The sequence below is a fragment of the Elephas maximus genome, chromosome 11 (genome assembly GCF_024166365.1).
Source record: "Elephas maximus indicus isolate mEleMax1 chromosome 11, mEleMax1 primary haplotype, whole genome shotgun sequence".
Classification (NCBI taxonomy): Eukaryota; Metazoa; Chordata; class Mammalia; order Proboscidea; family Elephantidae; genus Elephas; species Elephas maximus.
The window spans coordinates 94,441,654-94,557,111 of NC_064829.1; the positions used below are offsets into that span (position 1 = coordinate 94,441,654).

The following is a 115,458-nucleotide window of genomic DNA, read 5'->3' on the forward strand; positions in this document are numbered from 1 at the left end:
TCTGCAACACAGGATGATCCAATCTGTTAAGATGTGTAAGCCCTCAGTGTCCCGAGTATTTGCTGGAGGGGAGGGGTTATACTGCTCATTTTCTCTGCCTTGGCTCCATTTAAAGAGATACCTTCTCCCCCAATAGCCCACAGATGTAGCAACCAAGCTGCAATAGTTTCCTTCCCTTTCTGCTAAATTTCGCACACAGGTCAATCAACTCAGTGGGGTGTACTCCTGCATTGTCACCGAACTAGCTGTCAGGATTTTGTGTGTGGGGTCATCAGGTTTCTGGGTAGCTTTCATCTTATAAGTAATGAGTGGCCATGGCGGAGGGTGCTCTGCACTGTCAGACTCCTCCTCCACTATCACTTCCACTTCCGATTCACTACTCCATCTGCTCTCCCAAGGATTCCAAATTTTTGCATCCCTGTCGCCTCTCATCAACACTGCACTAGCCCTTGCCTTTGGCACTTTCGTTTCCCACATCTTTACAAACCTACGGATGAGCATCTGTAATTGCTCTTCCTGCTTTCTGATGCAGCTACTTAATACATCAGTTGTTGCCACACAGGACTGGCACACATCTCTTTCTAATTGCAGCTTTTCCTTCAGAGCTATTACTCAAGCTTCAGCAGCTAGCTGGGCTTCAGTGGCCAGCTAAACAGCCCAGAGCAGCCATCATTCCACAGCTGCTACTGGCCTCCTACCTTCTTTTCCACACTTATGAAGGAGTGCATCTTACTTCAGTTGTGTTATGCCTCTTGGCATTCTCAGGGCACCCTCATACTCACGTGGTGGACCACACACATCAAGCGTATGGTCCAGATTGCCCCACATGGAAGTTGCTAGCCAGTGCATCATTTTCCCCGTGGATGCCTCACTCCCACTTGCCATTTCTTCAGTCTCATGGATGGCTTGCCAGTTGTTCAGGCATGGATCAGTAACTTGACACTTGCCTCCAAAATTGGAGGATGCAGAGAAACCAAAGAAAGAAGAGTGCAACTCCAGTGTGGAGGTGGAGGAGTTTTTATTAGGAAGACTTCCATATGAAGCAGTGATCCCTGGCAGTAGCAGGACCAAAGCAGATCTCTGCACCTAGCAGTAGGGGGACAGAGGTTTTATAGTGGTCAAGGACAAAAGTGCTATATGCCAGGGAGTTACAAAAGACTTGGAAAACAGCAGTGAACTAACAGAAACAGCAGTGAACTAATGGAAAGCATGAGGGCAGCCATGTTCAGCCTCACAAAGTTCATTTTCCTTTTCACATAGCAGCCAAATATCATAGCCGGCAGAATCGGAAACAGTGGTGCCCCTCTCAAGGATGGTGGCTGACTGTGCCACTATGAATGTGTGTTACTCTCCACAGTCCTGGTGCCGTGTGATGGATCACTTTTGTGTGGGCTTTCTTGCCATAGTCTTGCAACTCCCACCCAAGTTATTGGATGGGTCTGTGCAAATAAGGTCATTGTGGCCCACCAAGGGGATTTGTTAGTTTTGCCATCTCACTAGGCTTAAAATGAGTCAGCCCAGAGGCAGGAAAGAGAGGATCTCACCGTTATCAAGGAAGAAGGGCCAAGAGAAGAGCCTGTCCTTTGATCCCAGGACCCCTGCACTGAGAAGCTCCTGGAACCAGGAAACCAAGAGAGAGAGCTGTAACACTGAAGACCTCGAGAAGCAATGGCACAGAAATGGCAGCAGGAGACTGCTAGGTGGGCTTCTCCGCCTGGAGTAAGAAAGCTTAGTGCCTTTGGGCAGGAGGCTTGCTGGCAGAGAAGGGTGTCTCCAGGCACTTGGTTGAGCTTGATTTGGAGACCCATGGGGCTAAAGATGAGCACTTTGGGCTGAGAGTTAACCTATTACTTCCCTCATAAACCCCATGATCTTTAGTATTGTCTTTGAGTTCTGTGTGGCCATTGCAATGAATTATTGAACGTGCCTGGGAGAGATAGTTCATGTTAAAATTGGTAAAGATGACAGGGAGAAGAGGCATGTCTGACTTCTGCCTCAGAGGAATCAACCTTGGGCTGTTGATCTTGATTCTCCTTCCCCTTGATGAAGTTAGAAGAGGTCAGACACCACCCCTATGCCATTTTTATACCTGGCAATAACTCAATCTCCCACATCAGGCTCCTGAAAGGGCTCATTGTGCCTCTTCCAAGTCTCCCATTTCAGGGCTTTGACCCATAAGTTTTTCTGTTCCACTTATCATTCTGCTTCACCCAATTTTTAAAATTCAGGGCTGTTCTGATTTCACACATTGGCCATGACTGAATTATTTTGAACTGGTTTAAAGCCCTGGTAAACATCTGAGAGAAACATTAAAAATAGAATGTGTATGGCAAGGTTGTCATTCAAAATCCAGTCCTTGGGGATCATCAGAATATTAACTTCCAGATGAAGTCTTACAAATTTTATGACTGCGGCAAAGCCTTTAATGATGTTCAAGCCTTACTATATATCAGATAATTCAAATGTGATGAACATCACAAAGATTACAGCCAATGCTTCAAGCTTATGAACCATCACAAAATGTATACTACAGTGAGACCTTGTAAGTGTAATACGGGTAGTCCCTGATTTATGACGGGGTTCCATTTTGAGGAATCTGTTGTAAGTTGGTTCTGATGAAAGTTGAATACATCTTTTTTTTTTTCAGTTTCATTATTAAAGTCTTTTATCACCAGTATCTTTATAAATTCAATTTTTATTTGTCTTTGGGAGTTGGAAACATTGCATATAAACTTACAAATACATTTTACTACATACACAAAAAATACATGAATCATAAAAATTTACTCCAAAGAGGAATAAGAGTTGGACAACGTTGGCACAGACTGTGGCAGTGTTTTGGACAGTAAATCATAAAATTGAACATCCGTGAGAGATAGTCTGAGAATGATAACATCAGCAAGTAATGTGCTGCAACATTGTATATAGTACATATTACTACTGATAAGATGTACAGAAAAAAAAGAACGGCTGTAAGTGCAGTTCATCATAACTCAAATATGTCATAAGTCAGGGACTACCTGTACATGTAAATAGACTTTTTATTCAAAAGACCTTTACCTCATTAAAGAGTTCTTACTGAGAGAAATTTATGACATGTATGGACTTGAGTATAACACTTACTTCATTCTTACAGGAATGTTAATTAACAGTTCATGCCTTACACATTATTGGAGGTAGAAATGAGACTACCTACTTTTATTTTTTTCAAGGTTTGTATAAAGAATAAGCCTCCCTATCAAATTATTTTAGAAATATTGTAAAATTAATTATTCTTTAGGTAAAAAGGAATACCAATGCATTTTACAGGTTTGTTATTCAGACCCCACAGAATATTTCAAAAAATAAATCAAATAAAATAGGTAAAAGAGATAACATTTTTAATTTAAAAAATACACTTTCTAGTTACTGTCAGAATGTCAAGTAAATTTGTAAGTTTATTTAGAAATGAAAGATTTAAGCAAAATATGAAGTTACCCAAATTTAGCTCAATGGTGTTTGAGTTCATGATGCATAAAGCACAAATGGAATTTGTCTCTATTTTTTAAAGTTAACGGTGAAAAAAAGTTACTGCTATTTTTTAAAAATAATTTTTATTGTGCTTTAAGTGAAAGTTACAAATCAAGTCAGTCTGTCACACATAAGCGTATATATGCCTTATTACATACTCCCATTTACTCTCCCCCTAATGAGTCAGCCCACTCCCTTCTTCCAGTCTCTCCTTTTGTGACCATTTTCCCAGTTTCTAACCCTCTCTACCCTCTCATCTCCCCTCCAGACAGGAGATGCCCACACAGTCTCAAGTGTCCACCTGATACAAGTAGCTCACTCTTCATCAGCATCTCTCTCCAACCCATTGACCAGTCCCTTCCATGTCTGATGAGTAGTCTTCAGGAACGGTTCCTGTCCTGGGCCAATAGAAGGTTTGGGGACCATGCCCGCCAGGATTCTTCTAGCCTCAGTCAGACCATTAAGTCTGGTCTTTTTGTGAGAATTTGGGGTCTGCATCCCACTGTTCTCCTGCTCCCTCAGGAGTTGTCTGTTGTGCTCCCTGGCAGGGCAGTCATCAGTTGTGGCCGGACACCATCTAGTTCTTCTGGTCTCAGGATGATGTAAGTCTATAGTTCATGTGGCCCTTTCTGTCTCTTGGGCTCATAGTTATTGTGTGACCTTGGTGTTCTTCATTCTCCTTTAATCCAGGTGGGTTGAGACCAACTGATGCATCTTAGATGGCTGCTTGTTAGCATTTAAGACCTCAGACGCCACACTTCAAAGTGGGATGCAGAATGTTTTCATAATAGAGTTTATTATGCCAATTGACTTAGAAGTCCCCTTAAGCCATAGTCCCCAAACCCCCACCCTTGCTCCGCTGACCTTCGAAGCATTCAGTTTATCCCAGAAACTTCTTTGCTTTTGGTCCAGTCCAGTTGAGCTGACCTTCCCTGTATTGAGTATTGTCCTTCCCTTCACCTAAAGCAGTTCTTATCTACTAACTAATCTGTAAATAACCCTTTCCCTCCCTCCCTCCCTCCCTCCCTCCCCCCTCTCGTAACCACAAAAGAATGTGTTCTTCTCAGTTTATACTATTTCTCAAGAACTTATAATAGTGGTCTTATACAGTGTTTGTCCTTTTGCATCTGACTAATTTCACTCAGCATAATGCCTTCCAGGTTCCTCCATGTTATGAAATGTTTCACAGATTTGTCACTGTTATTTATCGATGCATAGTATTCCATTGTGTGAATATACCATAATTCATTTAACCATTCATCCATTGACGGACACCTTGGTTGCATCCAGCTTTTTGCTATTGTAAACAGTGCTGCAATAAACATGGGTGTGCATATAACTGTTCATGTAAAGGCTCTTATTTCTCTAGGGTATATTCCAAGGAGTGGGATTTCTGGGTTGTATGGTACTTCTATCTCTAACTTTTTAAGAAAATGCCAGATAGATTTCCAAAGTGGTTGTACCATTTTACATTCCCACCAGAAGTGTATAAGAGTTCCAATCTCTCCGCAGCCCTTCCAACATTTATTATTTTGTGTTTTTTGGATTAATGCCAGCCTTGTCGGAGTGAAATGGAATCTCATCGTAGTTTTAATTTGCATTTCTCTAATGGCTAATGATGGAGAGCATTTTCTCATGTGTCTGTTAGCTGCCTGAATATCTTCTTTAGTGAAGTGTGTGTTCATATCCTTTGCCCACTTGTTGATTGGGTTGTTTGTCTTTTTGTGGTTGAGTTTTAACAGAATCATATAGATTTTAGAGATCAGGCACTGGTCGGAGATGTCATAGCTGAAAATTTTTTCCCAACCTGTAGGTGGTCTTTTTATTCTTTTGGTGAAGTCTTTAGATGAGCATAGGTGTTTGATTTTTAGGAGCTCCCAGTTATCTGGTTTCTCTTCGTCATTTTTAGTAATGTTTTGTATTCTGTTTATGCCTTGTATTAGGGCTCCTAAGGTTGTCCCTATTTTTTCTTCCATGATCTTTATCGTTTTAGTCTTTATGTTTAGGTCTTTGATCCACTTGGGGTTAGTCTTTGTGCATGGTGTGAGGTATGGGTCCTGTTTCATTTTTTTGCAAATGGATATCCAGTTATGCTAGTACCATTTGTTAAAAAGACTGTCTTTTCCCCAATTAACTGACATTGGGCCTTTGTCAAATATCAGCTGCTCATATGTGGATGGATTTATATCTGGGTTCTCAATTCTGTTCCATTGGTCTATGTGCCTGTTGTTGTACCAATACCAGGCTGTTTTGACTACTGTGGCTGTAAAATAGCTTCTAAAATCAGGTAGAGTGAGGCCTCCCACTTTCTTCTTCTTTTTCAGGAATGCTTTACTGATCCGAGGCTTCTTTCCCTTCCATATGAAGTCGGTGATTTGTTTCTCCATCACTTTGAAAAATGTCATTGGAATTTGCATCAGAAGTGCATTGTATGTACAGATGGCTCTTGGTAGAATAGACATTTTTACTATGTTAAGTCTTCCTATCCATGAGCAAGGTATATTTTTCAATTTATGTAGGTCCCTTTTAGTTTCTTGCAGTAGTACTTTGTAGTTTTCTTTGTATATGTCTTTTACATCTTTGGTAGGATTTATTCCTAAGTATTTTATCTTCTTGGGGGCTACTGTGAATGGTATTGATTTGGTGATTTCCTCTTTGATGTTCTTTTTGTTGATGTAGAGGAATCCAAGTGATTTTTGTATGTTTATCTTATAACCTGAGACTCTGCCGAACTCTTCTATTAGTTTCAGTAGTTTTCTGGAGGATTCCTTAGGGTTTTCTGTGTGTAAGATCATGTCATTTGCAAATAGAGATAATTTTACTTCTTCCTTGCCAGTCCAGATGCTCTTTATTTCTTTGTCTAGCCTAATTGCTCTGGCTAGGACTTCTAGCACAATGTTGAATAAGAGCGGTGATAAAGGGCATCCTTGTCTGGTTCCCGTTCTCAAGGGAAATGCTTTCAGGCTCTCACCATTTAGAATGATGTTGGCTGTTGGCTTTGTATAGATGCCCTTTATTAAGTTGAGGAATTTTCCTTCAATTCCTATTTTGCTGAGAGTTTTTATCATGAATGGGTGTTGGACTTTGTCAAATGCCTTTTCTGCATCAATTGATAAGATCATGTGGTTTTTGTCTTTTGTTTTATTTATATGGTGGATGACATTAATGGTTTTTCTAATATTAAACCAACCTTGCATACCTGGTATAAATCCCACTTGGTCGTGGTGGATTATTTTTTTGATATGTTGTTGAATTGTATTGGCTAGAATTTTGTTGAGGATTTTTGCATCTATGTTCATGAGGGATATAGGTCTGTAATTTTCTTATTTTGTGGTGTCTTTACGTGGTTTTGGTATCAGGGATATGCTGGCTTCATAGAATGAGTTAGGTAGTATTTCATCCTTTTCTATGCTTTGAAATACCTTTAGTAGTAGTGGTGTTAACTCTTCTCTGAAAGTTTGGTAGAACTCTACGGTAAAGCCGTCTGGGCCAGGGCTTTTTTTTTGTTGGGAGTTTTTTGATTACCTTTTCAATCGCTTTTTTTGTTATGGGTCTATTTAGTTGTTCTACTTCTAAATTGTGTTAGTTTAGGTAGGTAGTGTTTTTCTAGGAATTCATCCATTTCTTCTCGGTTTTCAAATTTGTTAGAGTACAATTTTTCGTAATAATCTGATATGATTCTTTTATTTTCAGTTGGGTCTGTTGTGATACGGCCCATCTCGTTTCTTATTCGGGTTATTTGTTTCCTTTCCTGTATTTCTTTAGTCAGTCTGGCCAATGGTTTATCAATTTTGTTAATTTTTCCAAAGAACCAGCTTTTGGCTTTGTTAATTCTTTCAATTGTTTTTCTGTTCTCTAATTCATTTAGTTCAGCTCTTATTTTTATTATTTGTTTTCTTCTGGTGCCTGATGGATTCTTTTGTTGCTCGCTTTCTGTTTATTGAAGTTGTAGGGACAGTTCTCTGATTTTGGCTCTTTCTTCTTTTTGTATGTGTGCATTTATCGATATAAATTGACCTCTGAGCGCTGCTTTTGGTGTGTCCCAGAGGTTTTGATAGGAAGTGTTTTCATTCTCGTTGCATTCTATGAATTTCTTTATTCCCTCCTTAATGTCTTCTATAACCCAGTCTTTTTTCAGCAGGGTATTGTTCAGTTTCCAAGTATTTGATTTCTTTTCCCTGATTTTTCTGTTATTGATTTCCACTTTTATGGCCTTGTGGTCTGAGAAGATGCTTTGTAACATTTCGATGTTTTGGATTCTGCAAAGGTTTGTTTTATGACCTAATATGTGGTCTATTCTAGAGAATGTTCCATGTGCACTAGAAAAAAAAGTATACTTTGCAGCAGTTGGGTGGAGTGTTCTGTATAAGTCTCTGAGGTCAAGTTGGTTGATTGTTGTAATTAGGTCTTCCGTGTCTCTGTTGAGCTTCTTATTGGATGTCCTGTCCTCCGAAAGTGGTGTGTTGAAGTCTCCTACTATAAATTGTGGAGGTGTCTATGTCACTTTTCAGTTCTGTTAAAGTTTGTTTTATGTACCTTGCAGCCCTGTCATTGGGTGCATAGATATTTAATATGGTTATGTCTTCCTGATCAATTGTCCCTTTAATCATTATGTAGTGTCCTTCTTTATCCTTTGTGGTGGATTTAACTTTGAAGTCTATTTTGTCAGAAATTAATATTGCTACTCCTGCTCTTTTTTGCTTGTTGTTTGCTTGATATATTTTTTTCCATCCTTTGAATTTTAGTTTGTTTGTGTCTCTAAGTCTAAGGTGTGTCTCTTGTAGGCAGCATATAGACGGATCGTGTTTCTTTATCCAGTCTGAGACTCTCTGTCTCTTTATTGGTGCATTTAGTCCATTTACATTCAGTGTAATTATAGATAAGTATGTGTTTAGTGCTGTCATTTTGATGCCTTTTTGTGTGTGTTTTCCACAATTTCATTTTTCCACTTACTTTTTTGTGCTGAGAAGTTTTTTTTTTGTAAATTATGTGTTCCTCATTTTCTTAGTAGTCGAATTTACGTTTGCTAACTTGTTATGTTTTTCTTGGGTTTTATTTTGAGTTATGGAATTGTTAGACCTCTTTGTGGTTACCTTAATATTTACCCCTATTTTTCTAAGTAAAAACCTAACTTGTATCGTCCTATATCACCTTGTTTGCCTCTCCATATGGCAGTTCTATGCCTCCTGTATTTAGTCCCTCTTTTTGATTATTGTGATCTTTTACATATTGACTTCAATGATTCCCTGTTTTGAGCATTTTTTTTCTTTTTAAAATTAGTCTTAATTTGTTCTTGTGATTTCCTTATTTGAGTTGATATCAGGATGTTCTGTTCTGTGACCTTGGGTTGTGTTGTTATCTGATGTTATTGATTTTCTGACCAATTTCCTTTAGTATTTCTTGTAGCTTTGGTTTGGTTTTTGCAAATTCTCTAAGCTTGTGTTTATCTGTAAATGTTTTAATTTCACCTTCATATTTGAGTGAGAGTTTTGCTGGATATATGATCGTTGGCTGGCAGTTTTTCTCCTTCAGTGCTCTATATATGTCATCCCATTGCCTTCTTGACTGCATGGTTTCTGCTGAGTAGTCTGAACTTATTCTTATTGATTATCCTTTGTAGGAGACCTTTCTTTTATCCCTGGGTGCTTTTAAAATTTTCTCTTTATCTTTGGTTTTGGCAAGTTTGATGATAATATGCCTTGGTGATTTTCTTTTTGGATCAATCTTATATGGGGTTTGATGAGCATCTTGGATAGATATCCTTTCATCCTTCATGATGTCAGGGAAGTTTTCTGCCAACAGATCTTCAACTATTCTCTCTGTATTTTCTGTTATCCCTCCTTGTTCTGAAACTCCAATCACACGCAAGCTATTCTTCTTGATAGAGTTCCACATGATTCTTAGGGTTTCTTCATTTTTTTTAATTATTTTATCTGATTTTTTTTCAGCTATATTGGTTTCAATTCCCTTGTCCTCCAGATCCCCCACCCTGCATTCCAATTGCTTGATTCTGCTCCTCTGACTTCCTATTGCGTTGTCTAATTCTGTCATTTTACTGTTAATCTTTTGGATTTCTGAATGGTGTCTCTCTATGGATTCTTGTAGCTTATTAATTTTTCCACTACATTCTTGAATAATCTTTTTGATTTCTTCAACTGCTTTATGAGTGTGTTCCTTGTCTTTTTCTGTAGATTGCCTTATTTCATTTTTGAGGTCATCCCTGATGTCTTGAAGCATTCTGTAAATTAGTTTTTTATATTCTGCATCTAGCAATTGCAGGATTGTATCTTCATTTGGGAAAGATTTTGATTCTTTAATTTGGGGAGTTGTAGAAGCAATCACGGTCTGCTTCTTCATGTGGTTTGTTATCAAGTGCTGTCTCCGAGCCATCTATAAGATATTGTAATGATTTATTTTATATTTGCTCACTGAGTCTTATCTTGTTTTGTTTTCTTTCAATATACGTAGATGGGCTACTAGATTGTGCTGTCTTGATTGTTGTAGCCTTTGAATTGCTTGTGTCCTCTTACCAGCTGGTTTGAGCCATTACCAGAAATATCAGCCTAATAGCCCATTCACTGTTCTTGAGTAGAATCTGATTTTGGGTCACCAAGTGTGTGCGGTAGACTGTCAGCTATTCACTTAGAGAAGTAGTGGTGATAGTAGTGTGCACCAGATTCTAGTAGCAGCAGGGCGTCACATTCCAGGGGGGTAAGGATGCTGACAGGCTTCCCCCAAGTGCCAGTGAGGTAGGTGTGTCTCTATTCTGAGAGCACTTTGGTGGGTGGGCTCTGCAGCTGTACCTTAGTCACCCAATGCATGTACCTGTACAGATTGGTAGATGTCACTATCCTCAGACCCCTGTAGCAGGTGGTTAGGTGGTCTGGGGGGAGCTTCAGCCCTCAGTTCCCTGTTGTGGGTCAGTGAGGGCTCTGTTTAATAGGTAGAGATATCAGACCTGGGAAACTTGTCTTTCCATTAATCGGCTAAAACAATTACAGTCAGATCACTATCAGAATTGCCTTTGCATTATAATAGCCACCTTGTTCCCTGTAGGGATGAAAGCCCAAGACTGTGGATCTCATATGCTTGGCTGGTTTTGTATTTTTAGTCCAATTTCGGGAAGTCAGGGAAGGAATCTTGGTCCCTGGGTTTTTTGTAGCTGCTTCTCTCAGGCCAGGAGAATGGGTTGGGAAAAGACAAAACAAACAAAGAAACAAAAAAATGGCAGAGCACTTTACTCTCTGGCCCAGGAAATTCCAATGTTAATGAAGCCACCTGGGAAGGGGAGGGAAGGGATCAGATAGATAGCAGAGAATAGCACCCAGGAGTATAGACAAATTTACTTATGCAGCTTGGCGAGGACTCTTTTATCTGAGATTCCTGAGGGGCGGGTAGCCTGTGTGGGTTGCCTGGGTCAAGATTGCCCCCAGGGGTCAGGCCTGCGTCCTGTGCACGTGCTGTCTCAGAAGCCGTGGTCAGTTCCTCCACTCCTGGTCTAAAGCCCAGCACCACGGTTCCCCGGCTGGGATGCAGCACTTCCAGCTCCAAAACCAGTCGCTGCCTCCCGGTGACTTCTCTTCCCATCAGCCGCGTCACTATGCTGCCTGCGTGCATTGGCTGGGCTTCCCCCAAGGTCACTTAAGGGGGCTAAAGCTGCGTCCCGTGTTTGCACCGTCTCAGGATGCCATGCTCAGCTCCTCTGTGCCCAGTCCAAAGCCTGGCGCCAAGGTTTTCTGACTAGGACGCTGGCTCCAGGCTCCGAAAACAGTCACTGCTTCCTCGTGGTTGCTTGTTCTTTCTCTCATTAGCCCCGTTAGTGTGCAGACTGCTTGTGCTGGCTGAGTGTCTACGGAGGTTACCCCAGGGGGCTAGGGGTTACGGCTGTGTCCCGTGCCTGCCCGCCTCAGCAAGCCGCAATCAGCCCCACCACTCGGCACCAGGGAATCGCGGGGGCTCAAGGCTGTGGGGTGGGTCGTGGGTCCCAGAAGCGGTCGCTGGTTCGGTGTGCAGCTTTTCGCTCAGCTGTCACTCAGGTCAACTCTTTAGATCTGTGTTTGATGGTCAGGGTTTGTAGATTGTCATGTATGTGATCGATTCACTTGTTTTCCCGAGTCTTTGTTGCAAGAGGGATCTGAGGTAGAGTCTGCCTAGTCAGCCATCTTGGCCCTCTCAAGTTACTGCTATTTTTAAGCAAAGGTTGGTGACTTAAAACACCACAAACCTTTGTCTTTTAAGGAGCCCTAGTGGCAAAGTGGTTAAGAGCTTGGCTGTTAATTGAAAGGAACCTGAAAAGTGAATGATTCAAACCCACCAGTCACTATGTGGGAGAAAAACATGCCAGCTGACATCCGTAAGGATTCCCAAAACAAACCAAACCCACAACAATTCAGTAGATTCTAACTCATAGTGACCCTATAGGACAGTGTAGAACTGCTGCATAGCGTTTACAGGGCTGTAAAACTTTATGGGAGTAGACTGCCCCATCTTTCTTCTGCAGAGTGGTGGTGGGTTGGAACCACTGACCTCTCCATTAGCAGCCGAGGGCTTTAAATACTGCGACACCAGGGATCCTTTCATAAAGATTAAACCAAAAAACCAACCATTTGCGGTCCAGTCAGTTCTGACTCATAGTGACCCTGTAGGACAGAGTAGAACTACGGCCCCACAGGGTTTCCAAGGAGCAGCTGGTGGATTTGAACTGCTGACTTTTTGGTGAGCAGCTGAACGCTTAGCAGTGGCTCCACCAAACCAAATAAACAAACAAAAAAAAAAACCACCAAACCTGTTGCCACTGAGTCAATTCTGACTATAGCGACACTGAAGGACAGAGTAGAAGTACTCCACAGGGTTTCCAGGGAGCGCCTGGTGGATTCCAACTGTCAACCTTTTGGTTAGCAGCCATAACTCTTAACCACTAGGCCACCAGTGTTACACATATATATATGTGTGCATGAGTGTGTGTGTGCACGTGTGTATTTACTAAAGGAAAGGCTCAGAAGACACTCACCCACTGTCTAAATCAGGATAGGTTTAAATGTGTAAAGGAACCCTGGTGGCACAGTGGTCAAGCACTCAGCTGCTAACCAAAAGGTCGCCAGTTCGAGCCCACCAGGCACTCCACGGGAGAAAATGTGGCAGTCCACTTCCATAAAGAGTTAAAGCATTGGAAACCCTGTGGGACAATTCTACTGGATCCTACAGGGTTGCTATGAGTTGAAACTGATTCGAAGGCAATGGGTTAGATGTGTAGGTGGGGCATTAACTTGGAGATCAAATTTATCGGTGTAAAAATGGGAAGAATGTAATATGTTGGGGCAGGGAGGGAACTTGGAAGAGAACAGAGAGTGACTGGTGGGGTGAGGCATTACCTGCATGAGTGGGAGTGTGGGAGAGCTGAAAGTCCTCTTGGACAGAGCAGCCTAGAAGGGGATTTGGGAGAAGAATCATTACTCTGTTTGTGATGTTCCATGGGTGTCCTGCCATCTCTCCTTGTGTCATTTTACAGTGTCTTTAATAAAGGCCACGTGGATCACTGAGTCTTCTTTTATTTTTTAAACTGGACATTTTGGGAGATAACTAAAGGGTTACTGAGTTATATGACTGAGTTGATATGAAGCAGAGACTAATTTTTCAGGGCAGTCTAAATTGTATAAAATGGGGTCCTGAGAGTATATATCTCTGGAAATTAGAAGAAAATCACAGACCTTGGAAATTGTGGGGGTCAGACTCCAGAATTCTAAGGAGGTGAAGATAGATACTGCTGAATTTGGGTATGTGTGGAATGACACACCTGGAATAACTAGTTTTTCCAAAGTATATTTAAGTTGGGATGAGAGGATGGGGATGGAAATAGACAGGGCCAAAGAGTGGAGGATCTAGCTGGGCCAAGATAGGCATAGTATTGGATAAATCAAAAGGTACAGGAAAGGCCCCAGGCTCATCTCCTTTTTGTTTCCCTTTCCAAACTTAAGAAGCCTTTGTGTCTATCAACAGATGAGTAGACAAACAAATGTGGTAAATACATACAAGGGAATACTAGTACTCAGCCATTAGGAGAAATGAAGTCCTGATGCATGTCACAACATGGATGAACCTTGAAAACATCATGCTGAGTGAAATAAGTCGCAAAGGACAAATACTGTCTGATCTCACTGATATGAAATAAGGAAATATATGGAAACCAAAGATTATTAATGGTTACATGGGTGGGAGAGAGAGGGGAAAGGGGAATTTTTTGCTTAGAGGGCATTGATTTTATGTTATTGGTGGTAGAGTGATTTGGAAAAGGATAGCGAGAATGGTTGCACAATGTTACTGAATTGTACAGGCAGACATTGTTGACATGGCATATGTTTTGTTATGTACATTTTCTCCACAATAAATTTAACAACAGCATCAAAAAGCAAAGTCTTCATTACTGGCAATTCAGTGAGGAAAGAAAAAAATGTGTAGACAACTGTGGTAACCATTTGATGCTGTTGAATTAAGCAAGTAACATGGGGCTAATTGTTAGTTAAAGCAATTACAAAAAACTACCTGTTAAACCATTTGATCCTGAAGCTTTTATTTATGAGGGACTCATAAACTCTCTTTCAATGGATATTGTTTTGTTGAGGCCTCGTATCACTGCTGGAGGAGTCAATAAAAATAAAATATATTTTCTTAGAAGCTGTCCATATTCATTGGCATTGAGTTGTGGGAGTGAGTCCGGTGATTTCTCGTGTAAATTAATGGCATCATGTTCTTTTATATTTGTATCTCTTCAAAAATCCTTCTTAGGTGTTTTGTCCGATTCCATTTCTGTGTTTATAACTGAAATGATGGTACAGCTCATGGGCTGAAGATAAGAAAAGATTTGGGGTAGAAGAACTTCTCAGGGGAGCAGAGAACTCAAAGAGATTCATATCCTCCACATGTTAGACCTCAGCATTTCCTCCTCCCTCCATGGGAGACCCTGTCTCCAGGATTCTGGACAAGGAAGAGCATCTCCCGTGATCTCTTTGGAGATACTAACTGGAAACTTGTAATTGGTTTTGGTAATTAGCAACTAGGGAGATATTTTCCAGAGATGTTCTCAGCTCCCCAAGCCTGCCTTGTCAATGCCACTGGAGGTGAAATGATAGTTTCAATTCTATGGGGAGGAGAGGACACAGAATAAAAACCTGGACTTCAGGGTCTGGCTGCCTCCCTTACACTTTTGTCCTGGATGTCCTGACCATCACACTGAGCCCACGGTCCTGTCAGCAGGAAGGTGTCAGTTGAGCATTTCCTATTTCAGTCTGAGACACAGAGTCTATAGAGGCATGACAGGGTCCGGGTAAGCAATTGTATTGGAATAAGGAAATCTTCTGGTTCGAAATTCATCCAGTGCCCCACAGAAAGGAGGACTTCCTTACCATGCTTACATCCTGAGCTTGAGCCAAGTTAGAACAGATTGGTGGTGTCCCATACCCTACCCCAATCACTGATGGTTCCTGAAGTCATTTAGTGTTATCCTCAAGAATTATGATTTTTTATTTTAATCCAAACCAAACCAAAAACCAAACCATGGAGTTGAATTCAGACTCAGTGACCCTATAGGACAGGGTAGAATGTCCATAGGGTTTCTGAGGTTATAAATCTTTACAGAAGTAGACTGGCACATCTTTCACCCGAAGAGTGGCTAATTGGTTTGAACAACTGCCTTTTGGTTAGCAGCCAAGCGCTGAACCACTACAACACGGTGCCCCCTTTTTTAATTCTAGTGAACATGAAACCTGATTTATAAGATGCCCAAAGGCTGTAGCTCTGAAATCAATTTGTTCTTCAGCCTACTATACAGAAATCATAAGATTTTCAGGATTACTACAGTTGTGCCTGTAACACCTCCACATTTGTAACTCAGAGCAGCATGAATCTGAGTTACAGAAATAGTGTATCTGAATGGCTTTTGTTCTAATAGAAATGTTTTCTTTAACTATAGTGTATGATGCACTGATGAAGACAGTAATTGTGTCTCTTGAAAACATCTGTTGTCTGCTGATTATGGGAACCCTGTTTTCCCCTCTTGAAGTTAGTGAAGCAGCACTTAAGGAAAAGACAACTTTATAACAATGGGTTTCACATAGCAGCTGTCAGGCTCAAACATATCCTGTGCTATTTCCTCTGGTTGAAATTATTCTGATATTAATTTAAAAAACAATCATTTCAATTTATAAAATGCACACGTCATACCTTACAGATTTTATTTTCCATGGGTCTTATATGTTATTATCTTCCGCAAATCTTACCTCACTGCTAACACTTTTATTTAACTAATGTACGAATTAATTGATGAGTATATGAAGTGAAAATAGTACTGACTTTCTACTGGCCGTTATTTTTATCATGTATTAGTGTTTCATGTCCCATAATTTAGGGCATGATATGAGTTGTTCAGTAATTCTTGTGATAGATGCCAATGTATTTTGTTCCTGGGATAGAAGCAAATGTATCATTCTGTTGCCATTCTAGTGTCGAGTCAATCTTACATTCATGAAATCCAACTTGGTCATGAGGCAGGTTCCTACAGTATTCTAGTGTAATCAGTAAATCTGTATTTTATTAGGATCTTTAAATCATTATCCATAATTGATATTGTCCTTTGGAATAAATTTTTACACATCCATAGAAGCTTGTTACAATCAACATTATAAAATAAAATATCACCAATGTAAAATAAGATGACAAGGTGTCAACAGAAAACTAAAGATAGATCTGGATTATTTTAAGAACATGGCTAACTAGCTTGGGTAGTAAAGCATGGTGGTTAAATGCACTGTCTTTGCAACCTACTCAGCCAGGTTCAAGTCCCCACTCTGCACCTACCCATTATGTGATTTTAGACAGATCACTTAGCTCTTTCTGCCTAAGTTCTCCTTATCTTTATAAATGAAAGTAATAGTAGTCCCTGCCACTGAGATTTGTGAAGTATAAAGAAGTTACCACATGTGTAGTCTTCATAGCATACAGTCTTCATGTACACTCTCACATAACAAGTACTCTTTAAAAGTTATACATCTAACTCTTGGAAAACTTTTAAAGAAAGAAAAATTAAGTCAATGTTTCTAAGTGGGAATTAATGGCAGGTGGGAATAGTGGATTTCAGTGGACATGTTACATGTTGCCCATATCTCATCTTCCCATGCAGGACCCTCTAGCTCTGAAGACAAATATCAGTCACTGGCAACTAACAGGAGCCCTGGTGGTGCAGTGATTAAGAGCTTACCTACTAACCAAAAGGCCAGAAGTTTGAATCCACCAACCACATCCTGCAAACTCTATGGGTCAGTTCCACTCTGTCCTATAGGGTTCCTATGAGGCGGAATTGACAGCAGGTTTTCTTTTATGGGAACTGACGGAATGTCCTCCAGGAATTTAACAATATGAATGATTTTCTTATTACAGATGACGGTTGGTATCCTGGGGATTTTCTATTCTTCTCCATTATGTTTTCATTTACTTTACTAAGTGCAGTAAAGGTTTACAGACTTGATTCTCAAGCACCTGACTGTGGCCAACACCTTGGTCATGCTCTCTAGGGGAATCCCAGGGACCATGGCAGATTTGGGATGGAAATATTTCCTCAATGATTTTGGATGCAAACTTCTGTCTTCACAGAGTGGGCCATCACCATCAGCCCAGGAACTCCAGGTGGGCAGAGCTTAAGCTGAAAGCTCCCAAGCTTATGTTGCTCTTTTTAGTGTCACAGGGTGGCTGGTAAACATCTCTGCATTATTCAACACGTGTTTCCTGACCGTTGGCCCCTTTGTTCTTATAAGCAGTGACTCCACTATTCCCAGGTTCTGCTTGGCCTGGAAAGTAAAATAAAACCCCTTAATCTTACCAGAAATTTGTAAATTGTATGTTTTTGCAAAAGGTTCGGTTGTCTATTCATCACACAGAATCCAAGTACATATGGAACAGTCACAGCGCCAGAGAGGGGTGGTATACATACACACATGCATACATGGTATAAATAGATGTACAAATGTGTGTTGGAGGGGTGTGGGTGTGTATACTTATCAGTCAGATGATGTTTCTTATTCATCAAATCTCTAAGAGGCTTCAATACTCTACATGGTGATGCTCACTGGACACTTGAGTTTACAGAAAATAAAAACTCGGACAAAGTGTTTCAGAACTTTTCTCACTCCCCAGCTATGGAGGTAAGATGATAATTGCAGTTTTGTGGGAAGGTGAGGTCACAGAATCTGTATCCCTTATTTCAGGGTCTGACTGCCTCTCTTTCACATCTGGTTTGGCTGTTGTAACTGTCACTGAGCCTGTCGTCCTTGCAGTGGGTAGGAGTAGGGTGAGTATTTTCTATTTCAGCCTGGAAGGCAGGTTCTAGAAGGGAAAGAGGCAGATCAGGAACTGGGTGAGTGAAAATGTCTGGAAGAGGGATTTCTCTGGGTAGAAACTGGTCCAGTGTTAGTGTCACACAGGAGAGACAACAGTTCCTGAGGCATGAGCTGAACTTTTGGAGGAAGACTGGTCTGAGACATGACACCAATCCCTGGTTCCTCCTAAGGTAATATCATGAAATCCTCAAGAAAGGTGGTTCTTGTGTTTGATTCAAGTGGTATCAAAAACTCAATTTTATGGTGCTTCAATGTTGTAATTTTAAATTTAGTCTGGCATTCCATATGGTATGTGAAAATCACAAAGAAAATTTCAGGAGCACTATAGTTATTTCTGTAAATGCTGCAATGTAGTAATGGGTAAGATGGAGCTAATTGAATTCTCTAATTCTCATCAGAAACTGTGTATCTGGGTGGCGATTGGAAAAATAGTTTTTTTTTCCTGTAATTTTGCATATTAGACTTATGTTTCAATCGCTTCCAAAACAAACATTAATAATAGTTTTTGTTCATTTTTCAAAAACAACAAATATGTGGTTAAATGCCCTTTGATGAAGATTTAGTTTTTACCCCCAAAATACCATATCACTTATTTATGCTTCATATCCTATAGTTTGGACCACAGCATAGTTTTTTACAATAATTTCTGTGATGGATGTAATTGTACTTTAATTCCTGGCCAAAAAAAAAAAAAAAAAAAAAGGAATGATTATGTTACCATGTTCATATTTATTGAATAAATCAAGTTTCAGTCATGGAAAATTAATCAAGTCATCTACAATTTACCAAGACCTCTAAACTGATTTATAAGTTCTATTGGTCTATAAAACACTCAGACAAAATGGGCAATTGTAACAACTGAGCTCATAAAATATATTTAAATTGCAACAGCTATTTGGGTTTTTTGAACTACACAACAAGAGAACTATGATAGAATAGCACAGTGGGAAGACCAATGTCATTGCAACCAGGTTACCCATTGCAATCAGGTCCATTCAGACTTAAAGCTGCCCTATAAGACAGAGTAGAACTGCCTCATGGAGTTTCCAAGGAGCAGCTGATGGATTTGAACTGCCAACGTTTTGGTTAGCAGCTGAGCTCTTAACCACTGGGCCACCAGGGCTCCAGCAACAAGGTTACCCAGGTTCAAATCCTGACTACACCTATTTCTAGGAGCCCCTTAAGCTCACTGTGGCTAAATTCTTTGTCTGACAACGAAGAATAAAATTAGCTCCTAACTCATAGAGTTGTGAGTACTAAATAATTTAGTACAGGTAAAGTATTCAAAATAGTGACCAAAACTTTGTGAATCCTACAAAAAGAAACACAGAAAATATTGGGAATCTCTTAACTAAAGAAAATATATTTCAAAATAGTGACCAAAAAACAGTGACCAAAACTTTGTGAATCCTACAAAAAGAAACACAGAAAATATTGGGAATCTCTTAACTGAAGAAAATATATTTCAAAATAGTGACCAAAAAATAGTGACCAAAACTTTGTGAATCCTACAAAAAGAAACACAGAAAATATTGGGAATCTCTTAACTAAAGAAAATAAATTTAGAAATTAATTCTCAGAGTGAAGTAATGGTAAGTGGAAAATTTTCTGTTTTATTTTCCATGAACAATGTAAGCCACAACTCATATTTCGTGCAGAACCCTGTTTGTATATTTGAATCTCAAGACCTGGAAAATGACAGAATAAATTCCATGGATTTGAAAATAGCAACAATCCTCCTATTCCAGATAGTCGTTGGAATCCTGGGGAATTTCTCACTCACGATTCATTACATCCTCCCTCACTTCTATGGATACAGGTCACGGTCCACAGACTTGATTCTCAGGCACCTGACGGTAGCCAACTCCTTGGCCATTCTCTCTATAGGAGTCCCCCAGACAATGCTTGCTTTTGGGTTAAAACATTTCCTCAATGATTTTGGATGCAAACTCATTTTATATCTTCAGAGGCTGGCCAGGGGTATGTCCATTTGTACCACTTGCCTCTTGAGTGTCTTCCAGACCATCACCATCAGCCCTATGCACTCCAGGTGGGCAGGGCTTAAACTAAAAGCCCTAAAGTACATTTGTCCCTCCAATATCCTCTGTTGGATACAACACATGCTGGTCAATGCCATTTTTCCAACCTATGTGTCTGATAAACGGAGCAACAATACCATCATAAGGAAAAGTGTGTTGGGATACTGCTGTACTACACACTATGACAATGTAGCAATCTCACTCTATGCAGCATTGTTATCCTCCCATGATGTTTTCTGTTTGGGATTCATGTCCTGGGCCAGTGGCTCCATGGTTTTCATCCTGTACAGACACAAGCAGAGGGTCCAACACATTCATAGGAACAACATCTCCCCCAGATCCTCTGCTGAGACCAGAGCCACTCAAACCGTCTTTGTCCTGGTGAGCACCTTTGTACCATTTTATGCCCTCTCCTGCATTATTTATGCCTATTTAGTTCTATTTGATAGTCCCAGTTCGTGGCTGGTGAACATGTCTGCATTAATCACTGCATGTTTCCCAACAATCAGCCCCTTTGTTCTCATGAGTAGTGATTCTTTTTTATCAAGATTCTGTGTTGTCTGCTATAGAAAGAATACATAATTTCCATCTCTCATAAGAAAAACATAATACATATATTTTGCACCATCTTCAGTCATTGATGCACTCAACTCTCACAGAAGCTTAAGAACACTTACGGGTCAGTTTCATTGCAGAAAGAGTGGTGAACTAGGCAGACTGAGGTTATGCTCCAATGATAAATAGCAAATGGTTGTAGCAATAGCAAATGTAATCCGATACCATTGTTATGTAAGTACTTATAGAGTTGTATTTTATTATTGGTTGCAGTGGAAATGTTCAGAGCCTGTGAAAGAAAAAAACAGTTCTGAAATAATGGGGTGGTTGTTCTTGCTAGTTGCTGTCAAGCCAGCTTCGATTCATAACGACCTTGTGTATAACAGGATGGAATGTTGCCTGGTCTTGCACCATTCTCACAGTTTTTGGTATGTTTGAACCAATTGTTGTAACCACTATGTCCATCCATCTCATTATGGGTCTCCCTCTTTTTTGGTGACCATCTACTTTACCAAGCATGATGTCTGTACAGTGATGGGTCCCTTCTGATGATGCATCCAATGTAAGTAAGCAAGACTGAGTCTGCCCATCCTTTCTTCTAAAGAGCACTCTGGCTGTACTTCCTCCAAGGCATGAAATAATGTGGAATTACTAGAATCATCTTTGAGCATGTATTTTTAATCTAAGATACAATATTTTCCCAAAATTTAACTGAACATGAAAACTTAAGGACAATTTCATAAAATAGGAGTATCACTTGGGATGGACCTTTGGGAAATTGGTATCCCGGGGAGGGTTATAGCCCTATATTATAATATTGTAAGTAAGTGGCTTGGAGTTAATTGGAAGAAAAATTAGGCTAATATTATTGAAGGAACTGGAGGCTAGGTTTTGAATTTGTACCTTATATCCTAAGAGAAATGGTGGCTGTTTGAAATATAATCATGCCTGTGCAGGAAGGTTAGTATACAGGCAGTCCTTCAGTTATGAATGAGATCTGTTTCTAAGTCTTTCTTTGAGTGGAATTGGTGCATAAGTCAGAACAGGTAAATAGAGTTCTTATTTAGCATCAGGCAGTCAAATGTTTGCCTTACTGGATAGTACATATTGAAACTTTCTATGCATATAAAATACTTAAGAACAATTTCTAAACCATGCAGTGTTTTCATGAGCATCACAAAGTAGTGCATGGGTTCGTTATTATGAACCATTATATTTAACTCAAATTTTAATATAACAGGATTTATGGCAGTCCTTTCTTAAGTAGGAGTTGTCTGTAAGTCGGATGTTCATAACCCAGGGACTGGCAATATAAAACTATTTTCAGGTGAACACTGAAAAAATAAAATGCAGGGCAAGAAAGAAAAACATAAGAAGACCTGTACACTGAATTCAGAAAAATATGATGAGTAAAATAAGTCAGCCACAAATATTGTATGATCTCAATTATATGAAATATCTAGAGTAGGCAAATATATAAAGACTAAAGGTTATTAATGGTTACCAGGGATAAAAGAGAAGGGAAAAGAGAGAGTCAATGCTTGGGAAGAACTGAGCTTTTGTTAAGGGGGATGAAAAGTTTGAAAACAGTGGCAATGGTTGAAAAACATGATTACTGTAATTAATGTCACTGAGTTGTACATGTAAAAAATGCTGGAATGGCCAAAGTTTGTTATATATGTAAACTTACCACAATTATTAAAAAGTATAAAAAAAAAATCAAATGATACCATAAAAAAAAAAAAAGAATGCAGCTGGGAGGCAACAATCACGTAGGTGTGTCAAAGAGGGAGTAGGCATACCCAGAGGACATCTTCTACAGAGATGGTTCTAGTGTAGGCCCACCCCCTAAATGGTGAGCTGTTTCTATCCTGCCTGCTACTGATACCACCTGGATAGAAACAGGTACTGGGTGCAATAACCAATGGGCCAAATTAAGGGCAGCATGGCTAGAATCACCCAAAAGCCCCATCCCTTAACTATTTTTAAAGACCATTGGGCAGTAATAAAAAGCCTCTTTCTGTGGATACCCCAATGGGAAACGAATGTTTGGGAAATTAACAGAAGACCCCTGTGAGTACAAGAACTATGGCAATATACCTGGAACAAATTGTATGACCTGGATCTCAAGCAACTGTGTATCACGTCCCAACACACAGTGAACTCCTCAATGCGCACTGTAGAAGCAGTTGTCCTAGTAGCTATGTGAGGGCCTTTGTCCCCACTGATAATCTAGATATAGCTATGTGGATACATAAGAAAGATGGTGCATTGCATCCAATAAGTTGCTCCAAATGCACTTATTGTAAAAGACATAGCACATTAAAACGGGGCCGTTAAAAGTGTTCCTTACGATATTTAGCAAATTGATTATATAGGCCCTCTCCCTAAAAAAAGGGGTAGTATCAATTTGCTCTCACTTGTGTGGATACCTATAATGCATTTCTCCAAGCTTTCTCTACTATAACAGCTAATCAGACTGCCACCATTTCTAGTTAGGAAAACAAATATCCATGTATGGCACTCCTAAAGAAATTAACAGTGATCAGGGTTCTCCCTTTACAGGGGCCCTTGTGCAGCAATGAGCCAGAAACAAGGTCTAGACTGGCACTGTCACTACTTTATACCCAACAGGGGGCAGGATTAATTAAAAGTAAAACTGGCCTCCTTAAGGAACAAATAAAAACACTGACTAGTTTGCCATACTTTCTCCACTTAGAAGTTGCTTTTCCTGAGTCTATAAGAACATTAAATGAAGTTCCCACTGTGGGAGGGAGGAGGTCCTCATTTTAGAGGTTAGATAATGAGCCACCCACAGGTCAAGCTATAAGAATATGGAAGACAGCACTGGAAGCCTCCACGCCCGAGTTGGAAGCCATGCAGATGTTCTGTCACTCAGGACAGGGGACAATCAGTTGCCACATCCAGTGAGTGGTCCTGAGGGAATGGGTAGAGATCCTACTGCTGATAGGTGGGAGGAATCCCCCTCCCTGACCTTCAGCCCTCTGTTTCTCAATGGGACGGCACTGGAAGAAAGCAGGCAACAATGGCACGGACATCAACCTATAGCATGGGAGACACTGGCCACAACATAATACAGATCTTGCCCTCCTTTTAGGTAATTAACGCTGCCAGAGGACCACTTAGGCACAAGGTTTGGTACACACAACTAGGAAAAGCCCCACAAGCTACAGAAGTAGTAACAAAAGGAGGAAATAATACTAATTACTAGGAGAAAAGTACAACTGCCCTACTTATGTAACTAATAAGCTTCTTTCTTTCCACTAAAAACTTAATTGGCCTTATCTCCTCTGGCCTCTCACTGATTGAAAGTGTTAATATTATGGCTAAGACTGAGATTTTGCAGAAATTTTCTCCTTGGCCTTGAACAGCAATGAACATGACTGTCTGCCTTAAATGAAGAAATTGTAGCCATGTGGAAGGTGGTGTTAAAAAAATGGATGGCCCTGCATATGATCACTGCTGCCCAAGAAAGCACCTTGCCCAATTAACAACATCAATTGAAACCCACGAACTAGTACTAAAATAACCCTATTAATCATTGTTTAGACTCGACTGCAAATAGACTTCATACATGTTAGCACTGGATGGTATGGTATATAAACACCCAGTCCCCACTTGTCATGGATTGAATTGTGCCCCCCTCCCAAAAAAAAACCTGTCAACTTGGTTAGGCCATGATTCCCAGTACTGTATGATTGTCCACCATTTTGTCATTTGATGCAATTTTCCTATGTGTTTGTTATAAATCCTATCTCTATGATGTTGATGAGATGGGGTTAGTGACAGTTATGTTAATGAGGAGGGATGAAATCTACAAGATTAGATTGTGTTTTAAGCCAAAATCTTTAGAGATATAAAATACGGAATCAAGCCGAGCAGCATGGTGACTTCATACCATCAATAAAGCAGTGCCAGGAGCAGAGCGTGTCCTTTGGGCCCAGGGTTCCTGCACAGAGGAGCTTCTAGACCAAGGAAAGATTGATGACAAGGACTTTCCTACAGAGCCTACAGAGAGAAAGCCTTCTCCTGGAGCTTGCACCCTGAATTCGGACTTCTAGCCTGCTAGCCTGTGAGAGAATTAACCTCTGTTTATAAGGCTATCCAGTTGTGGTATTTCTTTTATAGCAGCACTAGACAACTAAGACACCACTATCGTACACACACCTCTGCCCCAGTAACTCTTGGTGCTTTGCTGTCCATCAGGCTATTTCCAGTGCTAAGCACTCTTTATGTAAGTTTCCTAATAAAGCTTTGGTTAATCAACTTGGTTTTTATTGCCTCGTTTTTCAGAATCTGACTTGTGCCCCTTGGAGCCACTCCTCTTTAAGAATCACCCTGGAAGCTTTCCTACAGAAGAAAGTTACCATGACACCTGCTCCCAATCTGTTTCAAGCATTTAAATTTAATTGACTGCTCATCTGCCTTCCCCTACCAGGCAGCCATGACCACATCTATTTAATTGCCATTCTTCTTAACCATACAGAGAAGTCCTTCTAAAAACCAATCAATACAAAGCAGAGAATGGTCCCTGCTTTTGCAACACCCAGGCAAAACACTGCTAAATGTTTTCCCCACCTACATTCTCAATTATTCTCTAAGGTCGGATGCCACTCTGCTGGTTACATGGACAAAGAGTACAGTTTGGACTGAGTAGTCTTAGGCAGTCCCTCTGAAAACAAGAACTAAATACAACTATTGGAACTGAACAGGCAACCAGGAAGATTTGTTTTAGGTACTGTCTTCAGCTTCCCTAGAGAAGCAAAACCAGCAAAGCATAGAGAGAGAGAGAGATTAGTATCAAGGAAATGGCTCATGCAGTTGTAGAGTCTGTAATGTCCCAAGTCCATGAGTCAAGAAAGAAGCTTCTCCTGGTTCATATAGCCACAGAGCCTGGCAAACCCAAGATGGGGAGGCCAGAGAGCAAGGCTGTTGCTCACAGGCTGTGAAGATTGACAAATCCCAAGATGGACAGGCAAGACTCCAGGTAAGCTGCTAGCTCAAGTCCCAAGAACTGGAGGTCAGATAAACAGGAGCCAGCTGCAGAACCCACAATGAGCAACAGCCCTTGAGCCCCTGCCAGAATGTCCATCTACACTTGATGCAGACTACACACCCAAGGAAACTCCCCTTCAACTGATTGGCTTCTCACAGCAGATCCAGTCATGGGGGTGATCACATATCAAATCTCAACAGGGGAGTGATCAAAACTTTGTATGACTGCCAAAATACTGAGAGTCATGGCCCAGCCAAGTTGACACATGATCTTTGCCATCGCGGGTACTCTCAAACTGGGCATTCTGATTGATGTAGGCTGCTTTGGAGGGCCCCAATATTTACCATTTTTCTACCTGCAGTGTATACAGACTTTGGGTTCTGCTACCTGTGTAAAAATAATGACATGCCTTCTTCATGAAAACAAGGAGAATTCAACCTTAGGGATAGCCATAAGAGACCTACAAGTGTTTAAAAAAGACCACCTTGACCCTGGGAGGCCTTCAGGTCAGCCTCAGCTCTCTGGTCTGAATTACCATGGAGGATAAAATTGTCATAGATTTCCTCTTTATGCAATTGCTACTATATCCTGCTGTAGCAGAGTTACTGACTCCAGCCAAGTAGAAAGGTAACCAGAGAAAGTTAACAAAAAGCTACCTGTCTTTCTAAGGCACATATTGATGCTTTATAAGATTTGTTCAGCTAGTTAGTCAGAGACCCTTGAAGACATTATTGAAGTCATCAGTACTGCAAGTTGGCCCAAACTCACTGCTTGGAGTTTTATCAATAGCCATTTAATCAAATGTTGCATGAGGCAAATAGAGTGGAGTTGGTCTCAGATCCTGCAGTCAAATTAATCAGAGAGGTTAATGGAGTGCTGTACTTATGATAAATTTTACCAGAATCTGAGACAATATAGAAAACAGAAGTGGACTGGTCTCACCCCTTCAGGTTGTTGTTAGGTGCCGTCGAGTTGGTTCTGACTCGTAGCGACCCTATGCGCAACAGAACGAAACACTGCCCGGTCCTGCGCCATCCTTACAATTGTTATGTTTGAGCTCATTGTTGCAGCCACTGTGTCAATACACCTTGTTGAGGGTCTTCTTCTTTTCCACTGACCCTGTACTTTACTAAGCATGATGTCCTTCTCCAGGGACTGATCCCTCCTGATAACATGTCCAAAGTATGTAAGACACAGCCTTGCCATCCTTGCTTCTAAGGAGCATTCTGGTTGTACTTATTCTAAGACAGATTCGTTCGTTCTTTTGGCAGTCCATTGTATATTCGATATTCTTCACTGACGCCATAATTCAAAGGCATCAATTCTTCTTCAGTGTTCCTTATTCATTGCCCAGCTTTCACATGCATATAATGCAATTGAAAATACCATGGCTTGGGTCAGGCATACCTTAGTCTTCAAGGTGACACCTTTGCTCTTCAACACTTTAAAGAAGTCCTTTGCAGCAGATTTACCCAATGCAATGGGTATCTTGATTTCTTGACTGCTGCTTCCATGGGTGTTGATTGTGGATCCAAGAAAAATGAAATCCTTGACACCTTCAATCTTTTCTCCGTTTATCATGATGTTGCTCATTGGTCCAGTTGTGAGGATTTTTGTTTTCTTTATGTTGAGGTGCAATCCATACTGAAGGCTGTGGTCTTTGATCTCCATTAGTAAGTGCTTCAAGTCCTTTTCACTTTCAGCAAGGAAGGTTGTGTCATCTGCATAATGCAGGTTGTTAATGAGTCTTCCTCCAATTCTGATGCCCCGTTCTTCTTCATATAGTCCAGCTTCTTGGATTATTTGCTTAGCATACAGGTTGAATAGGTATGGTGAAAGAATACAACCCTGACATACACCTTTCCTGACTTTAAACCAATCAGGAGCAAGGAAAAATGAAGAAAACTAAAGATATAAGGAAAAGATTAGTCCAAAGGACTAGTGGACCACATCTACCATGGCCTCCACCAGACTGAGTCCAGTACAATGAGGTGGTGCCTGGCTACCACCACTGACTACTCTGACAGGGATCAAAATAGAGGGTCCCGGACGGAGCTGGAGAAAAATGTAGAACAAAATTCTAACTGAAAAAAAAAAAAAAGACCAGACCTGCTGGCCTAACAGAGACTGGAGAAACCGTGAGAGTATGGCCCCTGGTCACACTTTCGGCTCAGTAATGAGGTCACTCCTGAAGTTCACCCTTCAGCCAAAGACTGAACAGGCCCATGGAACAAAACAAGACTAAAGGGGTGTGCCAGCCTTGCGGAAGTGACTAGAAGTCAGAAGGGAACAGGAAAGCCGGTAATAGGGAAACTAGGGTAGAAAAGGGTGAGCATTGACATGTCCTGGGGTTGTTAACCAATGTCATAGAGCAATGTGTGTACTAACTGTTTGATGAGAAAATAGTTTGTTCTGTAAACCTTCACCTAAAGTAGAATAAAAAAGAAAGAAAAGAAAACAGTGGTGGATATCCATGGATTTTTCATATTTCTGCAGGTCTTCTGGGAACAGTCAGGAACAGATTTTTTTCCTGACTATCTTTTCAAGGATCCCTATATAGAAAAGAGTCATGTAGGGTAGAGATAGTGTCTCCTCCTGGGCAAAGATGAGATTTGTCTTCCAGGAAAGTAAAGATAGTGTTTCCCAGCAGGCAAAGGATGGGCAGGTTTGAAATTTCAGGGGCTAGAGGAATCAGTGCAAACATCAAGCTCCTGCTGTACCTTGATTAATCATGTCCTTTTCTTTGACTCAGGAGTTTCACGTCTCTACCTGCATCCATGAAATCTTTGCAACCTCACTTGTTAGTTTGCAAGTTTGATAAAATCTCGAACACTTCAGAGTTCCTTATATTAGCCACATGTGTGATTAAAATACATATATTATATGTATATATATGTCAAGTCCACCCAGAAATACTTTGGAAGAAAGTCCTGACGATCTACTTCTGAAATATCAATCACTGAAAACCCTATAGGTTATGGTTCTTCTCTGCAACACATAGAGTCATCATGAGTCGTAACTGATTTAATGGTAATGGGTATATATAGAAGGAGCCCTGGTGGCGCAGTGATTAAAGCACTTGGCTGTTAACCTAAAGTTTGGCAATTTAACCTCACCAACTGCTCCGCAGGAGAAAGATGTGGTGGTCTGCTTCCGTAAAGATTGTGGCCTTGGAAACCCTATGGGGCAGTTTTACTCTGATCTAGCAGGTCGCTATGAGTCAGAATTGACTGAATGGTAATGGATTTGGTTTTGTTTTATACACATACATAAACACACACACTGTATATTATTAGTGTGGATCATAATAAATTATGGATAACATTTTGAAGAATGGGAATTCCAGAACACTTAATTGTGCTCATGAGGAACTTAAACATAGATGAAGGCAGTCATTCAGATAGGACAAGGGGGATACTGCATGGTTAAAATCAGGAAAAGTATGTGTCTGGGATATATCCTTTAACAATATTTTTCAATCTGTATGATGAGCAAATAATCCTAGAAGCTGGACTATATGAAGAAGGCAGCATCAGGATTGGAGAATATAATGTGCAGATGACACAATCTTGCTTGCTGAAAGTGAAGAGGACTTGAAGCACTTACTGCTGAAGATCAAAGACCACTGCCTTCAGTGTGGATTACACCTCAATATAAAGAAAACAAAAATTCTCACAACTGGACCAATAAGCAACATCATGATAAGTGGAGAAAAGATTGAAGTTGTCAAGGATTTCATTTTACTTGGATCCGCAATCAACGCCCATGGAAGCAGCAGTCAGGAAATCAAACGACACATCACATCGGACAAATCTGCTGCAAAAGATCTCTTTAAAGTGATAAAAAGTAAAGTTGTCACCTTGAAGGCTAAGCTGCACCTGACCGAAGCCGTGGTGTTTTCAATCACCTCATATGCATGTCAAAGCTGGACAATGAGTAAGGAAGAAGGAACAAGAGGCCTTTGAATTGTGGTGTTGATGAAGAATATTGAATATACCATGGACTACCAAAGGAACAAACAAATCTGTCTTGGATGAAGTACAGCCAGAACGCCCTTAGAAACAAGGATGGCAAGACTACAGCTTATGTACTTTGGACATATTATCAGGAGGGATCAGTCCCTTGAGAAAGACATGATGTTTGGTAAAGTAGAAGGTCAGCAAAAAAGAGGAAGAACCTCAAAGAGATGGGTTGACACAATGGCTGCAACAACGGGCTCAAGCATAATGAAGATTGCGAGGATGGCACAGGACCTGGAATTGTTTTGTTCTGTTGTGCGTAGGTTCACTACGAGTTGGAACCGACTCGAAGGCACCTAGTTTATGCTCAACTACTGACCTAAAAGTTGGCAGTTCAAACCTTCCTAGCAGAACCTCAAAACTTAGACCTGGATATTTGCTTCCGTAAAGATTACAGGCAAGAAAGTCCTATGCAGCAGTTCTACTCTGTAACACACGGGGTCTCCAGGAATCAAAATTCTACTCAAAGGCGATATGTTTTTTTTTTCAGATAGGAGGTATATATGTACATATATATACTTGTTTCGATTATGCTAAAGGAAAGGATTGGAAGGCTCAATCACCGTCCAAGTCAGGATGGGTTTAGATGTGTAAAGGAGCCCTGATGGCACAGTAGTTAAGTGCTTGGCTGCTAACGGAAAGGTTGCCAGTTTGAATCCCCCTGCTGCTCCACAGGAGAAAGGTGCGGCAGTCTGCTTGGTAAAGATTTACAGCCTTAAAACTCTGTGGGGCCATTCTACTCTGTCCTACAGGGTCGCTATGAGTAGGATTTGACTCGACAGCAATAGGTAGATACGTAGGTGGGGCATAAATTGGAGAGCAAATTGATCAGTATAAAACTGGGAAAAAGTGTAAAATATTGGGGCAGAGGAGGAACCTGGAAGAGAGCAGACGGTGACTGGTGGGGTGTGGTGCCTGCATGGGTGGTGGTGGGGGAGAGCTGAAACTCCTCATGGACAGAGCAGCCTAGAAGGGGAATTGGGAGAAGAATCATTACTCTAAGAGTTTGTGATGTTCTACGGATGTCCTGCCATCTCTCCCCTGTGTCATCTTACAGTGTCTATAATAAAGGCTGCGTGGCTCACTGAGGTTTCTTTTATTTTTTAAATTGGATTCTTTGGGAGATAACTAACGGCAGACTGACTTCAATGATTGAGTTGATATGAGGCAGAGGCAGATTTTTCCGGGAAGTGTAAACTGAGTAAAATGGGGTGTTGAGAGTATAAATCCCAGGGAATTAGAATTAAATCCTGAAAACTTCTCAGGCCTTGGAAATTACGGGGGTCAGAGCCCAGGATTCTACAGAGGTGAAGATAGACACAGCTGATATTTGGATTATGCATGGAATGACATACCTGGAAGAACTAGTTTTTCCAAGTTATATTTAAGGTATGCTGAGAGAATGGAGATGGAAATAGAGAGAGGCCCAGAGAAGAAAAGAGGATCTAGCTAAGCCAGGATGGGTGGTACTATTGAATAGACCAGAAGGTACAGGAGAAGCCATGGGTTCATCTCCTTTTTACTTCCGCTCCCAACCTCAAGAAGCCTTTGTGTCCATCAAGGGATGAATAGATAAACAAAATGTGATAAATACACAAAATGGAATACTACTACTCAGCCATAAGGAGAAATGAAGCTCTGATGCTTGCCACAACATGGAAGAACATTGAAAATATCATGCGGAGTGAAATAAGCCAGTCACAAAGGACAAATACTGTCTGATCTCACTGATACGAAATAAGGAAATATATAGAAACCAAAGATTATTAATGGTTGCCATGGGTGGAAGAGAGAGGGGAAAGGGGAATTTTTTGCCTAGGGGGCATTGATTTTATGTTATTGGTGGTGGAATGATTTGGAAAAGGATAGCGAGAATGGTTGCACAACTTGAAGAGTGTAATCAATGTTATTGAATTGTACAGGTAGACATTGTGGACATGGCATATGTTTTTTTTTTATGCATATTTTCACCACAACAAAATTAACAACAACAAAAAGCAACCAGTCTTCATTACTGGCAATTCAGTAAAAAAAAAGTACAGAGGACTGTGGTAACTATTTGATGCAGTCAAATTAAGTAAGTAATATTGGACGTCCTGATAAAGTACTTACACAAACTACTTGTTTAACCATTCGAGCCTGAAGCTTTTATTTGTGAGGGACTCGTGACCTGTCTTCCCATGGATTGTTCTGTTTAGGCCTCCTAACACTGCTGGAGGAGTCCATAACGGTCAAGTATATTTTCTTACAAACTGTCCATATTCATCGGCATTCAGTTGTGCCAGTGAGTCCAGTGATTTCTCGTGTAAATTCATGGCATGTTATTTTATACTTGTATCTCTTCAAAAATCCTTCTTAGGTATCTTGTCTGACTCCGTTTCTCTGTTCATAAGTTAAATGATGGTGCAGCTCATGGTCTGAAGACGAGAAAAGTTTTGAGGCAGAGGAATTTCTCAGGGGAAGAGAGAATCCAGACAGATTCATATCCCCCACATGTCAGACCACAGCATTTCCTCCTCTCTCCGTGGGAAACCCTATCTCCAGGATCCTGAACAAGAAGGCGCCTCTCCCATGGTCTCTTTGGAGATACTAACTGGAAACTTGTAATTGGTTTTGGTAATTAGCAACTAGGGAAACATTTTACAGAGATGGTCTCAGCTCCCCCAGCTTGCACTGTCAATGCCACCGGAGATGAAATGATAATTTCAGTTCTATAGGAAGGAGAGAACACAGAATAAAACCCAAGACCTCAGGATCTGGCTGCCTCCCTCACACATTTGTCCTGGATGTCATGACCATCACACTGAGCCCACAATCCTGTCAGCGGAAAGCTGTCGAGTGAGTATTTCCTATTTCGGCCTGAGAGGCAGAGTCTGCAAGGGATAAGAGGCATACCATGGTGTGGGTAAGCGATCGTACTGGAACAAGGAAATCTTCTGGGTTCAAAACTGGTCCAGTGCCCCACGGAAAGGAGGACTATGTCCTGAGCTTGAGCTGAGTTAGAACAGAGAAACGGGGTCTCAGATCTTGCCCCAATCCCTGATGGATCTTAATGTCATTTAGTGTCATCCTCAAGAATTGTGATTTTTGATTTTAATCCAATCCAAACCAAAAACCAAACACATGCCGTGGAGTTGAATTCAGACTCATAGTGACCCTATAGGACAGAGTAGAACTGCCCCGTAGGGTTTCCAAGACTATGAATCTTTACAGAAGCAGACTGCCACATCTCCTTCTGCTGCAGGTAGGTTTGAACTACTACCTCTCGGTTAGCAGCCAAGAGCTTAACAACTGCGCCACGGCCCTCCTTTTTTAATTCTAGTGATCACGAAACCTGATTTTTAAGATGCACAAAGGCTGTAGTTCTGAAATCAATCTGCTCTTCAGCCTACAATACAGAAATGATAAGATTTTCAGGATTACTAGAGGGGTGCCTACCACACCTCTACACTTGTAATTCAGAGCAGGGTGAATCAACGTGAATCCTCTAATCCTACCTGAAATAGTGTATCTGAATGGCTGTTGCTGGAATAGAAATATTTTCTCTAACTGTGGTGTATGATACCCTAATGAAGACAGTAATTGTGATGAAAACATCCATGGTGTGCTGATTATGGGAAGCCTGTTTTCCCTCTCGAAGTTAGGGAAGCAGCATTTAAGGAAAAGACAAATTTATAATAGTGTGTTTCACTCAGCAGCTGTCAGGCTCAAGTGTATCATGGGCTATTTTGTCTGGTTGAAACATATTCTAATAATATAATAAATCATTTCAAATTATAAAATGCAGAAGATGTCATGCCTTATACATTTCATTTTCCATATGTGTCTCGTAGGTTATTATCTTTCACAAATCTCACTTCATTGCTAATACTTTTACTTAACTAACATATGAATTAATTGATGAGTGTATGAAGTGAAAATATTAATGATTGAGTTTCTACTGGCCACTATTTTACCACATATTACTGTTTCATGTCACATAGTTTAGGGCATGATATGAGCTGTTCAATAATTCCTGTGATAGATGCCAATGTACTATGCTCCAGGCATAGAAGCAAATGTGTCATTCTGTTGCCATTCTAATATTCAGCCAATCTTGCATACATTAAACCCAACCTGGTCATGAGGCAGGTTTCTATTCTGTTCTACTGCAATCAGCAAATCTGTGTTTTCTTAAGATCCTTAAATCATTATCCACATTGATATTGGCCTATGGAATAAATTTTTACACATCAATGGAAGCTTGTTACAATCAACATTATAAAATAAAATATCACCAATGTAAAATAAAATGACAAGGTGTCAACAGAAAACTAAAGACAGATCTGGATTATTGGAAGAACACAGCTAAGCAGCTTGGTTAGTAGAGCAGGTGGTTAAATGCACTGTGTTTGCAACCAACTCAGCCAGCATGTGAATTTAGACAAATCACTTAACTTCTCTGTGCCTAAGTTCTCCTTATCTTTATAATAAAAGTAATAGTTGTGCCTGCCTCAGAGATTTGTGAAGAATAAAGAAGTTACCACATGAACAGTCTTAATAGCAGTGATTCTTACAAAAACAGGTACTCTTTAAAGCTCTTAATCAAAGGAAAACCAAGTCAATGTTTCTAAGTGGGAATTAATGGCAGGTGGAAATAGTGGATTTCAGTGGGCATGATACACGTTGCCCGTGTCTTATCTTCCCATGCAGGGCCGTCTGGCTCTGCAAACAAATATCAGTCACTGGGAACTGAGAGAATGTCCTCCCAGGATTTGACAATAAGAATGACTTTCTTATTACAGACAAAATTCCCAGAGAATTTTTCTCTTCTTTTCCATTATATCTTCCTTTACTTCACTAAATGCAGGTTAAGGTCTACAGACTTGATTTTCAGGTGTCTGACTGTAGCCAACACCTTGATCATTTTATCTAGGGTAATCCCAGGGACCATAACAGCTTCTGGGTGGAAAGATTTGCTCAATGATTTGGGATGCAAACTTCTTTTCTATACCTTTAGAGTGGCCAGAGGAGTGTCCACTGGCAGCGCCTGCCTCTTGAGAGTCTTTCAGGCCATCACCATCAGCCCCAGGAACTCCAGGTAGGCAGAACTTAAGGTGAAAGCTCTCAAGTTTGTGTGGCTCTTTTTAGTATTACAGGGCAGCTGATAAACATCTCTGCACTATTCAATGCATGTTTCCCGATAGTCAGCCCTTTATTCTTATAAGCAGTGACTCCACCGTCCCCAGGCTCTGCTTTGCCTGAATAAGTAATATAAAAACCCTGATCTTACCAGAAATATGTAAATTGTATGCTCTTGCACAAAGTTCAGTGCTTGTTTACTCATCACACAGAATTCAAGCACATATAAAGCTGTCATATTACAAGAGAGCAGTGGCGCATAGAGATCCATACATTTGTACATATATAAATGTGCGTGTGTATGTGGGCGTGTATGCGTATCAGTCAGAAGATGTTTCTTATTCACCAAGTCTCCAAGACGCTCCAATGGTGTCTTTGGTGATAGTCACCAGACACTTGTTTTTCTGGAAATTAAAAAGTGTGACAAAGGGTTTCAGAACTTTTCTCAGCTCCCCAGCAGTGGACTGTCATGGCTGCTACAGGTGAGATGATAATTGGAGTTCTTGGGGAGGTGAGGTCACAGAATCTCTAACCTGTATCTCAGGGTCTGGCTACCACTCTTTCACACCTGTTTTGGCCATCATGACTATCACTGAGCCCATCGTCCTGGCAATAGGTAGGAGTCGGGTGAGTATTTTCTATTTCAGCCTGAAATGCAGGTTCTAGAAGAAAAAAAGGAGGATCAGGAACTGGGTGAGTGATAACATCTGGAAAAGGATTTCTCTGGGTACAGACTGACCCAGTGCTAGTGTCACACAGGAAGGACAACAACTCCTGAGGCATGAGTTCAGCTTTGGTAAGATGTCTGAGGCTGGGTTCTCTAAAGAAGCAAAACCAGTAAAGCATATAAATATATATAGAGAGAGAAATTTATATCTAGGAAACAGCTCACATAATTGTAGAGGCTGAAATGGCCCAAGTCATGAATCAGGACATAGGTTTCTCCTGATTCACGTAGCCACAGGGGCTGGTGAACCCAAGATCAGCAGGTTGGAGAGCAGGGCTCTTGCTCACAGGCTGTGAAGGTCGACAAATTCCAAGACCGGCAGGCAAGACCACAAGTCTTCTCCTGATTTATGTAGCTGCAGGACTGGTGAACCCAAGATCGGTAGGTCGGAGAGCAGGACTCTTGCTTACAGGCTGTGAAGATCAAAGAATCCAAGATTGTCAGGTAAGCTGCTAGGTCATGTCCCAAGAAGCACAGGTCAGATAAACAAGAGGCAGCTGCAGGATCCAGAACAAGCTGAAAACCTTGGCAAGGTGAGCAGGAAGGAAGTAAGCAGTAGAGGGCAGAGAGATGAAGGCTGAGGGGGCAGTGAGCAACCACACACCCAGCCTCTGGAGGTATCCCTCAGCAGATTCCATCACAGGTTTGATCACATATCAAATTTCAGCAGAGAAGTGATCACAACATTATACAACTGCCAAAACACTGAGAATCATGGCCCAGCCAAGGCGACATACAATTAACCATCACAGAGGGAGACTGGAGGTCTGAGACATGACACCTATCCCTGGCTGCTCCTATGGTAATTTCACGATATCCTCAGGAAAGGTGGTTCTTGGAATTTGATTCAAGTGGCATCAAAAACTCAATTTTGTGGTGCTTCAGTGTTATGATTTTAAATTTAGTCTGCCATTTGATACGGTACATGAAAATCACAAAGAAATTTTCAGGGGCACTACAATTATTTCTGTAAACACTTTACAATGTAGTGATGGGTATGCTGGAGCTAATTGAATTATCTAACTCTTATCAGACACTGTGTATCAGGCTTGCAATTGGTAAAATAGATTTTTTTTTTATAATGTTGCATATTTGTCTTATGTTTTGATCTTTTCTGAAACAAATATTAATTATAGTTTCTGTTCAATTTTAAAAAACAACAAATATTTGGTTACATGCTCTTTGATGAGGGTTAACTTAGTTTTTACCCCTTATTTACGTTACATGTGCTATAATTTGGACCACCGCATACTTTTGTACAACAATTTCTGTGATGCGTGTAGTTGTATTTTAATTCCTGGCCCCCCCCCAATTTTTTTTAATGATTCTGTAACGATGTTAATATTTCCTGAATAAATCCAGTTCAGTCATGAAAAATTAATCAGGGCATTTACAATTTACTAAGACCTCTAAGTTGATTTAGAAGTGCGATTGGTCTGCAGAACACTTAGACAAAATGGGAAATTGTAACAACTAAAGTCATAAACTATATTTAAAATACAACAGGTATTTGGATTATTTGAAGTACACAACAAGAGCACTACGATAAAATAGCACAGTAGAAAAACCAATGTCATTACAACCAGATTACCCACTGCCATCAAGTTGATTCAAACTCATAGCTGCCCTATAAGAGTAGAACTGCCTCATAGGGTTTCCAAGGAGTGGCTGGTGGACTTGAACAGCCAATCTTTTGGTTAACAGCTGGGCTCTTAACCACTGAGACACCAGGGCTCCAGCAACTAGGTTAAAAAATTACCCAGGTTCAAATCCTGACTCTAGGATTTTCCTATGAGTCACTTAGGCTCCCTGTGGCTAAATTCTCTTTTTCTGACAAAGAAAAATAATATTAGCTCCTAACTCATAGAGTTGTGAATACTAAATAATTTAGAACAGGTAAAGTATTCAAAACAGTGACCAAAACTTTGTGAATCCTACAAAAAGAAACACAGAAAATATTGGGAATCTCTTAACAAAAGAAAATATATTTACAAATTAATACTCATAGTGAAGTAACGGTAAGTGGAAAATTTTGTATTTTATTTTTCCATAAGCAATGTAGGCCACAGATTATATTACACGCAGAACACTCTGAATTTCAATCTCAAGCCCTGGAAAATGACAGAATAAACTCCATGGATTTGAAAATAGCAATGATTCTCCTATTCCAGATGGTCGTTGGATTCCTGGGGAATTTCTCACTCACGATTCATTACATCCTCCCTCACTTCTATGGATGCAGGTCGTGGTCCACAGACTTGATTCTCAGGCACCTGACTGTAGCCAACTCCTTGGCCATTCTCTCTATAGGAGTCCCCCAGACAATGCTTGCTTTTGGGTTAAAACATTTCCTCAATGATTTTGGATGCAAACTTGTTTTATATCTTCAAAGGGTGGCCAGGGGTGTGTCCATTTGTACCACCTGCCTCTTGAGTGTCTTCCAGACCATCACCATCAGCCCTATGCACTCCAGGTGGGCAGGGCTTAAACTAAAAGCCCTGAAGTACATCAGTCCCTCCAGTATCCTCTGCTGGACACTACACATGCTGGTCAATGCCATTTTTCCTATCTATGTGTCTGGGAAATGGAGCAACAATACCATCACAAAGAAAACTGTACTGGAATACTGCTCTACTACACAAAATTACGATGTGACATTCTCACTCTATGCAGCATTGATATCCTCCCATGATGTTTTCTGTTTGGGATTCATATCCTGGGCCAGTGGCTCCATGGTTTTCATCCTGTACAGACACAAGCAGAGGGTCCAACACATTCATAGGAACAACATCTCCCCCAGGTCCTCTGCTGAGACCAGAGCCACCCAAAGTATCCTTGTCCTGGTGAGCATCTTTGTGTCATTTTATGCCCTCTCTTCCATTATTTGTGCTTATTTAGCTCTCTTTGATAATCCCAGTTGGTGGCTGGTGAACATGTCTGCGTTAATCACGGCGTGTTTCCCAACAGTCAGCCCCTTTGTTCTCCTGAGCAGTGACTCCCGTGTACTGAGACTTTGCTCTGTCTGCTGTGGAAGGAATATTTTTTTTATCTCTCCTAAGAAATAGATAATACTATATTTTGCACAATGTTCAGTCATTGATGAACTCATCCCACACAGAACCTTAAGAACAATTACTGGCTAGTCTCACTGCAGAAAGAGTGGTGAACTAGGCAGACTGAGGCTATGCCCCGATGATAAACAGTAAATAATAGTTGCAATAGTAAGTGAATCCTGATGTCAGTGTTATATAAGAACTTCTAGAGTTGTATTTTATTAATGGTTGCAGTGGAGACGTTCAGAGCCTGTGCTATAATAAAACAGTTAATCCTGAAATAACGTGGTGGTTGTTCTTGTTAGTTGTTATCGAGTCACTTCTATTCATAATGACCTTATGTAAAACAGAACGAAACTTTGCCTGCTCCTGCAGCATCCTCACGATTGTTGGTATGTTTGAGCCCGTTGTTGTAGCCACTATGTCAATCTGTCTCATTGAGGGTATCCATCTTTTTCGCTGACCCACTACCTTACAAAGCACGAAGTCCTTCTCCAGTGGCTGGTCCCTCCTGATGATGTGTCCAATGAAAGTAAAACCAAGTCTGCCCATCCTTTCTTCTAAGGAGCATTCTGGCTGTACTTCTCCAAGACTGATGAAATAATGTGGAATTACTAGAATTGTCTCTGAGCACGTATTTTTAATCCAAAATATAATATTTTCCACAAATTTAACTGGACTTGGAAATTTAAGGTCAGTTTCATAAAATAGGAGTATCACCTGGGATGGACCTTAGGGAAACTGGTATCCTGGAGAGGGGTATGGCCCTATATTTTAATATTGTAAGTAACTGGCCTATATAAATTTCAAGAAAAATTAGGTTAATGTTACTGAAGGAACTGGAGTCCAGGTTCTGAATTTATACTTTACATCCTAAGAGAAATGGTGGCTATTTGAAATATAATCACACCCCTGCAGAAAGTTTTGTATACAGGCAGTCCCCAAGTTACGAACAAGATTCATTCCTAAGTCTGTCTTTAAGTTGAATTTGTGGGTAAGTTTAAACAGGTACATTCAGTTCTTGTTTAGCATCAGTTAGTCAAATGTTTGCCTTAGTATATAATATGTATTTAACCTTTTGGGCATATAAACACTTAAGAAACACTTTTAAACTGTGCAATGTTTTATGAGTGTCACAAAGTAGTGCATGCGCTCGTTATTACGAACCATTGTATTTAACGCAGATTTTAATACAAGAGGTTTTATGGGAGCATTTTCTTAAGTAGGAGTGGTTCATAAGTTGGATGTTCATTAACCAGGGACTGCAGACATTAAACCTATTTTCAAGTAAATATTGGAAAAATAAAATGTAAGATAAGAAAGAAAAACATAAGCAGACGTGTACACTGAATTCAAAATAATATAGCGAGTAAAACATCAGTCACAAATATTATATGATCCCAGTTATATAAAAGATACAGAATAAGGAAATATATAAAGATCAGAGGTTATGAATCCTTACCAGGGGTGAGAGGGAAGGGAAAAGAGACAGTCATTTCTTGGGGCGTGGGGAGGGGCGGACTAAGATTCTGTTCATTGGAAACAGTGACAAGTGTTTAACACCTTGGTTATAGAAATTAATGTCACTGAGTTGTACATGTAAAATATTTTGAAATGGCAAAAGTCTGTTATATGTGTGTGTGTGTATATATATACAAACTTGGAAACCCTGGTGGCATAGTGGTTAAGTGCTACGGCTCCTAACCAAAGGGTCGGCAGTTCGAATCCACCAGGCGCTCCTTGGAAACTTAATGGAGCAGTTCTACTCTGTCCTATAGGGTCGCTATGAGTCAGAATCGACTCGACGGCATGGGGTATATACAAACTTATCACAATTTTAAAAAGTGTAAAGAAATCAAATAGTACCTTAAAAAAAAGAGAATGCAGTTGGAAGGCACCAATTAAATAGGTGTGTCAAGGTAGGGGTAGGCCTACACAGATAGTGTGCAGCCCTGCCCCCCGAGTGGTGACCTTTTTGCTATCAGGCTTGCTACTGACACCATCTGGATGGAAATGGGTGCTGGGTGCAATAGTCAAAGGGCCAAATTAAGGGCATCCTCGTCAACTCGACAGCACTGGTTTTTTTTTTTTTTTTTTTGTAGCTAGAATCACCCAAAATCCTCATCCCTTAATTATTTTTATTGACTCTTGGGCAGTAATGAAAGGCCTCCCTCTGTGGATACCCCAATGGGAAAGGATTGTTGGGAAATTAATGGAAGACCCCTGTGGGGGCAAGAACTATAGCAAGACATCTGGGACAAGCTGCATGATCTGGATCTCAAGTAACTGTGTATCATGTCGCAGGACACACTGTGAATTCCCCAATGGGCAATGAAGAAGTAGCTCCCTAGCAGCAATGTAAGAGCCATTGTCCCCACTGATAATCTAGATATAGCTATGTGGATGCGTAAGAAATGTGGGACAGTGCATTCACTATGTTGCTCCAAAAGCTAACTCCACTTAAGTGAAGACATGGCATATTAAAGGGGGCCAATATAACGGTTCCTTGTAAGAGTTAGCAAATTGATTATATAGGCCCTCTGCCTAAAAGTAAGGGATGTCAATTTGCTCTCACTTGTGTGGATACCCACCGTGCATTACTCCAAGCTTTCTCTACTGTAAGACCCTATCAGATTGACACAATTTCCAGTTAAGAAAACTAATATCCAGGTACGGCACTCCTAAAGAAATTAACAGCGATCATGGTACTCACTTTATATGGCCCCCTTGGGTGGGTTGTGCAGTAATGAGCCAAGAAACAAGGTCTAGACTGGCCCTTCCTCTACCTTATAATCCTCAGGGGGCAGGAATAATTGAAAGGAAAACAGCCTCCTTAAAGAACAAATAAAAACACTGACTGGTTTGCCAAATTTCTGCCACTTGGCAGTTTTTCTTCCTGAGTCTATTAGAGCCTTAGATGAAACTCCCACTATGGGAGGGAGGGCCTCATTTTTGTGGTTAGACAGTGAGCCACCCACAGGTCAAGCTCTAAGGATGTGGAAGACAACACGGGAAGCATTCCTGCCCAAGCTGGATGCCATGAATAGGTAATATTGCTCAGGACATCAATAAGCATCACCCCTGGACAGAGGAACAACCAGTTATGCCATCCAGTGGCAGGTCCTGAGGGAATGGGTAGGACTTCTACTGCTGATAAAGCAGGAGGATTCCCAGCCCCACCTTCAGTTCCTTGTTTCTCAATGGAACGACACTGAAAGAAAGCAGGTAACAATCAGAATTAAATCCTGGGATAACGTCAAACTTCCCAGGCCTTGGAAATATAGGGGTCAGAGCCCAGAATTCTAAGGAGGTGAAGATAGCCACAGATGATATTTGGGTTATGAGTACTATAACTAGTTTTTCCAAAGTCTATTTTTTTTTTGCTGCTCTCTTTCTATTTGTTCGTGTTGTAGGGTTAATGTTTTGATTTTGGCCCTTTCTTCTCTTTGAACGTGTGCATTTATTGCTATAAATTGACCTCTGAGCACTGCTTTTGCTGTGTCCCAGAGGTTCTGCTAGGATGTGTTTTATTCTCATTTGATTCTGTGAATTTCTGTATTCCATCCTTAATTTCTTCTATAATCCAGTAGTTTTTGAGCAAAGTGTTGTTCCGTTTCCATGTATTTGATTTTTTTTTTCCCCTTGCTTTTCTGTTATTGATTTCTACTTTTATGGCTTTATGGGCATAAAAGGTGCTTTGCAATACTTTGAAGCTTTAGATTCTGTTGAGGCATGCCTTATGCCCAATGGGTCCTACTTTCAGCCCAGGGGGCACAGCATTCATGGAAGCTGGGCTGGGACTGGAGCAGAGTGGGAGGGGGCAGGTAAATAGGAGAGAGGTACTTCCCAGGGGTGGAAGGGTTTTTTTTTTTTGATCCTCTAGGGGGAGGTTGGACACTTGTACTTAACTTCCACCAATGCGGCGTTGCTTCTCCCTTGTTCAGGAGACTTGAGCAGATTCTCTGTTACTCCATTTGTCCTGCTGTGGAAAGTGTGTCCTGGGCACTACTGTTTACCTCAGCCCACATGTGCCAACAAATCCAGCCTGTAGGTTGCCAGCCAGATCAGATCTGACAAATCCTCGCTGCTTCTGAGCTGTGTCTCCCTCTTCCTGCTGCTCAGTCCAACTCCCCAATTATGTCTTTGATGTTCAGGACTGCTAGATTGTCATATATAATTGATACTGTTGTTTTTTCAGGTCTTTGTTGTAAGAATGACCACAGGAAGTGTCTGACTACTCCACCGTCTTGGCCCTGCCTCCAAACCAAAACCAAACCCACTGCCGTCGAGTTGATTCTGACTCATAGCGACCCTATAGGACAGAGTAGAACTGCCCGATAGAATTTCCAAGGAGGGCCTGGTGGATTCAAACTGCTGACCTCTTGGTTAGCAAACGTAGCACTTAACCACTACGCCACCAGGGTTTCCTGGCCCTGCCTCCACAAAGTATATTTAAGATGAGTTGACAGGATGTAGGTAAAAACAGAGAGGCCCAGAGAAGAAGAGAGGATCCAGCTATGCCAGATGGGTGGTAGTATCAAATTGATCAGAAGGTACAGAAGAGGCCATGTGTTATTCTCCTTTTTGCTTCCTCTCCCAGCCTTAAGAAGCCTTTGTGTCCATCAATAGAAGAATAGCTAAACAAAATGTGGTAAATACGCACAATGGAATACTACTAGTCAGCCATAAAGAGAAATGAAGTCCTGAAGTTTGCACAACATGAATGAACCTTGGAAAAAAAAAAAAATTTTTTTTTTTTTAAGGTAAGTCAGTCACAAAGGACAAGTGCTGTCTGATCTCACTGATATGATACAAGGAAATACATACAAACCAAAGATTATTTTTTCTTAATTTTTTTATTGTACTTTAGGTGAAGGTTTACAGAACAAATCAGTTTCTCATTAAGCAGTTAGTACACATATTGTTTTATGACATTGGTTAACAACCCCACAACTTTTCAACACTCTTCCTTCTCAACCTTGGGTTCCCTATTACCAGCTTTCCTGTTCCCTCCTGCTTTCTAGTCCTTGCACCTGGGCTGATGTGCCCCTTTAGTCTTGTTTTGTTTTATGGGCCTGTCCAATCTTTGGCTAAGGGTGAACCACAGGAGTGACTTGATTACTGAGCTGAAACGGTGGCCAGGGGCCATACTCTCAGGGTTTCTTCAGTCTTTGTCAGGCCAGGAAGTCTGGTTTTTCTTTTTGAGTTACAATTTTGTTCTACATTTTTCTCCACCTCCGCCTGGGACCCTCTATTGTGATCCCTGTCAGAGCAGTCAGTGGTGGTAGCTGGGCACCATCTAGTTGTACTGGACTCAGTCTGGTAAAGGCCGTGGTAGATGTGGTCCATTAGTCCTTTAAACTAACTTTTCCCTTGATCTTTAGTTTTCTTCATTCTTCCTTGTTCCCAAAGGAATAAGACCAGTGGAGTATCCTAGATGGCCACTCACAGGCTTTTAAGAACCCAGATGCTACTCTCCAAAGTAGGATGTAGAATATTTTCTTTATAAACTATGTTATGCCATTCGAGCTAGATGTTCCCTGAGACCATGATCCTCACAACCATCAGCTCAGCAATTTGGTCCCACAGGGAGTTTGGATGTGTCTATGGAGCTTCCATGACCTCGCCTTGTACAAGTTGTGCTGGCTTCCCCAGTATTGTGTTCTGTCTTACCCTTCACCAAAATTACTACCTATTGCCCATTTAGTATTTTTCCACCCCCACCCATCCCCTGCCTCATAACCATCAAACACTGTTTCTTTTTGTGTGTAAACCTTTTCATGAGTTTTTACAGTAGTGGTCTCTTACAATATTTGCCCATTTGTGATTGACTTATTTCACTCAGCATAATGCCCTCCAGATTGATCCATATTATGAGATGCTTCACAGATTCATCGTTGTCTTTTTATCTTTGCGTAATACTCCATTGTGTGTATGTACCACAGTTTGTTTATCCATTCATCTGTTAAATGGGCTTCCAGGTTATTTCCATCTTTTGGCTATTGTGAACAATGCTGCAATGATCTTGGGTGTGCATGTGTCCATTCATGTGACAACTCTTATGACTCTAGGATATATTCTTTGGAGTGGGATTGTTAGATCATGTGGTATTTCTGTTTCTAGCTTTCTAAGGAAGCACCATATCCCTTTCCAAAATGGTTGTATCATTTTGCAATCCCACCAGCAGTGCATAGGCATTCTAATCTCCCTGCACCCAGCCAACATTTGTTATTTCCTGTTTTTTTTTGATTCGTGCTAGTAATGCTGGGGTGAGATGGTATTTATTTGTGGTTTCGATTTGCATTTCTCTAAAGGCTAGTGATCAAGAGCATTTCCTTATGTGTCTGTTGGCTGCTGGAATCTCTTCTTTGGTGAAGTGTCTGTTTTTTTGCCCATTTTTTAATTGGATTATTTGTCTTTTTGTTGTAGAGGTGTTGAATTTTCTTGTAGAGTTTAGAGGTTAGACCTCTGTCTGATTTATAATAGCCAAAATTTTTTCCCAGTCTGTAAGTTCTCTTTTTACTCTTTTGGTGAAGTCTTTCGATGAGCACAGGTGTTTAATTTTTAGAAGATCCCAGTTATCTAGCTTATCTTCTGGAGTTTGTGTGTTGTATCCTGTTAATGCCATGTATTAGGGCCTCTAGCATTGATCCAATTTTTTCTCCTATGAAATTCATAGTTTGGGGCTTTATATTTAGGTCTTATATTTAGATCCATTTTGAATTAGTTTTTGTGTATGGTGTGAAGTATGGGTTCTGTTTCTTTCTTTCTTTTTTTTTTTTTTTACAGATGGACATTCAGTTTTGCCAGTACCATTTCTGAAAAAGGCTGTCTTTTCACCATTTGATGGACTTTGGGCCCTTGTCAAAGATCAGGTGACATACGTGGATGGGTTTACATCTGGGTTCTCAATTCTGTTCCCTTGGTCATTGTATCTGTCGTTGTACCAGCACCAGGTTGTTTTGCCTACCATAGCTGTATAGTAGGTTCTGAGCTCAGGTAGTGTGAGTCTTCCTACTTTATTCTTCTTTTTCAATAGTGCTTTACTTATCCAGGGCTTCTTCCCTTTCCATATAAAGTTAATGATAAGTTTTTCCATCTCTTTAAAGAATGTTGTTGATATTTGGATGGGGATTGCATTGTATTTGTAAGTCGCTTTGGGTAGAATTGTCATTTCCACTATGTTGAGTCTACCTATCCATGAGTGTGGTATTTTTTTTTTTTTTTTGCATTTATGTAGATCTCTTTTGGTTTCTTGCAGTAATGTTTTGTAGTATTCTTTGTATAGTTCGTTACATCCCTGGTTAGATTTATTCCTAAGTTTTTCTTTTTTTTTTTTAGTGGCTATTATAAATGGTATTGTTTTCATGATTTCCTTTTCATTGTTCTCTTTATTGCTCTGTAGGAATCCAAACTGATATTTGAATGTTTATCTTATATCTTGCTACTCCACTGAGTAGTTCCAGTAGTTTTCTTATGGAGTCTTTTGGGTTTTGTATGTACAGTATCATACCATTTGCAAATAGGGAGAGTTTAACTTCTTCATTACCAATTTGGATGCCCTTTATTTCTTTTTCTTGCCTTATTACTCTAGGTAGAACTTCCAGCACAATGTTAAATAGGAGTGCTGATAAAGGACATCCTTGTTTTGTTCCTGTTCTGAAGTGGAATGTTTTCAGCCTCTCTCCATTATGAATGATGTTGGCCATTGGTTTTGCATAGATGCCCTTTATTATATTGAGAAATTCCCCTTTTATACCTATTTTCTTGAGAGTTTTTATCAGGAATAGGTGTTGGACTTTGTCAAATGCCTTTTTTGCACCAATTGAGATGATGACGTGATTCTTTTCTTTCCTTTCTTTATGTGGTGCATTGCACTGATTGATTTTCTAATGTTGAACCATCCTTGCTTACTTGATATGAATCCTCCTTTGTCATGGTGTATTATTATTTTTTTTTTTTTACCTCCTACTTTGTTCTTTTTTTTTTTTTTAATAAAGCTTTACTTATTCGTGGCCTCTTTCCCTTCCATATAAAGATAGTTTTTCCATCTCAGTGAAGAATTCTGTTGGGATTTGGATTACGATTGCATTATATCTATCACTTTGGGTAGTACTGACATTTTCACAATGTTGTCTTCCTATCCAAGAGCATTGTAGGTTTTTCCATTTATGTAGGTCTCTCGGTTTCTCGCAGTAGTGTTCTGTAATTTTCTAAGTCTTTTATGTCCTTGGTTAGATTTATTCCTAAGTATTTTATCTTTTGCGGGGGGGCTATTGTAAATGGCATTGTTTTCCTTTTCACCATTCTCTTTGGGGTTCTAGGGGAATCTGATTTTTTTTTTTTAATAACTTTTATTAAACTTCAAGTGAACGTTTACAAAGCCAATCAGTCTGTCACATATAAGTTTACATACATCTCACTCCCTACTCCCACTTACTCTCCCCCTCTTGAGTCAGCCCTTTCAGTCTCTCCTTTCTTGACAATTTTGCCTGCTTCCCTCTCTCTCTATCCTCCCATCCCCCCTCCAGACAGGAGATGCCAACACAGTCTCAAGTGTCCACCTGATACAAATAGCTCACTCTTCATCAGCATCTCTCTCCTACCCATTGTCCAGTCCCTTCCATGTCTGATGAGTTGTCTTCGGGAATGGTTCCTGTCCTGGGCCAACAGAAGGTTTGGGGACCATGACCGCCGGGATTCTTCTAGTCTCAGTCAGACCATTAAGTCTGGTCTTTTTATGAGAATTGGGGGTCTGCATCCCACTGATCTCCTGCTCCCTCAGGGGTCCTCTGCTGTGCTCCCTGTCAGGGCAGTCATCGATTGTGGCCGGGCACCAACTAGTTCTTCTGGTCTCAGGATGATGTAGGTCTCTGGTTCATGTGGCCCTTTCTGTCTCTTGGGCTCTTAGTTGTCGTGTGGCCTTGGTGTTCTTCATTTTCCTTTGCTCCAGGTGGGTTGAGACCAATTGCTGCATCTTAGATGGCCGCTTGTTAGCATTTAAGACCCCAGACACCACATTTCAAAGTGGGATGCAGAATGATTTCATAATAGAATTATTTTGCCAATTGACTTAGAAGTCCCCGCAAACCATGTTCCCCAGACCCCCGCGCTTGCTCCGCTGACCTTTGAAGCATTCATTTTATCCTGGAAACTTCTTTGCTTTTGGTCCAGTCCAATCGAGCTGACCTTCCATGTATTGAGTGTTGTCTTTCCCTTCACCTAAAGCAGTTCTTATCCACTGATTAATCAATAAAAAACCCTCTCCCACCCTCCCTCCCTCCCCCCCTCGTAACCACAAAAGTATGTGTTCTTCTCAGGTTTACTATTTCTCAAGATCTTATAATAGTGGTCTTATACAATATTTGTCCTTTTGCCTCTGACTAATTTCGCTCAGCATAATGTCTTCCAGGTTCCTCCATGTTATGAAATGTTTGACAGATTCGTCACTGTTCTTTATCGATGCGTAGTATTCCATTGTGTGAATATACCACAATTTATTTACCCATTCATCTGTTGATGGACACCTTGGTTGCTTCCAACTTTTTGCTATTGTAAACAGAGCTGCAATAAACATGGGTGTGCATATATCTGTTTGTATGAAGGCTCTTGTATCTCTAGGGTATATTCCGAGGAGTGGGATTTCTGGGTTGTATGGTAGTTCTATTTCTAACTGTTTAAGATAACGCCAGATAGATTTCCAAAGTGGTTGTACCATTTTACATTCCCACCAGCAGTGTATGAGAGTTCCAATCTCTCCGCAGCCTCTCCAACATTTATTATTTTGTGTTTTTTGGATTAATGCCAGCCTTGCTGATGTGAGATGGAATCTCATCGTAGTTTTAATTTGCATTTCTTGAATGGCTAATGATCGAGAGCATTTTCTCATGTATCTGTTGGCTGCCTGAATATCTTCTTTAGTGAAATGTGTGTTCATATCCTTTGCCCACTTGTTGATTGGGTTGTTTGTCTTTTTGTGGTTGAGTTTTGACAGAATCATGTAGATTTTAGAGATCAGGCGCTGGTCGGAGATGTCATAGCTGAAAATTCTTTCCCAATCTGTAGGTGGTCTTTTCACTCTTTTGGTGAAGTCTTTAGACGAGCATAGGTGTTTGATTTTTAGGAGCTCCCAGTTATCGGGTTCTCTTCATCATTTTTGGTAATGTTTTGTATTCTGTTTATATCTTGTATTAGGGCTCCTAGGGTTGTCCCAATTTTTTCTTCCATGATCTTTATCGTTTTAGTCTTTATGTTTAGGTCTTTGATCCACTTGGAGTTAGTTTTTGTGCATGGTGTGAGGTATGGGTCCTGTTTCATTCTTTTGCAAATGGATATCCAGTTATGCCAGCACCATTTGTTAAAAAGGCTATCTTTTCCCCAGTTAATTGACACTGGTCCTTTGTCAAATATCAGCTGCTCATACGTGGATGAATCTATGTCTGGGTTCTCAATTCTGTTCCATTGGTCTATGTGTCTGTTGTTGTACCAATACCAGGCTGTTTTGACTACTGTGGCTGTATAATAGGTTCTGAAGTCAGGTAAGGTGAGGCCTCCCACTTTCTTCTTCTTTTTCAGTAGTGCTTTGCTTATCCGGGGCTTCTTTCCCTTCCATATGAAATTGGTGATTTGTTTCTCTATCCCCTTAAAATATGACATTGGAATTTGGATCGGAAGTGTGTTAAATGTATAGATGGCTTTTGGTAGAATAGACATTTTTACTATGTTAAGTCTTCCTATCCATGAGCAAGGTATGTTTTTCCACTTAAGTATGTCCTTTTGAATTTCTTGTAGTAGAGCTTTGTAGTTTTCTTTGTATAGGTCTTTTACATCTTTGGTAAGATTTATTCCTAAGTATCTTATCTTCTTGGGGGCTACTGTGAATGGTATTGATTTGGTTATTTCCTCTTCGGTGTTCTTTTTGTTGATGTAGAGGAATCCAAGTGATTTTTGTATGTTTATTTTATAACCTGAGACTCTGCCAAACTCTTCTATTAGTTTCAGTAGTTTTCTGGAGGATTCCTTAGGGTTTTCTGTGTATATAATCATGTCATCTGCAAATAGTGATAACTTTACTTCTTCCTTGCCAATCCGGATACCTTTTATTTCTTTGTCTAGCCTAATTGCCCTGGCTAAGACTTCCAACACGATGTTGAATAAGAGCGGTGATAAAGGGCATCCTTGTCTGGTTCCCGTTCTCAAGGGAAATGCTTTCAGGTTCTCTCCATTTAGAGTGGTATTGGCTGTTGGCTTTGCATAGATGCCCTTTATTATGTTGAGGAATTCTCCTTCAATTCCTATTTTGGTAAGAGTTTTTATCATGAATGGGTGTTGGACTTTGTCAAATGCCTTTTCTGCATCAATTGATAAGATCATGTGGTTTTTGTCTTTTGTTTTATTTATGTGATGGATTACATTAATGGTTTTTCTGATATTAAACCAGCCTTGCATACCTGGTATAAATCCCACTTGATCAGGGTGAATTATTTTTTTGATGTGTTGTTGGATTCTATTGGCCAGAATTTTGTTGAGGATTTTTGCATCAATGTTCATGAGGGATATAGGTCTATAATTTTCTTTTTTTGTAATGTCTTTACCTGGTTTTGGTATCAGGGAGATGGTGGCTTCATAGAATGAGTTGGGTAGTATTCCGTCCTTTTCTATGCTTTGGAATACCTTTAGTAGTAGTGGTGTTAACTCTTCTCTGAAAGTTTGGTAGAACTCTGCAGTGAAGCCGTCCGGGCCAGGGCTTTTTTTTGTTGGGAGTTTTTTGATTACCGTTTCAATCTCTTTTTTTGTTATGGGTCTATTTAGTTGTTCTACTTCTGAATGTGTTAGTTTAGGTAGGTAGTGTTTTTCTAGGAATTCATCCATTTCTTCTAGGTTTTCAAATTTGTTAGAGTACAATTTTTCATAATAATCTGAAATGATTCTTTTAATTTCATTTGGTTCTGTTGTGACGTGGCCCTTCTCGTTTCTTATTCGGGTTATTTGTTTCCTTTCCTGTATTTCTTTAGTCAGTCTAGCCAATGGTTTATCAATTTTGTTAATTTTTTCAAAGAACCAGCTTTTGGCTTTGTTAATTCTTTCGATTGTTTTTCTGTTCTCTAATTCATTTAGTTCAGCTCTAATTTTTATTATTTGTTTTCTTCTGGTGCCTGATGGATTCTTTTGTTGCTCACTTTCTATTTGTTCAAGTTGTCGGGACAGTTCTCTGATTTTGGCTCTTTCTTCTTTTTGTATGTGTGCATTTATTGATATAAATTGGCCTCTGAGCACTGCTTTTGCTGTGTCCCAGAGGTTTTGATAGGAAGTATTTTCATTCTTGTTGCTTTCTATGAATTTCCTTATTCCCTCCTTGATGTCTTCTATAACCCAGTCTTTTTTCAGGTGGGTATTGTTCAGTTTCCAAGTATTTGATTTCTGTTCCCTGATTTTTCTGTTACTGATCTCTAATTTTATTGCCTTGTGGTCTGAGAAGATGCTTTGTAATATTTCGATGTTTTGGACTCTGCAAAGGTTTGTTTTATGACCTAATATGTGGTCTATTCTAGAGAATGTTCCATGTGCGCTAGAAAAAAAAGTATATTTTGCAGCAGTTGGGTGGAGAGTTCTGTATAAGTCAATGAGGTCAAGTTGGTTGATTGTTGTAATTAGATCTTCCGTGTCTCTGTTGAGCTTCTTACTGGATGTCCTGTCCTTCTCCGAAAGTGGTGTGTTGAAGTCTCCTACTATAATTGTGGAGGTATCTATCTCGCTTTTCAATTCTGTTAAAATTTGATTTATGTATCTTGCAGCCCTGTCATTGGGTGCGTAAATATTTAATATGGTTATGTCTTCCTGATCAATTGTCCCTTTTATCATTATATAGTGTCCTTCTTTATCCTTTGTGGTGGATTTAAGTCTAAAGTCTATTTTGTCAGAAATTAATATTGCTACTCCTCTTCTTTTTTGCTTATTGTTTGCTTGATATACTTCTTTCCATCCTTTGAGTTTTAGTTTGTTTGTGTCTCTAAGTCTAAGGTGTGTCTCTTGTAGGCAGCATATAGATGGATCGTGTTTCTTTATCCAGTCTGTGACTCTCTGTCTCTTTATTGGTGCATTTAGTCCATTTACATTCAGGGTAATTATAGATAAATAAGTTTTTAGTGCTGTCATTTTGATGCCTTTTTATGTGTGTTGTTGACAATTTCATTTTTCCACATACTTTTTTGTGCTGAGGCGTTTTTCTTAGTAAATTGTGAGATCCTCATTTTCATAGTGCTTGACTTTATGTTAGTTGAGTCGTTACGTTTTCCTTGGTTTTTATCTTGAGTTATAGAGTTGTTATACCTTTTTGTGGTTACCTTATTATTTACCCCTATTTTTCTAAGTAAAAACCTAACTTGTATTGTTCTATATCGCCTTGTATCACTCTCCATCTGGCAGTTCAATGTCTCCTGTATTTAGTCCCTCTTTTTGATTATTGTGATCTTTTACCTATCGACTTCCATGATTCCCTGTTATGTGTATTTTTATTTTTTTTTTAATTAATCTTAATTTGTTTGTTTTTGTGATTTCCCTATTTGAGTTGATATCAGGACGTTCTGTTTTGTGACCTTGTGTTGTGCTGATATCTGATATTATTGGTTCTCTGACCAAACAATATTCTTTAGTATTTCTTGTAGCTTTGGTTTGGTTTTTGCAAATTCTCTAAACTTGTGTTTATCTGTAAATATCTTAATTTCGCCTTCATATTTCAGAGAGAGTTTTGCTGGATATATGATCCTTGGCTGGCAGTTTTTCTCCTTCAGTGTTCTGTATATGTCGTCCCATTCTCTTCTTGCCTGCATGGTTTCTGCTGAGTAGTCAGAACATATTCTTACTGATTCTCCCTTGAAGGAAACCTTTCTTTTCTCCCTGGCTGCTTTTAAAATTTTCTGTTTATCTTTGGTTTTGGTGAGTTTGATGATAATATGTCTTGGTGTTTTTCTTTTTGGATCAGTCTTAAATGGGGTTCAATGAGCATCTTGGATAGGTATCCTTTCGTCTTTCATGATGTCAGGGAAGTTTTCTGTCAGGAGTTCTTCAACTATTTTCTCTGTGTTTTCTGTCCCCCCTCCCTGTTCTGGGACTCCAATCACCCGCAAGTTATCCTTCTTGATAGAGTCCCACATAATTCTTAGGGTTTCTTCATTTTTTTAAATTCTTTTATCTGATTTTTTTTCAGCTATGTTGGTGTTGATTCCCTGGTCCTCCAGATGTCCCAGTCTGCATTCTAATTGCTCGAGTCTGCTCCTCTGACTTCCTATTGTGTTGTCTAATTCTGTTATTTTATTGTTAATCTTTTGGATTTCTACATGTTGTCTCTCTATGGATTCTTGCAACTTATTAATTTTTCCACTATGTTCTTGAATAATCTTTTTGAGTTCTTCAACAGTTTTATCAGTGTGTTCCTTGGCTTTTTCTGCAGTTATCCTAATTTCATTTGTGATATCATTAAGCATTCTGTAAATTAGTTTTTTATATTCTTTATCTGATAATTCCAAGATTGTATCTTCATTTGGGAAAGGTTTTGATTCTTTTGTTTGGGGGGTTGGAGAAGCTGTCACGGTCTGCTTCTTTACGTGGTTTGATATGGATTGTTGTCTCCGAGCCATCACTGGGCAACTAGTTTTTCCAGAAAATCCGCTAAAAAAAAAATGCAGTCAGATCCCTATCAGAGTTCTCCCTCTGGCTCAGGCTATTCAGATGTTAATGAAGCCGACTGGGGAGGGTGGGGGAGGGAACAGAGAGATAGGAGAGTAGCACCTCAGAATATAGCCAGAGTTGCTTGTCTTGCTTGGAATGACTATTATATGTGAGATTCCCACAGGGCGCGTCGCCTATGTGGGCTGGCTGTGTGGAGATTGCCCCTGGGGGGTCTGGCCCGCTGGAGTCACGGTCAGATCCTCTGCTTCCAGCCCCACGCCCAGCGTCAAGGCTCCCCTACTGGGACGGTGCACTCTCGACTCCAAAATCAGTCGCTGCCTCCTGGGGACTTCTCGTCCCTCCAGCCGCGTGGCTGTGCCGCCCCCGAGAACCAGTTGGGCCTCCTCCCGGGGTTAGTTCAGATGGGTGGAGCAGCTCCCCGTGCTTGTGCCGTGACCAAGTGTCCCGGCTGGGACGCTGTTCTCCCCGCTCCAATACCAGTCTCTGTCTCCCGGGGATTTCTCCTACCAGCTGCGTCCCACGCCACCCGCGCAACCCGGCTGGTCCCCTTCCCGGGGTTAGTTCAGGGGGGTGGAGCAACTCTCCGTGTTTATGGCGTACCTGAGTCCAGTCCAAATCCCTGCGGGACGGTTCCCCGGCTCGGATGCTGCTCTTCCTGCTCCAAGACCAGTCACTGCCTCCCGGGGACTTCTCCTACCGGCTGCGTCCCACGCCGCCCGTGGAACCGGCTGGTCCCCCTCCCAGGGTTAGTTCAGGAGGGTGGAGCAGGTCTCTGTGCTTGTGCCGTACCTGACTGGTACGCTGGCTCCAGGCTCTGTAAACAATCGCTGCTTCCCCGTATTAGTTCGTTCTCCGTCTCTAAATCTGTGTTTGTTGTTCAGGGTTCGTAGATTGTTATGTATGTGATCGATTCACTTGTTTTTCCGTGTCTTTGTTGTAAGAGGGATCCGAGGTAGCGTCTGCCTAGTCCTCCATCTTGGCTCCGCCCCCGGTGTATTATTTTTTGATATGATGCTGAATTCTATTGGCTGGAATTTTGTTGAGAATTTTTGCAACTATAGTCATGGTGGTATAGTAGTTAAGTGCTATGGCTGCTAACCAAAGAGTTGGCAGTTCATATCCACCAGGTGCTCCTTGGAAACTCTATGGAGCAGTTCTACTCTGTCCCATAGGGTCGCTATGAGTCAGAATTGACTCGAAGGCACTGGGTTTTTTTTGGATAGTCATGAGAGATATTGGTGTGTAATTTTCTATTTTTGTGGTGTCTGCCTGGTTTTCATATCAGGGTTATGCTGGCCTTGTACAATGAATTTGGCAGTATTGTTTCCTTCTCTATGTGCTGAAATAGTTTGAGTAGTACTGGCATTAGCTCTTCTCTGAACGTTTGGTAGAATTCTTCAGTGAAGCCATCTGGGCCAGGGCTTTGTTTTGTTTTTGTTGGGATTTTTTTTTTATTATTACCTTTTCAATCTTTTCTCTTGCTATGGGTCTGTTCAGATTTTCAACATCATTGTGTTAGTTTGGGTAGATAGTGTGTTTCTAAAAATTTGTCCATTTCCTCTAGGTTTTCAAATTTGTTGGAGTATAGTTTTTCATAATGCCCTGTTATGATCCTTTTTATTTCAGTTGGGTCTGTTGTAATGTCTCCCATTTTATTTCTTACTAGGGTTATTTGCGTCTGCTCATATTTTTCTTTTGCCATTTTGGCCAGTTTGTCAGTCTGTCGATTTTGTTGATCCTTTCAAAGAGCCAACTTTTGGTTTTGGTCAATTCTTTCTATTGTTTTTCTATTCTCTATTTCATTTATTTCTGCTCTGATCTTTATTATTTCATTTCTTCTAGTGGCTGTGGGCTTCTTTTGCTATTTTTTCTTGTGTAGCTAATGTTTTGATTTTGCTCCTTCTTTTTTAGTGTGTGCATCTATTGGTATAAATTGACCTCTCTGCACTGCCTTTGCTGTGTCCCAAAGGCATTGGCGTGATGTGTTTTCATTCTTATTTGATTCTAGGAATTTTTTTATTCCATCTCTGATTTCTTCTATTACCCAGTGGTTTTTAAACAGGGTGTTATTCAGTTTCCGTGTAATTGATTTTTTTTTTTTCCTTGCTCTTCCTGTTGTTGTTTCTACTTTGATGGTGTTTTGGTCAGGGAAGATACTTTGTTTTATCTCAGTGTTTTGGATTTTGTTGAGGGTAGGTCTGTGGCCCAAGACAGGGTCTATTCTGGAGAACATTTCATGTACCTTTGAAAAGATTGTGTTCTTTGTAGCTGTTTGGCAGAGTATTCTATACATGTCTATTAGGTCAAGTTGGCTGATTGTGCCCTTTAGCTCTTGTGTACCTCTGCTGAGTTTCTTTCCATGTTCTGTCCTTTACGGAGAGTGGTGGGTTAAAGTCTCCTACTATTGTTATGGAACTGTCAATTTCTCTTTTCAGTGCTGTCAGAGTTTGTTTTATACATCTTGGAGCCTGTCATTGGGTGCATAGATGTTTATTATGGTTAAGTGTTCATGATGGAGCATCCCTTCAATCATTATATACTAACCTTCTTTATCTCTTATGGTAGATTTTTATTTTAAAGTCTATTTTATCTGAGATTAGTATCGCCACTCCTGCTCTTTTTGGGTAGTTATTTGCTTGATATATATATTTTTTGTCCTTTAATTTTTAATAAATTTACATCCTTGTTTCTAAGGTGTGTCTCTTGTAGACAGCGTATTGATGGATCCTGTTTTTTTTTTTTTTAATGCATTCCGTCAGTCTCTGTCTCTTTATGGGTGCATATAGGCCATTTACATTCAGTGTAATTATTGATAGGTGTGAGTTTATTGCATCATTTTGTAGTGCTTTTTTTTTTTTGTACTGCAGACGTTTAAGCAGGTTTGTTAACTATTTTTGTGGTTACCTTGAAGTTTACCCTCATCTTCCTAGGTTTGATCCAGTCCATTATTACTTGGTATCACCTTGCCTTCCTCTCCATGAGAAAGTTCTATACCTACAGCATTTATTCCCTTTTTTATTGTTCTGACATTATTGTCATTTACAGATTAACTCTCTGGTTCCCTGTTATAATTCTTTTGGTTTTGGATTGTCCTTGAGAGGTCATTTCCTAGGTTGGTATCTGGCTGGTACAATCTTGCATCCTAGATTCAGGCTATGGTCTGATGTTGTTTATTTTCAGATTGAAGGGCTCCCTTTAATAATTCTTGTAAGTTTGGTTTGGTTTTTACATATTCCCTTCATTTCTGTTTATCTGGAAATGTCCTAATTTCACCAACAACGAACACATTGAAAGAGAGTTTTACAGGATATTTTAATCCTGGTTGGCAATTTTTTTCTTTCAAGGTTTTATGTATGTCCTCCCATTGCCTTTTTGCCTACATGGTTTCTGCCGAGTAATCAGAGCTTAGTCTTATTGTTTACCCTCTGTGTGACTTTTTGTTTTTCTTGAGCTGCTCTCAGGATTTTTTTTTTTTGTCTTTGGTTTTAGTGAGTGTGATTATAATATCTCTTGGTGATTTTCTTTTGGGGTCTATTCTACATGGGGTTTGTTGAGATTCTTAGATGGTCAGCTTTTCATCTTTCATGATATTAGGGAAGTTTTCTGTCAGCAAGCCTTCAATGGTCCTCTCTTTGTTTTCCATTTTCTCCCACTGTTCTTGAACTCCAATCACTAGCAGATGTTTGCTTTTGATTGTATCCCACATAATTCTCAGGGTTTCTTCATTCTTTTTTCTGATTTTTTCTCAGAGTTGTATCCAAGTATTTGTCTTCGATTTCATTGATCCTGTCTTCCATCATTTCAAGCCTGTTCCTCAGCCCTTCTATGACACTGTCCATTACTGAAATCTTGTTATTTATCTTTTGGATGTCTAATTGTTGTTTTTGTATGATTTCTAGGTGTGATTTTATTTTGGCATTTTATTCCTGTGTTATTTTCCTGATTTCTTTCATTTTTTTGTCTGTATTTGCCATGAATTTGTCTGCCTTTCCCTCTGAATTTTCTAGTTTTTCCTCATTTTTGTCTGCTTTTTACTTCAACTCTTGGATAGCTCTGAATATCAGAGATCTAAATTCCCTATCAGGTAGTTCTAATGCCTTTCATTCTACTGGAAAGTCATCTGCTGTTTTGCCTACTGGAACCATCCTGTCCTTTTTTTAAAAAAAATATGTTTTGATATTGTCTGCTATCTTCGGGACATTCCGTAATTTTTTCTTCATTTATTGATTGTAGACCTCTTTGTTTTGTCTTTTTTATTTGGTTATGTCTGAGCAGGTAGGCTGTGTGTTCTTTGTTGTTTACTCCTCTGTGGTCACAATACTTTTCACCTCCTTGTCCAATGGGCAGGACCAGTTGCTCAGCTATGGTGCAGCAGGGCAGGTCCAGCTGAAGGGGAGGGGCTGGAATGGGTTGTTTCTGGCACGTACTGGGGCTGACAGGGTGGGCTGGAAATCAGTGCTGGGCCAGTTCCAGTAGGCCATGCCTGTGCTGCTCGGGAGTGTGATGTTCAGCGCATGGTGCAAGTAGGCAGCAAGGAGGGGGGAAGTTCTGATGTGTGGCGCTAATGTGGGTATGAGAAAGAGGAGCGAGAAACAGGAGCCAAAAACAAACAAACAAACCAAAAAGAGTCCTAAGGGAGCTTGCTGTTGGAATGGAGAGATGAGAAACTGAGAAATGATTTTTTTAAAAAAAAAGGAAAAAAAAGAAAGAGATAGGGAAAAAGAAAAAATAAGTAGACAAAAATATGGAGGGAAAAAAGGAAAGAAAAGAAAAGAGTCCAGAGGTCCTACCAGTGTGGCTGCAAAGACTGAGATAGTGGCTCCCAGGCTGCATGATATAGCTTGGCTAGAGCGGGTATAGATGTCACACAGAGCCAGGTATTCAGGAGACAGGAAAATAAGGTAAGTATAGAGAGATGAGAACTGAGAAATGAAGAAAGACAGAAAGGAATAAAGAGGAAAAGAAAGAATGAAAGAAATGCCCCCAGGTATCTCACCTATGCTGCTGCACAGATGGGGGAGTGGCTCCTAAGCCATGCAATGCTGCCTGGCTAGAAGGGGCTCCCAAGCTACCAAAAGAAAAAGGAAATGAACAAACAGAACAAAGCAAAAAAAAAAAAAAAAAAAAAGCCCTGGGATTCCACCAACATGGTGTCACGGGCCAGGAAGAGGTTCCCCAGTCAAGCAGTGCTTCACAGTCTTTCAAGATGAAAGAAAAATTGCGCATGGAGAGAGATTTTCGAGGGAAAGGTGTGGCAGGTGGTGGGAGGCACAGAAGAAAGCAAAAGAAACAGAAAAAAGCAACATCGGCAACAAACAAATGGCACTCAGGGAGCAGACCAGTGTGCACAGGGTGAATCCAAGTGGCCCGGTGCCAAAGCAATTGCCTCCAGACCAAGAGACTGAGGCTGGTGGTAATCAAAGGAGACTGAGTGTAGGGGTGAAGAAGGGTAGGGGTAAGGAAAGCATATATTACTGGTTACCAGGTGCTCTGTCTTCTGCTGGGAACTTCATGAAGCTGCTTTCCCATACTCCCTGTCCACATTCTCCAAAGTGGGTGGGGTGAATCCAAGTGACCACCACTGCCAGCCAAGAAGCATGGAGGTAGAGCATCAGGGAGAGGATGGGAGGGTGGGAAAGCATGTATGGCTTGTTACTGGGTGCTCTGTGTCCTGCTGGGAGCTCGGTGAAGCTGCTTTCCTGTGCTCCCTGTCCACTGACCTCTGATAGTTGTCCAAGATGGCGAATTCCTGACCCATTTGCTGATAGAGGACCTTTGCACATATCTATTCTTGCTATCTGTTCTCTATCAGTTTCTTATTCCATTCAGTACTTGGCTGATTTCTTTATCTCTTCATTTGACACTACAGGGTCCAGGACTGACGGTTTTCTTTGTTATTAGTTTTTTGGGTCTTTGCTGTGGATGGACAGCATAATTCTTCTGTTTACGGCACCATGTTGGCCAGAAGTCCTATTTTTTTTTAATTGTGTTTTAGGTGAAAGTTTACAGCTCAAGTTAGTTTCTCATACAAAAATTTATACACACATTGTTATGTGACCCTAGTTGCTATCCCTATAATGTGACCACAATTTTCTCCTTTCCACCCCAGATTTCCCACGTCCATTCAACCAACTCCTATCCCTTTCTGCCTTCTTATCCAGGAGGGAGTTGTCCATTTAGTCTCATTTATCTCTTTGAAATAAGAACATTCTTCAGGAATATCATTTTATGTCTTATAGTCAAATTCTTTATCTGAAGAGTTGGCTTTGGGAATGGTTTTAGTTCTGGGTTAACAGAGAGTCCAGGAGCCATGTCTTCTAGGGTTCCTCCAGTCTCAGTCAGGCCATTAAGTCCAGAGACTGAAAATTATTAATGATTATCATAGGTGGGAGAGAGAGGGAAAAGGGGGAGTTTTTGCCTAGAGGCCATTGAGTTTATGCTCTTGGTGGTGGAATGATATGGAAAAGGGTAGAGAGAATGGTTGTACAACTTGAAGAAGGTAATCAATGTTATTGAATTGTACAGGTAGACATTGCTGACATGGCATATGTTTTCTCATGTATATTTTCACCACAATAAAATTAACAACAACAAAAAGCAACTAATCTTCTTTACGGCAATTCAGTGAAAAAAAAGTGTAGAGGACTGTGGTAACCACTTGATGCTTTTGAATTTAGTAAGTAAACTTGGACTTCCTGATAGTTAAAGTAATTATACAAACTGTTTAACCTTTCAATCCTGAAGTTTTTATTTGTGAGGGACTCATAACCTCACTTTCCACAGATATTGTTCTCTTTAGGCTCCCTCTCACTGCTGGAGGTATCCATAATGCTAAAGCACATTTTCTTACGAACTGTCCATATTCACTGGCATTCAGTAGTGCAAGTGAGTCCAGTGATTTCTCATGTAAATTAATGGTATCGTGTTCTTTTTTATTTGTATATCTCTAAAAACCCTTCTTAGATATTTTGTCTGATTCCATTTTGCTGTTCATAGCTTAAATGACAGTGCATCTCAAGGGATGAAGATGAGAAAAGACTTGAGGTAGAAGAACTTCTCAGGGGAGCAGATAATTCAGAGACTCATGTACCCCATATGTCAGACCTTAGCATTTCCTGCTGTCTCCACAGGAGACCCTGTCTGTCTCCAGGATCCCAGACAAGGAAGAGCGTCTCTCATGATCTCTTTGGAGATACTAATTGGAAACTTGTAATTGCCTTTGGTAATTAGCAACTGGGGAAACATTTTCCAGAGATGTGCTTAGCTCTCTAAGCCTGCACTGTCAATGCCACTGAAAGTGAAATGATAATTTTAATTCTATGGGGAGGAGAGGACACAGAATAAAGCCCAGGACCTCAGGGTGTAGTTTCCTCCCTCACACATTTGTCCTGGATATCATAACCATCACACTGAGCCCACAATCCTCTCAGCGGAAAGGTGTCAGGCGAGTATTTCCTATTTCAGTCTGAGAGGAAGAGTCCATACAGGAAGAGGCATATCAGGGTCTGGGTAAGTGTTCATATTGGAATAAGGAAATCTTCTAGGTGCAAAGCTGGTCCAGTGCCCCATAGGAAGGAGGACTATGTCCTGAGCCTGAGCTCACTTAGAACAGAGTGATAGGATCTCAGAGCTTACTCCAATTCCTGATGGCTCCTAAAGTCATTCAGTGTCATCCTCAAGAATTGTGATTTTTGGTTTTAATCTAACCCAAACCAAAACCCAAAACCATTGCTGTGGAGTTGAATTCAGACTCATAGCCACCTCATTCGACAGAGTAGAACTGCCCCATAGGGCTTCCAAGGTATGAAGCTTTATAGAAGCAGACTGATGCACCTTTTTCATGAATTGTGGCTGGTGGGTTTGAACCACTAACTTTCAGTTCACAGCCAAGTGCTTAACTACTGCACCACAGTGTTTCTTACCAATTTTAGTGATCATGAAACCTGATTTTTAAGATGCTGAAAGGCTATAGTTTCTGAAATCAATCTGCTTTTTAGCCTACTATATAGAAATGATAGAATTTTCAGGATTACTATAGCTGTGCCTATTATATTTCCACATTTGTACTCAGAGCAGAATGAATCCTCTAATCCTGTTCATAAATAGGATGGCTGTTGCTCTAATAGAAATGTTTTTTCTAACTGGTATATGATGCACTAATGAAGATAGTAATTTTGTCTTCTGAAAACATCCATGGTCTGTTGATTATGGGCAGCCTGTTTTCCCTCTTGAAGTTAGGGAAGTAACACCTAAGGAAAAAACAACTTTATAATAATGAATTTCACTCAGCAGCTGTCAGGCTCAAATGTATCTTGTGCTGTTTTCTCTGGTTGAAAAACATTCCAATATTAATTAAAAGATCAATCATTTCCATTTACAAAATGCACAAGATGCCATGCCTTACAAATTTCATTTTCCATATATGTCTTATATGTTGTTGTCTCACATGAATCTCACATTACTGCTAATACTTTTACTTAGCTAATCTATGAATTAATTGATGAGTACATGAAGTGAAAATAGTCCTGATTGAGTTTCCACTGTCCACTATTAAAACACGTATTAGTGTTTCAGGTTCCGTAGTTTAGGGCATGATATGAGTTGTCCAATAATTCCTGTGATAGATGACAATGTATTTTGTTTCTGGCACAGAAGCAAATGTCTCATTCTTTTGCCATTCTAATGTTCATCCAATCTTGCATTCATGAAATCCAACTTGGTCATCAGGCAGGTTCCTATAGCGTTCTACTGTAATCAGTAAATCTATATTTTATTAAGATTTTTAAATCATTATCCATAATTGATATTGTCCTTTGGAATAAATTTTTACACATCAATGGAAGCTTGTTACAGTCAACATTATAAAATAAAATACCAATGTAAAATAAAATGACAAGGTATCACCAGAAAACTAAAGGCAGAGCTGCATTATAGCAAGAACACAGCTAACTAGCTTAGTTAGTAGAGCACAGTGGTTAAATGCACTGTCTTTGCAACCTACTCAGCCAGATTCAAGTCGCCACTCTGCACCTACCCATTATGTGAATTTAGACAAATCACTTACCCTCTCTGTGCCTAAATTCTCCTTATGTTTATAATGAACGTAATAGTAGTGCCTGCCACAGAGATTTGTGAGGAATAAAGAAGTCACCACATGTACAGCCTTCATAGCAGTAGTCTTATATAACAGGTACTTTTTAAAGGTCATACATCCAACTCTTTGAAAACTTTTACAGAAAGTTTTACTGAGTCAATGTTTCTAAGTGGGAATAATGGCGGGTAGGAATAGTGGATTTCAGTGGACATGTCATATGTTGCACATATCTTCCCGTGCAGGACCCTCTGGCTCTGAGGACAAATGTCAGTCACTGGAAACTCACTAGTAGCCTTGGTGGTGCAGTGCTTAAGAGCTCACCTACTAACCAAAAGGTTGGCAGTTCGAACCCACCAACCACTTCTTGGAAACTCTGTAGGTCAGTTCTACTCTGTCCTATAGGGTCCCTATGAGTTGGAATTAACAACAAGTTTTATTTTTATGGGAACTGACAAAATGTCCTCCAGGGATTTGACAATATGAATGATTTTCTTACTACAGACGACAGTTGCTATCCTGGAGAATGTTTCTCTTCCTTTACTTCACTAAATGCAGGTCAAGGTCTACAGACTTGATTCTCAAGCACCTGACTGTAGCCAACACCTTGGTCATTCTCTCTAGGGGCATTCCATGGCAGCATTTATATGGAAAGATTTCCTTAATGATTTTGAATGCAAACTTCTTTTCCATCTTCACAGAGTGGGCCGTCACCATCAGCACCAGGAATTCTGGGTGGCAGAGCTTAGGTGAAAGTTCCCAAGTTTGTGTGGCTCTTTTTAGTGTTACAGGGTGGCTGGTAAACATCTCTACACTATTCAATAGCAGTTTCCCAACTGTCAGCCCCTTTGTTCTTATAAGCAGTGACTCCACTGCCCCCAGGCTCTGCTTTGCCTGGATAGGTCAAATAAAACCCCCTGATTTTACCAGAAATATGTAAATTGTGTTTTTGCACAAGGTTCAGTTGTTTGTTTATTCATCACATGGAATCCAAGTACATACAAAACAGTCATATTGCCAGACAGTGGAGGTACACATACACACATGCTTACATTTTTATATATGAATAAATGTGTGTTGGAGGGGTGTGGGTGTGTACACATATCAGTCAGATGATATTTCTTACTCACCAAGTCTCCAAGTGACCTCAGTGATCTTAATGGTGATACTCAGCCGACACTTGAGTTTCCAGAAGATAAAAAGTGGGACAAAGTGCTTCAAAACTTTTCTTACTCCCCAGCATTGGACCATCATGGCTGCTACAGGTGAGATGATAAGTGCAGTTCTGTAGGAAAGTGAGGTCACAGAATCTCTAACTCATACCTCAGGGTCTGCCTGCCTCCCTTTCACACCTGTGTTGGCTGTTGTGACCGTTACTGAGCCCATTGTCCTGGCAGTAGGTAGGAGTCAGGTATTTTCTATTTCAGCCTGAAAAGTACGTTCCAGAAGGGAAAGAGGCAGATCAGGACGTAGGTGAGTGATAATGTCTGGAAAGGAGATTTCTCTGAGGTACGAACTGATGCAGTGCTAGTGTCACTCAGGAAGGACAATTCCTGGGGCATGAGCTCAGCTTTTGGAGGGAGACTAGAGGTCTGAGATTGGCACCAATCCCTGGCTGCTCTTAAAGTAATTTCATGAAATTCTTGCAGAAGGTGGTTCTTGGTGTTTGATCTAAGTGGTATCAAAATCTCAATTTTATGGTGCTTCACTGTAGAAATTTAAAAATTTCTCTGCCATTCAATATGGCATATGAAAACTACAAAGACATTTTCAGGAGTACTACAGTTATTTCTGTGAATGCTCTGTGCATGTAGTAATGGGTACGATAAAACTAATATCTAATTCTCAGCAGAAACCGTGTAACGGTGACAATTGGTAAAACAGAATTATTTTCCTGCAATTTGCTTGTCTTATGTTTTAATCTTCTCCAAAACAAATATAGTTTCTGTTCCTTTTTCAAAAATGACAGATGTGTGGTTACATGCTCCTGAATCAGGATTTAGTTTTTACCCCCAAAATACTTTATCACTTATTTATGTTCCATGTCCTATGCTTTGGGCCACAGCATAGTTTTATACAATAATTTCTGTGATGGATGTAATTGTACTTTAATTCCTGGCCAAAAAATTGAGTGCTTCTGTTGCCATGCTAATATTTATTAAATAAATCCAGTTCAGTCATGGAAAATTAGCCAGGGCATCTACAATTTACTAACACTTCTGAATTGATTTATAAATGCTATTGCTCTATAGAATACTTAGATAAATAGGGAAATTATCACAACTGAACTCATAAAATATATTTAAAATATGACAGGTATTTGGGTTATTTGAAGTACACAACAAGAGAGCTCTGATAAAATAGCACAGTGGTCAAACCAATGTCATTGCAACCAGATTACCTATGGCTGTCACGTGGTTTTGGACTCATAGCTACCCTATAAGACAGAGGAGAACTCCTCCATAGGGTTTCCAAGGAGTGGCTGGTGGATTTGAACTGCCAATCTTTTGGTTACCACCCGAGCTCTGAACCGCTGTGCCACCAGGGCTCCAGCAACCAGGTTACCCAGGTTCAAATCCTGACTCTATGTCTATTTCTGTGAGTCCCTTAAGCTCCCTGTGGCTAAATTCTCTTTGTCTGACAAAGAAGAGTAATATTAGCTCCTAACTCATAGAGTCATGAATACTAAATAATTTAGAACAGGTAAAGCATTCAAAACAGTGACCAAAACTTTGTGAGTGCTACAAAGGGAAACACAAGACTATATTGGGAATCTCTTAACAAAAGAAAATATATTTAGAAATTAATTCTCAGAGTGAAGTAATGGTAAGTGGAAAATTTTCTGTTTTATTTTCCATGAAGAATGTAAGCCACAGTCACGCTTCCATGCAGAGCCCTCTGTATGTGAATTTTAAACTCAAGCCCTGGAAAATGACAGGATAGCCTCCCTGGATTTGAAAATAGCAACGATCCTCCTATTCCAGATGGTTGTTGGAATCCTGGGGAATTTCTCACTCACGATTCATTACATCCTCCCTCACTTCTATGGATACAGGTCACGGTCCACAGACTTGATCCTCAGGCACCTGACGGTAGCCAACTCCTTGGTCATTCTCTCTACAGGAGTGCCCCAGACATTGCTTGCTTTTGGGTTAAAACATTTCCTCAATGATTTTGGATGCAAACTTGTTTTATATCTTCAAAGGGTGGCCAGAGGTATGTCCATTTGTACCACCTGCCTCTTGAGTGTCTTCCAGACCATCACCATCAGCCCTATGCACTCCAGGTGGGCAGAGCTTAAACTAAAAGCCCTGAAGTACATCAGTCCCTCCAGTATCCTCTGCTGGACACTACACATGCTGGTCAATGCCATTGTTCCTATCTATGTGTCTGGGAAATGGAGCAACAATACCATCATAAAGAAAACTGTACTGGAATACTGCTCTACTACACAGCATGACAATGTGACAATCTCACTTTATGCAGCATTCGTATCCTCCCATGATGTTTTCTGTTTGGGATTCATGTCCTGGGCCAGTGGCTCCATGGTTTTCATCCTGTACAGACACAAGCAGAGGGTCCAACACATTCATAGGAACAACATCTCCCCCAGATCCTCTGCTGAGACCAGGGCCACCCAAAGTATCCTTGTCCTGGTGAGCACCTTTGTATCATTTTATGCCCTCTCTTCCATTATTTATGCTTATTTAGCTCTCTTTGATAATCCCAGTTGGTGGCTGGTGAACATGTCTGCGTTAATCACGGCGTGCTTCCCAACAATCAGCCCCTTTGTTCTCATGAGCAGTGACTCCCGTGTACTGAGACTTTGCTCTGTCTGCTGTGGAAGGAATATACAATTTCTATCTCTCATAAGAAAATGATAGTAATACATACATTTTGTACCATGTTCAGTCATTGATGAGCTCATCCCACACAGAACCTTAAGAACAATTACTGGCTAGTCTCACTGCAGAAAGAGTGGTGAACTAGGCAGACTGAGGCTATGCCCCGATGATAAACAGTAAATAATAGTAGCAATAGTAAACGAAATCTGATGTCAGTGTTATATAAGTACTTATAGAGTTGTATTTTATTAATGGTTGCAATGGAGATGTTCAGAGCCTGCACAATGACAAAGGTTAGTCGAGAAATAATGTGTTTGTTCTTGCTAGTTGCTGTCAAGTCAGCTTCTACTCGTAATGACCTTATGTATAACAGAATGAAATGTTGCCTGGTCCTGCACCATCCTCACAATAGTTGGTATATTGGAGCCCATTGTTGTAGCCACTATGTCAATCCATCTCTTTGAAGGTCTCCCTCTTTTTCATTGACCCACTACCTTACCAAGCACCAAGTCCTTCTCCAGTGATTGGTCCCTCCTGATGATGTGTCCAATGAAAGTAAAACCAAGTCTGCCCATCCTTTCTTCTAAGGAGCATTTTGGCTATACTTCCAAAACTGATGAAATAATGTGGAATTACTAGAACGTCTTTGAGCATGTGTTTTAATCTAAAATATAATATTTTCCACAAATTTAACTGGACATGAAAATTTAAGGTCAGTTTCATAAAATAGGAGTATTACCTGGGATAGACCTTTGGGAAACTGGTATCCTGGAGAGGGGTATGGCCCTATATTATAATATTGTAAGTAAGCGACCTGTATAAATTTCAGGAAAAATTAGGTTAGTGTTATTGAAGGAACTGGAGTCCAGGTTCTGAATATTGTACTTTACATCCTAAGAGAAACGGTGGCTATCTGAAATACAATCATGCCCCTGCAGAAAGTTTTGTGTATAGGCAGTTCCCAAGTTACAAACAAGATACGTTTCTAAGTCTGTCTTTAAGTTGAATTTGTAGGTAAGTCTAAACAGATACATACAATTCTAATTTAGCATCAGTTAGTCAAATGTTTGTCTTAATAGATAGCATATATTTAATCTTTCTGTGCATATAAAAGACTTAAGAAACACTTTCAAACCGCAATGTTTCCATGAGCGTCACAAAGTAGTGCATGTGTACCTTATAACAAACAATGGTATTTAACTTGAATTTTTAATATAATAGGTTTTTTGGCAGTCCATTCTTAAGTAGTATTTGTCCATCAAGTCAGACTGCCGGCATTAAAACTATTTTCAGGTAAACACTGGAAAAATAAAATGCAGGGCAAGAAAGAAAAACATAAGAATATTTGATCACTGAATTAAAAAAAATATGGTGAGTAAAATAAGCCAGTCACAAATATTCTATGATTCTGCTTATATGAAATATCTAGAATAGGTACACATATAAAGACCAAAGGTTATTAAGGGTTTTTTTATTAAGGGGTATGACGGAAGCAAAAAGAGAGTCATTCCTTGGGGTGACCTGAGATTTGGTTAAGGGTGAAGAAAAAATTTGGAAACACTGGCAATGGTTGAGCAACTTGAATCATAATTAATGTCACTGAGTTGTACATGTAAAATATGCTGAAATGGCAAAAGTTTGCTCCAAACCAAAACCAAACCCACTGCTGTCGAGTCGATTCCGACTCATAGCGACCCTATAGAACAGAGTAGAACTGCCCCATAGAGTTTCCAAGGAGCGTCTGGCAGATTCAAACTGCCAACCCTTTGGTTAGCAGCCGTAGCACTTAACCACTACACCACCAGCGTTTCCTTATTGTTGTGATAATTATGTGTATAAAAGTTTGTTATATACACATAATTATCACAATATTGAAAAGCATAAAGAAATCAAATGGTCCCTTAAAAAAGAAAAAAAAAAATACTGCAACTGGGAGGCAACAATTAAACAAGTGTGTTAAGGAGGGGCAGGCATCCCCGCTGTCCAGAGGTGATCTGCTTCACAGTTGGTTCTAGTGCAAGCCAGCCCCCTGATGGTGAGCTGTTGCTATCAGGCCTGCTACTGACACCACCTGGATGGAAATGGCTACTGGGTGCAGTAGTCAGTGGGCCAAATTAAAGGCAGCTTGGCTAGAATCACCCAAGGGCCCCATCCCTTAGCTATTTTTATTGACTTTTGGGCAGTAATAATAGGCCTCCTTCCATGGATACCCCAGTGGGAAAGGATTGTTGGGAAATTAACGGAAGACCCCTGTGGGAGCAAGGACTATGGCAAGACATCGGGGACAAACTGCATGATCTGGATCTCAGGTAACTGTGTATCATGTCACAGCACACACTGTGAATTCCCCAATGGGCAGCTGCCTAGCAACAATGTGAGGGCTGTTGTCCCCACTGATAATCTAGATATATAAGAAAGGTGGAGCATTGTGTTTAGTATGTTGCTCCAAGCATTGTACTCCATTAACACATCAATAGAAACCCATTAACTGGTGCTAAAAAAAAGCCTATTAATCATTATACTCGGCTGCATGTAGACTTCATGCATGTTAGCATTGGATGGTACAGTATATAAACACCCAATCCCCGCTATTATTCACACACCTCTACTCGGGTGGCCCCTGGCGTTTTGCTGTCCATCGTGAGATTTCCAGTTCTGAGCTCTCTGTATGTAAGTTCCTTAATAACGTTTTGTCTAATTAACTTTTTTTACTGCCTCGTTTTTCAAAATCTGACCTATGCCCTCTGGAGGCTCTCCTCCCGCTGGTCTAATGGGCCACAATCATTAGGTACAGGCAGAAGTGAGTTAATAAGATAAACTCTACTGCCGTTTGCTACCAGCGGATGGGTCAGAATTTAGCATGAGGGCAATACTCTCAGGAGTCCCTGGGTGGTGCAAAGAGCTAAGCCCTTGACTGTGAACTGAAAGGCGGGAAGTTCAAACTGACCCAGAGCTGCCTCGAAGAAAGGCCTGGGGATCTGCTTCTGAAAGGTCACAGACAAGAAAACTCTATGGAGCACAGTTCTACTCTGACACACATGAGTCAGAATCCACTGGAATACAGCTAGTTGGTTGGTTGGCCCCTAGTCTGTGATGTTCAAATCTTTGTCTATGTAGGTGATGTTTCTGCTGGGCAAGTTAGAAGTCTCAGTCTCAACAGCCCCAATTAGGATGTTGTCACTTCTTTGCCGGTAGGCATGGCTGAAAAAAACCGAAGAAATTCAGAGTTCTGTTTTTTAATTAAAATTTATTGAAACTATGTGGTCATATTTACAATGTCCAATTTTTCCTGCGGTCAAGGAAAACTGTGCCTGATGATTTTGTCATTTGGAGCTACAGGTGAATGGAACCAGCCTCCAAGTAGAGGAGTCCCTCAGGGTTTGGGATCTGTAGTTACCCTGACACAATGACCAGGTACGCGACTTTTGAAAGTCAGTTATTAGCTTGCTTCTAAGCTCCAGTCAACTCAGAAGCCTAAACCAAGAGAGATTTATGACTCCCCAGCTTGATATTCCTACTGTGGAGTGGGTCATCTTGGACCCAACAAGGTCCCAAGTGTCCCCAAAGCTTGTTGTTGTTAGGTGCTGTTGAGTCACTCCTGACTCATAGAAACACTGTACAGAAAAGAACAAAACACTGCCCGGTCCGGTACTGTTCTCATAGTCATTGCTATGCTTGAGTCCACTGTTGCAGCTACTGTATCAATCCCATTTCATTGAAGGTTTTCCTCTTTTTTGCTGACCTTCTCACTTTACCAAGCAAGATATTCTTCTCCAGGGACTGTTCCCTCCTGATAACACGTTCAAAGTATGGGGGGCACAGTCTCGTCATCCTTGCTCCTAAAGAGCGTTCTGGTTGTATTTATTCCAAGACAGATTTGTTCCTTCTTTTGGCAGTCTATAGTATAGTCAACATTCTTTACCAACACTACAATTCAAAGGCGTCAGCTCTTCTTCGGTCTTCCTTATTCATTGTCCGGCTTTCACATGCAAATGATGCAATTGAAAACTACACAGCTTGGGTCAGGCTCACCTTGGTCTTCAAGGTGACATCTTTGCTTATCAACACTTTAAAGAGGTTTTTCAGCAAATGTCCAATGCAACGTGTCTTTTCATTTCTGACTGCTATTTTCATGGGTGTTGGTTGTAGGTCCAAGTAAAGTGAAATCCTTGACAACTGCAATCTTTTCTCTGTTTATCATGATGTTGCTTATTGATCCAGTTGTGAGGATTTTCGTTTTCTTTATGTTGAGGTGTAACCCATGCTGAAGGCTGTGGTCTTTCATCTACATCTGTAAGTGCTTCAAGTCCTCTTTACTTTCAGCAAGCCAGGTTGTGTCGTTTACATAAGCCAGGTAGTTAATGAGTCTTCCTCCAGTCCTGTTGCCCCTTCTTCTTCATATAGTCCAGCTTCTCAGATTATTTGTTCAGCAGACAGATTGAACAAGTATGGTGAAAGAACATAACCCTGACGCACATTTTTCTGACTTTAAACTATGTAGCATCCCCTTATTCTGTTCAAATGACTGCCTCTTGACACAGGTTCCTCATGAGCACAATTAAGTGGTCTGGAATTCCCATTCTTCGCAGCATTACCCATAATTTGTCATGATCCGCACAGTCAAATGCTTTTGCATAGCTGGTAAAACACAGGTAAACATCTTTATAGAATTCTCTGCTTTCAGTCAGGATGCATCTGACATCAGCAATAATATTCCTGGTTCCGCATACTCATCTGAATCCAGCTGGAATTTCTGTCACTTTGCTGCTGATATACTCATGTAACGCTTCTGAATGATCTTCAGCAAAATTTTATGTGTGTATGATATTGTTCAATAATTTCTGCATTTGCTTGGATCACCTTTCTTTAGAATAGGCACAAATATGGATCTCTTCCAATCAGTTGGCCAGGATGCTGTCTTCCAAATTTCTTGGCATAGACGAATGAGCACTTCCAGCACTGCATCCATTGGTTGAAGCATCTCAATTGGCATCCCATCCGTTTCTGGAGCCTTGTTTTTCACCAAAGCCTTCAATGCAGCTTGAACTTCTTCCTTTAGTACCATTGGTTCCTGATCACATGCTACCTTCTGAAATGGTTGATGGCTAACCAATTCTTTTTGGTATAGTGACTCTGTGTATTCCTTCCATCTTCTTTTGATGCTTGCTGCATCATTTAATATTTTCTCCATAGAATCCTTTAATATTGCAGCTCAAGGCTTGAATTTTTTCTTCCGTTCTTTCAGCTTGAGAAATGGCGAGCATGTTCTTCCCTTTTGGTTTTCTATCTCCAGCTCTTTGCACATGTCATTATAATTCTTTACTTTGTCTTCTCGAGCTGCCCTTTGAAGTCTTCAGTTCTTTTACTTCATCATTTCTTCCTTTTGCTTTAGCTGCTTGACATTCATAAGCAAGTTTCAGAGTCTTCTCTGACATCCATCTTGGTCTTTTCTTTCTTTCCTGTCTTTTCAATGACCTCTTGCTTTCTTCATGTATGATGTCCTTCGTGTCATTCCACAACTCGTTTGGTCTTCAGTCGGTAGTGTTCAGTGCATCAAATCTATTCCTGAGATGGTCTCTAAATTCAGGTGGGATATACTCAAGGTTATATTTCGGCTCTCGTGGACTTGCTCTGATTTTCTTCAGTTTCAGCTTGAACTTGTATATGAGCAATTGATGGTCTGTTCTACAGTCGGCCCCTGGCCTTGTTCTGACTGATGATATGAGCTTTTCCATCGTCTCTTTCCACAGATGTAGTCAATTTGATTCTTGTGTTCCATCTGGCGAGGTCCATGTGTATAGTCGCCGCTTATGTTGGTGTAAGAAGGTATTTGCCATGAAGACGTCGCTGGTCTTGCAAAATTCTATCATTCGATCTCCGGCATTGTTTCTGTCTTCAAGGCCATATTTCCCAACTACTGATCCTTCTTCTTTGTTTCCAACTTTCACATTCCAATCACCGGTAATTAGGAATGCATCCTGATTGCATGTTTGATCAATTTCAGACTGCAGCAGCTGATAAAAATCTTCTGTTTCTTCACCTTTGGCCTTAGTGGTAGGTGTGTAAATTTGAATAATAGTCATATTAACTCGTCTTCCTTGTAGGTGTATGGGTATTATCCTATCACTGACAGCGTTGTATTTCAGGATAGATCTTGAAATGTTCTTTTTGATGATGAATGCAACACCGTTCCTCTTCAAGTTGTCATTCCTAGCATAGTAGACTATACGATTGTTCAGTTCAAAATGGCCGATACCAGTCCATTTCAGCTCACTAATTTTTTAATGCCTAGGATACCAATGTTTATACGTTCCATTTCATTTTTGATGATTTTCAATTTTCCTGGATTCATATTGTACCTTCCAGATTCCAATTATTAATGGATGTTTGCAGCTTTTTCTTCTCATTTTGAGTTGTGCCACGTCAGCAAATGAAGGTCCCGAAAGCTTACTCCAGCCATGTCATTCTGGTTGACTCTACTTTCAAGAGGCAGCTCTTCACCAGTCGTCTTTTGAGTGCCTTCCAACCTGAGGGGCTCATCTTCCGGCACTACATCAGACAATGTTCTGCTGCTATTCATAAGGTTTTCACTGGCTAATGCTTTTCAGAAGAAGACTGCTGGGTCCTTCTTTCTAGTCTATCTTGGTCTGGAAGCTCAGCTGAAACCTGTCCTCTATGGGTTACCCTGCTGGTTTCTGAATATGAGTGGCATAGCTTCCAGCATCACAGCAATACACAAACCCCCACAGTATGACAAACTGACAGACGTGTGGGGGTCTAGGGATCTAGGAGGCTAGAAGTGCAAATTCAGAGTGCCAGCTTCAGAGGAAGGCTTTCTCTCTTTGTCTGCTCTGGAAGAAGGTCCTTGTTATCAACCTTCCCTTGGCCTAGGAGCTTCTCTACGCAGGAACCCCAGATCCAAATGACGTGCTCTCCTCTGGGCACTGCTTTCTTGTTTGTATGAGGTCCCCGTGTCTCTTTGCTCCCTTCTCTCTTTTGTATGTCAAAAGAAATTGGCTCAGGACACAATCCAATCTTGTAGATTGAGTTCTGCCTCATTAACATAACACCGCTAATCCCATCTCATCAACATCACAGAGGTAGGATTTACAACACATAGGAAAATCACATCAGATGACAAAATGGTGGACAATCACACAATACTGGGAATCATGGACTAGCCAAATTGGTACACATATTTTGGGGGGACGCAATTCAATCCACGGAATGTGTGATTCAAATATGTGTATCAAGTCCACCCAGAGGTGCTTTAGAAGAAGGCCTGATGATCTGCTTCTGAAATATCAGCCATTGAAAACCCTATGGAGCATGGTTCTACTCTAAACCGCATGGAGTCATCATGAGTCATAACTGATTCGATGGTAATGGGCATATACAGAAGGAACCCTGGTGGTGCCGTGGTTAAAGCACTTGGCTGCTAACTAAAGTTCGGCAGTTTGAACTCACCAGCTGCTCCACAGGAGAAAGATGTGGCAGGCTGCTTCCGTAAAGATTACAGCCCTGGAAACCCTATGAGGTAGTTCTACTCTGTCCTATAGGGTTGCTATGAGTCGAAATTGACTACAGGACAACGGATTTAGTTTTGGGTCATACATATGCACACACACACTATGTATATATATATGTATGTATGTATGTATTCCTGGATGGTGCAAATGGTTTACACTCTACTACCAACCTAAAGGTTGGCAGTTTATATCCACCCAGAGGCACCTCAGAAGTAAGACTTGGAGATCTGCTTCTGTAAAGATTATAGCCAAGGAAGTCTTATGGACCAGCTCTACTCTAGTACTTGGGGTCGCAGGAATCAGCATTGACTCGATAGCAGTATGTTGTTTTTTTTTTTTTTTGGTGAGGAGATATATATGTGTATATATACATTTTCTCTTACTTGTTTGGATTATGCTAAAGGAAAGGACCAGAGGGCTCACCTACTCTCCAAATCAGGATGGGTTTAGATATGTAAAGGAGCCCTGGTGGCACCGTAGTTAAGTGTTTGGCTGCTAATCGAAAGGTGGAGAGTTTGAACCCACCAGCCACTCCTCGGGAGAAAGTTGTGGATGTTGGCTTCCTTAAAGGTTTACAGGCTTGGAAACCCTATGGGGCAGTTCTACTCCATCCTACAGGGTCTCTATGAGTTGAAACCGACTCTGTGGCAATGGGTTAAATGTGTAGGTGGGGTATAAACTTGGAGAGCAAACTGATCAGTATAAAAATGGTAAGAATGTAAAATGTTGGGGTAGGGAGGGGACCTGGGAGAGAGCAGAGAGTGACTGGTGGGGTGGGGCACTGCCTGCAAGGGGAGGGGCAGCTGAGAGTCCTTATATACAGAAGGGGATTTGGGAAAAGAATCATTACTCTAAGAGTTTGTGATGTTCTATGGGTGTCCTGCCATCTCTCCCCTGTATCACCTTTCAGTGTCTTTAATAGAGGCCATGTGGCTCACTGAGGTTTCTTTTATTTTTTAAATTGAGTTCTTTGGGAGATAACTAAGGGTGGAGTAAGTTCTGTGATTGAGTTGATATGAGGCAGAGACAGATTTTGCAGGGCAGTCTAAATTGAGTAAAATGGGGTCCTAAGAGTGTGTAAATCTCTGGGAATTAGAAGAAAATCTCAGGCCTTGGAAATTATGCGGTCAGACCCCAGAATTCTAAGGCGGTGAAGATAGACACAGCTGATATTTGGGTTATGTGTGGAATGACATACCTGGAATAACTAGTTTTTTCAAAGTGTATTAAAGGTGGGATGAGAGAATGGAGGTGGAAACAGAGAGGGCCAGCGAAGAGTAGAAGATTCAGCTGGGCTGGGATGGTTGTGGTAGTATCGGATAGACCAGAGGGTACAGGAGAGGCCATGGGGTTCATCTCCTTTTTGTTTCTTCTCCCAGCCTTAAGAAGCTTTTGTGTCCATCAACAGATGAATAGATAAACAAATGCGGTAAATACACACAATGGAATACTACTACTCAGCCATAAGGAGAAATGAAGCCCTGATGCTTGCCACAACGTGGATGAACCTTGAAAACGTCATGCTGAGTGAAATAAGTCAGTCACAATGGACAAAGGCTGTCTGATGTCACTGATATGAAACAAGGAAGTATACATAAACAAACAATATTAATGGTTACCAGCTGTGGGAGAGGGTGGCAAAATGGGGGATTTTTTGCTTGGAGGCATTGAGTTTATGCTAACCGAAAGGTTGCCAGTTTGAACCCACCAGTCACTCAGTGGGAGAAAGATGTGGCAGTCTGCTCGCGTAGATTTACAGCCTTGTACACCCTGTGGGGGCACTTCTACTCTGTCCTATAGGTTCACTACAAGTAGGAATGGACTGTTTTTTAACGAGTTTTTAAGTCCTCCAAGCTGCACATCCCAAGAGCTGAAAGTCTCAGCAACTGACACAGGGTTGAGTTTCTGCCTCTCAGGTGTATGAAGGATAGAAATGAAAATGATGATCTGAGGGGCATCAGAATGAAGCTGCATATTCAGACAGGCATAGTTTTGCATTTCAGGTTTTAGTTTACATCCCCTGCACAGACAACTCCAGCCCCTCTTAATTAAATTGCTTAAAATAAATTCCGATTGCAGAAGACGTTCCCGGATCCAACCATTTCAGTACAACGCCCTGGTCTCTAAGTTTCAACCGCCTTACTCACGAACTCCAAAAATTACGTTCGACTTAAACTGTTTGTAAATCGTTAAGAGGAAACAGCTTTCAATCTAAGTGTCCCACACAATTCTAAGCTTTTACCTTAAATTGTCTGAAACACTAACTTAAAATAGGCAAAGAGCAACCCTTCTCCACTACCTACTAAAGGCGTTCAATGGTTTCCAAACCTCGATAACAGATGCTCAGGGTTTGAGGCAGAGGGCAGCTCCGCCCTCTTCCCGCCCATTATCCCCTTTCTGGGCCGAGGCTTGGCTCACCTCCTCGCCCCGCCCCCTGCCGCTTGCCCCCGCCCATTCCCCGCCCCACGTAATGCGTCTATTCTAGTCGCGCGCCTGCGCAGTTTATTGTAGACGCAGAAGCGCGTTGTGTAGGAAGTCACAGTGAGGTGAGCTTCCGACTTTCTGGTTTAAATCTACGCTTTCGGTCCCAAGTCTCCACATCCTGCCCGGGGTTCGCTCCTGCCCTTTCCACCTCCGGAGATCCCGGCGCGGCCCTGAGAGATTCCGAGCGCTGGTCGCTCCGCCACCGGCCGGGGATCCGCGTCCTTTTCTGTGTTAAGTCGCGCTGAGGCGGGTCCCTGCCCCGGGCTCTCTGCCCTCGGGCCGTGCACACGCCGCCTGCCGCGTCGTATTCCCGCTTAAACCGTCCCCGACCCCCGCCCGCCTGCACCGAGTGGGTCCTCACCGGGGGGTCTCTGGCGACATGCCGCCCCTCCTGCAGTGTCGCCCCAGAAGGGCCGCCGGCCCTCTCCCGGCCCTGGGACTCTGAGACCCCACCGCTCTCCGGAGACCCCGACCTCGCGTCTTCTTACCTGTAAAGAAAAACTGCGACTTGTCTCGCTCAATTCTGTTTCACTCTCTTCCTTTTACAAGAGGGATAAGATAGTCATTTGCGAAAAAGGATAGTTTTACTTCCTCGTTCCGGATTTGGATGGCTTTTATTTATTTATTTCTACCCTAATTGCTCTGTGTAGGACTTCCGGTACAATGTTGAATAGCAGTGGCGAGAGTGGGCATCCTTGTCTTGTTCCTGATGTTATTGGGTCAGTTTTCAGTCTTTATTGAGTATGATGTTAGGTGTGGGTTTTTCATAAATGACTTTTGTCCCGTTGAATAAATTTGCTTAGAGCTTATTACCTAAGCTGCACCCTCATTCAGTCAACAGCATGTTGCACAGCTGATCACTCCCTCTTTCTGGAAACACTTTCTTCTTGGCTGTTTGGACATTACGGTATTCTTTAAATGTCTACATTTCTGTGTATTTGTTTCATTTTTCACTTCTCAGCGCCCCAGGGAGCAGTCCTTGAACCTCTTCTCTCTGTCTACACTCATGTTCTCTCTGTCTGTACTCATGTCTTCTCCCTCTCATCTTACGTCACAGCTTTAAATATCTTGACATCTCCAGCCCAGACTGCTCCTCTAAACTCCAGACTTGTGTTTCCATGTGGGTGCTCAGCTTCTCTGCTGGGCCTCTGGAAGGTATCTCTACCTGAAAATGTACGAAAATGACCCCCTGACCTCCTGTGTTCCCCTTGAACTCCACCACATCTCTGTTAAGGGCTGGTCCAACCTGAGGCTCAAGTGAACATCTTGGCATGTTTTAAAAGTACACAACACAGTACATTATTTGTACATGTTTTGAGTTATGATAAAATAAAGCAAAGAAAATAGATATTAAAATAGGTGGGAAACCTTGGTGGCGTAGTGGTTAAGTCCTCCTGCTGCTAACCAAAAAAGTGGTTCAAATCCACCAGGCACTCCTTGGGAACTCTATGGGGCAGTTCTCGTCTGTCCTTTAGGGTCGCAAGGTGAGGATACATAATTTTGGAGTATGGGGGAAAATAGTTGAAGTCCCTGAGCCTTCCTGTCTGCTTCCCCAGGATCTCTCTGAACTCATGTTCTTATCTCCTTGCTCACTTACTCTGCTCCAGTCACACGAGGGTCTTCCTCGGGCCAGAATCTTTGTTGACTCAGGTCCTTCAGATTCCTGGTCCCACTGCCTGGAACTCCCTTATCCCTCACATGCATCTAGAAAATATCCTTACTTCCTCAGCTGTTTGTTCTTATATCACCTTCTCATGGCAGTCTTCTATGACCCCGCATTCAACATTCTAGCCACACCCTCATCCTCCAACTTTAACCCATAATGCTTAATGCCTGCTGTGCATGTTTCTACCTGTTCCTGCCCCTTCCACTGGATAGATACAGGTGACAGCAGAGCCACAGGTTGGGAGATGTGCTGGTCTTGCCTCCTCTGAGTGGGACTCATCCTTGGCTTCACACTTCATTGCTGATACATTTTGCAAATACATCCCTTGTGCCCCCTCCCAGAGATTCCCTTTCCAATAGTCTAGATGGGGCCCAGCTTAAAGAATGGTTAAAATGACCCAGGTGATTCTAATCTACCCAGATTTGAGGACCAAGGCTCTGAGTCCTCCATTTCCTGAGCTGAGACCAGTCCCAGTTCTGGGGGGGATAAGGGGGACTGTTCTGCTTGGGTTTGGTGTCTGAACTGTGTAGGTGATCTGAAGGGGAGGTCATCTCAGCTCATGTCTCCCTGCTGAAGCAGCGTGTGTGCACTTCACCAGGAGGGGAGGGTGTTGACCTCAACTGTTGTTTTCCGTGTAGGACTATATTGCCCCTGAGTCCGTCCTGGGGCAGTGAGCAACAAGAACTGTCTTTCTCCATGGTGAGGTCCTCCCCTTGTGTATAGTTCTGGTATGGGAAAGGGGTGTGTTCATTCTGAGCATTTAACAGTGTAATTTTTACATTCAGGATTGACTTCTCAAGACTGAGCTTGCCTGAGAAAGAAGGTCACGGAAAGAAAAGATAAAGAGGAGTTCAGAATGACTCCGTCCCAGGTAACAGTCGTATTCCCAGCTGGTGGCTCTGTCCTCTCCTTCCTAAAATGCTGTCCTGAGAATTTATTCATCTTATCTGACTCTGACAATGTTCCGCTGCTATTCATAAGGGTTTCACTGGCTGATGCTTTTCAGACATAGACTGCTGGGCCCTTCTTCCTAGTCTGTCTTAGTCTGGAAGCTAAGCTGAAGCCTGTCCTCCATGGATGACCCTGCTGGTATCTGAATACCAGTTGGCATAGCTTCCAGCATCACAGCAACACACAAGCCATCACAGTACGACAAACTGACAGACAAGTGGGGGCAAAAGGAAGAATTGATAAAGTAAAAGAACTGAACAGAAGATTTCAAAGGGCGTCTCGAGAAGACAGAGTAAAGTATTATAATGACATGTGCAAAGAGCTGGAGATGGAAAACCAAAAGGGAAGAACACGCTCTTCGTTTCTCAAGCTGAAAGAACTGAAGAAAAAATTCAAGCCTCGAGTTGCAATAGTGAAGGATTCCATGGGGAAAATATTAAATGACACAGGAAGCATCAAAAGAAGATGGAAGAATAAACAGAGTCATTATACCAAACAGAATTAGTCTATATTCAACCATTTCAGGAGGTGGCATATGATCAGGAACCGATGGTACTGAAGGAAGAAGTCCAAGCTGCTCTGAAGGCATTGGTGAAAAACAAGGCTCCAGGAATTGGTGGAATATCAACTGAGATGTTTCAACAAACAGATGCAGCGCTGGAGGTCCTCACTCGTCTATGCCAAGAAATATGGAAGACAGCTTCCTAGCCAACTGATTGGAAGAGATACATATTTATGCCTATTCCCAAGAAAGGCGATCCAACCAAATGTGGAAATTATAGAACAATGTCATTAATATGACATGCAAGCAGAATTTTGCTGAAGATCCTTTAAAAATGGCTGCAGCAGTATATCGACAGGGAACTGCCAGAAATTCAGGCCGGTCTCAGAAGAAAACGTGGAACCAGGGATATCATTGCTGATGTCAGATGGATCCTAGCTAAAAGCAGAGAATACCAGAAGGATGTTTACCTGTGTTTTATTGACTTTGCAAAGGCATTCGGCTGTGTGGATCATAACAAACTATGGATAACATTGCAAAGAATGTGAATTCCAGAACACTTAATTGTGCTCATAAGGAACCTTTACATAGATCAAGAGGCGGTTGTTCAGACAGAACTAGGGGATAGTGGAGTGGTTTAAAGTCAGGAAGGGTGTTGTCAGGGTTGTATTCTTTCACCATACCTATTCAATCTGTATGCTGAGCAAATAATCCGATAAGCTGGACTATATGAAGAAGAACAGAGCATGGGGATTGGAGGAAGACTCATTGACAACCTGTGTTATGCAGATGACACAACCTTGCTTGCTGAAAGTGAAGAGGACCTGAAGCACTTACTAATGAAGATCAAAGACCACAGCCTTCAGTATGGATTGCACCTCAACATAAAGAAAACAAAAATCCTCAGAACTGGACCAATAAGCAACATCATGATAAACGGAGAAGAGATTGAAATTGTCAAGGATTTCATTTTACTTGGATCCACAATCAACAGCCATGGAAGCAGTGGTCAAGAAATCAGGTGATGCATTGCATTGGGTAAATCTGCTGCAAAGGACCTCTTTAAAGTGTTGAAGGGCAAAGATGTCACCCTGAAGACTAAGGTGCGCCTGACCCAAGCCATGGTATTTTCAGTCACATCATATGCATGTGAAAGCTGGATAATGAATAAGGAAGACCAAAGAAGAATTGACGCCTTTGAATTGTGGTGTTGGCGAAGAATATTGAATATACCATGGACTGCCAGAAGAACAAACAAATCTGTCTTGAAAGAGGCAAGGATGGTGAGACTGCATCTGACATAGTTTGGACATGTTGTCAGGAGGGATCAGTCCCTGGAGAAGGACATCATGCTTGGCAGGGTACAGGGTCAGTGGAAAAGAGGAAGACCCTCAACGAGGTGGATTGACACAGTGGCTGCAACAATGAACTCAAGCATAACAATGATTGTAAGGATGGCTCAGGACCAGGCAATGTTTCATTCTCTTGTGCGTAGGGTAGGTATGAGTCAGAACCTACTCGACGGCACCTAACAACAACATCTGACTCTGATGTGTCCTGGCTGACATGTTGGTTTGTACTCAACCAGGATCTTCCCTCATTCCCCTCTTACCTCCACAGAGATTCCATCTTACCATGACCCAGCGACATGGAACTTGTGAAGAGGCCCCATTTGGGGACCATCATGTGAAGGACTTCACAGCAGGCCTGGGTGGGAGACAGGGAATGGGCCCCATGGGGGCAGGGATGGGGGGCAGCAGGGAGGGTTTAGGGGCCGTCATCTCTCTGTAGAACAGCATTAAAGCATTTATGTGCTGTATTAATCTATGGGAACAGCTGAAAATTCTAGAAATGAAGACTCATAACTGGAAATCTGCTCTGCCTGATTACTAATCCATTCACAGCTAAACAAGTGAACCTGTGTTCCTGAACCAAATATTAATGATTTAAGATGGAATGGAAAATTCAGTAACAAACATCAGTGATAGAGAATTCAATAACAGACACCAGTGATAGAAGATGTTTTATTCTATAATCAATTTTAAAATACAGAATCAACCTAAATGTCCAACAGTAGCAGTTTCTTTAAACAATTCATAAGACATCTGTGGAAAATCAAATCCCAGTTCTCACGTCTCTACCAAGTGTGTTGATCAGTTCAAATAAATCTATTACCAATTTTGCTCCCTTCCGTTTCACTTCTTTTCTGGCACCACCTGCACGTGTAGAACTTATTCCTGTGACTGTAACCAGCCAGAGCAAGGCCAGATCTCACAAGTTAAGGACACAGTCCTCTAGGCTGCCAAGTCTGCCCCAAATTTTCAATTCCATCTGCACTCTCCAGAGACGCCTCCAGGTGCCCTCACTTCTGACCCGCTAGCTTCACATCAGGGATTTGCTCTACATCCTCAGAATATTAGCTTTTACCTCAGGAGGTCACAGCTCCCCTCACTTCTGACCTATTGGGTCCTACTACTCCCTTGAGTTCAATAATTTGCTGGAATGACTCACGACTTATGGGAATTTCTATCCTTAGGATTATAGTTTTATTATAGCAAAAAAGATATAAATGAAGAGACTCCTGGGGTGATGTCTGAAAGAGTTCCTAATTCGGAGTTTCCAAATCTCAACTTGCTACCCTCCTACATGCTTCAATGTCTTTCACCAACTAGGGAGCCCGTACAGCTTCAGTGTTTGGAGCTTTTATTGAGAGTCTCATTATATAACTTGAAATTCATTCCCTCTCCCCTGAGATGGGTTGATATCACAAGGTTGATACAGAATGAGTTGTTCTGTCCTGATTAGCCCCCACCCAAGAGTTGCCTCATTAGAATAACCTGTTAGATATAGTCTGGAGACCTCAAAGACACTGAAGATGGGTGAAAATCCAAGATTTTAGAGGTTATCTCTCAAGAATCTAGGATAAAAACCAAATTTTTTTTTATAAAGCTAATGTAAGCCGTAAATCCATCCCTTGCAGATCATGGTGTTTGTTCAGGGACAGATGGGTTTTAGATACAAATGGTTTTCATTTAGCCAAAAGGTAGGATCTGAGCTTTGTTACCAGTGAGAATGGAGTCAAATTCTGGGTCCACCTTTATTATTAAATATTTTATTTCTTTTCTTTAAAACTTACATGATGGGGGAGCACAACTAGAAGTACCTAGCAAGGTGTGTATAAGAGACTAATGTGATTTGTAAGCTTTCACTTAAAGCACAATAAATAAATATTTTAAAAATACTATAGAGAATCACAATAGAGGGTCCCAGACAGAGCTGGAGAAAAATGTAGAACAAAATTCTAACTCAAAAAGAAAGACTAGATTTGCTTGCCTAACAGAGTCTGGAGAAACCCTGAGAGTTCAGCTGAGTAATGAAGTCACTCCTGAGGTTCACCCTTCAGCCAAAGAGTGGACAGGCCCATAAAACAAAATGAGACCGAAGGGGCACACCATCCCAGGAGCAAGGACTAGAAGGCAGGACAGGAAAACTGGTAATAGGGAACCCAAGGTTGAGACGGGAGAGTGTTGAAATGTCGTGGAGGTGTTAACCAATGCCATAAAACAATATGTGTACTAACTGTTTAATGAGAAACTAGTTTGTTCTGTAAACCTTCATCTAAAGTACAACAAAAAAGAAAAGAAAAAAAAAACATGATGGACATACTTATTTTGTTGTAGAGCTAGAAACAATAGCACTGATATGGGGTAAAACGTGAACTTTCTCTGTCCTGTTTTGTCTTCCTGCATCACTCACCAGCTCCATCATTAACCACTCTTATCAGTTTTGTGACCAGACTCAGTGTACTTCTTGTTAAAAGATGTAATTTTAGAAAAAAACCTTCAGTGGATGTTTTGTTGTGATATTTTATTCTTCAGCTTTTGAAAATTTACACGCTGCATGTCTTGGAATTATTTCATGTTAATAAACATAGAGATAGCTTGCTCTTTTAGTTCTTCATTGGAACATGCTTATAAGGAACGCACATGGGTTGTTTACAGTTTTTCTCTGTTACAAAGAATGTCACATGGTTACTTCTGAGTACCCCAACTTCTTTCCAGATGTCTCAGGAATCCTCCAGGTTGGGCAACTTGAAGACTAGTAATTGCATCTAGGATGATTAAATGAGTAATTTCTTTTATAAGGATCAGCACAAAGCTAGTTCCTATGAGGTGGAGGTTAAAGACGTCCCAAATGTCCAACTTTTCCAAATTGCTGTACCACTCCATCATCTCTAACATCAGCTACTCCTTCTCCCCTCAGTCTTCTGCCTCCCATCATTGAGTTCTGTAATTCCCTGCAACATCTCACAGAACTCACATACCATATCAAGGATACGGCTCACACAGTTGTGGAGACTAGCAAGTCCCAAGTCCGTGGGTCAGGCACAGGCTCCTCCTGATCCATGTTGCTGCAGGGGCTGATGAACCTAAACCAGCAGGTTAGACCGCAGGCTCACAAGGCTTCAGAAGCTGACAATTCAGGTTAGATGGTAGGCCACTGGTCCACAGGACTGCGGCAGCTGGCAGATCCCAGAATCAACAGATCAGTTGGCAGGCTGCTGGGTGAAGTCCCAAGAACCAGAGGTCAGACAGTGATGAACAGGAAACAAGATCCAGATGCTGAGAGAGAGCCCCACCAGAACACCCATATATATGCATTGAATGCAAGCTACACCCCAGGGAAGGGTGTGACTTGGGTAAGAGTGGGACAGTGAGTCACACCTTCCTGTAAGGCTGTTGACTCAACCCACCCCACAATAATACTTCCTCAGTAACATGTAGAAACTAGAATTTACAACACAAAATGAAGGAGAATTACATCAGACCACAAAATGGAGCCACACAATACTGGAAAGTATGGCTTAGCCAAACCGACATAACCCTAATCATGACAGGTTCCATACACCTTATTTGCATAGTCCCACTCAAACATGAGTCACAAAGACTATGGCCAGAAGCCCATACTAAGTAATTCATTGCACCTCGGTGAAGCACTGGTGTTTTGAAAGATTCTGCCAAGATGCTGCAGAACACCAGCACTTACACGTAGACAGCTCCGGAAATTCTTTTCATTTATTTTTTGTCAACCAAAATTGAAGCCCCAGTGATGCGATGGATTTCGTATCCTGTGATGGAAAAGTATAATAAAACAAAATTTGGGACATATAACTTGCCCAGTAGTATGTGATTTTGTCAAACCTCTCACATCAACCGACTTGCTTGTGTACCTTTCTCCTTTTATCATTTTGTTTGAAAATAAGAACTCTCCCTTTTCCACTTGTGAGATGTATTTTTTTGTTTTTATTTTTTACAGAGACTGCTGACATTCAGGGATGTGGCCATAGAATTCTCTCAGGAGGAGTGGGACTGTCTGGATCCTGCGCAGAGGACTTTGTACAGAGACGTGATGTTAGAGAACTACAGAAACCTGGTCTCCCTCGGTGAGCATAACTTACGTCTAGATGTGGCATCTGCCCTTGTGTATTTTTGCATTTTCCCTGAGTCTCTTAGAAGCGTCTGCTCCGCTGGATGGACTTAGAAACCCCTGTTCTTACGGCAAATGGAAGTTGGTAGAGAAATGAAAGGTTTCATAACATGGCATTGGAATTTTAGCCTTCCCTTTTCTTCAGGTGATCTGCCCGGCTCACTCTAGGTCCCTGCGGGTGCCATGCCTTAAGTAAGCACAAAACCTTATGGCCAACTTTAAATGTATCCACTTGTCTGGCTTTACGTCCGTGCTTTTCATTGAGTAGTTCTTGGAAGAGAGCTAGATATCTACATATTTAATAATTCCTTAATTATTCCAAAGTAGGCAGTCAATGGATAAATGTTTGAAATACTTTTCTGGAGACATCCGTGATGTTCTAAGTTGAACAAATGGCTTGGGTTGTATTCTGCAAAAGCTACTGTTTTTTTTTTTTTTTTTTTCTGATAAGTAGGAATCCCTCCTTCTGAGATAAATATCATCTCCATTTTAAAAAAAGGGACAGAGCCCTGGACTGTGGAGAAGACGATGAAAGTAGCAAAAAACCCAGGTATGTGGGAGTGTGTCAAGATGTGAACATAGGTGTCTTGATTTCTTAGAACTGCTATAACAGAAATATTACTAGTGGTTGGCTCTAACAAGCAGAAGTATATTTTCACACAGTTCAGGATGCTAGAAGTTCAAATTCAGGGTGCCGGCTATAAGAGAAGCCTTTCTGTGTCGACTGTAGGTGAAGGTCATTGTGTCTTTTCAGCTTCTGTTCCTCGGAGCCTTGGTGATCTTCATGTGGTGTGTATCTTCTCCTCTGTTTGTTTTAGCTTTCTTCTGTGCTTGATATGTTTATACCTCAAAAAGGGGTTGGCTTAAGACACACTGACATGGCCTCATTAACATAACAAAGAAATCCATATTCCCCAACAGGAACACATTCACGAGTATAAAGGTAAGGATTTATAACACGTAATTTTGGGGGGACATAATCCATAACAATAGGTAAAAGATCAGATAGTTACAAAAGAAGCCATGTTATCAAATATGTTTTGGGGAAATTTCCCCAAAAGGAAACCAAAACCAAACCAAACCCATTGCTGTCAAGTCAGTTCCGACTCATAGCGATCACATAGCAAAACACAGGTTTATTCCTTGTGAGCTCTTAAAGAAAATTTTTCTTCACTACTCACCCTGGCACCCCACATATCGCTCTCTTCAGATGTGTAACAGTTCATCTGCCAATGGTGCTGCAGCTCAAGCAGAAATAGAGGCAAAGTCTTTATTATAACCTACAACGTGCTATTATCTGGTCACCGTGACATCTTTGGTGTCATGGTTTTGATAGGGGCAAGGAGGGCTGTTTCAAAGGGGTATTCTTGCCCCCTTGGTTTCTCCTTCTACGCTTGATTTCATGTGATCCTATTGTCGGTTCATACAGGTCATAGCTGAGGCCTCCTTCATCCTGAAGCGTCTGTCCAGATTCTGTGCTCATGAGAAACCTTCTCAGCAGATGGCAAAGCATTGCTGTCTCTTATATTGCAGATGAGGCCCCAGGAAAGTGCACAGGACTTTCGCCAGACCTGTCTGAGTGCGCAGGCCCCTCAGACAGTTATTGACTCCTGCCTGTCTGTGCTTCAGGAGTGTGTGTAACAAGAGAGTGGGGGACGTTCTGAGATTGTTACTTCACAGTACTATAAAGACACTAGACAGAGAGATCCTCTTTTGCGACCCCAGTCCTACATGAGAACATTATCTCTTTGCTTCATATTCTTAGTTTAAGGCTATAGACAAAGCACTTAGCCCCTTCTCAAGGACCCCACCAATTCTGGCACCCTTACTTTACTCCCATATCTTGTGTCTTTCTCCTTCTTCGAGTTCTCTACATAGTCTGGGAATGTTGAAAAACCTTGGCTCTTCTTGGATTTGTATTCTCATAAGGTATGATTCTTCCTGAAACTTGCTCTTGAAATAACATTCCTAGTGTCTGAAATGTCACCCTTCTTTTTCTGCTATGGCAACCTACTCTTTAGTAATGAACAGCTTGAGGTGGACTTCTCTAAGAAGGGGGGTTAATGGGCCACAGAAAATTTTTAGAGGAGAATGCTTTGATCAGTATGTAACAATATTAGCCTGCTATATGTAAATGTACTCTTGAACCTAATGAGTAAAATGGTCACCGTGTCCTTGCAGTGCAATGAATTACTTAATATGGCCCTTCCAGCCATAGTCTTTGTGACTCACACAGAAGGATTCGGTGAGACTATGCAAATACAGTATATGGAACCTGTGATGGTTGGGGTTATGTGTTGGCTTGGCTAGGCCATGATTCCTAGTTTTATATGATTGTCCTCTATTTTTGTGATCTGATGTAATTATCCTCCTTTGTATGTGTTGTAAATCCTAATCTCAGTATGTTAGTAAGAAAGGATTATTGTGGGGTAGGTCTTGTGAGTTAGAGCGTTACAGGAGAGTGAGACTCAAGTCCCACCCTTACTCAAGTCACGCCTTTCCCTGGTGTATGGCCTGCTTTGGATCCTACATCTTCCTCACCATTGTCTGACCTCCAGTTCTTGGGACTTGAGCCATTGGCCTGCTCTCTGACCTGCCAATTCTGGGATTCACCAGTTTTTGCTGCCTTGTGAGCTAGCAGCCTGTTGTCTGTCCTACCAATTTAGGTTTGATGGCCCCGGTGGCCACATGAGCCAGGAAAAGCCTACAGGTGATGGATTCGGGACTTGCCAGCCTCTACAACTGCATGAGCCATTTCTTTGATAGGGTTTTTGAGTTCGTGGAGACGTTACAGTGAATCACAGAACTCAAAAACAGGAGGAAAGGTACTGAGTAGGGGGAGGAGTAGTTGATGTTAGAGATGATGGAGTGGTACAACAACTTGAAAAAGTTGGACATTTGGGACCTCTTTAGCCTCCGCCTCATATTAACCAAGTTTGTGCTAATCCTTATAAAAGAAATTACTCATTTAGTCCCAAAGTGGTAGCTGACTGAGAGTTGGTTCTAGGTGTGTAATTTAGTGTCAGGGCCTGTCGTAATTATCTAGTGCTACTGTAAGAGAAATACCAGAAGTGGATGTCTTTAACAAAGAGAAATTTATTTCCTCACAATACAGAAGGCTAAAAGTCCAAATTCAGGACATCTGCTCCAGGGGAATGCTTTCTTTCTGTCAGCTGTGGAGGAAGGACCCTGTCCTCAATCTTGCCCTGGTCGAGGATATTCTCAGGCACTGGAACCCCGGATCCAAAGGATGCAGTCTGTTCCCGGTGCTGCTTTCTTGGTGTGGTATGAGCATGTCCCCCTGTCTCTCTGCTTGTTTCTTTTTTTAATATCTCAAGAGATTGCTTCAAGACACAATCCAGTCTTGTAGATTGAGTCCTGCCTCACTAACACAACTACCTCCCATCCTCCCTCATTAACATCATATTGGCAGGATTTACAACATATAGGAAAATCACACAATACCAGGAATCATGGCCCAGCCAAAGTGATACACACATTTTTGGCGGGGGCAGTGGGGGGAAGGTGCATAATTCAATCCATGACAGAGCCTGTCTACATTCAGGAGGAGGGATGAAAATCAAGACCAATACAAAGCTGATTCCTATGAGGTGGGGGTCAGACATACCTCCACTCTCTGACTTTTTCAGTATTTCTCACACTGGCTGTCCCCCCGCTGTGTCATAGTATTTCTTTGCTGGATCTGATAATTCATGGCAGTGGTCACACAGAACTCAGGTCATACAGTCACATGGTTTGTTGAGGAAGAAGCAGGTTACAACTTGGGATCATTATGAACTTGGCAGTAATGGGAATAACTCAGGAGAGGATGCAGTTCATCAGTTAGGCCAGCTGTCTCTGCTGCTCTAGGCCTTACACACAAGCCGGCCATACTTCTGTTGGCTGCCCTAGCCAATAGTCCACCTAGGCCTCTGCGCTGCTTGTGCAAGTGTTATAGCTCTTTAGATCTGCCAGCAAACTTCTGCCCTAAAATGCTGAGCTCTCTTTTCCAGGTGCTGGCAAGGCCATCACCACGACCACGTGCCTGTAGCCTGGTTCCTGCCACCGTCTCATGCTCCCTTGTGCCATCCTCACTTCTGTTCTCGACTCATATTACAACTCTTAGGTTTCCTCTCTCTCCCATTTGCCTCTTTGTATAGGAGATTCTCAGCGCAGGGACCCTGGGTCCAAAGGATACACTCTGCTCCAAATTCTTCTTGATGGTAGTGAGGTCCTCCTCAGCCTCTGAGAGACTGGCTTTTATATTCTGTTTCAAGGCATGGCCCTCCCAGCCAGACCACAAACTGACCAATCCTATCAGTAGACTGCAAATCACTCAAATTGCACAGTAATGAACTATAAAAATGGCATGGGGGCAGCGTCTGACCTCCCCTAACTTCACAAAGAGGAGGGAGGAAGACCAAAATCAATGGCCCAAGGCTGATTCCTATAAGGTGGAAGTGAAACATGAGTCCTCTCTCCACCATCTATACCAATTCTGACACCAGCCATCCTTCTCACAACACTCTCTACTTCATTAACAATTAGACCTTCAATAAATAGGGCAAAGATACCTCAGGGTGAGGTTACTCAGGTTCCGGCCATTCAAGCCTGCTGCAGCTGTCCATCTAATCTGGTCACGTTCTCCAAAAATAATCTTGACATCACCCTTTCTGGTATGTGATAAAATTTGCTCTGAGCCTCATGAGGTATCAGCATAGCAAAACCTTTAAGGGACTTCAGATTCAACTGCTGTACTCCAGTCCAGCAGTGCCTCCCCTTAGTCCACGCTTTCACACACGTTGTACAGTTACAGTTTTTACAATCACAATTAACCCTGTTATCAATCAGCACTCAAAAATGAATCATGTAATCCTATCAGTGTTTCCCCACTCTTACAGACCCACCAGGAAAAGAAGAATCTATTCAGTGGGGATCCTCCCTTGTCTCCTCATTTTGAGTGTAAGCACACCTACAAAAGCATACAAGCCAGCCACTTCATGCCTTTGTGTCCGCCATGTTAGGTAGCCAATGTTTACATTGCCTGTCCCTATCGAACTAGTACTATGAGGAGACAAGCGTGTTCCTTGGTCTTGAAGAATCTTCTGTTCCAGTTGCAATTTTGAGCATCTGCATCCATAAGCAAAGTCCAGTCCAGAGCAAGCCATCAAATTTGCAGCAGTTTACACCAGCTCACAGTATCAAACATCTTTTTCTTCATTTGGTGGGGTTCTGGTCAGCTCATTCCAAGCAATCCAAGCTAGGTCACAATGGGAAGTCCCTTCTCTGTCTCTAATCCCTAGCCACCTTAGACTAGGTGAACAGCTCTACCCATAAACTCAGGAGTCTGCACAACTCCCTTCATTTCTGCCCAGCCAGCCTTTTCCCTCTCTCACATCCCTAACCCCCATAGGCTAGGTCAACAGGTACCAATGGAACGTGTCCAAACTCAGCCCATCTCTTCATTGCTGCACTTCCTCACATGAGTGGACCCAGGTGGTCACCACAACCAAGCATACCAAACTGTCTACTTGCCAGCTTTCTTTAACTTTCAGTCTTGTAATGTGATTCCTTCTGCAGGTCCTTCCTTCCACTGTAAATCCCTTGTCCTCTCAGCAGTTCTAGGGGGTTGTGTGTGTCTTCTCAAATGCAAATTTCCTGACTCCTGAAGGGTTGGGGTGGAGCTCAGGTGTACAGAGGGCTACTGCATTCAAACCAACAACCTGTTTCCTTTGAGTAAAACATATCCAATCAAATATTAGCTGAAGGCAGAGTTGCATGTTCTCTGTAATCTGTAATGCCCAATATTTATTTCTATCATATATTTAGACCTGTTTTACAACACTAGGTAGGAGAAAAATTCAGTATCCATAGTACATTCAAATAAACATATAACTCTTTTTAAAACATTCCAGTTTCGTGTTCTTTTCTCCACCCCGTGACTGTCTTCTCATTCATGCATATGGCCTTGGGCCTCTGGGTAGTTTGAACCAGTAGACCCTGGCCCCCTATCAATCATCTTGTTTATTTTGCCTTGCTTTTGCTTCAGGCCACTTTAGATGTGGATTTTCTCCCCTCAGCTGCAGCATAACTTTCCTTTCAGCCATTTCAGATAACATCAACCAAAGTAACCATCTAAGAATCAAAAGTTTCATTTCTGAAGCCCCTTTAGTCTTCCTCTTACAAAATCACATGGTTCCATGAGTTTGGAGCCATTGCAACAAATCCTGCTTCTGACACCAGCTGTAAAAATGACCTCCTCTCCCTTCGCAAGGAGGAAGAAGACCTAGATCAACAGGCCAAGCCCTGATTCCTATGAGACAGAAGTCAGGCATGCTTCTTCTGTCTGCCGTCTTTACCAATTGTGACACCGACCATCCCTCCCACCACACTCTACTGTATTTTTGCTGGGTTTAATAATTCATTTCAGTGGCCACACAAAACTCACAGACAATGTTCATGACTATAGGGTTTATTAGGGAAGTAACAGGTTACAATCCAGGTTCAGGAACACTCAGGATACAGTTCTTCCATCAGGACAGCTTCTTGCCAGCTGTGCTGCAGGTATGCCTCTGTCTGGCCTCTTGGCCTCAACCCCGGTCAGGCAAGTGTTACAAAGCTCTTTTAGCTCTGCTAATAAATGCCCGGAGGAACCTACTCCACCAGTAAGCATCAGCCTAAAGGCACTCAGCTTTCTCACTCCATGCGATGGGAAGCCCACCCACTGTGTCATTTCCTGCAACCTATTCAGTTGGTCTCTCCTGCCACTGTTTCTCTGCCACTACTTCTGGATGTCAGTGTTACAGCTCTCTTTCTGTTTCTCTGCCTCTGTCTGCCTCTCTCTCTCTCTCTCTCTCCTGGTTCCAGAAGCTTCTCACTGCAGGAATCCCAGGTCCAAAGGACACATTCCATTCTTGGCACTTCTTCCTTGGTGGTGGTAAGATCCTTCTTCTGCTCTGGAATTGGCTCTCTTTTTAGCCTAGCAGTAGGTAAAGTTGACCAATCCCCTTGGTGGGCCACAGTTACCTTATTTGCATAGCCTTACCCAGTCACTTGGGTGGTATTTACAGAACCATGCCGAGAAGGCCACACAAAACGATCCATTGCACCGCATGTACCAATCCCTTGCAAGATTGTGGTCCAGCCATTTTTGGCAGAATTATAAACTTGGCTAAGGCCAGAAAGGCCATGCATAAGAAAAACCCACCGCACTTCAAAGTGTCTTTGGTTTTTATGGAATGTCATAGTTTCTCTCAAGGTGTGTGGCACCATTGATCAAATACACTAATGATCATCCCATTTGAGACACAGTCACAGGGAACATGAATAAAAATCAACCTAAGGTTGATTGCCAAAATGTGGAGGTAACTTACATTCCTGCTGTCCCGCTTCTCAATCATTTCTGACACTAGCCACTATGTGGCATTTTCTCTTTTTGACCCTAACCACCACTTAAAGTTAGGTCAGACTTTACAAGGAAAATGAAACTGCCCTACCGATTACTGCCTGTGCTACCTTTCTCTGACCTAAGTCAGCAGGCACAAGTCAGGAGAATTCTGTCCTTCAAACTGCCAAATAGGCAAGTGCTGGTCTGTGCTGGCTCACGGTCCCCAGTGGGTTCGATAATTTGCTAGAATAACTCAGAGAAAGGGCTATAGTTAAAATAACAAATTTAATGTAACCAAAAAAGGATACATGCTAAGATCACAGGTCTCATGCTGGGAGAGGTCCAGACACCAGGTTTCCATTGTTCATGGGCACGTACCACACTCTCACCAATCCAGGAAACCCAAGTATTTCTGTGTTCAGGGGCTCTTATAACATTCATTGGACCTCAGTGCATAGTCATGATTGGTACCTCAATATATATGCATGATCAATTCAATTAATGAATATGCATGATTGATTGCATGCCCTTCATCATTCCTGAAGTTTTTGCCAGGTGTGGCCTTGGGACTCCCGATACATTTGCACATGTTTAAATGTTGCCTGGCTGTTTTAGAAAAGGAAAGTCACCTTTATTGCTCAAGAAATTCCAAGGACTATTTTCAGAAACTAGAGACAGGGGAAGCCCTGGTGGTGTAGCAGTGAAGAGCTATGGCTGCTAATCAAAAGGTCAGTAGTTCAAATCCACCAGGTGCTCCTTGGAAACTGTATGGGGCAGTTCTGCTCTGTCCTGTAGGGTCACTACGGAATCGACTTGACGGCAACGGGTTAGAGACAAAAGGTCAAATCCAGTTGTTTGTAACACAAAGTGGTAGGAATTTATCTCATATCTTTGAGGATTTTGACCAAATTACTATTCATGCCACATCGTTCACCCTGTGTATGTGCCATTGTTCATTTCCCTGTAACAAATACTCCTTGACTACATCATAATGAAGGAACTTAGGAGGTTGGACAGTGCCTACATTTTTTAACTCTACTGTAATGTGTTTTACCCATTTAAGCTACTGTTACATTCATCTTGTAATTTTTCAGGTTTTATAATGCAATTTCTTTTTTATTTATTTAATCGTTTCATGGGTAAGAGTCAACATTAAGTCCAATCCCTAAAATGTGAAGATTAATCAAATCCCCAATTTCCCAATTCCTCATCCTCTGTGAAACTGTCCGCCCATGAGGCACTCCCTCCTTTTGCCCCCATGCACCTGGAGCTACATCACAGCTCACAAGTTAAAAGGACACCATCCTTCCGATTGCCAAATAAACAGACACCTAATGCAAGTTTGGGCCTACCAAGGGTATTGGACAGTCTGCTAAGAATCCAAATAAGGTACATGGACCTTGTGGGGGTAGGTCCATACAAATAAGGTGTATGAAACCCTAATGAGGGGATTAGACAGTTTTACAATCCCAGTAGGCTTCGAAGAAAGCCGATCTCAAAGTAGAGGGGGACCTAACTACCAGCAAGAAGAAGAGACAGGAGTGGAGCACATCATTTGGACCCAAGATTCCTGCGCTGAGAACTTTCTAGACCCAGGAGACCAAGAAAGAGAGAGCTGTAAGATGAGAGACAGAAGCAGTGGCAAAGAAATGGCGGTAGAGAAAGGAGGTATGTCTGACCTCTGCCTCATAGGAATCAGTCTTGGGCTGTTGATCTTGAGTCTTGATTCCCTTGTGAAGTTAGAAGTCAGACACCCCCACCACACCATTCTTGCACCTTCTCTACAACAAGAATGAAACGTTGCCCAGTCCTGTGCCGTCCTTACAGTTGTTAGTATGTTTCCACCCATTGTTACAATGATTATGTCAGTCTGTCTCATTAATGATTTCTCTTCTTCCCCCCAGGATAAGAAAGCCCCTTTCTCATGCCGAGTGCATCTAGTGGAAATCTTAGAATTTATCTGCCCCCACCTGTAAGGATATAACCAATTCCCACTTTCTACTTCTACGTTCATTTCTGTCACTAGGTACGAACAAGGCACTTGTCTCTCTGATGCCTGCCATCTGGGATTAGGTCAGATCTCACCAGTTAAAAGGACACTGTCCTTCAGACTGCCAAGTAGGCAAATGCCAACTGCAAGCTCAGAAGTCCGCACAACACCGTTAGTTCTGACGTGATTACTAGCTTTAACTTCGGGATTTCCTCACTACCCCTTCAGGATGTCGGCAGTAGCTCGTTGGCCTTCATTAAACCTCACTTTCACCTGCTGGCTCGGACTACTCCTTTGGGTTTGCTGATTTGCTAGAACAAAGCACAGAATTGCTGTACTTATGATTACAAATTTATTATTGCAAAGGACCTGCATAAAGAAGCACATAGAGTGAGGTATGGGGGGGGCCTCAATGCGGACCTTCTACGCCCCAAAAGGGCTTACTACCCTCCCATGTGTATCAATATCTTTCACAAATTCGGAAGCTAATGGAACTTAAATCGAGAGGCTTTATTGGCGTCGTTACATAGTCATGATTGAGGCCTCAGTGTATGTGGATGATTGAATCATGTCCCCCTTGTCCCCCTTGTTCCTGATCAGCAACATGGTGGTCTTTCTGGCTTGGCCAGTACCCTTTCATTTGGATAAATCCTCAGATATAGTTGTTATGCCTAGATAACAAAGATACCTCAATACCTTGGAAATTTCCTAATTATCTATCACAAACTGAACACAAAGGCCACATTGCTATTCATTACCTCACACTCATTTTCCCTGGCCGTCTACCAAACTGAATGTCCTTTTAGAGAAATTGGTATTTCCTTATATGATGTGTCCAATGTCAGCAAAATATTGTTGCACCATGGTCACTTCTAAGGACCGTTCTGGTCATGCTTCCTCCAAGACTGATTTATTTGTCCTTCTGGTAGACCGTGGTATATTCAGTATTGCTTGCCAACACCGTACTTCATATGTGTCAATTCTTTTTCCATCTTGCATTATTAGTGTCCAGCTTTCCGTTGCAAATGAGGTAATTAAAAAAACCAAGGCTTGGTCAGGTGCACCTTAGTCATCGAAGTGGCATGTTTGCTATTTAACACTTTAAAGATGTCTTTTGCCACAGCTTTTCCCAATGCAATATATTGTTTGATTTCTTGACTTCTGCTTCCATGGGCATTGATTTTTGATCCAATTAGAATGAAATCCTTGACAACTTCAATTTCTTTGTCATTTGTCATGATGTGTATTGATCCAGTTTTGAGGATTTTTTTTTTTTAATGTTCAGGCGTAATCTGTATTTTAGCCTATAGGTTCTTCCTTCGTTAGTAGGTGCCTGCAGTCATTTTCACTTTCAGCAAGCAGAGTTGTGTCATCTACATATCACAGGTTGTTAATGAGTCTTCCTCCAATCCGGATTTCGGGTTCTTCTTCGTGTAGTTCAGTTTTGGATTATTTGCTCACAATACAGATTGAATATGTAAAGTGAAAGAATACAACACTGCCACACACCTTTTCCAATTTAAATTCACGTAGTATCCCCTTATTCTTTTTGAATGACTGGCTCTTGATCCATCTACAGGTTCTGTACGTGCCCAATTAAGTGTTCTAGAATTACCATTTTTTGTCACGTTATGTATTATTTGTTATCATCCACACAGTTGAATGCCATTGTGTATTTGAGAAAACGCAGATAAACATCTGATTTTGTCCAAAATCCGTCTAATATCAACAATCATATCCCTCATTACACGTCCTCTTCTGAATCCGGCTTGAGTTTTTGGCAGTACCCTGTCATTGTACACCCACAGCAAAATTATCTTCAGCCAAATTTTGCTAGCATGTGATATTAATGATCTTCTTTGATAATTTCCCATTCCTATGTGATCGCCCTAATTTGGAAAGAGCACAAATATGGATCTGGTCCAGTTGATTGACCAGGAACTGTTAACCAAATTTCTTCACATAGCCTGTAAGTATATCCAACATTCCCCTGGCTTGTTGAAGCCTCTCGGTGTTTCATCAATTCCTGGAGCCTTGTTTTTTCACTAGTGCCTTCAATGCAACTTGAAGTTTTTCCTTTGGCAACAGCAGTTCTTGATCATATGCTACCTCCTGAACTGTTTGAATTTTCAATAATCCTTTTGCTACACCAACTCTGTTTATTGCTTCCATCTTTTTTGTATGCTTTCTGCATCAATTTTTTGCCCATAGAATTCTCAGTAATGCAACTTAAAGCATGAATTTTTTCTTCAGTTCTTTTCAGTTTCAGAATTACTGATCATGTTCTTCCCTTCCGGTTTTCTAATTCAAGGTCTTTGCATATGTCATTATTATACTTTGTTTTCTTGTTTTGGTTTTTTCATCATTTCCGTGTTCACTTTCTGTGTGCTTAAGAGCAAGTTTCAGAGTCTCTTCTACCATCCATTTTGTTTTTTTTTTCCCGTATTTTCAATAATCTTTTACATTCTTCATGTATGATGTCCCTGATGCATCCCGCAACTCTTTGATCATCAACCATTAGTGTTCAGTGAGTCAAATCTCTTCTTGAGATGACCTCTAAAGTCATGTGTGATGTACGTAAAGTACTTTGGCTCTCGTGCAGTTGCTTTGATTTTCTTTAGCTTCAACTTGATCTTGAATTTATGGTCTGCTCCTAAGTCGGTGTCTAACTTGTTTCTTACTGATAATATTGAGCTTCTTTCATCATGTCATTCTACAGATGCACTTGATTTGATTCTTTTGTGAGACAATACATCTGGTGAGGTCCACGTGTATAGTCTTCGATTTTATTGTTGGAAAAAGAAGTGTTTCTGATGAATAAGTCCTTCTCACAGAAATCTATCACAGTATATTCAGCATCATTCCTGTCACCAACCCGTATTTTCCAACTAGTGTTTCTTCATACTTCTTTGCAACTTTTGCATTCCAATCCCCAGAAATTATCCACACATCTTGATTGTATGTTGGTTAAATTTCAGAGTGCAGCACTTTATAAACATCTTCAATTTCTTCATCTTTGTCTTTGATAGTTGATGCATAAATTTGAATAATAGCCTTTAGCGCCTCTTAATTGGAGGCATATGGATATTAACCTATCACTGACAGCCTTGTACATTATGAGAGACGTTAAAATGTTCTTTTTGATGTTTAGTGCAACATCATTTCTCTTCAATTATTCATTCCTGGCATATTAGACCAAATGATTGTCAGAATCAAAATGACCAATACCAGTCCATTTCCACTTGTTATCCCTAGGCTATCTGTCTTCAAATGTTCCATTTCATTTTTGACGACTTTCAGCTTTTCTTGATTCATACTTCATTCATTTGACATTCCGATTAGTAATAGATGTTTACAGCTGTTACTTTTCATTTTGAGTCATGCATCACAAGCAAATGAAGGTTCCGAAGCCTCTACCCTATCTGTGTCATTAAGGTCAACTGTACCTTAAGGATGCAAATCTTCCCTAATCATGGTTTGAGTGCTTTCTAACCCGAGGGGCTCATATCCCAGCACTAATCTTTGACAATATTCTGCTGTTATCCATGAGATTTTTGTCAGTTAATTTTTAAAAATAGGTCACCAGGGCCTTCTTCCTAGTCTGTCTTAGTCTCGAAGTAATGCTAAATGTTGTCCACCTCGGGTGACCCTGTTGCTTTTTGAAATACAAGAAGCATAGCTTTCTGCATCATAGCAACAAACAATGTACCACAGAATGCCACCACCTGTCTGTTTCTCTTAGGTCTTATGTTCGTAGCATGACTGGTGTAGTCAAGTGTATTTAAATCTCGGCTTCCCTGAAAATGATATGAATTACATGTAATCATTTCTTTATTGAGGAATCCTGTTAATTTTGTGTTCCTAAACATTTGAATACCATAGTGGAGAAGTTTTAAAATTCCCTTTTATCATAAGTATTCGTGCTGTGTAAAATTATGTTTTGGGATATAAAATACTTTCCAACTGTTGTTAATAGGAAACTTATGATTCTTTATGTTTTTTAGATGTCTTTTCTACATATATGATCAAGGAGTTATCAGCAAAAGAGATCATTGATAAAGGAGAATTATTCCAGAGAGTGATTTTGGAAAGAAATGAAAGTCATGGCATTGAAGATTTTCACTTCAGGCAAGTTAGGAAAAATGTGCCTGAGTTTCAGAGTCAGTGGGGAAAAGATGAACGAAATAACAAAGGAGTGATTATGGCCCATAACAAAATTTTAACTGGTAGAAGAGATCAACATGTTAACAGAGATGTAGGAAACAAGTGTGTGACATGTTGTAAAAATATAATTGAATTAAGCTTTCAGTCCCGTGTGGCTGAAATGCAGAAGTTCCACATTGGAGAGAAAATGTGTGAATGTCATCAAGTGGAGACATCTATCAGCAATGGATCTTCAGTTCCATCCCTTCAAAGAATTCCTTCTAGTGTCCAAAGCAGCATTTCTAATGAATGCAGGGATGTTTTCGTGCCTCCTTCATGGTTTCTACAACACCAGAAAACCTACAGCAGAGAAAAACCTTACAAATGTAATCAGTGTGGGAAGTTGTTTAGCCAAAGGTCAGTCTTTACTAATCATCAGAGAATTCATTGTGTGCAGAGATCTTACAAAGGTAATGAAAGTGTCAAAACCATTTACTGTGGCTCACTCACTAAACATCACAGAATCAATACTGGAGAAAAACCATGTAAATGTCATGTATGTGGCAAAGTATTTAGTCTACATTTAAGCCTTAGAACACATCAGAGATTTCATACTGGAAAGAAACTTTACAAATGTAATGAATGTGGTAAGGAATTTATGAGACCTTCATACCTGTGGGGTCATAAAAGTATTCATAGTGGAGAGAAACCTTACCAGTGTAATGAATGTGGTAAGGCTTTTATCTACAGATCACAACTTGTACAACATCAGCAAATTCACAGTGGAAGGAAACCTTACCAATGTAATAACTGTTGTAAGACTTTTAGCCGAAGGTCATTCCTTATTAATCATCAGAAAATTCATTTTGGTCGGACATCTTACAAATGTAATGAGTGTGGTAAGGCTTTTTCTGGAAGATCAAGTCTTGTGGAACATCAGAGAATTCATAGTGGAGAGAAACCTTACAAATGTAATGAATGTGGCAGAACCTTTAACTGGAGCTCAAACCTCACTAAACATCAGCGAATCCACACTGGGGAGAAACCATATAAATGTAATATATGTGGCAAGGTCTTTAGTAGACGTTCAGGTCTTACTCGCCACCAGACAACTCATAGTAGAGAACAACCTTACCAATGTAATGAATGTGGTAAAGCATTTATGTGGAAATTAAGTCTAGTTGAACATCAGCGAATTCATAGTGGGGAGAAACCTTATGAATGTAATGAATGTGGCAAGGCTTTTATCTACAGATCAAAACTTGTGCAACATCAGCAAATTCACAGTGGAGAGAAACCTTATCAATGTAATAAATGTTGTAAAGCTTTTAGCCGAAGGTCAGTCCTTATTAATCATCAGAGAATTCATTTTGGTCAGAGACCTTACAAATGTAATGAATGTGGCAAAACCTTTAACTGGGGCTCAAACCTCAGTAAACATCAGAGAATCCACACTGGGGAGAAACCATATAAATGTAATATATGTGGCAAAGTCTTTAGTCGACGTTCGGGCCTTACACGTCACCAGACAATACATAGTAGAGAGAAACCTTACCAATGTAATGAATGTGGCAAGGCTTTTACCCGAAAATCACGTCTTTTGGAACATCAGAGAATTCATAGTGGAGAGAAACCTTATAAATGCAATGAATGTGGTAAGACTTTTACCCGAAAATCACGTCTTTTGGAACATCAGAGAATTCATAGTGGAGAAAAGCCTTACAAATGCAATAAATGTGGTAAGTCTTTTATCCAGAGATCAACCCTTGTGAAACATCAGGCAATCCATATTACAGAGAAACCTTACAAATGTAATGAATGTGGGAAAGCCTTTAAGTGGAACTCAAGTCTCACAAGACATCAGAGAATCCATTCTATAGAAAAACCATATAAATGTGATACGTGTGACAAGGGCTTTGGTCATCCTGAAAGCCTTAGATCTCATCAGAGATATCATAATGGAGAAAGATCTTGCAAATGTGTTAAATGTGGTAAGACTTTTAGCAGTCAGTCGGCCTTACAGAATCATAAGATAATTCATAGTGGAGAGAGTCCTCACAAATAAATGTGGTAAGGCTTTTTCCAGAAGTTCAAAACTTGTGGAACATCAGTGAATTCATAGTGGAGAGAAACCTTACAAATGTGATGAATGTGGAAAGGCTTTTATTTCTAAAGATTAAATCTTAGTGAACAACAGGGAATACATTCTGTCTAGAGATTTTACAAATGTAATAAGTGTGGCAAAGGTTTTAACTCTCATTCAGACCTCACCAGACATCAGAGAATGTATACTGGAGAGAAAACATATAATGTATGTGGCAAGATCTATACTCAGGACAAATCTTAAAACTCATTTGAGAATGCATAGAGGAGAGCGACCTTACAAATGTAATGAATGTGGCAAGAATTTTGTCCATGCTTCAGGACTTGTTGAACATCAGGTAATTCAAACTGGAGAGAAACCATACAAATGTAGTACATGTGGCTGAGATTTTGCCAGATGTTTTCCCCTTCGGAACCATAAGAAAATTCATACTGGAGAGAAACCTTAAAAATGTAGTGAATGTGGCAAGGCTATTAGCAGTCAATCAATTCTTCAGGGTCATGAGAGAATTCATATTGGAGACCAAAAATTACAAATGTAATGAGTGAAGGAAATTCTTTAAATGTGGCTTAAATTTTATATCAGAGAATCCATAATAGAGAGAAATTGTGTAAGTTTAATATATGTGGCAAAATATTTAATGAAGTTAAAAGGCTTAAAGCTTAGCACAGAATTCATACTGCAGAGAAACCTTAGAAATGTTGTTAACGTAGGCTTTTATGCAAAGGTCAAAACTTGTGGAGCATCAGACAGTTTATACTGGAGAGAAACCTTACTCATGAATGTGATATGGCTTTTAATCACAATTCATGCTTTGTAGAGTGTCAGAGAATTCATAGTAGAGAGAAACCTTACAATTTAGTAAGTGGCAAAGCCTTTAAACTTAGACTGAAGGGGACAGAGGCAGGAGGAAAGGAAAGAATGCTGTCTGTCTCTTGGAATTCTACAGGCAAGAAACAGGCCAAAGGTGCTACACCTGTTGTCCTCTAAGAAAGGAAAAAGACCATCCCTGGAGTAGCTTGAAGATCAGCAGAAGTGTTTGAAGGAGCATGAGAAGCAGGGCCTTCTCAGTTTCAAAGGGTGGGGCCTAGGTCTCAAAGAATGAGGCCACAGCCTCCTAGGTTTCAAAGAGTCAGATCCTTGCCAATTTGGTTCCAGAGGGTGGGGCTGTCATTAAGACATGCCAGGGGCATAAGGCTACTGCCCAAAGCTGAGGAGTTGGAGCTACTGTGCCCAAGGTACAGAAGAATGAGGCCTACCGGGGCAGTGGGGTTGCCACTCAGATGGATTAAGAGAATGAAGCCCCCCAAAGTGGATGGAGCAGTATTGCTGTCTCAGTTAAGCATGGAAGGCAGAGCTAAAGCCCAGGGCCAAGAGGCTTCCGTCTAGGATCCAGAGGGCATGGCCATTGCCCAGATGGTTCCAAAGAACAGAGGATTATTTCCAAGTCTGCATGCTTCCTGATTGTGTTCCCGTGTTGTAGCCTGTTGATCCTGATCCTGAGTTGTAACCTATTACTTCCGTAATAAATCCCAAGATTGAGAGTATGGTCTATGAATTCTCTTTGGCCACTGCTTACAGGTTATTGAACCCAGCGGAAAAGTAGAGAGTGCTGTGGGAGGGATGGCTGGTGTCAGAATTGGTAAAAAGGTTAGAGAGAGGAGGTATGTCTGACCTCCATCTCACAGGAATCCACTTTGGGCTGATGCTGATGGTAATTCCCTCACCTCCTCGTCAAGAGGTTAGAGGAGGTCAGACTCCACCATACCATTTTTTACAGCGAGGATCATTCATATCAATATTCCCTTTAAAAAAAAAGCAAACCCCAAACCCATTGCCATCAAGTCAGTTCTGACTCATAGCGGCCCTATAGGACAGATTAGAACTGCCCCATAGGGTCTCCAAGGAGCAAGTGGTGGATTCAAGTTGCCAAACTTTTGGTTAGCAGCTGAGCTCTTAAACCACTGTGCCACCAGGGCTCCTTTTCCCTAAAAGGACCCTGAATTTTAACATATGTTGTTCCCACCAAGTCAGTTCTGACTCATGGTGATCACATGTGTGCAGAATAGAACTACTCCATAGGATTTTGAAGACTGACCTTTCAAGAACCAGACTCCCAGGCCTGTCTTCTGAGGTGGCTCTAGGTGGTTTCAAATTGCCAGCCTTTCGGCTAGTAGTGAAATGGTAAACTGTTTTTGCCACCCAGGGACTCCTTTAACATACAGTATGGTGACAATTTGAGAGCGTGGGAAGGAGTGAAGAATCAATGTAAAACAATGACTAAATCATAAGTGTGTTCAGAGCCACCCTCAACAGAGTATCATTGTGAGGTATGTTGTTGTTGTTAGGTGCCATCAAGTCGGTTCTGAATCATAGCGACCCTATGCACAACAGAATGAAACACTGCCTGGCCCTGCACCATCCTTACAATCTTTGTTATGCTTGAGCTCATTGTTGCAGCCGCTGTCAATCCGCCTCGTTGAGGGTCTTCCTCTTTTCCGCTGCCCTGTACTCTGCCAAGCATGATGTCCTTCTCCAGAGACTGATCCCTCCTGACAACATGTCCAAAGTATGTAAGACGCAGTCTTGCCATCGTTGCCTCTAAGGAGTATGCTGGCCGCACTTCTTCCAAGACGGATTTGTTTGTTCTTTTGGCAGTCCACGGTATATTCAATATTCTTCGCCAACACCACAATTCAAAGGCGTCAACTCTTCTTCGGTCTTCCTTATTCATTATCTAGCTTTCGCATGCATATGATGAGATTGAAAATACCATGGCTTGGGTCAGGTGCACCTTAGTCTTCAGGGTGACATCTTTGCCCTTCAACACTTTGAAGAGGTCCTTTGCAGCAGATTTGCCCAATGCAATGCGTCTTTTGATTTCTTGACTGCTGCTTCCGTGGCTGTTGATTGTGGATCCATTGTGAGGTATAGGAAAGGATTATTCTACCAAGAGACCGTGAAACAGAGCTGGTCAAGATTTTGAGGGTGAGACATTTTCATGGGTGCAGATTGATAAATTACGAAGGACAGTTTATGTGGTAGAGATACTAGAAGGCTATTGATGGTTACCCCATTTGAATTGCAGTAGCTGTTCTGTATCAAACATGAATGAAAAATTAGTTCTTGGAAACTGAAATGAGAGCAGTTGTTGGGGAAGTATCATGAATTGAATTGTGTCCCCCCAAAATGCATGTCACCTTGGCTAGGCCATGATTCCGGGTATTGTGTGGTTGTCCACCATTTCATGATCTGATGTGATCATCCTATGTGTTGTAAATTCTAATCTCTGTGATGGTAATTAGGCAGGATTAGAGGCAGTTATGTTAATACAGCAGGACTCAATCTACAGGATTAGGTTGTATCTTGAGTCAATTTCTTTTGAGTTATAAAAGAATCAAGCAGAGAGGAGGGAGACCTCATGGCATGAAAAAAGCACCAGGAGTGGAGCACATCCTTTGGACCTGGGTTCCCTACACTGAGAAGCTCCTAGTCCAGGGAAAGACTGTCCAGAACCAACAGAGAGAGAAAGCAGTCTCCAGGAGTTGTTACCCTGAATTCAGATTTCGAGCCTCCCAGACTGTGAGAAAATAAATGTCTGTTTGTTAAAGCCATCCATTTGTGGTATTTCTATTATAGCAGCCCTGGATAACTAAGACAGAAATTTGTATGAGGAGTGGTTGCTTCTCTAACATAACTAAAATGTGGAAGCAGTTTTGAAACTGAATGTGTAGAGGCTGGAAGAAGTTTTAAGGTGCCTTGAAGAGACCTTTAGTGGGATTATGGACATCAAAGACAATTCTGGTAAGGGCACAAAAGGAAGTGAGAGGTGTAACACAAGATTGTGCAGGCCGCAAGAAGCAGCAGCAGAGAAACATCAGCAGCAGAATCGAGATTAGTGCAAGACAGCGTGTGAGCCCACCCACAGAGAGAGCTGAGTTCCTTTGCACAGGAGGCTTGCTGGCAGAGTGGGGTGCCTTTGGGTACTCATTGGTGGAGCTCAGCTTGCTGACCCATGGAGCCAGAGCTGAGTGCTTTGAGGCCAAGGTTTAGTGGTGGAATGGAGCGCCTCCAGGTACTTATGTATACCAGGTACTTATGTATAGGTAGAGCTAAAGAGCTTTGGAACACTTGTTCAAGCAGGGCAGACAGTGGGCCAGCCCAAGAGGCCCAAGGGGCTGAGAGACCAAAGAACCAGGAAACAGCGCTGCCTCAGTCTCAAAGGGTAGTACCATGAACTCTGGAGTCTCAAAGGGTGGAACCATGGCTTCTGGGGTTTCAAAAGGTGGGTCCACAGTCCAAAAGAGTCAGATCTTCATCAACTCAGTTCCAGAGTGTGGGGCTGCCTTTCATGAGTGCCAACAGTGTGGGGCCAGAACCACTGCCCAAAGCTGAGGGGGCGGGGTTTCCATGCACAAGGGGCAGAAGAGTGGGGCCTGTTGGGAACAAGGGGATAGGGTAACCACTCAAATGAACTAGGAGAATGAGGCCACCCAAATGCAAGGGAGCAGAGTTGCCATTCCAGTGGGCCTGGAAGGTAGATCTAAAGCCCAGGGCTGAAGGGCCTCACCCAGAATCTGGAGAGTGGCCAGCACTCAGAGTCTGGTGGGCAGGGCATTTCCTAAATGGTCTCAGGGAAGAGAGGATTATTTTCAAGCCTTGAGAGCTAATGTGTTCTGCTGTCTTGCTTGGTGCCTGTTGTCCCTTTCCTCCCAATTTCTCCAATTTGTGATGGAAATATCTATATTACGGTTGTTCCACCATTGTACTTTGGAAACAAATAACTTGTGTTCTAGATGTCAAAGATGAAGTGGAATTTGCAAAAGATGAGATTTTAGACTTGGATTTCATTTACAACTTTGGGATGATATAATGGGGTGAATGTGTTTTACATGTGACAAGTACGTGAATTTGGAGGGGGGCCAAAGGGTGAAATGTCATGGATTGAATTGAATCCCACCAAAACCTGTCGACTTGGCTGTAGTTTCAAACATTTTGGTATAGTCCACCATTTTGGAATCTGATATGATTATCCTATGTGTTGTAAGTCCTAACTTTAATGATGTTATTGAGGAGGATTAGAGGCAGATGTGTCAGTGAGCCAGGACTCAAACTATTGGATTAGATTGTATCTTGAGTCAATCTCTTCAGATATAGAAGAGAGAACTGAGGAGCAAAGAGTAGGGGAACCTAAAACCATGAAAGAAGCACTGGGAGAGGAGCATGTCTTTTGGACCCAGGTCCCTGTGCTGAGAAACTCCTAGACAAGAGAAAGATTGATGAAAAGGACCTTCCCCCAGAACCCAAAGGGAGAGCACATTCTCCAGGAGCTGGTGCTCTAAATTCAGACTTCTAGCTTCCTAGACTGTGAGAAAATAAATTTGTTAAAACCATCCACTTGTGGTATTTCTGTTATAGCAGCACTAGATGACTAAGACAGGAGGGTTTAATTAAAAAAAAAATACACTGTATATATGTTCACTTCCCATTTGTTGTTGTTAGATGCTGTCAAGTTGGTTCCAACTCCTAGCGACCACTTCACATTTGTTGTTGTTAGGTGCCATTGAGGCGGTCCTGACTCATAGCAACCCTGTGTACAACAGAATGAAACACTGCCCAGACTGGGGCCATCCTCACAATTGTTATGCTTGAGCCCATTGTTACAGCCACTGTGTCAATCCATCTTGTTGAGGTTCTTCCTCTTTTTTGCTGGCCCTCTATTTTACCAAGCATGATGTCCTTCTCTAGGGACTGATCCCTCCTGAAAACATGTCCAAAGTATGTTAGACACAGTCTCACCATCCTTGCTTCTCAGGAGCATTCTGGTTATACTTCTTCTAAGACAGATTTGTTATGTGCTTTTGGCAATCCATGGTATATTCGATATTCTTCGACAACACCACAATTCAAAGGCATCAATTCTTCAGTCTTCCTTATTCATCATCCAGCTTTCGCATGCATATTAGGTGATTGAAAACACCATGGTTTGGGTCAGGCTCACCTTAGTCTTCAAGGTGACATCTTTGTTTTTCAACACTATAAAGGGATCTTTTGCAGCTGATTTGCCCAATGCAATGCGTCTTTTGATTTCTTGACTGCTGCTTCCATGGGTGTTGATTGTGGATCCAAGTAAAATGAAATCTTTGACAACTTCAATCTTTTCTCCATTTATCCTGATGTTACTTTTTTTTTTTTTTACTTATTGGTCCAGTTGTGAGGATTTTTGTTTTCTTTATGTTGAGATGTAATCGATACTGAAGGTTGTAGACTTTGATCTTTTATCAGTAAGTGCTTCAAGTTCTCTTCACTTTCAGCAAGCAAGTTTGTGTCATCTGCGTATTGAAGGTTGTTCATCAGTCTTCCTCCAATCCTGATGCCCCATTCTTCTTCATATAGCCCAGCTTCTAAGATTATTTGTTCAGCATACAGATTAAATAAGCATGCCGAAAGATGTAACCCTGACATACACATTTTCTGACTTTAAACCATAGAGTATCCCTGTCATGGATTGAATTATGTCCCCCAAAAAATGTGTGTATCAACTTGGTTAGGCCATGATTCCCCTTATTGTGTGGTTGTCCTCCATTACGTGATTGTAATTTTATGTCGAGAGCATTAGGGTGGGATTGTAACACCACCCTTACTCAGGTCACCTCCCTGATCCAGTATGAAGGGTGTTTCCCTGGGGTGTGTCCTGCACCATCTTTTATCTCTCAAGAGATGAAAGGAAAGCAAGCAGAGAGTTGGAGACCTCATACCACCAAGAAAGCAGATGTTTACCTGTGTTTTACCGACTAGGCAAAGACACTCAACTGTGTGGATGATAAATTATGGATAACATTTCAAAGAATAGGAATCCCAGAATACTTCATTGTGCTCATGAGAAACCTGTACATAGATCAAGAGGCAGTTGTTCAAACAGAACAAGGGGATACTGCATGGTTTAAAGTCAGGAAAGGTGTGCGTTGGGGTTGCATTCTTTCACCATGCTTATTCAATCTGTATGCTGAACAAATAATCAGAGAAGCTGGACTATATGAAGAAGAATGAGGCATCAGGATTGGAGGAAGACTTATTAACAAGCTTCGATATGCAGATGACACAGCTTTGCTTAAAGTAAAGAGGACTTGAAGCACTTACTGATGAAGATCAAAGACCACAGCCTTCAGTATGGCTTATACCTCAAAAAAAAAAAAAAAAAAAAAAAAAAACCCAAAATCCTCACAACTGGATCAGTAGGGAACATCATGATAAATGGAGAAAAGATCGAAGCTGTCAAGGATTTCATTTTACCTTGAGCCACAATTAAACGCTCATGGAAACAGCAGTCAAGAAATCAAAAGGCGCATTGCATTGTGAAAATCTGTTGCAAAAGACCTCTTTACAGTGTTAAAATGCAAAGATGTCACTTTAAGGACTAAGGTGCACCTGACCCGAGCCATGGTGTTTTCGATTGACTCATATACGTGCAAAAACTGGACAATGAATAAGAAAGACCACAGAAGAATTGACACCTTTGAATGATGGTGTTGGCAAAGAATATTGAATATACTATTGACTGCCAAAAGAATGAACAAATCTGTCTTGGAAGAAGTATACCCAGAATACTCCTTACAAGCTCGGATGGCGAGACTTCGTCTTACATACTTTGGACATGTCAGGAGGGACCAGTCCCTGGAGAAGGACATCACGCTTGGTAAAGCAGAAGATCATTGCAAAAGAGGAAAACCCTCAGCGAGATGGATTGACACAGTGGCTGCAACAATGGGCTCAAGCATAACAACAATTGTGAGGATAGTGCGGGACTGGGCAGTGTTTTGTTCTGTTGTACATGGGGTTGCTCTGAGTGGGAAAAGACTCGACAGCACCTAACAACAGCAACAAAAAATTTTAGTAGTACATCGACCAGTCCCTGCAAGGTGCGTAAAATAGACCAATCACAAGGGCAGAATGTTACACAATGTATCGTTTGTGACAGAATTATAAACCCAGAGCCAGAAAGGTGGTATCTAAGAGAAACCCCTTGCACTGCTTTGTCCCACACCTCCAGTCCTTGTTGCCAGCCACTTCCATTTCTATTCCTCTCTCTGACCCTAACCACCTAGAATTAGACCAGACCTCATCTCCAGCTATCCTAAAAAAAACCAGGTCAAAACATCCCTGACCATCCGGAGCCAGGGTATCAGGGACCAATCATAGGCTCAGGAGTCTGTACAACTCCTTGCACTTCAGTCCAGCTGGTCTCCCCCTCTTTTATCTAAGTTGTAAGGCAGAGGGACTCTGTCATTTTGTAAGTATCTACAATATGCAACACTGAATTTTACAGATAAATACAGATTTGAGAAAAACAGTAAAATGAGCAAAACATTGTCATGTTAAGAAATAAAAGCCAAGCTGCTGGAAAGTTATAAAAATCTGCTTTACATTTAGAAGTAATATTAAATCACAACAGGGAATATGGTAGTATTTATGTCTACATTTGTGTATTTAAGATAAACTACTTATTTACTAGAAAAAATTTGGTACATACATTAACTGGAAAAAATATATAACAAAGTTGCTTTACTTTGAAATTTCAAGGTAGTAAAAACTATATCAGATATTGAAAGAAATCTGATTTTTTTTTTTAAGGGCAAGTTACGTGAAAATTTCTAACAACAGGTAGCTGCCAAACTCTGTAATCTCCATAAGTATTTTTTAGGGACTAAGCCTCCAACATTCTGTCCTGTTTATATAACCAGAACAAAAAGACAAGAGTAAGGATATTTCCAATAATTCAATTCATATCTACATCAAACATAGAGAACAAAGTAAACAGCAATTTTAATGCACTGGTATGGTATATGCTGAGCAAATAATCCAAGCAGCTGCACTGTATGAAGCAGAACAGAGCATCAGGATTGGAGGAAAACTCATTAACAAGTTATGCAGATGACATAACCTTGCTTGCTGAAAGTGAAGAGAACTTGAAGCACTTGCTGATGAAGATCAAAGACTACAGCCTTCAGCATGGCTTACACCTCAATATAAAGAAAACCAAAATCCTCACAACTGGACCAATGAGCAACACCATGATAAAGGGAGAAAAGTTTGAGGTCAAGGATTTCATTTTACTTGGGTTCACAATCAACACCCGTGGAAACAGCAGTCAAAAAATCAAGTGACATGTTGCATTGGGCAAATCTGCTGCAAAAGACCTCTTTAAAATGTTAAAAAGCAAGGATGTCACTTTGGAAACTGAAGTGTGCCTGACCCAAACCATGGTGTTTTCAATCGCCTCATATGCATGTGAAAGCTGGACAATGAATAAGGAAGACTGGAGAAAAATTGATGCCTTTGAATTATGGTGTGGGAGAAGAATATTGAATATACCATGGACCATCAAAACAGCGAACAAATCTTTCTTGGAAGAAGTATAACCAGAATGCTCCTTGGAGGGATGGTGAGACTTCATCTCACATATGTTGGACATGTTATCAGAAGGGACCAGTCCCTGGAGAAGGATATGATGTTTGGTAAAGCAGAGGGTCAGTGAAAAAGAAGAAGACCCTCAACGAGATGGATTGACACAGTGACTGCAACAATAGGCTCAAGCATAACAATTGTGAGGATGGTACAGGACCAGGCAGCGTTTCATTCTGTTAAAAACAGGGTTAGTATGAGTCAAAACTGACTTGACAGCACGTAACAACAACAATGGCATAGTCTTCCAAAGAAGACCCAAAATTGCTAAGTGGAGTTTATTCTAACAGTATGAGGATAGTTCAGTTAGGTGACTGGGGTGAAGAATTTCACTTAAAGTAATTTGGTCTTTGTTTCTGGTTCCTGAGAGGTAACTCTGAACTCTTGGCATTTCCTGAGCAATTGAGTGCTTTTCTCATCCATAAGACTCCATGCTGTATGGATTTTGGTGATCATGCAACAAAGGTGGGGCTGGCCAGGCCAGAAAGACCACCTTGTGACATCAGTCAACCTGTTTTGCAGTGGAGGATATGACTGTGTCAATCATGCCTACAAAATGAGAGCCTATTAAAGGCTGTGGTCACGGAAGCTCCGTGGACTTCTGGTTGGTGAAAGACATTGATTCACATGGGAGGGTAGCACGTTTGTTTTTAGGATATTAAAGTTCCTTGTGGGAACCCTCCCAGACCTTGTCCTATGTGTCTCTTCATTTGTATCCTTTTTGCTGGAATCATATATATAGCTGTAAATTGGCGAGAATGTTCTTGAACACCAACTTAAAGGACAACCCTGACCACAAGAATCAGCAGCAAGCTGGTTCCCATCAGGCCGAGGTCAAATATGACCCCTTTCTCCAACTTCACCATTTCTGATGTCAGCCTTTCTTACCATGGCACTGTCTCTGTTGGGTTTGATGACTTATTGGAACCATCACAGAGAACTCATGGAAACAACATAAATATATTAACAACTTTAATAACAGAGAAAGATAAACAAAGCATATAAACAGAAATGAAGATACACAAAGGATGAAGTTCAGGATTCGTCCCAGGATGAGACCTCAATGACTAGAAGGAAACTCATTTACATCTCAGAGGAGGTTAATTCTCATTAATCAGGAAACTTTCAAAGAGGGAACTCAATGACATTACTTGGTGTGCTTGGCTGTTGGTCTCTCCTCTCAGCTCTCAGCCGTGGTTATGCCTTTACACTCTGCTGCCACTGTCTGGGTCTGCTCATTGTCTACTTCTTCTGGTGCCATCACAGCTTCTATCTCTGTTGCAGATTTACTCAGTCTTCAAGGGTCCTAGCCAGCATGTTAGAAAAGAGTGGAGCTAAGAACCCCATAAGGTGAAAGCTGGTATCCAGAGAAGGTAGAGGGAACCTAGGAATTTGTAGCCAGCATGTCAGAAGTGAGCGTATCACGGGGACTCCCAGATGGCATCTAAAGGGTTATGCTTACCTGGCAGACTAGAAGGCTTTGTCCTCTAACTTGTGAGATCAGACCTAGCTCCAGGTATTTAGGGTCAGAGGAAGAAGTGTAGTATGTGTAGCTTGTGTTAGGACAGAAGTAAGTGGTAGAAAAAGTGGATTTTGATTTTTGTTTTTATATATTGATACTGTAGCCTATTAAAATGGCCTATATTAGTGAATTGAAAGAGAAAAATAACGTGATTACACAAAATGGCAAATAGGGAAAAATACTTTCTGCAAAAACATAGTAACTACCTTAGTTATCTAGTGGTGCTATAACAAATACCACAAGTGGATGGCTTTAACAAACAAGTTTATTCTCTCACAGTCTAGTAGGCTAGAAGTCCGAATTCAGTCTGCCAACTCCAGGAGGCTTTCTCTCTGTCGGCTCTGGAGGAAAGTCCTTGTCATCAAACTTCCCTGGTCGAGAAGCTTCTCAGTGAAGGGACCCTGGGTCCAAAGGACATGCTATTCTCCTGGCTTTGTTTCTTGGCGCTATAAGACCCCCCGTCTCTCTGCTCACTTCCCTTTTACATCTCAGGAGATTGATTTAAAACACAACCTAATCTTGTAGATTGAGTTCTACCCCGTTAACATAACAGCCTCTAATCCTGCCTTATTAATATCACAGAGGTAGGATTTACAACACATAGGAAAATCACATCATGACAAAATGGTGGACAATCACACAATACTGGGAATCATGGCCTAGCCAAGTTGATACATGTTTTTGGGGTCACAATTAAATCCATAACAGTAACTGTCTAATTTTGAAGATCTGGCAAGCTGCTCCCATATAGGTTACGGCCTAGGAAATCCTATGGGGCATTCTGCTCTGTCCTGTAGGGTCACTATGTGTTGAAACCGACTCAGTGACACACAACAATTGTAAAGCATTTCTCCTAAAAACAATGATACATGTAAACTTGCTATATGGAACTTCTGTATATGGAAAGGCAGAAGACTCAGAATAGCCAACACAATATTGAAGAATTCAGAGTTGGAGCGCTGCCACTACCCAACTACAAGACTTACTGTACACCTACAGTGATCAAGATAATACAGTATTGGGGAAAACACAGACAGATCAATGGAATAATACAGAGCCCAGAAATAAACCCACACCAGTATGTTCAAGTGGTCTTTGACAAAGGAAATTGGCAATTCAGTGGATTTTAACGAGTGGTGCTAAAACAGTATATTATAATGAATGCTATGGAAAAGTTAATACATAAGTCACCTTCTGTTGGATGATTGAGGTATGGATTACTTTAAGAACCTTCTATATTTAAGTATAGGTTGATTCTATTTTTTTATCACCCACCAAATCAAATGAGTCATTTGGTTTTAAAGGCAGGCATTATATTTCACTGATCTTCATTATGGAATTATTTATTCTAATGAATCTAATTTCACTATCTTGTTTCCAGTAGCAGTGTGAATTACTTTCTCAGGATGTCATTTTAAAATCTGTCAGATCAAGTTTTCCTCATTACTTTTCTTTTTCAGATTTTCATTCTTGTCCATTAATACCATCCCATTTAAGTCTGGAGTTTTTCTTCAGTCCTGCTCAACATAGAGCTGGTCACACCTCCAGAAGGGCCCCGAACTACATTCTGTCCCTTCCTAAGGATACCCAACACCTGACCCTCTCTTTAATAGGAATCTTAAGTGTCAAAGCCTTCCCAGATTGATATGCCCTCAAGGAACCTTTTCCATAGTTCCAGGACATTAATTCATTGAGAAGGTCCTATAGGGAATAAAAGAAGCCAGGATTGAGAAAAGAGAGAATGGAGAGAAACCTTTAGTATAGGAATAGTACAGGAATATTCTATACAGCTCTTTTTGACAATAATAAGACAAGGAAACAAAGTAGTTGACAACAAACATGTTAGGCAGAAACATCAGGTGTGGAGAAGGAAAGATATTCAGGTTCTAAACTCAGGAATTTTCAGGAAGAAGAGAACCCAGGCCCTGACCTGGGAAATGACATTCCCCTGAGAAACAGCCATTCTCTCCCTGTACCCCTCCTTCTTTGTGCTTGAGGCTAAAACAAGATTACTTTCACAAAGCGCATGAGTGTTTGGAGAGTATGCCCTTTTATGACATCAACATACCCCTTGCCATGCCACCACCACACCTAAAGGCAGAAGGACATCTAATTGTAAGTGGCCCTTTTATAAATTTTGCCATGGGAGAGATGCCATAAGATTCACAGAAAATGTAAAATGTTAGCAGTAGTAGTAGTAGTAGTGTCAGAACCTGTCTAACTTCAGGAGGATAGTGACCAGTATCAGCCCAAAGCTGATTCCCATGAAGTGGAGGCCAGACATACCTTCACTGTCTACCTTTTAACCGATTTTGATACCTGCCTTCCTGTGATGGTTAAGGTTGCAGTCAATTTGACTGGGCCATGATTGTCACTGATTTGGAAGTTGCATAATGATGTAGTTTGGTAGTTATGTAATGGTGTAGTCATCTATCATGATGTTATGTGATCACCCAGTCAGTTGTAAGGGGAGTTTCTTAGGGGGTGTGGTGTGCATCCCATATAGATATGGACATTCTGGCAAAGCTCTCATGCTTACTCTGGATTCTACACCTGGCTTATCATCCTCTGACCTTAGTTTATTGGGACTTGAGCCGACGGCCTGCCATACTGCCTGCCAGTCTTGGGATTCTTCAGCTTCTGTAGCCTGTGAGCCAACAACCTGCTGTCTTGCCTGCCGATCTTAGATTAATCAGCTTCCATACTCTGTGAACCAGCAGCCTGATGTCTAACCTGCCAATCCTGGGTTCATCAGTCCCTGCAACTATGTAAATTGGAGAAGACACTAGCCTGATGCCTGATCCATGGACTTGAAAGTTGCCAGTCTCTACAACCATGTGAGCCATTTCTTTGATACCTCTGTCTCTTTTTCTCTCTGTACACACACACACACACACACACACACACACACACGCTTCACTGGTTTTGCTTCTCTTGAGAACCCAGCCTACGCTATTTGGTACCGAGAGTGGCTCTAGAGATACAGAATCCTAAGGATGCGTTTTCTAAATTGGATCACAACTCTGCTAGTCTCAAAGGCAATGATGACTCTGCCTCCAGGAGTAAAGAGGGCCCTGCTAATCCATGGCACAAGGTGGCAATGTTAATATGCAAAATATCACCATCAATAGATGAAGTATTGGTGAGAACCAAGGCTCTGGGTGGTCATATGTTTGATACTTTTCTACAGTTTCGTCAGGATGAGAATTACAGGGAAGCTGATTGGTTGGTCCTACTTTCCGTAGACAAAGTGGTGAAACAAAAGATGAGTTTAGGACTTCAGAGTCCTGGCTCAAGTGTTGCATAAAAGACCTTAAAGTTACCACTTATGCCCTGAAAACCTCATTTCTTTTAGTAACAGAGCTGATACTGCCAAAAACTAAACCCAGAGTCTTATCGTAGGAGTGGCTGAATTACAATGCCAACTGAATTCTCAACCTTCACTGGTGTCTGAAGTTAAAGTGAGGGTATTGACTGGGAAGAAATGGAATCTTAAAATGTGAGATGGGGACATATGGACAGATAATCAGGAAGCTAGAGACACTGAATCCTTAAATTCTGTTGAATTACTCCAGCCAACAGAACTGGTCCTCTTACTCCAATCTGAAGAGATTACTTCATCTTTGTCAGCTAAGCCAACCTCCCCAATAAAACCATTAGACTTTCCACCCCCATCTGATAAGATTAACCCAGCTGTGTCTGAAGAGCCTTGCTTGAAATACACCTGGAGCTTTGTCTGAGTCATTGCTCAGAGCATTCCCTGGGGTAGACACCTTACTAAGTGTGACCAAGGAGGAGGCACACTGCACTCCAAAAGAACTGCTTGACTTTACTAATATGCACAAACAGAAACCATGGAAATGGCTATTAAGGGTGTGGGATAGTGATGCAAGGATCATAAAGTTGAATCAGTCTGAGTTTATTGACATGGGCCCACTAAGCACAGATTCTTCATTCAGTGTTTCAACTTGAGAGATTAGAAAGGATCTAATAGTTTATTTGGTTGGGTTGCTGAATCATGGATTACATTATGGCTTACACTAAATCAAGTTGAAGTACCAGACCTGCCTTGGTAACTGTAGAAAAAGTATCAAAGGCTTAGGGAAATTGGCATGTTAGAGTAGATTTATCAGGTTAGACCCACAGACCCACATAAGAAGTGTCCAGAGGACACACCTTTTA

The 115,458-nt window shown here is 41.1% G+C and overlaps 4 protein-coding genes across 8 annotated transcripts; all 4 read left to right on the top strand.

Moving 5' to 3' along the window:
- Positions 1 to 19,606: 19,606 nt before the first annotated feature.
- LOC126086217 (vomeronasal type-1 receptor 2-like) lies at positions 19,607 to 20,515 on the top strand. The gene has a single exon (XM_049902386.1). It carries the CDS (start codon positions 19,607 to 19,609, stop codon positions 20,513 to 20,515), a length of 909 nt encoding a protein of 302 aa, XP_049758343.1.
- Positions 20,516 to 35,227: 14,712 nt separating this feature from the next.
- LOC126086218 (vomeronasal type-1 receptor 2-like) lies at positions 35,228 to 63,144 on the top strand. The gene is made up of 3 exons (XM_049902387.1): positions 35,228 to 35,261; positions 37,482 to 38,325; positions 63,030 to 63,144. Exons 1-3 carry the CDS (start codon positions 35,228 to 35,230, stop codon positions 63,142 to 63,144), a joined length of 993 nt encoding a protein of 330 aa, XP_049758344.1.
- A 312-nt stretch (positions 63,145 to 63,456) lies between these two features.
- Positions 63,457 to 66,085, top strand: LOC126086219 (vomeronasal type-1 receptor 2-like). The gene is made up of 2 exons (XM_049902388.1): positions 63,457 to 63,469; positions 65,127 to 66,085. Exons 1-2 carry the CDS (start codon positions 63,457 to 63,459, stop codon positions 66,083 to 66,085), a joined length of 972 nt encoding a protein of 323 aa, XP_049758345.1.
- A 10,005-nt stretch (positions 66,086 to 76,090) lies between these two features.
- LOC126085954 (zinc finger protein 665-like) lies at positions 76,091 to 106,426 on the top strand. Of its 5 annotated transcripts, none has more exons than XM_049901856.1 (5): positions 76,091 to 76,124; positions 78,514 to 78,599; positions 84,498 to 84,624; positions 85,123 to 85,218; positions 98,050 to 106,425. In XM_049901856.1, the coding sequence occupies exons 2-5, from the start codon at positions 78,585 to 78,587 to the stop codon at positions 100,251 to 100,253; spliced, it is 2,442 nt and encodes an 813-aa protein (XP_049757813.1). In that variant the 5' UTR covers positions 76,091 to 76,124; positions 78,514 to 78,584; the 3' UTR covers positions 100,254 to 106,425. The 5 variants fall into 5 exon arrangements, with proteins under 5 accessions (XP_049757813.1, XP_049757816.1, XP_049757814.1 ...); XM_049901857.1 differs by lacking the exon at positions 76,091 to 76,124 and adding an exon at positions 76,692 to 76,781 and having other exon boundaries at positions 85,168 to 85,218; positions 98,050 to 106,426; XM_049901855.1 differs by lacking the exon at positions 76,091 to 76,124 and adding an exon at positions 76,692 to 76,781.
- Positions 106,427 to 115,458: the final 9,032 nt, after the last annotated feature.

Coding starts and splice junctions, on each gene's coding strand:
- LOC126086217 (XM_049902386.1), top strand. CDS start 19,607: ATGGATTTGAAAATAGCAACAATCCTCCTATTCCAGATAGTCGTTGGA.
- LOC126086218 (XM_049902387.1), top strand. CDS start 35,228: ATGACTATCACTGAGCCCATCGTCCTGGCAATAG. Junction 35,262..37,481: donor GCCCATCGTCCTGGCAATAG/GTAGGAGTCGGG, acceptor TTCAATCTCAAG/CCCTGGAAAATGACAGAATA. Junction 38,326..63,029: donor ATGTCTGCGTTAATCACGGC/GTGTTTCCCAAC, acceptor ACTATTCAATAG/CAGTTTCCCAACTGTCAGCC.
- LOC126085954 (XM_049901856.1), top strand. Junction 84,625..85,122: donor CAGAAACCTGGTCTCCCTCG/GTGAGCATAACT, acceptor TCTGATAAGTAG/GAATCCCTCCTTCTGAGATA. Junction 85,219..98,049: donor GAAAGTAGCAAAAAACCCAG/GTATGTGGGAGT, acceptor TATGTTTTTTAG/ATGTCTTTTCTACATATATG.